Here is a 141,810-nt window from a genome sequence, read left to right on the forward strand (position 1 = left end):
ATTTAACTAAGGATATTACCTTAGAGTATAAAAGGAAGCTATAAAAATTATACTTCTTAAGTAAAATAAGTAAAACTATACTATCTTTAAGGCTTATAAGGTTATAAGTCTACTTAACTACTTAGTAAAGGTCCTAAAAAAGCTATATACTACCTAGCTAAGCTACTTAGTAAATATAGCTAGGCTTTTAAACCCTATATAGCTAAGGGGATAAAAATAAAAGTTAGCTATAAATATAGCCTTCCTCCTTTTATACTATATCTTCTTAAGGTATATAAATAATAGCGGAATTTTATAAAATTAAGGAATTAAGTAAAACTATATATTAAAAGAGAAGAAAGAATATAAGGTAAGATTCTTTTCTAAATTTATTAATAGTATATTAGTATATAAAAAAGGTATTAAAGTTAATAATTCTATCTTTATTTACTAGTAAATATATTACCCTATATAAATAATTATAGCTAAAACGAAGAACTTTTTATAATTAAATTTAGGCTACTATATAGCTTAGAAGCTAAGGAATTTAGTAATATATTAAGTATAACTAAAAGTATCTTAGTTCTATTAATATTTATATTTAAAGGAGGTTAGTTATACTAGTATTCTTAAGAGGTCTTAGCTAGTATTTTAAGCTAGCTCTTTTCCTTTTATTCTTAATTATATAATAACTAGTAACCTATTTAATATAAAATAATATAAAAAATAATAAGCGAATCTTACTTTATAAGATAGGATTTTATCTATAATTAATATACTACTTATTAGCTTATATAATTAAGAGAGTATATTATAGCTATATTATTTATAATAGGAAAATACTATTCCTTATAGCCCTAGAGCCTAAGGCCTTTATTATAATAATAAAGGCCTTTTATAAAAGTCTTTAACTATTATAGGTTATAAGCTTAAGCTATAGCCTAAGCTATATAGTTATATATAAAGGGCTAGATCCTATATATATATATATAAGCTTGCTATATAAAGAAGAGCTTTATATAGCTTATTAATATTATCTTATAAATAGTACCTATATATATACCTTTACTTACTTTATAATAGTATAAGTTATTAACTAATAGATTTAATAGATATCTCCTTAAAAAAGGTATTGCTTTTTTAAAAGAGTACCTTACTACCTCCTAAGTAAATAAGAAGTATTATAGCTATCTTAAAAGTATAAGGAATAGTATTTTCCTACTATAAATAAAGTAGCTATAATATACTCTCTTAATTATATAAGCTAATAAGTAGTATATTAATTATAGATAAAATCCTATCTTATAGAGTAGGAATCGCTCGTTATTTTATATATTATTATATATTAAACGGGTTACTAGTTACTATATAATCGGGAATTAAAGAAATAGAGCTAGCTTTAAATACTAGCTAAGACCTTTTAAGAATACTAATATAACTAACCTCCTTTAAATATAAATATTAATAGAACTAAGATACTTCTAACTATACTTAAGGTATTACTAAATTCCTTAGTCTTAAGGCTATATAGCGGCTTAAATCTAGTCTTAAAAGGTTCTTTTATTTAGCTATAATTATCTATATAAGATAGTATATCCGCTAGTAGATAGAGATAGAGTTATTAACTTTAATACCTCTTTTATATACTAATATACTACTAATAAATTCTATTAAAATCCTACTTTATACTCCTTCTTTGCTTTTATTATATAATCTTATATAATTCCTTAATTTCTTAAAACTCCGCTATTACTTATATACCTTAATAAAAAGCAATTAAAAGTATAACGGCTAGTAAGAAGAATAAGGTTCTTACTATATTAATAGAGCTATTTATAAAACTAATATTAACCCTTATAACCTTTATAATACTAGTTATAGCGGCGGTACTATTAATATAAAAGCTACTTCCTTAGCTAACTTAAGATAATAAGCTTAAGTCCTTTTACCTTTTTCTTAGCTAGCTATAAATAAAGTTTATAATAAGTAAGAAATAAGGCCTAAATAGCTATTATAATATAGTATAGTATTTACTTCTTTATATACTATTAGAGCCCTAAATATAGCGGATCTTTAGATTCTAAGATAAGGGCGGCCTTATAAGTAAATATAACCTATAAGACTTCTTTTAATACCTTATATATACGTTCGGTAATATATAAAAGTAAGAGAAGGTATAGAATAGGCTATAGACCTTTAAGTAAAGGGATAGGTAGACCTTTAGCGAATTCCTCCCTAACTTTAAAGAAACGCTCTTATAAGTAATAAGAACTATAATATAAAAAGCTAGTATAAAGCTTATATAATTATAGAACTTAATTATACTAGCTTTATAAAAGCTACTTATCCTTATAATTATACTTACTAAGTATAGTAAGTATATAAGCTAGTTAATAAAGGTAGTATAAGGCTATAAGTAAACGCTATGTTTCTAAAAGCTATATAAGCGTATACTATATAGCGGTAATAAAATTACCGCCCTTTTATAAAAAGAATAGCTAACTATCGATATTAATAAAGATACCTTAATATTAGCTACTTATATAAACTAAGCTAAATATAGTAAGAAGCTATCTTTAAATATCCTTTATATTATCCTATACTTTATATAGTAAGCGAAGTAAGTAATAAGTAAGGAAATTTAAAAAAGGAAAGCTAATAGCTATTACTTATATTATAGCGCGTTTATATACTTTATATTAAAGTGCCCCTTCCTTTTAGCTAAGCGGCCTATAGCGGTTTAAGTAGTAAAGATAGAGCCGCTCTTTATATTAAATAATAAAGAGGACTTTATTCCTTTAAGCTTAAATAAAAAAGAATAGCTTTAAAGTAAAAATAAGCTCTAAAGCCTTAATTATTAGTATTAGTAAAAGAGAAAAAGGAATTATCCGCTTATATAAAAGAGGGGCTTATATTAATATAGGTTATAATTAATAACTTCTTACTTATTACCGCTCTTATAAATAAGGGCTACTAGTACTATACTATAATTAATAAGGCGCTTATATAAAAGAAATAAATACTAATAAAAAAGATTACCTTAAGGTAAGTAAAAAGCGCCTTAAGTATAATAAAAGGTATAAAAATTAAGGGTATTATATAGCTAGCTATAAAAGTTAATAGTTACTATAAGCTTATTATAGCTTATATAATCCCTTAACTAAAGTTTCCTTTAATCTTTAAGAAACCTTAGTTATTATATATAAAGCTATACTTCGTTTTATATTAAAAGAAGCTATAGTTTTAGCTTATATAATAGTAGGCTTATTATAATAATAGTTTTATAAGTATAGGATTAAGTATATAAGCTTTATACTTAGCTTAAAAAGTCCTTACTTTTATCTTTATAAGAACTATATAATAGGTAAAGCGGTAGGAAGGCTAAGTAGTAGTTAATATAACGGTCTATATAGTTAGCTTAGCGGATATTAATAAAGCCCTTTAAATAAAGAAGCTAAAGTCGCTTACTAAGCTATAGTAATAAATATTAAAGCGCTTTTATAACCTTTTACTACTATTTAAGTCCTAAGAAGTAAATAAGCTTAACTTATATAAGCTAAAGGTAAACTATAGGATTATACTTTATATTAATAAAAAGAGGTAGGAACTACCTATACTATTTAGACCGCTATATAGTATATTATATATAAAGCTATTAATATTAAAAAGATACTAAGGGACCTCTTAAATAAAGGTTATTATATTATTATTATTAAGATTATACTAGTAACCTATTTAAAGGTATCTAGAACTTTAACGTTAAATAAGAAGGAAAAACTAAAGTACTTAAAGGAAAACCCTCCTTTCTTTTATAGCTAGTTCGCCCTTATACTAGGTCGCGGTTATAATATATTAGAATCTTATACTAGCTATCTTAGGTATCGTTATAGTTAGTTAGAATTATATTAGCCCCGCTATAAAGTAACCTTAGAAAGTAACTTCTTTATATATATAGGGTATATAGCGTTAATTAGTAGTACGAGCGTTTTCTAGTTAATAGTTAATAGTTAATTATATAATTATCTTTAACCTTATCCTATAATAATATCTTCCTAGGCTCTACCTTATTTTTCCGCTATAAGGCTTAGCGGGCTATTTTTTATTAATACTAGCCTTTAGCCGGGCTAGTAGTTAGGTTATCGTACTAGCTTCGCGCTATACTTATTAAGTTACTAGTATCGGCCCTAGGTTTTTATTTTCCTAGTTAGGGGGCCCGGACTAAGGTTAAGGGGAGGTCTTAATAAATTAGTCGCTAGGTTTAAGTAGGTAAGGTCTAGGCCGGCCTACTTATAGCGGGGCTAGACTACTAGTATATTTATAAGCGCTTTTAAAAGCGCTAATTAGCTAATTAATAAGTAGGTTAGCGTAGTTTACTAGTCCGACTAAAAATTAATCGTGCCCTTAGCTAGATTTAAACCGACTTTAGCGTTATAGCTAGGAGGCTTCCTAGGTATATAACTACTATACTATAAGGCTTAAATAAAGGTTTTATATAAGTAAGTAGCTTTAAAGTAAGAGTACTAGTCTTATTTATATATAAACTAAGGGGTAAGATATAGTTTTATTATAACTATAGGGCTTTAAATATAATAATAAAGCTAAACTACTTCCTCTTACCTTTAATCTTAAATATACTTTATAACTTCTTAAAAGTAAAGTTATTATAAAGCGTAGCTTAATTTTATAGTTCTTAGAGATATCCCTTAATAAGAAGGACTAAGGAAGCTAAAAACACCTAGTATAGAAAAAGAAAGAAGGAGCTAAAAAGAGGTATAGAAAGGAGGGTAAGGGTATAAAGGGAAGTAGAATTAGCAATAACTTCTTATAGAGGTAGCGAGAAATAAGACGGATATACTAATAATAGCTAAAAAGGAAGGGAAAACTAATAAAAAGCTTAGTAGTTAAAAGGATATTAATAGCTTCTTTAAGTAGGATCTTCTTTATTAATTAAGATACTAAATAGGTATAAAAAGGGGCGTTAGATAAAAGAAAGAATAATAATTAAGGTAATATAATAATTACTCCCTTACTTTTATTACTACTCTTATAAGAATTAAATCTCTTTACCCTACTTATCCGACCCCTTACTTTTACTTTTACTTTTATATATTTTTATATACTTCTTATATCTCTCTTTACTAGAGTTATAAGCCTAGGAGGAATAGTATTCTTATACTTTCCAGCTACTATAAAAAGCACCTTCCTTATATCCCTTATAGCTCCCTTTTACCCTTCTTACTAAAAAAGCTAATTTTTAACTAACTTTCTACCCCCTCTCTTATAATAATATTAAAAAATAACTCTACTATCCCTACGGTCTATAAAACGATTCTTATAGAGCCCTAAGATTAAGATAAGTAAGTAAAGGAGCTATAAGCTTATATAAATAGAACTATTTATAATTTAGTCTTCTTTAATAAGTAGGACCCTCTTAAGCCCCCTCTTTATCTTAAGATAATAGATTTAATAAAGGGAGCTTCCCTCTTCTTTAAGCTAACCTCTATATAATAAAGAGCTTTTTCTACTACCTTAGGTAACTATAAGAGTTATTATAAGGAATACCTTTATAAGATAAAGCTACCAATAATTATATATATAGCGATAATAAAACCTATTAGTACTATAAAACTAATCTCTTTTTAAGAGGAAGAGACTCTTAGGTAGTAGCTTTTAAAGCTCGAGACCTTAATATCTCCCTTAAGGGGCTATATAACTAACTATATTAAGAAGACCTATATAGCTTACCTAAGAGCCTTTTTTACTAAGAACCTACTAGCTTCTTTATAGCTAGCTAAGTAAGAAGAAATTATCGAGGAAGCTAACTAATACTTCTTAATAAAAGCTCTTCCTAGCTAGTAGCTATAAGATATATCTTTACTAATAAAGCCTATTAGTAATAGTTACTTAACTATCTTTTAAGAAGCTAACTAAGAACTAAATAAAGAGGCTATTAAAGTATAATAGTAAGTAGTCTTATTCCTTTATAGCTAGTACTTAACCTAGACGGCTTAACCTACTACCCTTATAGCTACTATAGCCCTTATTACTACGGCTCCTACTACTACTATTATAGCTATTACCCTTTTAGCTCCTCCTCCCTTAAAAGTATTAATACTATCTTTAACAGCTACCCTAGGCCCGGCCCTAGCTCCGCCTCTTACTCTAGGCCCTGCCCCGGTTTTATTAGTTAGACCGGCCTAACTAGTCCCTTAATAGACCTTTTAGTCCGTTAGTCGAAAAATTAAGGAACTAGTTAAAATCGAACCTCGTTAAAATTAGTAATAAAGGGTAAAAAGGGGGGGTTTTTAAATAGACCTTCTATATTAAGATAAGGATTCCTTAAAGAGACGAAAGACTAAACGAAATAGCTCCCTAGCCTATAAATCCCTAGGTTATCGATTATTATAATACTAGTAGGTCTTTAAAGAAAACCGACCTAAAGGATTTAACCCTTTAAAGAAGCTATAAGAAATAATATAATAGTCTCTTAAGGAGGACCCCTTATTATAGAAGAGGATAGATAAGATTTAAGTTACTAAGAAATAGTAACTAATGCCGCTACCCTTATTTAAGCTATAAATTTAAGGAAATATTATTAGTATAATAAATCTAGTATTTATCTTCCCCTTAGATTAATAAGGCTAAGACTAACTATTAGAGCCCTTTAATTATCCCCTATAAAAATTAGCCATCCTTAACTTTAGTACTTCCCTTAATACTTATAATATACTCTTATAGTTTTAGTCCTTTAAGAAGGTATAAAGGAAATATCTTATTACTAGGGAATTAACTATATAGATAGAGTGATATAGAAGGGTGAATTTTACGATAAAATTACCTAATAGGTCTATATAAATTCTTTAACGAAAAAGGATAGCTTTTTGCCCTTAATTTTTAATAAGCTTAATTTCCTTTCGCTTTCTTTAAGAGGAAGGAATCTTCTAGTATATAACGTTAGAGCTTACGAGGCTAGTTTAAAAGAATTAAACGATTAAGCTTATTAAGGAAAAATTCGGTTAATTTATTCTCGAATTCTAACCTATTTATAGGAAGGAACCGCTTAAGAAGTTAGCTTTCCCTACTTAAAGGAGGGTAGGTTTAAAGGACCTTCTTTTAATAGCCTAAGGAGATAGTCTTCTTTAGTATATACGACTTAGTTACCTAGGCCCCCTAGCTTTATATAAGCTAGGCTAATAATAGGGCGTATAAATAAGGGGCCTAAAGACCGTTAAATATAAATACTATAGCTAAGGAAAGACTAAGAGACGAATTTCTAAACGAATGCCTATATAGCTAGACTAGCTATATAAGGAAATTTAAGTTAACTAGACCGACGTCTCTAAGGACTAAGAAAGCTTTATTAAGGTAATGTTTTTTATAAACGCTTTTTTAGGGATAGTTTTCCCTTATTTCTTATAGACCTACCTAAGTAAGTATAACTAGTTTACCTTTTAGGACTTTATTAACTAAATAAAATCCTACTTTAGCTATAAGGTAAAGAAGATATAGTTTAATAGAGAGCTATTTATAAAAGATATCTTAAATTAGCTTCGAAAAAAGGGTATTTTACACCTCCTATTAGTACTAAATACCTAGGCCTAGAACGGAGGGGTAGAAAGATTAAGGGGTACTATAATAAAAAGGGCCTATATAATAAGACTTACTATAAGGCTTCCCTATAACCTTTAAAGGGAAGTCGTTAAGACTACTTATTACCTTTAAAACTAAACCCTAAGGAACCCTAGGGGCCTAAGGGACTATAAGGACTTAGAGACCTATTTTAAGACTAAAGGAATAAACTAGAAATTACCCTTTAAGCTCTTTATAAAAAAGAAAGCCTCGCTAGCTTATCTTTATACCTATAGCTATAAGGTATATATAATAACTACTAATATATAGCTAAAAAGGAAGAAGAAAAGAAAGCTTAATCCTAGAGCCTTTATTAGTTACCTTATTAGCTATAATTTTATAAATATCTTTTAGATCTAGATTCCTCTTTTATAGAAGGTTATTTTAACTAAGGATATAATTTTCGATAAATCTAGCTACTTTAATAGAAAGAGGGATTAATAGCCCCTCTTACTCTTATAACGTTAGCTAATTTAAAAGATTTAAATTCCCCCTTCTTAATAGTCTTAAGAAGAGGTCTTAGATAAGGAAACGTAAGAAAGAACTAACGTTAAAGTAGTTAAGGATAACGCTAACTTTAAGGAAGAAAAAAAAAAGGAAGCTATTAGATTAGATAATCTAAATAAAGAAGGAGACTATAGGAAAGTAGTAGAGCTAAAATACGCCTACCTCCCTACGCCTCCTCTTATAGAATAAGAAGAAGATCTAAAAGTAGCTTTTTTAGTTAGTCTTCCTATCTCGACCCCTAAGAGGGTAGGAAAGGCACCTCTCTTAAAGGATTACCTAGCTGCCTTTTTATCCCTACTTTAAGAAGCAAAGGAAGGTATAGGGCCTAATATAGTTACTAAAGAAAACTAACCTCTCCCTTATTTCGATCGTTTTTCTAACGTCTATCTAACGCTAATAAAAGACGGTTCCTATGAAGCGTTTATAGTAGGCCGGCTTTTTAAGCTACTATTAGTAAGGAAGGTATATAAAAGAGACCTCTTAGACCTACTAGTAAACTAAAAGTAGCTAGAAAAATACCCCTTTAAAGACTAGTTTTTCTAGGCCTATAAAGACTACCTAGCCTTATATAAAGAGATAGGGTCTTTTAAAGAGGTCCTTAAGGAAAAGGTAAGAGGAAAATAGGTCCTTAGCTATAAGTAGGTCTTTATTTATAAGACTAATAAATATAGCTTCCTTTAAAAATATAAAGCCTAGCTAGTTATTTATAGGAATTAATAGGAAAAATGGGATCTACTTATTAAGGTAACTACCCTAGTAAGGATATCTTTTTAGACCCTTATAGCTATAGTAGTAGAATTCGACCTTAAGCTTAATTAAATAAATATAGTTAACGCCTTTATTAACTGCCTACTTAAGGAAGAAGAAGTTATTTATATACGCCTTCTACTAAGCTTTTAATAGCTAGGAAAGGTTCTATAGCTTAGGAAAGCTCTATATAGACTACGAAGATTACCCTTTCTTTAGTAATAGTATTTAATAGGTTCCCTTAAAGCCCTAGGCTTTAAGAAAGTCCTTTAGGAACCGTATATAATATAAAAAGGTAAAATTATAGTCTTCTTTTACGTCGATAATATTATCTAGGCCTACTTAAAAGAGGAAGAAGCTACTATAAGGGAGGCTATATAAGGCTTATAATAAAGGTATAAGATAACTAAGCTAAGGGAGCTAAAGTAGTTCCTAGGGATATAAGTCCTTTAAAATAGATCCTAATAGACTATCTAGCTTACCTAAGAAGCCTATATTAATAAGGTCGCTTATAAATTCCTTCTTAACTCCCTCTATAAAAAGCTTCCTTTTATACTAATATTAAATAAAGAGCTTTTACCTAATCTATCCTTTTAAGCTAGGGAGTAAGAGAAATACTAATATTAATAGAAGGTAGGCTCCTTACTTTTTTTAGCTATTTCTATTAGACCGGATATCTCTTTTACGGTCTCTTAGCTAGCTAGGCTTAACTAGAATCCTTGCCCTAGGCATTAAAAAGTAATAGATAAAGCTATCCTTTATCTTTATTTAACGAGATTATATAGTCTACGCTTAGGAGGGTAAGGAAGGAAACTAGCTACTAAAATCTTTCTTTATTTAAGCGATTCGTCCTTTATAGATAATTTATTAAATAGAAAGAGCTTATATAGGTATATTATATCCCTTTTTAAAGGAACTATTACTTAGAGAGCTTTAAAGTAAGCTACCGTTACTACTTTTAGTATAAAGGTAAAGCTACTAGCTCTTTTAAAAGTATTAAAAGAAGCGATTTTCCTTAGCTAGCTACTTATTTCTTTACGACTATAAATTCCGTTCCTATTAGCTATAAAATATAATAATATATAGACTATATAGATTCTTATAGAGGAAAATAGTAAGCTATTAACCTAGCTATAGTATATTAATATCTATTAGTATTAGCTACGATAAGAGGTCTAAAAGGGACTTATTTCTATTTATTAGGTTTTAATAGTATCGATAAAAGCTAATAGTCTTATAAAGCCCTTACTAAAGTAAAAGCTAGCTATCTTTTTATAGTAAATTAAGCTAGAAGACGTTTAAGAGAAGCTATCTTTTAAGGCCCGCCTTAAGAGTCTATAAGAGGAGCTAATAGTATATACGAGAAGGTAATATCTATAGCTAAAAAAGAAGGAAGAGGTTTTTCCCTTTAAAGGGCCCCTTATTTTAATTAGGTTTCTCCCTTTAAAGAAGGCCCCCTTTCTTATAGGACTTTCCCCTCTTTAGGCCCCTATTCCTTAAGTAGGTCTAAAAGAGCCTAGGGACCTAAAAGGGCCCTTACTTTCCTTAAGTAAAGGGAGAAGTATAAAGCTAAGAACCTCCTCTATACGCTTACTAGCTTAAAGCTATATTAGCTATGCCCTTACTATAAGGGTAGGCTATAGCTAAGGAGGTATATTATAAAGCGTAGCTTAATTTTATAGTTCTTAGAGATATCCCTTAATAAGAAGGACTAAGGAAGCTAAAAACACTTAATATAAAAGAAGGAAGAAGGAGCTAAAAAGAGAGATAGAAAGGAGGGTAGGGGTATAAGGGAAAGTATAAGTAGTAAGAGATAAGATAGATATACTAGTAATAGCTAGAAAGGAGGTAAAATAAACTAGTAAAAAGCTTAGTAGTTAAAAGGATATTAGTAGCTTCTTTAAGTAGGATCTTCTTTATTAATTAAGATGCTAGACGGGTATAAAAAGGGGCGTTAGATAGAGGAAAGAAAGATAATTAAGGCAATATAATAATTACTCCCCTACCTCTATTACTACCCTTATAAGAATTAAATCTCTTTGCCCTACCTATCTAACCCCTTAATTTTAAGTTTACCTTTATATATTTTATATATACTTCTTATATCTTTCTTTGCGAGATATATAGGTAGGTATAAGGGGCTACTAAGAAGCTTCTTACCGCTATTACTATAGCTTATTATAATCTTTATACCCTTAAGCGCTAGGGCCTTATCCTTAAGTAAGTTACTCTCTTTTAGCTTATTTACTTTTACTACCTACTCCTTTAGTACTAAGAATACTACCTCCGTTACCTTATTAGCGGTCCCCTTAGCTATGCCTACCGCTGCCTTTACTACTATTACTAGCTGCCTCCCTTTTACCTTTACTGCCTTTAGAGCTACTACTACCGCTAACTAGCTTATAGGCCTAAAAGGCCGCTTAAGTGCCTTAGAGAGCGCTATTACTATTAATAAGGTAAAGGAGGATAATAAGAATAACGATAATAATAATAATAAAGGTAAGGATAAAGAATAAGTCTAAGTAGTTTAAAGGCTTTACTTTAAAATAAATATTATTTTTATCTTTACTTATATTATTATACTTATATTATTATAACTATTTACTTTACTTTATTTACTTTATAATCTTAGCCTAAGCTATTATTAATAGTTTATTAGTTTATTATTCTTATTTATAAGCTTTAATAAAGCCTTAAACTTATTAAGGGCTATAGCTCTTATAAACTTATATATAAGTTCTTATATAAGGTTAAGATACCTATGCTACTTAAGGACCTCTTAGCGTTTCCCCTTACTAACCTTTCTTTTAGTATATAGCCTATATTTCTTTAACCTTAAACTTATCTTCTTCCTTTACTTTAATTATAAGTAGTTAAGCGTTTACTACTTTTTATCTAAGTAGTAAGTTAAAGGAGGCTTAGTAAAAGAGGTCTATATTAATCTTATTATAAACCCTTATTAAAAGACTATTAAGCTTTATAACTTATAGGCTAATAACTCTCTATACTATAAACTTTATATATAGCTAGTTAAGCTTTTTCTTTAGCTATACTAACTTATAGTTATAAAGGTCTAGCTATACTTTATCTCTTATTATAAATCTATTTACTAAAGCCTTAGTTTTATTAGCGTACTACTCTTAATCTTATACTATAGTAGCTATTATAAATTAGTAATAATCTATAGTTATTTATAGCTTTTATATAAATATAAAAGCATAGCCCTTTAATAATAAATTACTATACTACTTTACTACTATATCTATAATAATAAGAACTAGTAAGAGTAGTTTAAAGCTATATATTATAAAGAAAAAGGCTATCTTAATAAAGGTATATAGTTTACTATTTAATATAAGTTAAGCTATAAGGAGCTATTAGTCTTAGTTTACTTAGTTATAGGCTATAATAGCTTATAAGTAAGCCTATACTTCTTAGTTAACCTTCTTAGGCCCTTTATTAGTTTATAAGTAGTATACTATACTAAGTAGCTATATAATCTAAAGTAGTTAGTATAGGTACTACTTATAAGGAATAGTATCTTCCTATTATAAATAAAGCAGCTATAATATACTCTCTTAATTATATAAACTAATAAGTAGTATATTAATTATAAATAAAATCCTATCTTATAAAGTAAGAATTACTTATTATTTTACTTATTATTATATATTAAACGGGCTACCGGTTATCTTATAATTAGGAATCGAAGAAATAGAACTAGCTTAGAATACTAGCTAAGACCTCTTAAAAATACTAGTATAACTAACCTCCTTTAAATATAAATATTAGTAGAACTAAGATACTTCTAGCTATATATAAGGTATTACTAAATTCCTTAGTCTTAGGGCTATACGGTAGCCTAAAATCTAGTCTTAAAAAGTTCTTCTATTTAGCTATAATTATCTATATAAGGTAGTATATCTACTAGTAAATAGAGATAGAATTATTAACTTTAATACCTCTTTTATATACTAATTTACTACTAATAAATTCCGTTAAAAATCCTACTTTATACTCCTTCTTCCCTTTTATTATATAGTTTTATATAATTTCTTAATTTCTTAAAACTCCGCTTTTACTTATATACCTTTAGACTACTAAAAGCAGCTAGTTTAATTTAATCCTTTATTACTTATAATAAAGGCTAGCTAGCTATATAAGTAAGCTTAGTATTATAAAAAGCGATCTATATAAGACTTTATATTTATAAATAATATTAGCTTTAATACTATAAACTTATTAAGTTAGTCTTTAATTACTTATATATAGCGGTTACTATCTTTTATAAGTAGGAGGTCCGTTATAAAGTCTATCTATATATATATATAAAACTAGTTAAGTACTAAAAGCTACTTAAGTAGCCCCTTAAGCTATACTCTTTAAATCTTAGTATAGCTATAGATATTATAGTTATAAAGAAAGCAATAAATATAGTACTATAAAAAGGGCTAGTAAAAGTCCCTTATAAAGCCTATTGCTATACCTTACTAGCCTAGGTAACCTATAATACTAAAGTTATATATAAGCTAGACTAGCTTCCTTTAAAGCTCGTTTTATTTATTTAGCTTTAGTAGTCTATCTTTCTCCTTAGCTTTTAAAAAATATAGTATACTTAGTACCTATAGTTACTCTTATTAATATAAGTACCTTTATAGGTTAATATAATTATAAGCTACTTATACCTTTAGCTTTAGCTTTAGATCTAAGCGTTATATATTAAACTTAATAGTATAGTATATACTTTTATAAGTATAGTTTAGAAATAATATCTTATTTTTTAAGCGTTAAAGGGCTTTATCTTAAAATACCCTTAATATATACGCCTTAAGGCCGGTCTATCCCTCCTTTTTAAACTAAGGTAAGGGTATAAGGAGGCGCCTATTTATTAGCCTTATACCTTCTTTTATTAAGGAAACTCTTATATAGGTCTATAGTACTTTTTATAGGATAAGCTATAGGTCTTACGCTTTAATATCCGCTCTTATTAGCTAGTCTTAATCTTACTAAGAAAGCGCGTTTAATACTATAGAGTCCTACCTTAACTAGTACTTAATTATAAAGTTAAAGTATAAGAAGTACTTTACTTAGCGGGCCTATTACTCTAAGAGGTATTAGTAGGTTATAAAATACTTAAGGTTCTTATAATTTATAAGAACTTTAAAGCTCTTATAGCTTTAAAGCTCTACTTACTATTACTTAAGGTAGCTAATAATTACTAGTATCTCTTTATTATAAATAATATAGTTCTACTTTACTAAGGTTAGCTTATAAAAGTAAAACGCTATTAGTTACTTTTACTTATTTACCTCTTAAAAGAGCATCCCTTTAAGTACTTAGCTCCTATAGTTTACTTCGATTAATATAGACCGGTCGAAGTCTTACTAAAGTAGTACTATAGCTTATAAGAATAGATCCTTAAGCGTATAAAACGCTCCTTCTTATATAGACCCTTAATAAAAAGTAGCTTTCTTCTTAGTAATCTTATTTAAGGGTATTATAATATAAAAGAAGCCCTTAATAAAAATCTTATAATAGTTCGCGAACTTAAGGAAGCTTTATATACTTATTTATATAGTTAGGGCCGCTTAGTCTTAGATCGCTTAGATCTTTATAAGATCTACTTATATACCTATACTTATATAAATAATAAAGCCTAAGTACTTAACTCTTTTAACCTTAAATTTATACTTATTTAAGTTAAGGTAAAGCTTATAAAGTTAAAGGCGCTTTAGGACCTTTTATACTTTTTATATATAGTCCTTATAAGAGCCGTTTATATAAATAAGGATATTATTTATATATATAAAAGTAAACTTATTAAGGAAGTTTTAAAGTATATTATTAATATAATACTAAAAGGTAATAGGTACTTTTAAGAGGCTAAAGAGCGTTATAAGCTACTTAAATAAGCTATAGTATATATAGAACGCTATCTTTTACTTATTACCTTTTAAGATCTATACCTTATAAAATACTTATTTTATATCTAGCTTTATAAACTACTTTTCTTATAAAGAGAGATATAAGAAGTATATAAAAATATATAAAGGTAAAATTAAAAGTAAGGGGTCGGATAAGTAGGGTATAGAGATTTAATTCTTATAAGAGTAGTAATAAAGGTAAGGGAGTAATTATTATATTACTTTAATTATCCTTTTTTCTTTTATTTAACGCCCCTCTTTATACCTATCTAGTATCTTAATTAATAAAGAAGATCCTACTTAAAGAAGCTATTAATATCCTTTTAACTACTACGCTTTTTACTAGTTTTCCCTTCCTTTCTAGCCGTTACTAGTATATCTATCTTATCTCTTACTACCTTTATAAGAAGCTATCGCTACTTTTACTTCCCTTTATACCCCTACCTTCTTTTCTATAGCTCCTTCTTCCTTCTTTTATACTAAGTATTTTTAGCTTCCTTAGTCCCTCTTACTAAGGGATATCTCTAAGAACTATAAAATTAAGCTATACTTCGCGATATACCCCCTTAGCTATAGCCTGCCCCTTAAGGGTATAGCTAATATAGCTTTAGGCTAGTAAGCGTATAAAGGAGGTCTTAGTCTATACTTATCCCTTACTTAAGAATCTAGGTTTTAGCCCTAGGCTCTTTTAGACCTACTTTAGGAAAAAGAGGCCTTAAGGAGGATATTAAGTCCTATAAGAAAGGGGGGCTTCTTTAAAGATAAATCCCTTAAAAGGGGCCTTTAAGAAGAATAAGTCTTAATTAAGCTAGGGGCCCTCCTTTAGGATAAGTCCTAATTCCTTTCTTTAGCTATAGACGTCTCCTTCCTCCTATATACTATTAACTCCTCTTATAGACTCTTAAGGCGGGCTTCTAAGGATAGCTTCTTTTAAACGTCTTCTAGCTTAATTTACTATAAAAGATAGCTAGCTTCTACTTTAGTAAGGGCTTTATAAGACTATTAGCTTTTATCGATACTATTAAAACCTAATAAATAGAAATAAGCCCCTTTTAGACCTCTTAGTATAGCTAATACTAATAGATATTAATATACTATAGCTAGGTTAATAGCTTACTATTTTCCTCTATAAGAATCTATAGAGTCTATATATTATTATATTTTATAGCTAATAGGAACGGAATTTATAGTTTTAAAGAAATAAGTAGCTAGCTAAGGAAAATCGCTTCTTTTAATACTTCTAAAAGAGCTAGTAGCTTTACCTCTATACTAAAAGTAGTAACGGTAGCTTACTTTAAAGCTCTCTAAGTAATAGTTCCTTTAAAAAGGGATATAATATACCCTTATAAGCTCTTTCTATCTAATAAATTATCTATAAAGGATAAATCGCTTAAATAAAGAAAGATTTTAATAGCTAGTTTCCTTCCCTACCCTCCTAAGCGTAGACTATATAATCTTATTAAATAAAGATAAAGGATAGCTTTATCTACTACTTTTTAATGCCTAGGGCTAGGATTCTAGTTATGCCTAGCTAGCTAAGAGACCGTAAAAGAGATATCCGGTCTAATAGAAATAGCTAAAAAAAAGTAAGGAGCCTACCTTCTATTAATATTAGTATTTCTCTTACTCCCTAGCTTAAAAGGATAGATTAGGTAAAAGCTCTTTATTTAATATTAATATAAAGGGAAGCTTTTTATAGAGGGAGTTAAGAAGGAATTTATAAGCGACCTTATTAATATAGGCTTCTTAGGTAAGCTAGATAGTCTATTAGGATCTATTTTAAAGGACTTATATCCCTAGGAACTACTTTAGCTCCCTTAGCTTAGTTATTTTATACTTTTATTATAGGCCTTATATAGCCTCCTAAGTAATAGCTTCTTCCTTTTTTAAGTAGGCCTAGATAATATTATTAATATAGGAAAAGACTATAATTATACCCTTTTATATTATATATAGTTCCTAAGGGACTTTCTTAAAGCCTAGGGCTTTAAGGGAACCTATTAAATACTATTACTAAAGAAGGGGTAATCTTTATAGTCTATATAAAGCTTTCCTAGGCTATAGAACCTTTCCTAGCTATTAAAAGCTTAATAAAAGGCGTATATAGATAACTTCTTTTTCTTCCTTAAGTAGGTAGTTAACGAAGGCGTTAACTATATCTATTTAATCGAGCTTAAGGTCGAATTCTACTACTATAGCTATAAGGGTCTAAAAAGATATCCCTATTAAGGTAGTTGCCTTAGTAGGTAAATCCCCTTTTTTCTATTAGTTCCTATAAATAACTAGCTAGGCTTTATACTTTTAAAGGAAGCTATATTTATTAGTCTTATAAATAAAGACCTACTTATAGCTAAGGACCTATTTTCCTCTTACTATTTCCTTAAGGACCTCTTTAAAAGACCCTATCTCTTTATATAAGGCTAGGTAGTCTTTTTAGGCTAAGAAAAACTAGTCTTTAAAGGGGTGTTTTTCTAGCTACTTTTAGTTTACTAGTAGGTCTAGGAGGTCTCCTTTATATACCTTCCTTACTAATAGTAGCTTAAAAAGCCGGCCTACTATAAACGCTTTATAGGAACCGTCTTTTATAGGTATTAAATAAAAGTTAGAAAAACGATCGAAATAAAGGAGAGGTTAGTTTTCTTTTATATTAGGCCCTATACCTTCCTTTGCTTTTTAAAGTAGGGATAAAAAGGCAGCTAAGTAATTTAATAAGTAAGATCGCACCCCTATAGATATTAGCCTATTAAGGGGGGAGGGATAAGACCCTTAGTACTCCCCTTCTAACTTACTTCTAAGTATACTTAAAGGCGTTATAAAGACCTTAATTATTTAATTAAGCATCTTCCTAAATTATAGTTAATTTAAATTTTTGTTTTTCCCTTTTAAAGTAAAGGCCGCTAGTTACGTAACTCTAGTAGAGATAAAGAGGCATAGAGTAAAGAAATCTCTAAGACTTATATCTATAACCTAAGGCCCTTAGAGCTATATATAGGACCGATAATTAGATAATTACGTAGTTAATTGCTCTACTAATCCTTAGCTACGTACTATACGTGCTTTAGGTATATACCCTCGTCCTTATTAAAACTAGTCTCTAGGGCGTAAACTCGTTATTCCGTTCTATTTATATAGCGACGAGTAGCTTTATAAAGCCGAGAATACTTAGAGGACGACGGTACTATTTAGAAAAAATAAAATCTAGGGATTTAATAATTAAAGTAGTAACTACCTTGATAGCTAGAGTTAGGGACCTAATAAGGCGATAGACTTACTAGGAAATAAATAATTAGATAATACCTTTACTAATAGTAAAGGAAAAGTAATAAGCTAATACTAAAAAGCCCTAAGCTCTTATTATCGGCCCTATAACCCTTAATACTAGCGACTTAGTTAAGAAACTACGATCCTTATATAATACTTTAAAAGATATAAATAACGACGATCGTATAATCTAGACCGTTTTAAAACCCTACTAAGACCTCTTACTTATATATATACTAATAATACTAATATAGGTACTAACGAGGGATACCTTAATAACCTTAACCTTAGCTCTCCTCTATATAGTAGCTTATAGAGAACGCTTACCTCCTACTAATAAATAAGAAAGTAAGTAATAAGATAGTTATAATAAGATATCCTCTAACTCCGAAAACTCTAACTTTAAATTTTATAACCTTATAATCTATAGGTATACTATATCTAAAAACGCTAGCCGTTAAGAGGGATTATCTAATCTTACTATTAGTAATATAAAGAAAATTAAGGTAGATATTAATAAGATTACTAATAGACTTAGAAATATACTCGCTAGAAGCTAAGATAACTTTATAAGAAGACTCCGCTAACTATAACTCCTACTTATTAGTAAATTTAATAGTAAAAATATAACTAAATTCCTTAAGAAGTTCGAATAAGAGATATACGTTAACTATATCTATAACGAGGATAAAATAAACTAGCTTAAAGTCTATATCTCCTCTATATAAGCCCCTACTATTAAAATTCTTATAGACGGACTTACTTAAGAAGAAGTAAAAAAGAGACTCCTTTAATACTACTACGTATATAATATTAAATAACTAGAAACTACTAACGACCGCTTAAACTATTATAATACTAAAAAGCCTAAGACTATTATAGAAGTTATAAAATAGCTTAATCTCTACTTATACCTATAGCGTAAGGTATAACTTAATAGCTAGGAAGAATCTATAGTCTAGTTATACTTTATCTACTATATAATGCTAAAGGAGCTTATTATTAATATTATAGAGAGAAACGGGAAGATATCTAAAGTTATCTTAAAACTCCTATATAAAAGCCTTATCTATATAATTAATAACTACTTAGTACCTTACTAGGACGTTAAGCAACGAGATATAGTATCTAAAGTCTATAATTAGAAGCTTAAGAACCTAAAGAAAGACTAGCTCTTTAGGGAAATTAACGAAGTAATAGAGGAAGCCGAATCTAATAAAGGCAAAGAAAAACTTCCTAAAGAGTTAAAGAAAATAAATAAGAAACCTAGATAGCCCGTAAAGGAGATCTTAGACCTAATAAAAGCCTTTAAAGATATAAAGATTAACCTTACTCGCTAGTAAAAGTAGATATTTAACTAGCTTAATAAGGAATAGAAACGCATTAGTAGTAAAGGCTACTCTTTAAGTTATAGATAAGGAGGTAGCATAAATACTATCGGATTTTACTACCTATCTAATTAATATATATAGTTTTAGGTTAATGCTTTTAACCGGCCTAAGAGATACTTCTATTACGGTAAAGAAAGATATTACCCCGATAAGTATAAGGTATACTCTTAGGACTATAAGATTAGATTTATAATATATAAAGTAGTAAACGGGACTCTTTACCTTAAAAGAAAAGATAATAGAAGCGTAATTCCCTTAGTACTTATTAATAGGTTTTCTTAAATAGGTATATATATTTAAAGGCTTATTATATACTAAGTAGATATATAGCTAGACTCCTTTATATTACTACTTATAAAATAGGTTAAAGCTATAGTTATACTATCTTACCTAAATTAGGCTATTAGTAAAAGAGAATCTAGTTTCCTAGACTAGTTATAGAGATATAAAAGCCTATATAAGTAGAAGCTAAGGAATCTAAAAGTAAGCGATATAAGAAAAGAAGTAGGAAGGATATTAGTTATTATAATTATAAATAATATATAATAAAGCGATATATATAATTAGATAATCTATATAACTATAATAGGGATTAATACCTATAAGGGGAAAAGATAAAGAGTTAAAGAGGATATAGAGGAAATCGAGATAACGAGAATAGTAAAAACTAGCCTAAAGATTATCCCTATATACTATAGATATAAAGTAGATCTAGATAAAAAGTTCGATAGACTTATAGATAAAATTATTAAAGAAATTATATATAAAAGAATCCTAATCCCTTTAAATTACTTAATCGACTTTATTCCTTAACTAAGTAAGAGACTTAGTATAAGATATATAGATATAGCCTAAGGTATAAAAAACACTAAATTCTAGACCCTAGAGAAAGTAGAGAGTAATATAAGACCCTATAGAGCTACGATAATAGTTATAAAAGTAGCCGAAGATAATATAGAAAGTAGTTTACTCCTCCTTAAATATCTATAAGGAAAACTCGCGGTAGCTTTAGTATAAGTCGAAGAATAGGATAAAGAATACTAAGTTAAACCGATTAAGCTTACTTACCTTACTTATAAAGAATTAGATTATAAGTACCTCGAAGTTTAATAAACACTAAAAGAAGTTAGGTTTATAACTAATATAATTAACGTAATATAACTAGCTTAAGGACTATCTAATTAATAAACTCTAGAAGTAATAAAACTAAAGAAAGATAAATTTATTATATAGGAAGTAGTACTCTCGATAAGATACTAAGAGATAACTTTAAAGGACCTTATAGCGATTCCTATAATACGTATAAATACGGTCCTTATACCTTTCCGCTCGCTTAAGTATATATAAAACCTACCTTATATTTAAGTATAGCTTAGTAGCTAAAAAGCTAAAGTTCTAAGCGCCTTAATTAATACTAGGTCTAAAGGAAACCTTATTACTAAAAGATATATAAACGTATATAGGCTTAAAATCCTACTAATAAGAGCATTAATAACGGCGTATACTAGGTCCCCTATAGATATAGTTAGGAAGGTAGAGACTAATCTCTATCTAAGTATAGCCTAGATATTAATCTATCTTTTTATTATACTAGATAGAGTCTTAGTCCCCTTTATCTTAGGTATATTATTTATTAGAGCCGCGCGTATATTATTTAATTATTCCCTAAGGAACAGCGATATATAGGTTAAATATTAAATCGGTACTATTTAGGTAGTTACGCTAGCGGTAAGAGCTATTAAATAGGAGCTTCCGGATAAGGTTAATATAGTAAAATCCTTTTAAACTACGACCTTAATAGTTAATAAAAACGTATATAAAAGACTAAAGCTCGAGGAGACTATATAGGAAATAGCTACCTAGCTCCTAAGAAATTTTTTTTAGGCTTTAATAATAAAAGTTAAAGAAGATAACCTAGGAGCTACTTAATAATTATAAAGAGAACCCCTTATAGATACCTTAATAGCCGAGATTCTCTTACTAAGAGGTAAGATCCTTAGTTATAGAGGGGGCGCTAACTAAGTCCTTAACCTAGCCTACGCTAGCGTAAACGAGCCCTTAATAATACTAATATAATAGCAATTAATTATAGACGAAGGAGATAAGGCGATTCTAGCTATTAGATCTAAGATAGTAAAAGAGATTATTAAAGTTATAGTTATAGAGGCTATAGGAGAATTTAAGAAAAATATTATTAGAGCTAGAAAGAAGTTTAGAAAGATCTAAAAGGTTAAAGTTAAGATAGGGAGGAAACGACCTATTAGATTATATAATCTAAGAGTTAATACTCTCTTTAAAAGAAAAGTAAATAAGATTAACCTTATTAACGATGCTCTATTAAATAGCTTAATACTAGAAGGGGACCCTAACTAAAAGAAGACTAAATAGAATACCGTTAAAGATAAGATATAGCCTAGACCCTACCTAGAACACTTAATAGGAAAATTCTTAAGTATATAGAAAGGAAAGCGGCTAATATAAGAAAGACTTAAAGTAATTTATAAATAATTTAAGGGCTTTCTTATAGAGGTAGAAATCCGGATCTTTAATAGTATTCTATTTAATAGGGAAGTAGCGTTATCCTAGGACTTTATAGAAAGAGGTAAAGTCGACCTAGCTATAGCCCCCTTATAGGTTATTAGGATAATAGAATATAAGGCGTAGTAAGCAGCCTTAATCCCGATCCTAAAAGCGATAGAGTAGAAAGTTATCGATATCCTTAAAATTAAACTAGAAATAGGAGTCCTTAAAAAAGGGCATAGGCCTTATAAGAACCCTTTTTTTCTAGTAGTAAAGAAAGATAGAGGACTATACCTAATTAATTCCGCTATATATATAAATACCGTTAAAATAAGAGATATAAACCTACCGCTAAATATAGATAAGTTTAGCGACTACTTCTTAATATATAAGATCCTTTCCCTCCTAGACCTTTTTTTAGGCTATAATTAGATCCCTCTTAATATTAAAAGCTATAACTTAATAATATTCGCGATACCTATTAGCCTCTTACGTATATATATACTCCCTTAAGGGGCTATAAACTTAGTTAGCTAATTTATAAGGATAATATAAAGAATCCTATAAGACCTTATACTAAATATCTATAAGAATTTCCTCGATAATATAGGTATTAAGGGGCCCGATATAACGTATAATAATAAAGAGGTAGCGCTAAGAGTAAGGAGATTTATCTTCGAATACCTTATTAACCTTAATAAAGTCCTAGTTAACGTCGAACTCTTTAGTTATATAATTATAAGGGCTAAATCGAAATTCTACTAGTAAGTAACTAAAGTTATCGGTTATATCTATAAAATAAATAAAAGGTGCCCTATAAAAGCTAAAGTTATTAAAATTAAGGAATAAATAAGATACTTTAATATAACGTATATTAAAGCTTTCCTTAGTATTATAGGATACTATCGAATCTAGATTAAATAGTTCGCTGTCTTAGTAAAACCCCATATAGACCTACTAAAGAAAGAAGTCTATTAAGAATAAGGAGACAAATAAGTAAAAGCGATAGCTGCCCTTAAGGAAGCTATTACTAATCTAGTCTTTCTAGTATCCCTCGACGTCGGCCTAGGAAAAGGAGATATTATTCTAATATATAATACTAGTCTGCTCGGCTAAGGGGTAGTCTTAATATAAATCATCGATAAAAAAAGGCGCCCTATAAGGTTCGAAAGTAAAATATAGTTACTAGTAAAAACTAAATATAATATAATAAAGAGTAAGTATAGGGCTATATTAAGTGCGCTTAAGAGACTAAGAATATACTTATATAGCGTATATTTTATCCTAGAAACTAACGTATAGGTCTTAGTTAATTAACTAAAAGGTGCCCTTAAAGACGTCCTTAGAGCTATAGTAACTCGCTAGATAAGCTATATTTTCCTCTTTAACTTTATTATATAATACGTCGAAGGCAAGAAAAATAGTATAGCTAACGGACTCTTAAGAAAGCCTAAAGGACCTTCTAATATATTAAATAGGGAAATAGAAAGCGATATTAAAGAATTTATAGACTTTTACTTAAACGTAGTATAAGGGACTAAGCTATAAGGGGATTACTTAAAGGAATCGAGGATAATTACGGACTTCCTTTAAACGTTAAAACGGCCGGAGGGCCTTTCTAAATAAGACTATAAGAAGCTACGTTTAAAGAGTTTAAATTTCTACGTTAAAGATTAAAAGCTTTAGCGACTCCTTAGGAAGGAAGAAAGGGGACCTATATTAGTCGTAGACGACCTAAAAGAACGGAAAAAGATTATCGTAAAGTACTATATATAAATAGGATATAAAGGATAATAAGTTATATATACGTTTATAAAGAATAAGTATTAGTAAGCTAGCCTTTAAAACGATATTTATAGTATAATCTCTTCCTATAAAGAATACTAATACTTTATAACTAAGAGACCCTAGGAAGTTATAACCGCGACTATACCTAGCTACCCTATAAGTAAGATTTACTTTAATAGCTAGTATATACTATTTAATTATAGGTATTTATACCTTATAGAAGTATAAGACGACCTTACTAAATAAGTAGAAGTAACCCTAGTTAAGGAAATTATTATAGGAGCTATAACTAAATTTATACTCTTTATTATTTATAGGTATAGCGTAATACTATACGCTATAATCGATAAAGGGCTTAAAATAAAGAAAGACTTTAAGTATATCTTAAAGGATATAGGCGTTAAAGTTATTTAAACTTTAGTATATAATTTAAAGGCGAATACGGTAGTAAAATAAGGGTACTAGAGGTTAATAATAGTACTTATAAAAATAGCGGAGAAAAAGGGTAAGTAGATTAGATACCTTAACTAAGTAATCCTTATAGACTAAATAGTAGTTAGAGGGTCTTATAGAATATTAGCTTTCTACTTACTATATAGATAGGAACCGGTACTACCTCTTAAGGTAGAATACCTAACTTAGCGACTAATTAACTAAGACGAAGTAAAGATAAAAGAAGAATTATTTAAAGTATAAGTATAAGTTTTAAAAAGGAAAGAAAAAGATATAGAAGAAGCTAAGAAAAGAGTAATAAGATATTAGAATCGATTAGTAAAGAAGATAGATAAAGCTAATAAGTATATAATAAGGAAAGAAAGCTTATAACCTAGAGACCTTATCTTATTATTTAACGTAAGATAATTAAATAATCTAAGGAGGTAAGCTAAGTATTAGATAAGGTAGAACGGTCCCTTTTAAGTAGTATCGCGCTTAGAGTAGTCTAAGGCGTATAGGATTAAGACTCTAGATAGAATTATACTTAATAAGATAATCTTAAGAGAGTATCTAAAGAAGTTTAAAAAGGATAAGGAAGGTTAGTAGTGCTTTACTAAGGACGACTAGTTGCTTTAGGATAAGATTACTCTCGATAAGAGGAAGAAGGAAAAAATAATAAATAAAGTAGATAATTTACTACTCCTACTAAGCAAAGAAGCCTTAGATTAAATAGTACTATAGTTATAACGATTCCTTAACGAACCTTAGAAGGATTAAAGCTAGGAAAAGGAAGAAGAGCGACTATAGATACCTAAGAAAGGCCTAAGGTATACGATCGAGGTTTAGCTACTATAACTTAGTAAAGTAAAAAAGGATCTTTATATAGGAGCCTTAAAGACGCTAATCTAATAAGAAAAGGAGGAGGTAAAAAAGAGCTAGGGAGGAAAAGGCGGTAAAGATAAAAATCTATAACTATCGTAAGAAGCACGCTAGAACCTAACTAGTAACTAGGGCACCGTCTAACTATCTAATCGAAGGATAACTATAGTAGCTAAGATATTTACGAGCGCCCTACCTACTACCTTACTATTTTATATTTTCTATCTAAAGCTCCTTAAGTAAATAAAGATAATATTTCCTACCCTTCCCTAATAATAACCTACCCTTTACTACCTTAAAGAAGATAAATAGAGATATAATTAAATAATAAAGTAAGAAAACGAATATTCTTACTACCTACCTCCTTTAAGAATAGGATTTTTTACTTTATAGATAGGGATATCTATTCTTTATTATAAAAGGGGAGACACGCTATAGCGAAAATAAACGCGCTTATAAGATAAATTTTAATATATTTTCGACTTACTAGATTAAACGTATATAACCTTAAGAGAAAATCTTTTACTACTAAAGATAGCGACTAAATAAGGCTTCCTACTCCTAGTAAACCTACTATAGACTACTATAAAGCGAACTTAAAAACTATTTAATTATTGCTTAAGAGAGAGCTCGTTAAACCTATATAATTTCTTTCTAAGTAAAACGGGCGTAAGGTTAATTTCCTTCCCTTCTTTTAAATCCTTAGTAAGACTAAAGGGATTAAGGATATTACGAAAAAGATAAAAAGCGGTCTTATTACTAATATACTTATCGTAAAATTTATTAGTCTTAAGGTCGGTATAGAAATTATAACCGTATATATAGTTAGCGAATCTATTAAGGTCGTAAGTAGCCTTATAGTATTTAGGGAAGTACCGCTATTTATAAATAGGCGCCTTAGTTAAATCCTAGATATAGTTAGCGTAAGAACCGCCGGTAGTACTTAAAAGAGAGATATACTTATAAAAAGGAAATATAACGTGCTTATAAGCGGAAGTTATAGTTATTTAATAAGTTTAAATATACCCTTAATAAAAGCAAGGATTATAAGTTCTATATAAAGTAATTAAGACTACTTAAGAGTATTCTTACCGCCTTAAACTAAGCTAAGAAAAGAAGTATCCGCGTAGATAAGCGATTTATATAGGGATATAGGTTACTAGCTAACGTTTATAATAAAGGGTATAGAAGACGATTTAATTATACCGACCTAGCGTGCTCTTAAGAAAGTAAGAGAGAGGAGAGCGACCGCGCGCTTTAATCCTAACGATATTAAGAGCTTTTAATAAAACCTATAACTAAAAGGCAATTTCTATATAAATTAGAAACCCTTAGTAACCGATATTATTCCTACTATAGACCTAGGTCTTAAAGTAACTATAGATCTATAGAAGAAGACGGTTAGAACGAGCTAAGTAAGATTAAATAAGTTAGATAGTTATTACTTAAAAGTACTCTATATAAAAAGGAAAGACCTTAGTACGATAATTCTAAGTAAGAAGAGTAGTAGTAATAAGGGAAAGTTATAAAAAAGTAGTTAAAGAGAGGTTAACGATATTTAGTAGCTCTTTAGTTTTAAGTTTAGCGGTCTTATAAGATATAATAAGGAAGAAGAGGTAGTCGTAAAAGGAGAAGATAAGAGGTAGCGGTCTAGAAAAATAAAGAAGATAAAGGAGAGAAGAGGAAGAAGAGGAATAGAAAGAGTAAAGAGGAGAAGAAAAGGGCGGAGATTAAATAGCTTATTAATTAATAACCGGTAAAAGAAGCTATTTAGGCATAACCCTTAAATACGCCTAAGACCTTACCGCTATAGAAGCTAGCTAAAGTAACTAATAACTACGCGCTCTAACGACTATTTATTCCTCTTACTATACCCTTCTTCTTCCTTCCTTCTTCTTCTTTCTATATATATATATATATATATACTCCGTACGCTTCCTTACTTATAACGATCCCCTCTACTAATATAACTCTTATATATATATATAATACTTAGCCTCTTAGTATTATAACTTAAAACTACTTACCCTAACTATCTAATCTTATCTTCTCCCTCTCTTTCGCTTACTTTACCCTTTCCTAAGATATAGCGGCGAACCTAAATAGTATCCTAAGCCCGGCTATAGACCTCCCTAAGAATACTACTATCTTCTTTAGCGTACTACTATTTAGGAGTAGGAGCTCTATTTTGCCTACTTACTATAGCGAAGTTAAAGTAAAAGGCGGCGAAGGGCACTTTTACGCTAAAGATAAGGAAAAATTTATAGACTAAGACCGACGAGACGTTTATAAGTAGAAGTAACCTCCCTAGTACGTTTATAGAGATCGTTAGTACCTAATACTAAGGGGCCCTATTAAGCGGCGGGATATTACTTTTAAAGACGCTTAGATAATATATAAGGGCGTTAAAAAGATAAACGGATTTACTAGGAATAAGGCTTACTAAGAAGAGTATATCGTCGATATATATAACTTTCTTCGTAGAGCTATCGATAAATAATAGGCTATAAGCTTTAGCCTTAGCGCGATAATTAAAATCTTAATAAGAAGTATCGAAAACGTAGTATACCCCTTACCTTACCTGCTATCGGTTTATACTAACTATTAAGGGGAACCTATCGAAGATATAAAAGATAGATATAAGAAGTACTATAAATACCTAAATAACGGGGAGTATTTAATTAAGTTTACCGCTCCTACCTTTAACCTTAGTCGCTTTACGTATAAATAAAGGTATATAACTAAAGTTATTAACTTTTCGGTAGGTATAAATAAAAAGGGACTTTACTAAGGGGCGTTCCTCTAAGACTATAAAGAAGGAAACCTAGCTATTTTTAATGCTTAAAAAGAAGGATAATATACTAAACTCTATACGTTCCTATAAGTATAGCGGTAGTTTCTTTATATCCTCTAAGTTCCTTATAACTTTACCTATACGCTAGTCCCTTATACCGCTTAGTAAGAAGGGTAGGAATACGGCTACTTAGCCTTAATAATAATCTAATACTAGGTTAGAGGTATAGTTAGGCTATACCTTAAGATAATTAAATAGCGATACTTAAAAGTTAAAGTAATTCTAGAGTAAAGGTATAGGGCAACGTAAGAAGCCCTATAAATAGATAAGATCTTATACTAAGACTAGTATTTCTTTAAGCTAAATAAGAGGATAAGTATAAAAGGCTACGTCGATAGGCTAATATATAGAATCTAAGCTATTGCGGCGAACGAGCTTAATTATATATAAGTAATATTATAAGGCGGTAGAGTTTCCTAGTAGTTAAATAGTAAGGTTAGATAACTATAAAGGATACTATTTAATTAAGGTCTAACGACCTTTAGCGGAGTCTTTCTTATAAGGATTCCTAGGAGCGAGCGGATTTACCGATATAACTATATTATCTTAGGAGACTAAGAAGAATAAGACCTCTAGGAAGTCCCGGAGGTAGTTAACCTCTTAGATAGGCCTACTAAATAAAGACTACTACTTTAAAGAAACGTAAAACTAGCTTATATAGTAAGGAAAGCGAGAAAGGAGCTATTTACGCTAGCTACCCTTACGGAGTAACCTAACCCGATCGCTTAAGCTACGCGCGGTTTCTTTATAAAACTCCTCCTTAAAAAGACCCCTAACTATTTAATTATACTAACGGGAATCGAGAATAAACCTAGTCCTTTATTACCTTAAGCGTTAACCGAATTAAGCTCTTTATCTAAACTAAGTAGCCTTTCCCTAAGTAACCTCGAGATAGGATCCCTACCCTAGAGCCTATAAAGGAAAGAGCTAAGCGCCCTTACTAGTCCCTTTATCTATATAGAAACGACGCCTTTATTCTCCCCCTTTAATATATAGCTAATTAGGCCTACTCCTCGCCTACTATTAACGACTCCTCTAAACGTATAAAGGAGTAAAAGACTTATAACTATACCCCCGCCGATAACCTAATAAGGAGCTAGTAGGGAAGAAAGGTAGATAGCCCGACTACTAACTCGCCCTAGGACTCCGAAATTACTAGGCGCTTAGTTAATTACCCTAAGGCTAAAGACTCTAGTAACGCCTATAGTACGCCCTATTACTTCCTAGAAATAAAGTATAGTAATAGCCTCTCTAGCTACGGTCCCTATAAGGTTTATACTAGGTTTTAAACCCTCTTAGGTCGAAGGAGTTAAAAACCTAGGAATATATTAAAACTACCGCTAAGATATTAACGACTATAATTCTATATATTTACGTAGGACTACTAGTAACGCGATAACGATTAGCCTACGAGACTCTATAACTTATTTAATCTAGCTATACCTAAAGCTATAGACTAGTAAAGACGCTAACTACTTTATTTCCCTAACGCCCTTAGGAATAATAAGCGTAAATACTTAGGAGCGTATATAGGGGGTAGTAGATAATTATCTAAAGAAGGAAGTACGCGAGTAAAAATAAGAAAGAGCTAAATAAGTAGCTTATAGGTAAAGGGAGGAATAAAGGACGCGAAGGGAAAGGATTATAGTAAAGGAGAAAAGTTCTATTAATAGTTTATTTACTTACTTATATACTTAGGAAGAGAACCTTGCCTATTATTATCGCGCTCTTTCTATTAGTATCTTAGGTCGGAAAGTCGCTAAGGAGGAGTTTAACGGGTAAGATCGTACCCCTATAGATATTAGCCTATTAAGGGGGGAGGGATAAGACCCCTAGTACTCCCCTTCTAACTTACTTCTAAGTATACTTAAAGGCGTTATAAAGACCTCGATTATCTAATTAAGTATCTTTTTAAATTATAGTTAATTTAAATTTTTATTTTTCCCCTTTAAAGTAAAGGCCGCTAGTTACGCGACTCTAGTAAAGATAAAGAGGTATAAAGTAAAGAAATCTCTAAGACTTATATCTATAACCTAAGGCCCTTAGAGCTATATATAGGACCGATAATTAGATAATTACGTAGTTAATTGCTTTACTAATCCTTAGCTACGTACTACGTATGCTTTAGGTATATACCCTCGTCCCCGTTAAAGTAATCCTTTAAGAGAGGTGCCTTTCCTACCCCCTTAAGGGTTAAGATAGGAAGACTAACTAAAAAAGCTGCTTCTAGATCTTCTTCTTACGTAGAAGGAGGCGTAGGGAGGTAAGCGTATTCTAGCTCTACTACTTTCCTATAGTCTCCTTCTTCTTTTAGATTATCTAATTTAGTAGCTTCCTCTTCTTTAAAGTCGGCGTTATCCTCGACTACTTTAACGTTAGTTTCTTTTTTTATTTCCTTATCTAAGACCTCTTCTTAAGACTATTAAGAAAGGGGGATTTAAATCTTTTAAATTAGCTAACGTTATAAGAGTAAGAGGGGTTATTAATCCCTCTTTCCGTTAAAGAAGCTAGATTTATCGAAAATTATATCCTTAGTTAAAATAACCTTCTATAAAAAAGGAATCTAGATCTAAAAGATATTTATAGACTTATAACTAATAAGATAACTAATAAAGGCTCTAAGATTAAGCTTTCTTTTCTTCTTTCTTTTTAGCTATATATCGGTAGTTATTACGTATGCTTTATAGCTATAGGTATAAAGGTAGGCTAGCGAGGCCCTTTTCTTTATAAAGAGCTTAAGGGGGGATTTCTAGTCTATTCCTTAGTTTAGTTCCCTAGGGTCCTTAGGGTCCCTAGGGGTCCGGTTCTAAAGGTAATAGGCGGTCTTAACGACTTCCCTTTAAAGGTTATAGGGAAGCTTTATAGTAAGTCTTATTATATAAGCCCTTTTTATTATAGTACCCCTTAATATTTTTACCCCTTTATTCTAGGCCTAGGTATTTAATGCTAATAGGAAGGGTAAAATGCCCCTTTTTCTAAGCTAATTTAAGATATCCTTTATAAATAGCTCTTTATTAAAGCGTATCCTTTTTACCTTATAGCTAAAGTAGGATTTTATTTAGTTAACGAAGTCTTAGAGGGTAAACTAGTTATACTTACTTAGGTAGGTCTATAAGAAATAAGGGAAAACTATCCCTAAAAAAGCGTCTATAAAAAACATTACCTTAATAAAGCTTTCTTAATCCTTAGAGATATCGGTTTAATCGACCTAAATTTCCTTATATAGCTAGTCTAGCTATAATAAGGTTCGTCTAGAAATTCGTCTCTTTATCTTCCCTTAGCTATAGTATTTATATTTAACGGTCTTTAGGCCCCTTATTTATACGCCCTATTATTAGCCTAGCTTATATAAAGCTAGGGGGCCTAGGTAACTAAGTTATATATACTAAAGAAGACTATCTCCTTAGGCTACTAAAAGGGGGTCCTTAGAACCTACCCTCTTAGTAAGGAAAGCTAACTTCTTAAGAGATTCCTTCTTAAGGATAGGTCGGAATTTAAGAATAAATTAACCGAAATTTTCCTTAATAAGCCCGATAGTCTAATTCTTCTAGACTAGCCTTATAGGCTTAGACGTTATATTTTAAAAGATTCCTTCCTTTTAAAGAAAGTAGAAGGAAACTAAGCTTATTAAAAATTAAGGGTAAAAAGCTACCCTTTTTTATTAAAGAATTTATATAAAACTATTAAGTAATTTTATCGTAAAATTCACCCTTTTATATCCCTCTATCTATATAGTTAATTCCCTAGTAATAAGGTATTCCCTCTATACCTTTTTAAAGGACCGGAATTATAAGAGTATATTATAGATATTAAGGGAAGTACTAAAGTTAAAGATAGCTAATTTCTAGAAGGGATAATTAAAGGGTCCTAACGGTTAGTCTTAGCCTTATTAATCTATAAGGAAGATAAAGGCCGGATTTACTATACTAACGATTTTTCCTTAAATTTATAGCTTAAATAAGGGCAGCGGCGTTAGTTACTATTTCTTAGTAACCTAAATCTTATCTATTACGGGACACCCTACGGTCGATAATCTAGGTACCTATAACGATATCGGCCTTCCCTAGGGAAGTTACCCCTAACTCCCTAAGGCTCCCCGCGGAAGAAGGAACCTAGAAGCTACCGGGCAAACTCCGGGAAATCACCCGGAAATCCCGGAAACGATAACCGAGCGGATTATATAGACGTTTTACGGAGATTTCCCCTAGGGACATATTACACGGGGAATATACTACGATTTCCCGAGTAATAATAGCTCCTTAGGGATTGCACCGATATTTCCCTAAGAAGTTACTACGAGAATATAGCGGGGAAATTATAGAGAAATACCTATGCCTACCCGGGGAAAATACCGGGAAATACCGCTAATACGCCGCACTACTATCGCACGATTATAAGGTTAAGATATTACTCGGTTAAAACCCCGAGTAAGGTCTTACGCTCGCTATAGTATATATAGAAGATAAAGAACCTGCTAGATCTTAGGCGGGTAGAGAAGAATATAGATAGTTATTACTACTCTTACTTTAACTTATAAGACCGGTAGCTAGTCCGTATTTAACGCGCGTAATAACGTATAGTAGCTAGTCTATATAATACGTTTAATTATATATAGTAGCTAGTCTATTTAATTTCCCGTTAAACCTATACCGGATCCGGGTAGATAGTAAGGTTAACGTACTAGCCCTATACTAAGGGACTAGTATATAATATTATCTATCTTCTTTTATAATAAGGGGTCCTCCTTAAGCGACTATTATACTATTTCTTATAGCCTCTTTAAAGGGTTAATTCCTTTAGGTTAGTTTTCTTCGAAGACCTATTAGTAGTCTTCTAGCTAATAGGGCTTTTTATATACTTAGTAGGTAGGTCGATTCCTCTTTATATATTATTTCTTTAAGGAGTCCTTATCCTTTTCTAAAAGGTCTACTTAAAAACCCCCCCTTTTTACCCCTTATTGCTAATTTTAACGAAGAGGTTCGATTTTAACTAGTTCCTTAATTTTTTAACTAACGGACTAAAAGGTCTATTAAGGGACTAGTTGGGCCGGTCTAACTAACGGGACCGGGGCCGAGCCCGGAGTAAGAGGCGGAGCTAGGGCCGGAGCTATAGCTATAGTTAAAGATAACGTTAAGGCTCTCGAGGGAGGAGGAGCTAAAGGGGCAGCAGCCGTAGTAGTAGTAGTAGGGCCTATAGCAATAAGAGCTATAGTAGCTATAAGGGTAGTAGGTCGAGCCGTCTAGGTCGAGTACTAGCTATAAAGAAATAAGACTACTTACTATTATACTTTAGTAGCCTCTTTATTTAGTTCCCGGCTAGCTTCTTAAAAGATAGTCGAGTAACTATTACTAATAGGCTTTATTAATAGAGATATATCTCTCGGCGCGGGCCCTCTTAGGCTATAGCCGCTACTATCCTAAGCGGCCGCGGCCCGGGCTCGCTAGCCCGGGCCTAGGGTTATAGGTAGTAGTCTCTCTCTAAGGGCCCGACTCGCGGGCGCTTCTATTTACCCTAGCTCCCGCGTTATAGCCGCGTAGCCGTAGTTACGTCGGCTTATCGGTCTATTAGTTAGTAGGGTAGGTAATGTCCGGTTGCTAGGCCGGGCGCTAGTATAGGTTGCTCTTAGGTAGGGCCGGCTAATCGAAATTCGGTTAGCCGGCTCTACTAATCGTAAATCGGTTCCTATCTAGCTACGCGACTTCCCGATTAAGGGCGCGGCGGCCTATATTTACCCTCTATCTCGTAGTTACTAATTACGCGCGCCCGGCTCGCGCCTATATATACCTACCCTCCCCCCCCGGTTCTATACGTACCTCCTCCTATCCCTCTATTATCTATCTCTTTCGTAGGCCTAACTACTACCTCGCCCGCCTCGTTTCTATAACTCTAGGTCTCCTTAATACTATATCTAGTTCGCTCGTCGTCGCGTTATAATATCTAACTAGGAAGCCGACTTAGGTAGTAGCGGCTCGCCTCCTTTAAAACCCCCTCCTTATAAGAAAGTCGCTATAATAGCGGGATCGGAGCGCTCTATCCTATATTTTATATATATTAGGCGTCTTACTAGTAAGCTTACCTATAAGTCCTTCGCCGGCTATTAGAACTAGTCTTATATATATTAATCTTAGCTTTATCCTAGGTCGGTCCTACCTTTAGTATTTTTACTAACTTTAATAGCTATAAAGGCTAAAGCGTATATCGCTTACGCTAACTTTAACTAGTCTTATTACCGAGTAAGTAACCCCTTCCCGCTATAGTACTATTTAAGTTTAGTACTAATCTAAGTTCTAGATTACCTTTAAAAGCAAGGAGGCCGCTAGTACCCTCTACTAGGTATAGTCTAAGGTCGATAGCCCTTCCCTTATTAAGGGTTTAGTATAAGAGCGCCTTTATCGTACTACTCTAGAAACTTATATTCGCGCTAGTCGGAAGGCCCCCGCTACTAAGGGTAAGGGCGCGTTAGGCGAGTCCGCCCTTAGTCTAGCTATAGTCGCTAAGAATATAAAGACGCTCGCGTTAGCCTTTACCCGTTTTATAGATAATACCCGCTATATATACGAGTCCCTAGAAAAGCACTTAGGTAAGTTTAGCGACGCTATTAAGACCTTAGCCTAGGTCGGGCCTAAGTCGCTTTTAGTCGCCTAGAAGACTCTTACGGCGGTTAACGATCTTACTAACTATTTCTATCCTATTACTAGCGACGGCCCTAATATAAAGGATAGCGGCTTTAATCTTACTAGTCTTACTAGGCCCGTTCTAGCCCTAATCCCCGTCGATAAGAAGAAGGGCAAAGGTAAGGGTAAGGCGGTAGCCGCGTCTAAGGCCCTATCTAAGGCTAAGGCTAAGGTATCTATGCCCGCGGCTATCGTAGAGCCGGCTTAGGAGCTAACCGCGTTTCCCTCCGACGCTAAGCTATAGCCCGGTAGTTCTCCTAGCGCCGAGCCCGCCCTAAAGCGTCCCTATCTTACGTTGCCTACTAATCCTACTAATGCTCCTAACTTCGTCTAGTAGCGTCTTTATAGCCGTCGCGGTTCGGTCCTAGCTAAGATTATTACTAGTCTTAACCTCGATTAGATCTATAGTTATAGTATAGGCCGTAGCGAACGCCTCCGTGCCGCCGCTAGTATAAGTCCTACTTTAGTAAAGACCCCGGTCGTTACTCTATCTCGTAAGCTAGCCGTCTAAGCTAGCTTTAGTTCGGGTTTAGGGTTAGGTCCGTTCGGTTATCGTTAGGGTTCTTATAGCGGTAGTAGTCCCTATACTCCTCGTAAGCCTTAGGTTACTCCCTCCTATACTCCGCGTACTACCTTAAGGGGGTCTCGTTATTCCCGCCGCGATAACGAGGCGGATATTACTACCGACGAGCTAGGCTAAGGTCGTAGTTTAAGGGGGGCTAGTTATCGGCTCTATCTTAGTTTAGTTCTAAGTTAGGTCTTATTTAATTATAGTCTTTTAGTAATAGGTCTTATTCTATAGCTATTAAGGTCGGTTTAGTTAGGTTATATTAGTTTTATTTAGTCTATAGTTTAATTAGCGAGGTTTATGCTTAGTCTAGGTCTAGTTTAGTCGAAGCTATAGTCCTATAATCGTAAGTCCTCTCCCTTTCTAGGTCGCCTTAATAAGGGAGGTAGTTAGCTAGGGTAGTCTTAGTCGGGGCCGCTCTATCCCTAGCGCGACCCCGGTTCTATTATCCGGTATATCTACGTATAGCCTCCGAGCTAGGTCGAACTAGCGAAGCCTACCTAAGCGGAGGAACTATTGCGCTAGCGGCGCCGTAGTCCTTTTCCCTTAGAGGCCTACTCTTACGTTACCTATATCCCGGGCCCGTATTAAGAGGGACTCCCTCGCCCTTACCGTTAGTAGATAGTCGATTATTATATAGTAGATAGTATCCTATCTTTATCTATAGGTATATATTAGCGAAACTATACTAAGGACCTATTAGTTAAAGAGGAAGTTATTAAGCCCGATCTTTCCTATATATATCTAGGTAATTACTATACTAATATACTTAGGGAGGCCCTTATAACGGTCTAGCGTTATCGCCTTATCGAACTAAGGCGGGAAGTCGGCGGGGTAGAGGGTAGTCCGGTATTATTAGATCGCGTTTTCCCTAGCGTTCTATTAGGCAGCCTATTCCTCGTTTAGCCTTTTAAGCGACTTAGCTTTATCCGGGAGGTCGTTTATTCCTATCTAGCTCCGGACCCCCCTTATCTCCTCTATAAGGGGGGGTCTACTTAGAGGTAGTGCCGCCGGGGGTCTGCCCTCTCTCTAGCGTCGCCTCCTTTTAAGTATACCCGCGACCGCGTTAAACGCGCGTTAGATTTAGCCTAGGAGCCCTAAGTCTTCTAGCCTTTAAAAGGTATCTATTATTCTTTAGTTTAGGTAAAGGTCGATTAAGGGCACCTACGCCTCCGCTTTAACTTAGTAGACTAGGGTCGCGCGGTAGGCACCCGTTATTACCTAGAGGTAGGCTAACTAGTCCTAGGTAAGGTCCCGCGCGATTCTATATAGTTTCCCCCCCGCGGGCGTTATCTTATAGAATATAACTATAGCGTAGGAGATTAAGGACTAGATTACCTTACTATAGACTTCCCTAGCGCGTAATAGGGTATAGCCCTACGTAGACGCCGCGAGCCCGGTTAGGGCTATAGTCTAGCGCTTTAACTTCGCTTAGAGTTATTTTAGGTACGCCTTCTAGTATAGTTTCCGGTATACCTAAACCCTTAGTAAGCGGGCCTCTTAGACCGGGGTTACCACGTTGGCCTTAAGGCATACTAGCGTCGTTATCGCTTATCTCCTTCGTATAAAGTATATTAATTCGCTCTTCGACGGTTCGAAAGTAACCGCGAACTTAGTCGCCTATTCCGCGTATACCCTCTAGGCTTCCTTTAAGCGTGCTACCGTAATAGCCTCGTTAGGTTTAATACTAACTATATTTATATCGTTAGCGAAGCTAATAGTATAAATACTATATATCGTGCTAAGCCTTTTATATAGGGGGGTTATATAGTATAGAAATAGGATTAAGGATAGGGGGGAGCCCTAGGGGACTCCCGTCGGTACTTAAGTTAGCTCTAAGGTCCTCCTATTAAAGTAAAGGGTCGATCTCTTATCGCTTATAAAGCTCTATATTAGGCTTATAAGCTACCTAGGGTATCCCCTAAGCTCTAGTTCCCTTATAAGCTTATTATAGTTAACTATATTAAATACGCCCTTAATATCTAGCTATAGGAATAATACGATGCCCCTCTAGGCCTACGTCGCGCGTACTAGTTCCGTTACTAGTAGGATCGCCGCCTCTATAGAGCGTTCCCTCCTATTCCTTATTTATCTATCTAGTAAGATGCCGTTCGCCTCTACTACTCCTACGATCTTCTAGGCTAGTATCTACTTAAGTACTTTTCCTATTATAAGTAGGAGGGAGATTAGTCTCTAACCCCCTACTATATAGTAGGCGTCTAGCCTCTTACCTAGCTTCCGGATAACTACTATATTCGCGCTATAGAACCGACCTAGGAAATATAAGAGTCGGGTATAGGCGTTAAAGATCGTAGCTAATCGCTAAACTAAGGCTAGGCTATACTTCTTAATAAACCCTAAGGGGACGCTGTCTAGACCCGCCGCTTTCTAGCTTACTATCTTACTTAGCGCCCCTACGACGTTAGCTAGCTAGATCTATTAGTTAACTATAAGGGTCGCCTTAGCTATAGGCCGGGGTAGCCCTTAGGTCGTGCCGGCCTCTAGTAGGAAGAACTTAGCGGCTAGTAGCTAGGCCTTCCTTTTAAAGGTTTCCGTTAATTAGTCCTCGCCTTCCTTAACTAGCGGTAGGATATAGGTCGGTTTTAATAATAGCCTACTACGGAGTCTTACCTACCTCTTTATATTCTAAAGCTTAGTATTATCGGCGCTAAATTCCTTTAGGAACTCGCGCTAGTAGGCCCTCCTCGCCTCGTAGACAGTCCGCTTCTAAGCTATAGACGCCTTATATAGGTCTTCTTAGTTCGCCTTATTCCTTTCCTACCTATACTTCCTCCTCGCCCTCTTAGCCTCCCTCGTCGCCCTCCTTACCTCTAGGGTAAACTATACGTTGCCCCTAAGTAATGCTCGCCCCTAGCGCGGAACTATAGCTATCGCGATCTATGCTAGAGTAGCGAAGATATAGTCTAGGTCCTTATCGATATCCTTAAGCGTCTAGAGTATTAGCTAGTATAGTCCTAGCCGGGACGTAGTCTTAGCTTCGACTAGCTTTACTTTTACTTCTTTTTACCTTAGGGCTAGTTTAGGTACCTAGGCCTAAGTATCGACCTATAGTATAATAGTTTAGGGGATATAGTCTAACCCGGTTAGGTCTAAGTTAGGCTTAGTATACCGTGTTCCGGTCTCTAGCGTTGCCTAAGCTAGGTCGATAGTGCTATCCCTTTAGCTATAAAAGAATCTTATATACTCCCCTCTCGGGGTAGTAAGTTTAAGTTATAGCCTTATCGCCTCTTATATAAGTTATATCGCGCTATCTAAGGTTCTATCGTATCTATCTTAAAGCGGGTAATAGATATTAAAGTCCCTTACTATTACTATAAGGTACTCTAGTTCGATTACGCTTAGGTCGCGTAGCGCTCTTACCCTCGCGGCCCTTAGTAGTAAGTAAATCGCCTATAGTCTAGTACTATCCCCGAAAATTACCTCGCTTTAGTCTAGTCTAGACTAGGGCGACTAAGTCCCCGGCCTAAGCCTTTTATATATATATAACGCGTACCTCCCCTCCTTATAGACTAAGCTATAGGGCGCCGCTCTAGGGGGGGGGGGGCTGCCTCTTAGTATAGCTTCTACTTCCTATAATACTATTAAGTTAAAGCCGGCCCGGTAGTAAAGCGCTAACTAAGCTAGCTTATATCTCTTTTATATATTCTAGAATAGTACTTTTAGTTATATATAGGTAGGGTTAGGGTAAAAGGGGTCGTCTATATAAGGAGGGAGGCGCTCTATCTCTTAGCGCTTCTCTATTTACTATACCTACGAATATTATTTATACTCGGTTCGGCCTCCCTAGCCCTACTAGCCGGCGGGTGTCTCGAGCTCGACCTCTTATCCTAGCGCGGTCTACCTAGTCCCCGCTTCCGGACTATAGTCGATTTAAGAACGCCCTAGGTTTCGATAGTAAGGAGTACCTATTACTTAGCGTATATCTAGGTATTCGCGAACCGTTAAGGTTATCGTAAGTAGTTTTCCCTTGCCTTTTCCTAGGCTTTATTCGCTATAGGGTAGGTCTAGGTCTATAATAGGTAGTCCCTTTAGTATAAGATATAGTTATAAGGGATTTTACCCTTCTTAGCCCTATATTCGTCCTCGCCTTTATTATATACTATGCTCCTATATTAGCTATAGAGTTATATCGATATATATCGCCTAGCGATATAGCTATATCTATAGTAATTATAGCACCTCTATAGTCGGACCGACTTATTATAGGGTTTATATCGGAAGATCTATACTTCGAGGACTAGGCCTAGGTCGTAGAGCCTATTAGCCTCCTCTAGGCTACCGACCCTAATAAGTATAGTTATCGCCGTCGATATCTTAGATCGGGGGCGTAGCGCCTAGGCCTAGAGGACCTCGACTTTATTTACTTTTATAATCTTATAGAGTAATCGCTCCCTATCTACCGTCGCTACCCTTAAGGGGACGTTCTTTGCGACTACCGTATACGCGCGGTAGGAGATCGTAGCCTCTAGTCTAAATATAGCCTTAACCTAGCCTTAGTCCCTTTAATAGGCTCTCGCCGCGGTATTAAATATAACCGCGATATCTCTACTTTAGAGGCGCCTCGCTACTATAGCGCTCGTGGCTTTTAGGGCCGTATTTACCGCCTTTACTATATCCTTCGGTTCGCGGCTTAGGATTTCGGGCGGTGCCTTAGTAGGGACTACGATAATCTCGCGTTTATAGCGCGGTAGGACTTATTTTACCGTAGCTTCGTATCGGGTCGGTCCCTTAGTCTCGGCTATAACCGCGGCCTAGGTTCGCTTAGGGCCCCCTAGGCCTAAAGCGATGCTTAGGCGGAGTTCTTCCTTAACTGCCTCCTTAATTATATCCCGGATTATCGTCTTAAAGCTCTTATCCGCGCGGAGTACCGCCGACGACGCGCTACCGGCGCGGCTCTTCGCCCTAGAGAGCCGTTCGACTACTGCCTATACCCTACCGAACTATACGCTTAGGATAAAGCCCGCGAGTTCGTCGTATACTGCTTTTTCTACGGGGTCGCTCGGCGCTTAGGCCGGTATCGCATCGCTGCTTTAGGTTTATTAACTCGCTCTATTAGGGTATATAAATTTAGGTAGCGTCTCTTCGCGCCACGCGCTCTAATTGAGCCCGGTACGTCGAGGGCCGCTACTATATCTACCTACCCCTTAGCCTCGGCGTAGTATCGTTACTAAGGGTAATTAATACTACTAAATTAATTCCTAGTATTAGTTAGTATTTTAGTCGCGATATATACCCGCTATAGGCGTATATTAGTTTCGCGAGAAGTTTTAGTACTTTATATAGATAAGAGCTTTAAGATAACGATCTAAGAAGTAATTAAGGAAGTAGTTTATAAGGAAGTATTAGTTAGCTTCTTTAAGGATCTCTTCTTACTTAGCTAGCTATAAAGAAGCTAGTAGGTTCCTAGTAAAAAAGGCTCCTAAGTAGGCCGTATAGGTCTTCCTAATACGGTTAGTTATATAGCCCCTTAAAGGAGCTATCGAGGTCTTAAGCTTTAAAAGCTACTACTTAAGAGTCTCTTTCTTTTAAAGAGAGAGTAATTTTATAGTACTAATAGATTCTATTATCGCTATATATATAGTAGTTAATAGCTTCGTTTTATAAAGGTATTCCTTATAGTAAATCTCGTAGTTACTTAAGGTAGTAGAAAAAGCTTTTTATTATATAGAGGTTAGCTTAGAAAAGAGGGAAGCTCCCTCTATAAAATCTATTATCCTAGGATAAAGAGGGGGCTTAAGAGGGTCCTACTTATTAAAGAAGACTAAATTATAGATAGTTCTATCTATACGAGCCTATAGCTCCTTTACTTACTTATCCTAATCTTAGGGCTTTATAAGAATCGTCCTATAGACCGTAGGGATAGTAAAGTCGTTTTTCGATATCGTTATAAGGGAAGGGTAGAAAAGTTAGCTAAAAATCGGCTTTTCTAGTAAGAGGGGTAAAAGGGAGCTATAAAGGATATAAGAAAGGTGCTTTTTATAGTAGCCGGAAGGTATAGGAATTCTATTCCTCCTAGGCTTATAACTCTCGCGAAGAGAGAGATAAGAAGTATATATAAAATATATAAAGGTAAAATTAAAAGTAAGGTATTAGATAGGTAGGGCAAAGAGATTTAATTCTTATAGGGGCAGTAATAGAGGTAGGGGAGTAATTATTATATTGCCTTAATTATCCTTTTTTCCTTTATCTAACGCCCCTCTTTATACCTGTCTAGCATCTTAAATAATAAAGAAGATCCTACTTAAAGAAGCTACTAATATCCTTTTAACTACTAAGCTTTTTACCGGTTTTTTTACCTCCTTTCTAGCCGTTACCGGTATATCCGTCTTATCTCTCGCTACTTATACTTCCCCTTATACCCCTACCCTCCTTTCTATACCTCTTTTTAGCTCCTTCTTCCTTCTTCTATACTAGGTGTTTTTAGCTTCCTTAGTCTCTCTTATTAAGGGATATCTCCGAGAACTACGAAATTAAGCTACGCTTTACGAGAATATACGCTAGCCTTTTAAGCTAACGCTATAGTAAGTAAGATAGGAAGCGCTGCCTTATAAGCGTAGCTAGTATATATATATTAATAATAACTATTATTATAATAGCGCTTAACTTAGTTAGTATAAAGAAGCTCTTATAATATATACTATATATAAAGAGCTATATAGGCGGCTTTAGCTTATACTTAGCGCTTATATTTTAAGAAGTTAGTAGAAAATAGCTACTATACTTACTAAGTAGCGGACTTATAAGGGTAGTAAAGGTAGAGGCGGGGGTAAAAGGGCCGGGCGTTATAGGCGGCGGTAGGGATAGCGTTGTTACCTAAAAGGGCAATATAAGGGCGGCTAGTATAGTAAAGGTAAAGGTAGCGGCGGTAGGCGCGGTCGCGGGGGCGCGGGTAAAAGCGGCGGTAGCGGCGGAGTTATCGTTAGCCGTGCTTAGTATAGCGTCGATAAACGACTCTATACGCTTTAAGAAAGATAAAAAAGGAGAGAGAGAAGTAGATATATCTACTATAGAAGTTAGTATAGCGGATCGCGGCCTTTTACTTTATAAGATAAGGGACTTATTAGTTAAAGTTATTATTATTACTATTACTATTATTATTACTATAGCTATTCCTATAAGTAATTATTAATAGGGTAGCTTATATAACTAAGAATAAACTAATACTTTAAGTAAAGTAAAACTTATTTATTACTATTATTACTATAGTTAAAAAAAGAAGAAAAGGAAGGAAAGGAAGAAAAAGGAATGCTTTTTTATATACCCCTTAGTAAAAGAGGCTACTTAAGGCTAAGGGGATAGGTAACCTAAGGCTTATATAGGTCTAAGCTAGCTACTAGCCGCTTAAGGGCGTATATAATAAGTCGCGCCCTTATTTATATAGCTTACTAGCTAATAGGTATAAAGCTAGGTACTAGCTACTTAGGTTAATAAGCGTAAGGATAATAGGGCTAGTAAGGCTAATATAATTAATAGAAAAGGGTAAGGTAGAGCTAGCGGTATAAGGAGCCTAAGGCTTAATTATATAGAAGCTATTAATAAGGTAGTACTATGCCGCGCTAAAGGGAGGGTATTATATAAATATCTAACTATTATAGGTTATAAGCTTAAGCTATAGCCTAAGCTATATAGTTATATATAAAGGGCTAGATCTTATATATATATATATATATAGGCTAGCTATATATAAAAGAGCTTTATATAGCTTATTAATATTATCTTATAAACGGTACCTATATATATACCTCTACTTACTCTATAATACTTTTAAACCCTTAGCTAAGTAGTACTAATACTTCTTAGCTAGTTTAGCTAGCTTAGAATACTTTAAGCTATAGCTCTTAGCCTTTTATACTAACGGCTTTAAAGGGTGCCTTAAGGGGTCCTTTATAAAGACTAACGCTTACTCTTTTTATAAAATACGCCTAGAAAATAGGCTAATTAAGGTATACTATAAGAACCTAAGGCCCTTAATTAAAGTAGCTAATATAAAGCTATTTATAATACTAAGGGTCTTAAAAGACCTAGCTAAAAGCCTTAGCCCTTAAGGCTTAGCTCCCTTAACCCCCTTATAAAGGCCTATATCGTTATAAATAGCTAAGCTACTATAAGAAAGGTTATAAGTTTCTTAGACCTAGCTATATATATTAAAAAACTCTTATTTAGCTTAGAAGCCTTTTATAATATATAGCTATACTAGTACCTTAGCTACCTAGGGATCTTTAGTAATAAGCTAGCTAACTAGCTAGCTAAGAGAGGCTTAGGAGCCCTTACCTAAGGGACCCCTTTAGTCTTTATTAGCTACTTATAAAGAAAGGTCTAGTAAGCTACTAAGGACTATTAAAAGGGCTTTTAAGCTACTAAGGTAGCTAAAAGCCCTAAGGCTAAGGGCCTAGGTAAGTACTATATATCTATTTAAAAGACCCCCTGCTTAGCCTTTAGCCTAGATAAGGACCTTATAGGGAGGCCTAGGCTAACCTTTTTAGCCTTTTACTAGGTCCTCTTTAAGGCCGGCTTCTTATTTTCCTTCTTAAAAAGGACTAATAAGGTAGACTAAGACGACTACCGCTATAGCTAAGGAAGGTATACGGCTAGGCACCTTATCCTAAGGTGCCCGAACTATAGGAGGGAAAGAGAGGTCCTTTATTAAACCTCTACGAGATAGAAGGAGGCCCTTAGCTTACCTTTTTTCTATAGCTCTAAGGAAGGAAGGGAAGCCCTTCTAACCTTCTTAGCTAAAATAGAGATAAGAACGGCTAAGTAGCTCGAAAAGGAGTAACCTAGGGGCCCTAGGGCCCTTAGGGGGGGAAAACACCGCGCGGGAGGAACTAAACTAACCTTTCCTTTATCTTTACTTTTATAGCTACCCTTTCCCTAATTAGTTATAAGCCACCGGGCTCTATAGCTAGCTAGGACTACTAATAGGGGCCTAGGTCCCTATTAGCGTCGCCATGGCCCTAGAGGCTGCATGCGAGTAATGATATAAAAAAAAATAGAAGCCTCTGGTCGCTGCGCTCCATCGACGCAGCGATAGTGCTCGCAACAGCAGAACGTCGAGGGCCACCATCTCCAGCAGCCGCGACTTGACAATAGCACCACTCTGCGAGAAATGGCCAGGGATTTTCGTTACTTGACGTGCCTCTTGCTGACCATCGATTGTTTCGCTCTTGCGGTACCAAAACTCCGGCGATAAGCTCCTTCACCCAGGCGCTCTTGGGGACAAGCTCTCTTCCTCGGCAGTTTAGCCCACCCGTGCTCGAGGAAGTCATGTGAAATGAATCCAGGTTCATAAGGGTATCCAGGGCTTCCATGCCGTGTATTGCACGAGTAGTGTATGTTCTAGGACCAGCTCCGCCCTATTGATTAGAGGATCCTCGGTGTGCCTTGGAGCTCCCTCGGATTGTCATTAAGTCTCCTTTGCTTACCGTTTAAGACGTTATTAGAGGCATGGCCCTGCCATCACTCGGGGCTAATCATCTCCTCACTTGATGTGTCCAGGCAAGTTCATCATGCATCGGCCGTTTAGGACTCGAGACTACAGTTCGTAGGGCCAAGTCGAATCTTCATACGTCCATCATCCAAATTTTGGTCCAGTCTCTTTTTCCCGCCTGGGGTTGTCTATAAATGCAGCCTAGAGAAATCTCCATACCGCCTAATATTCCACCATCCAGCTCGACTTCGCAGTTGAAACGCCTTTCACTCCTACCGACACTCTTGTTCCTATGTGCAAAACTTTCTTCTCACGAGTCATCATGGAGTCTCCGGCTACTTTCTCTGCATTTCCTTTTGGACTTCCTATGGCGAGGCCGAAGGGACAGCCAGATGACAGATTTTGCGAAGTAGGTGACTCCTCTATCAGTTTAACAGTGCTGTTAGGGGGCGCACCAACGAGATAGGTGATAGTCAGAGGAAGCCATCCTAGTAGATACCCGAGGAGCACTCCATTCCTGCGATGAATAGAGTGGACGCTCATCAATACTGATGGCCAAGCTCTATTTGAGCGTGGTGATAGCCCGGAAAAGAAGGCTTCTTCACCTGTTCGATTTTAGAGGTAAGCACCTTGCCCACCGTGAACGTCAGCAATTGCCGTGGTAACGGAAATCTGTAAAAGGACGGGGTAAAAGCTTATTTTATGGCAAATAAGCAGCCTGGATTTTAGCAGCACACTGAGACGATAGCCGAGTGAGGTAGCCCGAAGAATGTTCGGAAACTTGCCGGAAGCATGACGTGCGTTGCAAGTCCCCGCCAACTATTCACCGGCGGCCTGGTAAGTATTTAAAGATGTCCTGAAGCCGCGCGCGGCTCTATAGTGTTCGAAATGCGAGATTGTATTCTCTGCTTTCTTATTTTTACGTCGCTCTCAAGCCGCCGCATAGATATCCTTCTTGGCAACTTGAACCATGTCTAGAAAGAAGGCCTTTTCCGGAACAGAGACCGCCAGGCCGATTTCCTGGGCGGAGTGTATTGCCCTCGCAGTTGCCACAGCAGCCCAATTAGGGACGACACGGATACCATGTCCATATCCGAACCTTGAACCTCGGGAAGGAATAGTATCCCTTCACTGTATTTTCGTGGAAAACTTGGTTCTAGGCCGCAATGATAGTATACCCCTTCAATCGTTTTTCCATTGGACTTGCTGTCGGCTGTTGCCCCGACATCCACCAGGTCGTAGCGAATGCACTCATACTCGGTTGCATGAGTCCGCCACTCCATAGCGGGCCGAAGATCGCCTCTAGTTATTGATTTCCGTCCAAGGGTCAAGTGAGGGAAGCGAGTGTGAGTGTTCTGGCGTTCTTGTTCCTCAGGGGCGTGTGAAGACTCGGCGACATATTTCGACCCGGAGCCTGCTGGCTTTGTCTGCAAGTGGAATTTACCCTCTTGCTCGGATAATAAAGACCTGCTTCGATTAACCAGACTGCTCGAAGCATTTCGAACTGCGGGTACCTACATGCAAAGTTGCTGTTCTTCTCGCCCTAAACTCCTCTCCCTGACCAGTGCTCTCAGCCCCTGCGGATCAATATCCACCAGATATCTGACGTCTCCAGTAACGTGATTTCCTGTGGGTTTCGACATCATGAAAAGCCTGGCTCTGAACGGACTTCCGCCGACAGTCAGACCTCGCGTTGCCGCAGTATACTGCGCCGTGACGTCGTATATCTGTAGATGTGTTGCGTCGCTCCTGTGTCTTGGAATGTACAACACTCGAGTCAGATGGGCAGGGACCGGGCCGTCCTTGGCGCCAGCAAGGGCCTCGATTTCGCTCGCGGTTCGGGCTGGCGGGACGCAGTCGCCGTACAGGGGATAGCTGGTCATGCCCAGAGGAAATGACATTTCGATCTGGCGCGGTGGAAGCCGAGCAGAGGATTTCAAGTCGAAGGTGAAGTGACTGCAGGTAATTGAAACCTTTATGGGTTTTGGGACGAGGTGTATCTAGGAAGTACGTATTGTCTACACTTTCAAGAGTGATAAGAGCGGACCATTATATACGTCCGTCTGCACGTTCAGGACATATGCATGCGCATGTGCGTATAAACTACCACGAGCGAATGCCAGAGTGGCATGAAGCTCGCCTTGCTCTGTTGCGTAACGGGGCTTCCACATCAGTCGGAGGGTCCAGTCCAGTAAACGGATCACAAGCATCTTCTTTGTCATAAGAAACATGAAAATGCCGGCCTGAAACTCTCTTGGCGACCCCCTCAAAGAGGAAAATTTGCCAGCCACTATGGAGTGCTTCGCCTCCCAGCAGATGGCTATGTGCCCTGTTTTGGTCTAGGCTTCGTGGCACGCGTTGTTTCAGTTGGGGACTTTACCAGACTCGGATGCATGGACAGCACCGTGCGTCATGCAGAAAGGCAGAGACTGTTGACTCCTGTCAGCATTGACGCAAGTCGCACCATTCATCAATTCTGCACCATTATTGTGGAATGTCAGCCGACGACTGATGATTATGCATGCTACAACTCAAGCGCCTACAGGTATCTGCTGTGTCCACCTGCAACACAAGCACGGTACCGAATTCATTCTAAAGCACGCTTTGAAGAGCAAAGGTGCACATTCTCTCTCGGCTCGGGCCGCCAAGTGCTTCATGCCGATCTACAACGGCCGGAACTAGACTTAGAAGAACAGGTACGCGTGCTGTGGAAGGTTGGTGGATAAGGAGCATGTCTATAACGCAGTAGCGTTGGCCAATGTCAGAAGGCGGTATACTGGACTTGAACTGGTCGCACCAAGAGAGAATTTGGCACCAAAGGCATGGCTACTACTTACAAACTCCATCCAAGGAACGTTGCGCAGCCCTCGCGGATTCGTCCTCCTCTCTTCCCACACGTCGGTTAGCAGCTGCGTCAGGGCGTGATGCGGAATGCCTGTCGACTCTTTAATTTCGTCAATGCACAGACGGACATAATGCATCTGGTGGAGCGAGGCCGCGTCGGCTCCGGCCATGAACAGCGGGAAGAGAAGCCGCTTGTAGAAGCGAGACGTCCTGGGAATAGTCGCGGCAATGTCGAGAATGGCAACAACCGAGGCCTGTATGCGCTCGTCGGTGCAAGGAAGTGCAAACGTGTCGGGCCATCGCATGACCCTAAGCAAGCAAGCATGGCAATAGGCGTCTGCGAGCAGCTTCCACTCCGGTTCCGGGGTCGGATACACGGCCTGATCCGAGTCCCACCCTCTGAGAAACGTCTCGGTGTCGTCGAGAGTGGCTTGAAACTGGGCAGTGGAGAGGCTACCCTGGCGATGTGCTTTGGCGGCTTCCAAAGTGAGGCCGATTTGGTAGAAGATGGAGGGGTGACAACCAATGAAGGTTTGGAGATGGAGACTGCCGTGATCGCGGACGCATTTCCGTACAACATTTGAGTAGGCGAGCTTTTCAGCACCGCTGAAGCCCCTGAGCATGTCCAGCCTGAGAATATGATAGCAGTGTATCAAAGTCAGTAACTGCGGATGGAGACCAAGGCTCTGCGACTCAACCTACCATGCAAGCGTGACAAGAAAGAACATGCTGGCCGTGGTTCTTCGCGGGTAGGCCGAGGGAGAGGCAATTCTCGAGCACAAGAACGCCATACCCGTGAGGTGTGCTCCGTGTGAAGACACACCCGACTCGCAGATCTAAATATGCATCCGGTTGTCAGTAAGTGACAGGCGTGCAGAGCCAAGAGGAAAGGAATGCAGGGGGGGGGGTAACTTGCGTCGTGGAAGACCAGCAGTACAACCATGGCAAGCACAAATTCCTCCTCTGCAGCTGTCAGCCCCTGGCTCGCTTCCTTGAGCAGCAAGAGTCCTAGGCAGACGAGAGCGTCTGCTCTGTGTTGAAGGCCGAGTGTCGTGGCCTCCGGAATCGTCTCCTCGGCCCTCGAAAGCCCCATATGACAGGCGGACAAGCCTAGCAACGCGTGGAGGACGCCTTGGTGTTGGTGCGCCAGGGGCAGGATGTGGCTCCGAAATGGGCTTCCGCTGGCGCTGGCGGGCATTCCCAATTCCATGGCGAGTTTTTCTTCGACTGATAGCAGCGTCAGAGATGAGCACGTCCAGCTAAGGAGACCCGTATCGGAGCTCACAATACGTAACCAAGACGTGTCTCTCGGACAAGATACGACCAATATCCTGTACTAAGGGCGTCTCGTGAACCGTGCCGTCGGGTCCGGAGGGTGACGCCCCAATCAGGTCGCTCAACGGCTTGGCCAGCTCAACCAAACCTGAAGCCGCCTCGATTGAGAAGCTCAAACTCGGTGACCGAGGCGGCGAGGGACCAGAGGCCCCGGTGCTCGGGTCGCGCACGCCACCGCCCCGCGTGGCTCTCGTCTCCGGCTCACTGGTCGCTGCTTGCTCAACATGTCCATCCTGGCTGTCATCGGCCTCATCCTCGAGGCCAACAGCAGCGTCAGCTTCGTACGACTCGTCGCGTACGACGCTCGGACTCAACGGCGACGCTGGCTGGGGAGCGACGACCGGGACGAAGCGGAAGCGAGGCGGGTAGCCCTCGCAGTGCAGATTCTTGGCCAGGCATGTCTTGCAGGCCGGCCGCGTGCGGTCACATCGGCGGCATCTCTTGCGGCATGTTCCGCAGGCCGGGGCTGATGATTTAGTGACGGGACCCGATTGTCCAGCGTCAGCACTGATGTAGAGAGAATCGAACACTTGGGTCAGGCTGTTTTACTTGCCCTTTCGAGTTCGACTTGAGCCTCGAGCCTGGATGTAATCAGCTGGCATGACTTCCTCGTTGGGACGGGTTCACCAGCTGCGTGTGCGTGGTGAGATTGGCTGGCAGAGTCACTGGTGAGCTTTAAGGGGGGGGTCCGCGAGGCTAGACCTGGAACGAGGACTCTAATGCTTTGTCATTCTGTCGCCAAGCAGAGAGAGAGTTGGGAGATTTGCCATATTGGGTCAAGTTTGCATACTCGAGGGCGCATTGGATTCGTCAGTCAGTCGCCAAGCCACCCGGCTCCGTTAAGACTCCATTCCATTTTAGGTCAGGCTTCTATTCCCCCAAAGGCAGTGCGTATTTATATTTGCATTCGGTCAGCAATATTTAGATTGGCAACTTTATTCTCCCTTTTCTTGGCTTCCATCGTCAGATACTCAAGAAATCTTCCCTCAACCAAACATATTTCCGTGCCCGCCGTGTCCGTCTCCGCCACCGACATGAAGTACAGCTCTCAAGTGCAAAGGGTGGCGGCCGACACTCCGTTGGATGACATCCTGTACCTTTTGAAGCGTGATGGCGGTGTCTTTATCAAGGGCCTCGTCTCCCAAGCCGATGTTGACAAGGCGTATGCGGAATGCCGCCCCAAGATGGAATCCAGCACTGAGTGGTCTGGATCCTTCTTTCCCAGTCAGTCTAATATCTTGCCAATTAATACTCAAAGGGGCGAAACTCCGCCGACTGACCCTCGGCCTGAATAAAGAGGAGACGGCGCGAGCAACCTCGGTGTTGGCCCTGAGTCCCACCTATGCCGAGACGCAGGTCATGAACCCTCTATACCAGAGCGTCGTTGACCACTTCCTCACCACTCGCACTTCGTACTGGTGGGGGACTGAGTGGAAAGAGTCCGTGTCCAAGCCATACGTGCACTCGTGCACCGCCATGAGCATCGGCCCCGGCGGCAAGGCGCAGCCTCTGCATCGCGACGACTACATCAACCACAATGTCCACGAGGACATTGACGAGTGGAACGACGAGCGCGACAAGAACCGCGAGTCGGCTGTGGGCCTGTTTGTTGCGGGATGCAGAGTCACCAAAGAGAATGGGGGCACTCAGTTTATTCCACGCAGTCATCTCTGGTGAGTCGCTTGTGCCTGCTCTCCGTGAGTCACTCGACATTTGTTTGAGTTGGTTCAGTCACGATATATGCTGAACATCGGTTATTATTCCTGTCAAACAGGGGCACCGAGCGAGGTCCCCCACGAGTAGATCAGTGCATCTTTGCCGACATGGAAAAGGGCGATGCCTTTCTCATGCTCGCCTCAGCCTACCACGGCGGCGGCACAAACTTGACCACGGACCAGGCCCGTCTTATGTTTGCCACCTTTTCTGTACGAGGCCACCTGCGGCAGGAGGAGAATCAGTTTCTGGCGGTACCGCAGGAGATTGCCAAGCGATATGACCAAAAGACTCAGGCCTTTATGGGCTACTCCATGACGGATCCTGCCTGCGGATATGTCGACCAAATAGACCCCATTTTTCTTCTTCGTCCAGAGTTGAAAAGAGGGCCATCGGGTTTTTGAGATATATATATATATGCTGCAATGGCGGCTAAAGTTCCAGAACTACACGTATTCGGGGCGTCTTCTCAACAGTAGATGGAACAGTTTGAACGTCTGAACGAAGTCAAAATACCTGTAGCAATGCTTATTAAATATCTGTGGATAAGTTTCGATATCTAGGCGAGTGATACATCAATAATCTGACCTTGCTAGAACAAGGTGCTTACTTTAGGCTGCTACTGATCCCGCTCTTTCGAGGCCGCGAATCATTGACTGGTTCGTTTTCCGCTTTAGGAACAAGCTTCCACTTGACGGTAGAGTCATGCTAGATGACTGTCGAATCCCTTGGCATCCGTTTCTATTTAATTGCTGACGACAGACCTGCTGCTTCCAGAACCAAACACCCCCCTGGACAGCATCTTTCCCATGTCTAACCTAGACTTTTAGTTTGGTTCTTCCTTCCCATTCATTCTTTCGCTGCATCACCATGGCTTTAAACGAGCTGTCACAGCATGAGCTGGCCAAGGCCGCGAGTCTTGCCCACAGGCCGCAGTGCGAAGATTACGACAAGATGATATCCGGGATGCTGTAAGTCTTTGGCCTTTTCACAAGACTCGTATTCAATGACAACGACTCAATTGGCCCAGATACGACTCCTTTGTTCCTGAGCTTAAGCACAGCCGCTACAATGCTCGTGTGGCGTGTCACAAGTTCAACAATCACATTCCCGGCGATGCCGATGCGAGCTTCGATGGCCTACAAAAGGCGCGAAGCGATATACTCGCTGGAGTACTCGGGCATGTGGGAGACGACGTGTTGGTCGAGACACCATTCCATGTCGACTATGGATGCAACGTCAGAGTCGGGGCAAGGTTCTACGCCAACTTCAATCTCACGATCCTCGACAGTGCTCTTGTGCACATTGGCGACCGCGTCATGCTCGGCCCCAACGTCACCATATCGACGGCAACGCACGAGGTCGAGGTTGCCAGTCGCGTGGACAACATCGAGTACGCCAGGCCAATCACAATTGGGGACGACTGCTGGATCGGGGGCCAAGTGGTGATCCTCCCCGGAGTCATCATTGGTCAAGGCTGCACCATAGGGGCGGGAGCCATCGTCACGAGAAATATCCCGGCCTGGAGCGTGGCTGTCGGTGCTCCGGCCAAGGTTGTGAAGAAGGTGACGCCGATGAACCCGAGTTTGGCATGAAGTGGTAGACTGAGATAAGTTTACTTGCTCCACTTATGTCTAGCTCAGAATCATTTTCTCTGTGAACTCGAGTGTGGCAGGGCTGAGAGTGTTGCAACATTGGAATCCTTGTCACGCCTTTGAAGATCCCGACGCTGTAGCCGGGGACCCACCCATTGTCCTTTTTATAGCTTTATGCAGTCATGGGAGAAGAGGAGTTGCCATGATATAGTGGAAGAGACAGCAAAAATAGAACGCCCATGGTTGTCTTTATGTATTCTGCTGTGGGTAGCAATGAGAAGCATGTGTCCTTGGTAGGCCGTCAAGTGATGTGGCTGAGACTGCTGACTTTCAACAGAGGGATACTAGAGTCCAAGACAGAACCACGTTGAACTGGACCAAACAAGCCAAACTGCTGGAAATACCGGTGTAGATAATGTCGCTGGGGCTGAGAAAAGGTGGAACAAAGACAGCCATACTCCAGGTATCATTCCGGCACGGGCTAAGGAGATTGCTCCACCACGGAGATCTAGGCTGAGCTGAAATGAAGACCTGACAGGCATTACGGCTTCATGTCGTGTCATGTCTCCATCCAGTCTTGCGTGAAGCTCACTTATGCCCGGAAACCAGTCGTAATCGTCCTGAATTCCCCCTGGTCCATTCCGTCGTCGGACACATTGCCCCGTTGAGTCTTCTCCCAATCTATGCCAGACCTTCTCGGTTTCCTGTTTGAAATCAAGTCAAATCTCAGGTGAAAGTGGTCAATGTGTGTCGGGACGGGCTCCGAAACCCGACAAGTGATAGGCCAACGAGACATGGTTAAAACAAAGACAGGAGGCCAAGGGACTCGCTTCTCACATAGGATAACTGGGATGTCCTTAGGTTTACGGCGCGTTTCCTCCAACCCTTTTGGCAAGCTACACTAGCGCAGGAGAAGTCATATTCATCGTTGAATCAGCTACTTCAAGCTCTGGGCATTTTGCTCAAGCTTTTTAAAGATGCCAAAGGAAACGTTTAAACGACCTTTGTTGAGCACAGAATTTGATGGAGCTAACTACCTTATAGAAGATGTACAGCGACAATCAACGTCTCATCCGCTCTATCCACGTAGACTGGCTTGTTATGATGAATGCTTGGCCATGATAGAAAGTATGGACAGACCTTTTCCATAGCTCTAAGAACGTATAGTACCGTTAAGGAAAGGAATTCGCGAACGGTTGGCCGAGTTTAAACTTAAGGCGAGGTTTGATTCTAGAGAGACGTACCGAATTAGCACGCCGCCAACATTCAGCTAGCTCATCAGCCGGAACATAAGGAACTAACATATGGGATTGGCGCCAAGGCCTTGAATGAAGGAAATATAGGAGCTTCAGGTCCCCGACTTCCACAGTTAGTCATGTAACACTGTGCACAGGATTCTCCAGGCTCAATCCAATCCCATTCCTCTTTCCCAGTATTGCAATTTTCATGATCAGTGCAAATAGTGGCACCGAGGAAGGAACTTGGCTCCCATCCAGGCGGACACTGAAGTCGCCCGCCATGTTAGCGGGCTGCTAACATTCAGCCAGCTAAGCACCCTCGCTCGGACAAGCATTCGGTGGTGTACTCATCGAAAATTTCAACAAGGCAGCACGAGCGACTATAACCTGGAAATGGCCCCTGCTCTCATAGTTATCGAGGCTCCCGGCCCAATTCGGGCTTTTGGACCTGTTCATGATATGTACGCTTTAATTATACAGTTAACCGAACAAGGTTCATTGCACAAGCCAAGGATGGAATGCTCCAACAATAACACAGGAGAATGCCACCCAACCTGCCGCGGTCAGACCTGGCGTCATCACTTGTCATAGGCCTGACATAGGTCAACAGTACAACGCCCGCTCGCGGCTCTACTAGCACGAATGTCAGTTTTTTGGTCTGTATGAGAGCTGATCCAGTTCAAGTTGTTTTAATTCCTAGCTGGCCTGGCTTTCCGAGAGTCTTTGACGTCAATGTAGCAAGCCCAAGTGGTTTATCCAGCAAGCTGAAACTCTAGAATGTCATGACAGCACTTGGGACTCCGTGATGTCAGAGGAGTGACGCCGCCCAGATGCTCACCACGCTGCTTGTATGCCCTCCACCAGTCCGACTTACTGTCGGGGAGCCGTGGACCGTTTCCCAATGCAGACCTCTTGCAACACCGACTTTCCGAGGCTGATGGAACATATAATCTGAGTCTCTCTACACTCCTATTAACCCATTAAAGGGAAACTTTCCAGCCCTCTTCCACTTGACAAAAGAGATGCAGACTTTCCATCCATCATTACACACGCAAGCCGGCAACAGCTCCTCTGTTAGCTGTTCAGAACGCTCCTGATCATTGCCGCTCGTCGCATATGAAGATTCTTCAGATCCGGCGACCTGGCCAGGTTGGCATCACCCACAATGTCAGCCTCCAGCTTGTCCAGCCCGAGCGCAACCGAGGGTTTAGCTGAGACATCAGGGTTGGCAACGAGTACATTTTCCAGAGTCTCCTTCGCCAAGGCAATCTCCATTGAGAAGTACTTTCCCAACAAGAGGCCGAGCGTAGCAGCATATGCCGATTTGCCCACCTCCTCGACTTCGGCTTCAAGCGCGCAGATGATCGCTGAGGTAGATTTCCTTTGCTCGCTCAGCTTGTCCAACTTGTCCTTGGCGTCTTGCGCCTTTTTCTTCTTTTGCTGGCTTTTCCTTGCACTCTCCTTCTTCCTGTCCTTCTCTAGTTTCTCGTGACGTGCCTGGACCCGCTTGACGATTTCCCGTATCTCCTGCAGCGGGAGGGTGTCGTCCTTGAACTGACTGCACTCTGCCGGGCCGGGCTCGCTGCGACGGGACTCGCCTGACGAGTCGTACTCGCTGCTGGTGCGACTCGGTTCCGGACTCGATGCGCTGCGCTGCTGTGATGGGTTGGCCGCCCTGGACACGGGCACCCTGGGTAGTTCCATAGTCGCACGTTGCCAACGTACTTGAGGTATTTGAAGAAATTGGACCGAAAACGGCTGTCGCGAGTTTCAAGGGTCACTTGGAGGTTTTCAGAAGGGCAGTCTCAGGGTGGCTTCAGTTGCGGAGGCCGCTTGATGAAGACGTCCGCGAGAGTTGGTGAATATTTATAACGAGGACAATACCTTTCTCGGGAAGGGCATATGACACTTTTCATCCCAGAAAAGTCGTTTCGCGTCCTGTCCTGCGGTATGAGCTGGTGGGTAAATCGAGAAGTGCGCGAGCTGTCCTGTAAGCGTATGTAAACAGCGGATGGACAGTTCATGAACAGGCGGTAACTGTGTGACTTGCAAGGCTCTCCTTAGCGGCTCGCTGGAACACTCTTGGCAGCTCGGAGCACATTGGCTCCTTCAACTCCGCCTCCCCGGGATATGCGGCCGCGTTGGCTGCAGGGTTGAAGTCGAGGCTCTTGGTTGCCAGGGAACCCAACTCCATTTACGATATATGATCTCTGTACAACAGCGGTGCCTATTAGGCCCACCGCTTTTGTTCGGTAGTTGGAAAATGGATGGTATTTGAACAGATAACGTGTGAAAAGTCCTCTTGCCAAGGATGGACACGTTCTCAATGAAGCAGTCTGTTCAGCTACAGGCCCGTTCGGCGCCGCAATACGGTATGAAGTGCCAGGACGAAGTTGAACAGTCAGAGTGCAGGCATGCTTTGTCTCGGTTGGGGTCGATGCAAACCGACTCCTGTGGCAGAACAGTATTCGTACATGTGTCCTTTTGCCCCCATGTACATTTACATCACGATAACCACACCAGGCAGCATTTGCTTACGCTTGTGTGCCACAAAGACTGCTCCCACCAACGCCTTGGCGCGTTGGCCTCTTAATCGTGAACTGACTGGCCTACCTACCTCGCTACAGGGTGACTGACAGCCAGGATGCAAAATCTACGACAATGCCCCCCGTTAGCGAGCTTTCCAGGCTTCCCTGTTCCTTCCATCGAACATTGAACAGGCCCGGTCAAATTGTAAGCGTTGTCTGAAAGTCTGCAAAACACAGGCTTCCTTTATCTCGGCGCTAAAGGCACCCGCGCCCAGCAGCGGTGGTGGGCATCGGGAATGGCATGGCCATCGCTTGTGAGAGGCGTCAGGCCGGCTTGCCTCCTTTTAGGTCACCGCATGTCGGCTGCTCGCCACAGCAGGTTCCCCCACAGACCAGTTTTCTTGTACAAATTCCTTGCTGCATTGATGACATGCTCGAACCCGAGGCGGTGTTGCTCCGAAATCCGCAGGCTGCGGCACCCTTGGATCCAGATGTGTCGCTGAGGAAGCCTGTCGCCATGCAGACCGCTAACTATCTTGTCCGATGCGCAAGCTTCACCAAGCCAAGGCGCAAGAATTGAAACGAAGCTCCCACCGTTGACGACTGCGTAGATTGGACGACTAAAAGAAGAGTGAAACCATGAGGGCAATATAGGAGGTTTGAAGAGAGCAGTGTCTGACGAAAGGGCAAACTGTCTGTCTCGCCATGGCAGCGAGGGAAAGGTCAATCCGCCCAATGAAGACCTTCCAATGAAATATACAGGCTTAACAAGTACTGCTGTCCTCTGTAAAGAGGAAAAAAAAGGTCACCCAAGACCAACAGCAAGAGCGCCCTCAAATATCGTGAAGGAGCCTCGGCGAGGTGGGAAAAAAATTGAGACGATCTAGTCAGGACTCGAACCTGAAACCTTTGCCACCGGAAAGCAACGCGCTGCCATTGCGCCACTAGACCGCTTCTATCCTCGATGAACCCGCAAGGGCTAAACGAACCGGTTGGACCCGCTGTGAAAGTGCAGTCTCTTTTTAAATATATATTGCTTACTGTTTAAGTCTCACAGACCCTGTTATGAGCCGCGCCCAAGTCAAAGAGTCCCTGAAGAAATCAGTCGTTCTGCCTTTCCATTAGCTGAATTAATTTGATAAGGCGGTTGCGGACCGGGAGTTATCCTGATTAAACCCGCTTGCAATCATGCATTCTAAAGTGCAGTAATAAAGGACCGAAAGCATTCGTGGTCTCGTTCATGCGTCCTCGGTGGTACAAGCACTGCGCCAAGGAGTAAGACGATCGAGTCGGCCCCGGGCTCCGACAAGGTCCGGATCACCGCCCGTGAAATCCGGGGTACGGGAAATCCAGCGGCATAAGCATCTCTAAAAAGCATTGTCTTTCAAGACCAACGACGCACCATCTGTAATGGCTGAAACAATAACACACTATTGGGAATAGCCGACGACGCAGCCTGGGTACCAGCACACGCCCTGAACACGCCCAGCACATGCACTTGTTATTTTCCCCTGGCCCTTCTCCGCCTTCACATGTCGACTACACACGCACACACACACACCTCCCCAGAAATGAGACCTGCTGCAAAGAAGGGACGAGGCTTCAAGGCCAAGCCTGCATGGACCGCAGCCTTTCCGTCTCGTTTCCTCGCCTGGTTGCGGCAACGTCATCGGCCGGGCCGTGTGTCTTGCCCGCAATCATATGCAAAACGACGACGTACGGTGACTTTCTCGCGTGGCTACGTAGTCCATCAAACACCCTCTCCGCTTCCCTTGTTTCGCCGGGCCCCCGTGGCAGCCATCGTCTCGAAAGCCCCCCTTTCCGAGGCACGTGCGAGCTCGAAAGCCTTGGAGCCGCGGTTTTGGATCGCAAATACAAGCAGCCCTTCAACGACGAGCATGTCTTGAGAAGATTTGGCGTTGAAAGGCCAGACGGGCTTTGAGCCAACAGAGGAAAAGCAACCACCTCACCAGCACTCGACCGGAATGTTGACCCTCTTTTTCCCCACGCCAAGCGTCACGACTTGCCGGCAACGAAGCCGGGGCAGCTGCAGACTGCCAGTGCCAAATACATGTAGGTACAGCAAGCTGGGTGAGGGTTCCAGCTCGCCGGCAGTCTAAAGCTCGCTCGCACTCTGTTCCCCCGGCTCCGCGTCTCCCCCACACACACATCCCGGGTTTCGCTTCTTTCCCCACGGCCAAGGGAGCCCCAATCTCCAGGGTGGAAAATGCTCCAAGTCGGACACGGCTGTTCGTCCGCAGTCCCGTCCACTGCAGCCAATCCCGCTCCAGGCCCTTCCCGTCGCCCGCCCATTGCCTGCAGCCGCCGGTCGGCCTCCCCTTGCGGCCCCCCGGTTTTCTCTCCTCTCGCTGTTATTCTCCCCGTCTCAAGTTGGTATCCGCTGACCGTGCTTGTTGTTTCGATTGGTCAAGCCTGCGTTTAAACTTCGAGTCTCTTCATCGTCACTGCTCTCCAACGCCCCAGTCAGGTCAAACAGCATCCAACCCCGGGACCCAACGTTGCAGCGTCGAGCTCATTGGGCTGAGCTTATATAGAGAGGCTCGGACCCCTTTGCCGCCCTCCGTTCCGGGCCTCGACGATTCTCGTCCTTGTCTGCAGGTCACATAGTCGGAAGCGCAAACTACTTGTAGTTGCGTGCCTACGTCGCCATCGCACGCAGCTCTCTTCCACGACTTGTTAGCAAGTTCGCTGACGACCCTCTCTGAGCTGCATATGATACCCGCAGCATTTCATCAACACAGGTTCAGGAGCTGCGAATTCCACATCAGCTACGACGACGCCTCCGCCGGTCGAAGCCACCAAGAGCCGAGGTTGCCACCACGACACACGACAAGGTTTTCACAGTCGCAAGCGCATAAACCGGCTCTTTGCTCTCGGTTTCTGCTGCGTCTTTCATCCATCAGCTTCGTCGCCATCGACACCTCGCCCTTAAGCCACATAGTCGCGCCACCATGCTCCAGGTCGCGCTGAGCCCGTACAATGTGGCGCTGGCCGTGCCATGTGTCCTGGCCGTCGTCTGGACTTTTCTGAGACTCCGGCTCGAGTATCGCTTGAGACAGAACCCCGGCGTCAAGGCTCCCGTCTTGGCCAACAACCCCTTTGGCGGTAAGTATTGATGTGTGAGAGTGAGCGTTGGGCGTCGAAACGGCTCCAACAGTATGGAACTCTCGCCACCCTCCTGTTCCCCTCCTTGTCATCTTGTAGAACATTTCCGTCCTCTCTTGAAGTCGTCAACTCCCATGCATCAGCACATAGGCAAAGAGCATGCCCTGACTGACTGAGCCCTGCAGCCATCTACTTCTTCTGGGAAGCAGCATACATGCAGGCAACCGACCGCCTCCTCGCTTACTTCGATACCATCTTCACGCGCTTCGCCACCCCATCCTCGGCCTGCCCGCACGCCGTCGAGCTGCCCTTTGCCACGCGGCGCATCATCATCACGCGCGAGCCCGAGCACGTCAAGACGGTCCTCACGAGCAAGTTCGCCCGCTTCGGCAAGGGCGCCCTCTTCCACGACGCCTGGAGCCCCTTTCTCGGCGACAGCATCTTCACCACTGACGGCGCCCTCTGGCAGCGCAGCCGCGCCCTCATCCGGCCCATGTTCACCCGCGAGCGCGTCCGCGACCTCGACATCTTTGACCGATGGACCGGCCGCCTCTTGGCTCACTTGCCGGCCGAGTCGGGGCGCGCCGTCGACATTTGCGATCTCTTCTACCGCATGACGCTCGACGTCACCACCGACTTTCTCCTCGGCGAGCATGTCGGCGCCCTGGATAACCCCAACAGTGCCTTTACTAAAGCCTTCACCGAGGTCCAGCGCATGCAAATGATTCTTACCATTCTCCAGTGCGTTGCCGTCTTTGCCCCTGACGCCACCTTGAGCATGAGAACGCTGCTAATCCCAGTTGCGGGCAGCCCCTTTCGCTGGCTTATACCAAAACGTAAGTACACCGACGGCATCAAGCTCATCGAGCGCTTCATGGACCCCTACATCAAGGCAACGCTGCGCCTCAGCCCCGACGAGCTCGACAAGCTGTCAAAGTCGGACAAGGAGTTTACCTTTCTCCACAACATTGCCCTCCTCTCGCGCGACCCCAAGGTCATCCGCGACCAGATCATGGCCGTCCTGCTCGCCGGCCGCGACACCACCGCCTCGACGCTCGCCTGGTCCGTCTACGAGCTCGCAAACTACCCGCGCGTCTGGGCCAAGCTGCGCGCCCAGGTCCTCGAGACGGTCGGCCCGCACCGCACCCCGACCTACGAGCATCTCAAGAACCTGACCTACCTCACCCACACCCTCAACGAGACGCTGCGCCTGTGGCCCGCTGTTCCGTACAACCTCCGATCCTGTGGTGCGTCCATCCCCTGGTTTGGCCTGACATGGATCTACCCTCGGCACAGGAGACAGACGCAAGCATACTGACAACTCCCAATAGTCGAATCGTCAACCCTCCAAGGTCCACCCGGCCAGCCCGACATCGCCGCCCTCCCCGGCGACGTCATCATCTACAGCACCCTCGCCATGCAGCGCCGCCGGGACCTCTACCCGCCCGCCTCGGAAAAGTTTGCCGACCCGGCCATCTTCAGCCCTGAGCGCTGGGAGCACTGGACCCCCAAGCCCTGGCACTACCTGCCCTTTAACGGCGGGCCTCGCATCTGCATAGGCCAGAACTTTGCCCTCACGGAGATGGCTTTTACTCGTGGGTTGCCCCTTTCCCCTGCAAATACTATACTGGACCGTAAAAAGTGGCGCGAAAAGAGAGAAAAGGAAAGAGAACGAGCTTCAGCTAACCGCGCCGGTGTAAAGTGGTTCGTCTGCTGCAAAAGTACGAACGAGTCGAGTACAGGGGCGACTGGTCCGCCCAGTACCACAAGGCAGATATCGTCGGGTGCCCCGGCCAGGGCGTCCCCGTGGCCTTTTACGAACCCGGCACTTAAGGGAATTGGATAGTGCCACAACAAGGGAGTCGGGATAAGACTTGGAGAGGGTCCCGCGTTTGTCCTGTCGACAAACATTGGGGGTGGGAAACACTGTACATGAAAAATGGCGAGTGGGGATGAGAATGGCATCAGCTCACCCTGGTCATATATGTTGCGCAATAGTCAACAAGGTCGAGCCGGCCAACATCTCTGTAAACTTCCTGTACAAACCATCCATCCTTTGCAAGCTGCTGTTTTACCCATCCTCCCTTTGTTCATCAAACGAGGCCTCTACCCGGGAGCTAGCTCTTGGGTGAATGATGTCTCGCCTCGCGGACAGTTCGTCAACTGGCAAACTCTACGGCTGCTTCTCACACTGCTCGAGACATGCCAGACAAGGGTTAAATGAAAAGGTCAGGTCACCAAAGAACCATCCTGTGCGCTAGAGAAAACTTTTTGTTGTTACTTCGATGCCAGTAAAGCCAGCCATGCCCAACCATCGCCACGAGCATCGCGTACCCTCGTCATCCGCAGGGCAGCTCTCCTGTTTACTGTCGTCGTGTTCGAGACGTATTCGACACGATTTGACATGGCCTCTCATCTCCGACATCATTTGATGCCATCTCGACGCTCAAGACTCGACCTGTTTCCAAGACTACAAGTGTCTATCATCTTCTCAGCCTGACAAACATTGTTCAAGTGACGACATGAAGATGAAAGGGTGAAACAAGAGCATACTCGCGCTCGAATGAAAGGGTCCAGAGCGGCAAAGGAAAAAAACGCCCCCACCCACCCACAACATCAATGGCAAGGCCAGGGGTAGCGCCGTGTCAGCAACTGCAACGCTACGCCGTCCTCGCTCGTATTAGACTTGTCGGAACCGCCATCTGCGCATCATATCCGCAGCATGTTCACGTCCGAGATGCTCCTGTGCCTCTTGTGGCCCCCGCCAGCGTCGCCCGACGCCTTGCGCTTTGCCGAGGCCGACTCCAGAGGACTGCGCGCCATGTCACCCAGGTTTTTTCTCTGCCTTCGAATTGGCGTCAGAGGCAGGCCGGCCGTGTCGAAGCGATCCGATTTGAGGCCCTTGAGTGCCGTGTAGTTGTACGGCCCGCTAAACGCGAGGGAGTCCTGGGTGGCTTGGTTGCTCAGAATGAGCTGCTGGTTGATCTGGTTCCGGCGGAACGCGCCCACCGTTTCCGAGTTGAGATGCGACAGAACGTCGAGCTCGCTGGAGTCCGCCGTGGGTCTGGCGGGAGTGGAAGACGATTCCCAGTCGCCCGAGGCACCCTCCTCGCCAGAGGAATCGCCGGTGTCCCAGGTGATGAAGTCGTTGATATCCAGCTTCTTCTCCGCTTCATCCTCCTCGCTGGGCCCCGTCGAGCTCTCGTCGGCCGTGTTTCCCTCAGAGGGAAAGGGAAAGAAGGCCTCTGCCGGCCCCATGGTCTGGGCATTGACGAAATCGCCAAAGGTGTTGGACGAGAACATGGCGCTAAGCATCATGTTGGCCGAGCTGCTGAGGAGCGGAGACGGCTGCTCGTCCATGAGCCACGGCAGGTTGAACTGCTCCGGCGACAAATCGAGCTGGCGACGCCGATGGGGGGTGAAGATCATCATTTTCCGCGTCAAGGGGTTCAGGACCGCGATGGGCTTCTTGTCCGACCTGTCGAGATTGAACCGGCCGACGCGGGGTTGGCCCCGCTGAGGCTTGACGGGAGACTCAACATCGGAACCGGACGCCTCGCTCATCGGGACCGACGGACGCCGAGTTTTTCTCCGAATCGGAGGCTCAGGAATGTCTTCTTCGGTCGTGTCGCCATCGGCTGCAGGGCAAAGAGACGTAAGCAAAATCATGTTCTAAACACAGCACGGTATAGGCAAAGACTCACTCTCGTATCCGTCCAGTTCCAGGTTCTCCTCAAAGGCAGGCGTGAAGCTCGCTGGGGTCGCCGCGGGCTGGGTGGGTCGAGGGGTGGCCGTGGGCGTGTCGTCTTCCGACAGCTGCCGGACGACCTCTTCCGCATCCGAGTCCTGCCGGCCATCGTGCTGGCCGTTGAAGTCCCAGAAGGAGCCCGATCCGGACGACTCGTCGGCGTCATGTTCAATCTCGCGGCGAAAGGCAGGGTCAAGTGAGCTCTGCGAGACGAAGATGTCGGGAAACAGATCGGCGTGATCATCCTCCGTGTCGGTCGAGTCGGAGTCGCTCGAGGGCACGTCGAAGTGGACGTGGCGCTCGACAACGGCATCCGAGGCGAAGGAGTTGAAGAAGTCTGAGACCTGGCTGCCGTCCACCTCCGAAGCGATACCGGCCCAGCTGGCGTTTTCGTCGGCGTTGTCGTCGTCAAGGAGGTGGTCGTCCTCGGCATCTTCGTCATCGTCATTTTCGTCGTCATCATAGTCATCGTCATTGTTGTCGTCTTCGTCTTCAGCATCTTGGTCGACCGGTTGCGGCCGAGGAGCGACAGAGGGCAGGGCAGAGCCCTCTGTCAGGATGTTCTCCTCCTCGGCCGCCTTGACATCGTCCTCGTCGTCATCCTCGGAATCACTGATGTCCTCGACGGCCGAGTAGCCATCGTCATCGGAGAGGCCGAAGGAGGAGGACGAGTCGGAGGGTCTCCGCTTCGATGCCTTGACGGAGGTGGAAGAAAACTTTTGCCGAACGTTGCGGGACATTTCTTTTGCCGAATGGTGATTGTAGGTACTGGTTCTTGCTAAAAGTCAGTGTTGCGACGGGCTGCGGCTGGGCAGCAGCTGGCAGTGCTTAGCGCGGGAGGCGCAAGTGGTGGAGTGTATGCAAATGCCGAGTGTCGTTCTCGTGGGCATGGATGGAGCGAGGGATGGGTATTGTTTGGTCCTTGTTCCCTCGCCGTGACGGGTGTTACTGGTTGTAGTTATGAGTTGCGCGGATGTCGAAGTAGTGGCTCGACAGCGAGAAAAGGAGGAGCCCAGGGCAAGCGGGCAGGCAGCAAAATCTGGAAATTTCAGAGACAGACTCTCGGGGAGCTGATTCCAGCTCGGGAGCGGGAGAGGCTGTGGAAACGAATCGTCGATTTGATTGAACTCGGTGAACTGCTGGACTGCGAGCCGTGGCCGGGAAGCAGGCACGGCCCGCAGTGGGCATTTACAGCTCAGCGACGGCCTGAGGCATTATGAATTCGACGACGTTTCGGATGGATGTTGATTCTAGGTGATAGGGTTTGTAGGGCGACTTCGTTGTCTGGATGATGATGCTGGTGATGCAGCAGCAAGAGGGGAAAGGGAAAAGGAAGGGGACAGAACGGGAGAGGGCGAGAAATACGCTGCTTCTCCCCCCCCAAACTTTTTCCTCCAATGGTGGGGTTCCGGCGTCTGATTCGCCTGAGCGGTTCGCGGGACGGGAGGCGCTAGGCCGCATTGGGCGTGCAGCGTCACCGCTCTTTGACAGGGCAGGTGTGTTGAGGGAGCTCCTTCTCCAACAAGACGATGCGGTACCTCGGACAATGTACTTAGCGGCCAGTCGTGAAGCTTGTCGTGCTTTTGACTCTGTTTCTGGTGGTACGAGAGCTTCAATCAAGCTCCAAGCTGCCAGGCACTTGACCAACGAGAATCTGCCTCTGCGGAGCGGAATTGTCGGCGACCACGGGTTCAGACGGGAGAGTCCTCGTCCAGACTCACCAGTCACCGCACATGACGGCTTGCATACGCACGCACGGGATGTCCCAAAGACGGTGAATCCGTGTCCACGTCTCCGTACATGAAGCACATCACTGGAGACCATGCAGAGTACAAGGGTCATTTTGCGTACCCGCAAAATATCCAACAGAGGGGCGGAGAATTCCTCACTGCTCCACCGGGCTCTCCTGGTCGAGGCCCACGACGAGACACCCAGTTGGTCGGTTGGTCGAACGATGATGATGGATGATGAGTGACCGCCAATTCAGTCGTCAGCTCATCTCTTTTCTCTCTCAGCTCCGGTCGCCAAAATACCTCTTTGATGAACTTCCCCCCATACAGAATACATGCCAACTTAGATGTGCCAAGGGAGGGGGAGAGCCGAAGTGGCCCCATGAAAAAAGCCTGTTTCAAATCCCCTTTTTTCTTTTTGCTGTCCCTTGTCCCCTTTAATCATGCCATGACTGCGGCTCTCGGTCTGTAGCTTCCTGCAAGAAGGAAAGATGGGAGGGGCAGTCGGCTGCAAGGACGGATCCTCGATCTGGACATGGGAACCTGAAGGTCGTGAGAGAAGAGAAAACAGTATTCGATGTAAACCATGGACGTCTCGGAGGCAATACCCTTTTCAGCGGGACGAGTGAATGACGAGCTACACACGGAGCTTGATGCGTACGAGTCAACTAGCCCGATCGTTGGGCCAGTCGTGCCGTACAGACAAAGTGCGGTTTTCAACAAATGATACTCGCAGACAATCAAGCACCCTAAGGCTCCCTTAGAGTCATATGTCCGTATACTTGCCAGGTGCTCGGACCGCAATGCGCTTCGCGTCGACTAGTTTGTCGGGTGGCCAAGTCCAGGGTAGTACTGGCTTCAAGACGATGACTCGAGGCAATGACTCACTCATAATAATACTTTGATGAACCAGAGACACCACGCAAAGGGAGACAGTGAGCCGGGCAGGAGGAGATGGACCACCGTCTTTCCAAAGGAAATTGGTCAGCTTCAGGCTACGCACAGTGTAATCGTCAGGGTCGCAGTCGTCGGGCTCGTGGTTACACCACCCTCGTGCCGGCAGCACAGAGTACTCGTATTCGCACAGTACGTTTTGACGATGGGCGGCCGATGCCGGGAGTGAAGGGTGTGCCAACCGACGGTGTCATGTTGGAGGCAGGATTTGCACACGGTCTTTACACGAACAGACAACTCGGGCTAAGGATATCATCCTCTTCAGGGAGCAGTGGATGCGCTGCGAGAAAGCAGCAAAGAGACCAATGATGTCGCAAAAATACCCAAAGTATCATTCTTCTTGGCGAATCGCGCTTTTTTCATGCTTTATTTCCGGTTGGGTCCGGGTTACATTTCGAGGGTCCAGATGACAAAGAGGCTGAGAATAACTTAAAAGTGGATTACATGAGCCTCATCCGCCACGGCGGCGGCTAAAAGGCGTGACCAGAGCCGCGCGCCTCTGATGCCCGGTATCTAAGCGCCCGCCGTCGGTCACGCACGCGCGCTTATCGACTGCCAGGTTGCCCGGCCAGCCACGCATGCCCCGGGGCGTGCTGCAAGTAAACAAGCCCGATTCATCATGCAAACGCACGTTCGTCTGTGGTGCTCGCCCCCTTTCATCTCCAGAAACCCCCAGCCCGCCACGCTCCACATCCGCTGCAAAGCATCTTACTCTGCATCCCTCTATTTTTCTGCAGCGGATCCGAAGCATGACCCTCACCTTGTATCTTACCACCTAGGCCTTGTCTTCTCGTCGCCCGTCACCTCACGCTGCACCTCTCTCCTCGGCCTTTGTTTTTTCCCTTCTTCACTCCCTTTCCCGGTTGCGCCGTCGCCGTCCAGGGCAATGGACGCCCCTGGCAAGCCGTCAACGTCGCACAACCTCTTCGAGGTCTACCTGCGGCTGCGACCGCCGCCACCCGGCGCCGGACACGCGGACCGCATCCTCAACGTTGAAAAGCCGGGAAAAGAGGGCGCCCGCCCGTCGCACATTACGCTCAACCCGCCGACGGACCGCCGGAGGGCCATTGAGAAATTTGCCTTTACGCGCGTCTTCGAGGAGGACGCGACGCAGCTCGATGTCTTTGACTGCGCCGACATTGCGACGCTGGCCGAGGGCGTCTTGGCCCCCCAGGGTGGCGAGGGCACGGATGCCGTCGTGGCGACGCTCGGAGTGACGGGCTCTGGAAAGGTAACTATGGAAGAGAAGAAGAAGAAGAAGAGGAAGAAGAAGCCTCTTGGCTGCCACAAGGATGCTGACCAGAGGACAGACGCACACAATCTTGGGATCCAAGAGCCAACGCGGCCTCACGCAGCTCGCCCTCGACGTCCTCTTCCACTCCATCGACCTCAACATGCTCGAGGCGTCGTCGCTGCCGACGGTGCTCGAATCACTACAGGCCTGCGACCCGTCCGAGTCCCTACTCAGCACAGCGCCGCACTTTCTCGACTCGACGTACGCAGACCCGTTGGGCGCCTCTCGCACAAACTCGCGCGCCGCCACGCCCATGGTTGTACACACCTCCTCCCTCGCTCTCCTCGTTACCTGAAGGCTGACCAAGAGTCAAGGGCGGCGACCATGGCCTCATGTCACCGCCGCCGCGGCGCAACCTCCAGCGACCCTCGGCACTCCCGCAGACGCCCGACGTCAGCGGCATCCACGTCGCGTGCGACGCGTCGGCCGAGTACGCCGTCGTCGTGTCCATGTACGAGGTGCACAACGACCGCATCTACGACCTGCTCACGCCGCCGGCCAAGTCGGGCGCCGCCAAGGACATCCGGCGGCGCCCGCTGCTCTTCAAGTCGACGGAGCTGTCACCCGACCGCAAGGTGGTGGCAGGCCTGCGCAAAGTGGTGTGCACAAGTCTCAAGGACGCCATCATAGTGCTCGAGGCTGGGCTCGTCGAAAGACGGGTCGCCGGCACGGGCAGCAACAGCGTCTCGAGCCGGAGCCACGGCTTCTTCTGCTTCGAGGTCAAGCGTCGCACCCGCAGCAGGCGGCCCGGGCCCTGGGTCGGCAGCAAGCTCACCATTGTCGACCTGGCCGGCAGCGAGCGCGCCCGGGAGGCCAAGACGCAGGGGGCGACGCTGGTCGAGGCAGGCAAGATCAACGAGAGCCTCATGTATCTGGGCCAGTGTCTGCAGACGCAGAGCGAGGCCGGATCGTCGACAAAGGTTGCTGTCCTCTCCCCTTCTCTCTTCTCTCATTGACTGACTGGCTAACGTCGAAGCCACAGCCCAACGTTGTCCCCTACCGCCAGTGCAAGCTGACGGAGCTGCTCTTCTCCAACTCATTCCCATCGGCCTCGGCGGCCGCGCACCCTCACGCGCCGCGGCGGAACCCCCAAAAGGGCGTCATGGTGGTGACGGCCGATGCGCTCGGCGACTTCAACGCCACGTCGCAAATTCTGCGATACAGCGCCCTGGCACGCGAGGTGACGGTGCCGCGAATCCCTTCCATCACGGCCACTATCCTCGCCCACGCTCCGCAAGCGCCGATCCCGCCGCCCACGCCGTCGGCGCCGGCGACGACGACCCAGCATCACCCGCGACCTTTCATGCCGCCGGGCCCGGGAGGCTGCACGAGAACACACACGCCGCCGGGCATCCACCCGGACGAGCGGGCGACGATGGAGATTGCGGCGCTCGAGATTGCGCGGATGAGCGACGAGCTGGAGCAGCAGCGCGACGAGCTGGAGCGGCAGAGCGAGGCGCGGCTGGCGGCCGAGGCGCATCTGCTGAGCATGGAGGAGCGGATGCTGGACCTCGAGGCAGCGGTGCGCGACGAGTGCGCAACCGAGTTTGAGCAGCGGCTGACGCTGGAGCTGGCGCGCTTCAAAGCGTCGCTGGCGCTCGAGCAGGAGCGCAGCGACGAGCACTGGGACCGCAAGGTGGACGTTCTCGAGCGAGGCCTCGACAGCAGTGGCAACAACCAGCAGCAGCAGCAACATCAGCATCACGAGGGCGACAAGGAAAACGTGCTGGTCGAGGACATGGCGCAGGAGGTGGAGCGGCTGCGGCGCGAGAACGCGGTGCTCAAGCGCGAGCTCACGGGCCGCAGCCCCAGCAAGCGCATGCCGCTGGCGGAGCGCGACGATTTTGTGGCTACGCAGACGCTTTCTCCCTCATCCTCGTTGAGCCTTGGCTCAGGAGACGGCGGCATGGCCAGCGTCAGCTGCAAGCTGGAGCGGATGCGCGTCAGCAGCGCCGGCGGCGACAGCGTCCGCACGGCCAGCTCGGGCAGCCCGGCCAAGAAGGTGCGCAAGCTGCCGACGAAGCGGTGGGAGGAGCTGGATCTCGAGGATTAGACGGGGGGAGAGGTGGCGAGTGTCTCGCAGATGATGGAAGCAACCCGCCCGTCAGCAACTCTCGAGGAACGGGTGCGAGAAGACGGGTGTTTTCTGGCTCCTGGCTCATGGGATTTACTTTGTTTGTGCTGGGGTTTGCTGGAAATGATACCCTGCCCGTTGGTTGCCAAGCCTTGATTCTTAGATAGACTATTTCCTTCTGCGGCCATCTGTTTCTCGGGATTGCCAAGACTGGCCATGTTCTTTTTAATATCTAGCAGAAATGCCATCTGCCTTATCGTTCCGCGCGGTTTCGGGCATCGCGATTCCGATGCTTTGGGTTTTGATCGGTCCGGGCATGAAAGAGAGCCGGTCCAAATGGCAGATGATCATGACAAGGCTCTCTGTGGGCTGAAGCTAGGGAAATTTGCTGCTACTATGCAGACAGACATGAGGCGCCACAAGGGCTTCAGCGACACAGGCTCCTCTTGCCCCCGGACTGGGGAGAGCAAAGCGGACGGTACGTCATGAAGCCGGCCCTCCCACTCAGTGGATGAAAAGACGTGGTCATGGTATCCAATATGATCCAGAGAAGCGAGTCTGGTTTCTAAAGCTGATGGCCTCCCACTCGCTGAAGCCCCCAGCCTCCTGCGCCGTGGTTTCCCCTCCTTCACTCCCGTTGCAGTATCACCAGCAAGCCCATGAGGCCCAGCATAACCGTTTTCAGCCAGGGGTGCTCCGACAACATAATGGTGACGTAGCCCACAAACGGAACGTAGCCGACGACGCTGCCGATGATGTCTTTGCGCTCAAGGTAGTCCTGGCCGCGGGCGTAGAGGTCCGTGTCGTCGGCGACGTTGTTGTCGCCTTTTGTGAGAAGCTTGGCCTTGTCTCTGCAGGGCCCATAACCGTTAGTCGCCTATACTCTGTCTCTCCCTCTCTTCTAGAAATGCGCCAATCAACTGGGCGGCAAGACTCACCCCACGCCAAACTTGCGCACGACTCGGTGGACAATGGGGATGTCCTTGTCCTTGACGTTGTACACAACCACCTCTCCGACGTCCGTCTCCTTCCATACGTTTCGGTTCCACAGGAGCAACAGGTCTCCACGCTGGAAGGCCGGCTCCATGGATCCGGAGAGGACGACAACTATGGGAGACGGCGAGTCGGCGGCTATGGACAGGCCCTTCCACATCTGGAGGCAAATCAAAACGGTTAGCCAAATTTTATTCAAGAAACCCAGGGGCTAGACTCGAGAGGCCGTTGTTGATGCCGCAGCGTACCATAAAGGCCGTGGAGAGGATGAGGGCAAAGTTGAGGAGCTGGGCGGCCGCCTGGCGCGGATTCTGCAGGCTGGACAGCATGGCGACGAATACTTTCTGTGCCGGTCCAGCTTGATTCGAGGGGCGGGGGATTGGCGGGAGTTGGGCCGTCGCGCAGCGGTGGACAGGGCGTGGCGAGGTCAGGACAGATGGGCGGGTCGTGGCTCGCGATAGGCAAGCTGGCGTTTTCCGTGTCGGGCTATGGTCTTAGCTAAGCGGACGATAAGAGTGCTTATCTAAAGAGATACAAGGTAGGTACCTATGTACCTTGGAGTGTATCTTCCTTGGCCACATCTGACATTAGCAAACAGCAGCTCCTTTTGGCTGACAGAAAACATTCCAATAGCACGCGGGGAAAGCTGTTGGCGCATCACTACGATGTTAATGCTGGTGTTGGTCGGGTGCCCTGGCGACTCATGCCAGGGCTCGGGAGCTCATGCCGGGGCTCTGAAGCTCTTGACAGTGCTGGCTTGGCTGTCTGGAGCGGCCTTGTAGGCTTGGACCAAAAGACACCTCGTGCACTCTGAATTTGAGTAAAGGAAATGACTATTTGAATCACCATTTCACATACCTCACGGCCGGTCTTGGAGCATTCTGAGGTCATAGATGCCGAGACCCTCGGCCGCAGCGGCCCATCGAGATCAACGATGCAGGGCTACTGATGATGTCATGAAAAGACTCAAGGTGCCACATGCGCCCGCACATATAAAGCTGCTTCAGCGCTGGTCTATCGAGTCTTATTTGTCCACTACAGATCTGCGCAGACACCCGGCATTTATCCATCCTGATATCGTCCTCCAACGCCACACAATGACCGATACCAACGCGCAGCAGCCAGGCATGATCGCCAGCCACGCCCAGTATGCCAAGGGAGTCGCCGAGGTCAGTTTGCCGCGTCCTCTCACCGCCAAAAATACCCATTGACCGATGCCCAACAGTCGACAATTGGAAACGTCACGGGCTCCGAGGCTTGGAAGAAGTCGGGTGAGCAGGACCAGGCCGCGGGCGTCGACGCAATGAAGCAGGCAGGCGAGAACCGCGACTCGACGCAGGGCTACGGCAAGGTCGAGGAGATGGCGGGCAAGGCCGTCGGATGCCAGGGGATGGAGAAGGAGGGTGCCAACAGTCGAAAATAACAAATCGCTCATGACAATACATTTGCTGTCAAGCCTTAACGCCAGCCTGCTGGACGCTCGCATGCGTGAGAAGTTGCATGTCGTAAAACAGAGCAAAGAGGAGCACGACAACGGGTGTTCCTCTACCCTGAAGGTGCAACGTCTCTTGCCCTCTTCAACTCGCCACAACCCTGACTTCATCTGCACTGGAAGGCGAAATGCGGTGGCTCTCCCCCTTCCCGGCTGCCTCGAGAGGCAAAATGGGGGCATCGTGAACATGGTCAGATGTCAATACCTATCCAAAGTGTTACCTTGCCCTGGCGCCAATTCACCGTGGCAGTCCAGGTACTCATGTCAATGCGAGTCGGGTCCCAGGGCACGAGGCATGAGCGAGGACCCAATTGTAGCTGCCATTGCCCGCTCCGTCTCCTCCAGGGCAGTGCCGGCCGACGCCTGCCTCCTCGCGCAAGCCTTCTCACCTTCCGTCAACTTCCACGCGTCTGCCTTCCAAAACCCCCGGACCTCCGCGACTCTCTTCTTCTTCTCTCCTCTCCGCCTCCACAGCTTCCCGTCTTCTTCTCGCACCTCCATCGCCTCGGGCACATCTTTTTTGGCTTCCGCATTGCAATACCTTTCGGCCACTTCTTCGCTTTGCATCCTTTCCCGCCTCTTCGCCGTCTCCAACTGTGGCCTTGGCTCCTGGCATGGGAAACTCAGCTGGCCGTGTCCAAAGCAGCAGAATGTCGTCAACGCCTCTTCTCTCGGCTGCCGGCGGCCTCCCCGGACCCAATGTGATGCAAGACCATGTAGGTGGCATCTCCCCAAGCGGTGCGAGACGTGCTGCCTGACCTTTGACACCACCTCTCAACAGCCTGCCTTTCTCCGTGTCAGCCATTCGCCATGGCAATGCATCCCCCAAAACGTCCTCGTCGTCCTCCGAGGAATGATGCTGGCCTATCTCACGGCCGTGGCGGCCATGATCGGCCACTACAAGCACACCGAGGAGTCCGAGGACAGCCCTTGGCGGCACCTGTTTGACTTTGGCCTGATCAGCTACGCCCTCGTGTCAAGTTACCACCTCATCACCTTTGTATGTCTCCCTTTCCCCATCCAACATGTACGCTCCTGTGACTGATGAGCTTGCCTGCCTGGCAGTCGTGGACCTTCACCCACCTGTACTACCCCGATGCCGACGGCGTCCAGGGCGGCGTCGAGTCTTGGATCGTCCGCGCCATGTCTCTGCCTGCAAACATGGGTAGTCTCCGCAAGCAATTCTACTTCACCCTCTTCTACGCGACGGCCACGGTCTTTTCCTTCATGAACTCGTCAGTCTACTGGTTCGTCACGCGTCAGCATGACACGGCAGAGCTGCTGGTCGCCGCAGCCACTGCAACTGGCAAGGGTGCCTCGCCAGCGCTGCTCGTGGGTGACGGTCCCTGTATGTCTCCTCGTCGTCCCCGTGGGCTGCAGGGCTGCTGGTGGCTAACGAGCAGTGCAGTCAGCGACCTCTTCGGCGAGGGCTGGTTCAAGCCTTTTATCATCTGCAACTTGTACGGAGTCACATCGGCCCTCATGATTCTCGAGACGATTTTCCTGAACAGCACAAAGCGGCCTGCGGTGAGCTCCAGGTCCTTATCGATCCTTGTTGTCCTGCCACTGACACAGACACAGGCTCTTGGATCCCACTTCTTCGGCCTCGTGGTGTACACGGGTCTGTACCTCGCCTGGGCCGCGCTTGGAAAGGCTTGGACCGACGTCTTCCCCTTCTTCTGGCTCGACGAGGAGGAAGTTGGCTCCAAGGAGGCAGTGACGGCTTACTGCATGGGCTTCGTGCTTCTGTCGCAATTCAGTGAGTAAACTTGGCCTTGGAGTGGCTGCTGCGGTGCGACTGACTCTTGGACTACTTTCAGTGTACACGATGATGCTTGGCTTCGTTGGCATCCGCGAGGGAGTAACCCGGTCCCTTGCCGAGCGCGCCGGTTCCATTGAGGCTCTGGAGGGTTGAGACGTCTGATTGGGGTGATGAGTGATGTCGCGCCAAAGATCGAGGGTGGTTCTAGGCGAGGTGAGGGCGACGGGGTCAGGAAGGAATTGAAGGGCAGGTTGATGCGATGGCGAGGGCGGTGATCGTTCTGTGCCACTGTGGCAACCTGCAAACTCCCGCCAGTATTGTTTATTTCGCTTACCTAGAAGACTACGCGCCACAGCAGGCTGAGGCAGAAAATCCTAGACTTGACTCTTTTGAATTGGCGTGGCTCCTTATGGTGAAAGGGGGCTTGTTGGTGACGACTTGGTTGTCGCGTTGGGTGAGGACGAGGACGGGACGCTTTTGGTGTTGAGCCGAGGCCCTGCAGAGACGACTGGACGTTGGTCCCCACCTCGCTTGTTCCCGTCCGTCTTCACAGGGGTCTTGTCTTGGACATGGGCTGTGGCCCTGTGGGGAAGAAGCATGGATGATATGTCGTTGGCCAGTCTACTGTAGATCCAAGGGTGCCTGATGATGCAGATGAAGGGACTCACGAGCCGCTGGAAGCCACCATGCGCAATCCGATCGTTGCCCATCCATCGGCGGTGAGGCTGCATTGGGCATTATTCACTGATGGACGAGGCTGGTGGTGATTGGACGCCGTCGGCGCGGTGCCAGGGTTTTGCTTCTTGGACTCCTGCCTTTTGCACTCCATACAGTAGCGTAAGTTACTAGCCCACAGGCAAGGCAGACAACCGTGTACGTGCGGGGGAGGATTGGACATGGGATTGGTTGCTGTTAATTATTGTTTATTCATAAAGAGTGAGGCTGACTTGTACCTTGGTGGCTGAGAGCCCCGCCTCGAGGTACCAGCCCGGGTCACTCCTCTTCTTGCTCTTCTCATTCCTCTCTTCCTCCTCCTCCTCCTCCTCCTCCTCCTCCTCCTCCTCCTCCTCCTCCTCCTCCTCCTCCTCCTCCTCCTCCTCCTCCTCCTCCTCCTCTTCACCCACAATCGCTTTCAGGGCCGCAAAGCTTTCCACGAGATTATTCCGTCTTGCTTCGCCAAGAAGGTATAATCTTTTGCCCGGGCCTCTGTCAATTCTTTGTGCGTCACTTACATTCTTTTCACCCCCTATTTCCCCTTACCCCCATCCTTCTCTGCGCTCTTTTTGTCGTTCTCTCGCCAAGGCCAAATTTGCGAGCCGGACATCGTCGTCTCTCTCGAGTCGTTTGTTTGCCTCGCGTCTCGGACGAGTTTCGCTCTTGTCCCTCACCCCAAGCGTCGTCTTCAGCCATGTTCAAGCGGTCATTCCGGTCTCAGGACCCGGGCCGCGTTGACAAGACGGCCAGACACAAGAAGCCGGCCTCGGTCCGGGATCCCGGCAAGCTGTCCAAGCTGCAAAGGTCGCTCACCGAGCAGGACCTGGTTGGCTCGCAGTCAGCCGCGCCCTCGCCGATTGTGACGCTGGCCGTCGGCCGTGACGGGCGCCTCTTTGCAGCGCACCAAGACGTCTTATGCCAGTCGCCTTTTTTCAGCGCGGCTTGCCGAGCCAGCTTCTCGGGTGTGCAGAGCCGGAGAATCTCCCTCCCCGACGAGGACCCCGAGGTCTTCTCGGCCGTCCTCGAGTACCTCTACAAGGGAGACTACTACCCTCGCCTGTTGCACAACAGGCACCGCAACTCTTGGGAGCTCGAGGACCGCCAGCGAACGCCCCAGACCTCGCCCAACCCAGAAACCGGAGGTGGCCGCGCCGGCGAGGCCATTGTCTACCTGTCGAGCATCGAGGCTGCCGTCCTCCGCGACACCGTCATCTACTGTGCCGCCGATCGGTACGACCTCGACGAGCTCAAGCGTCTGGCCCTTCGCAAGCAGGGGCTGCAGGCCGGCATCGATGTCGGCACCATTCTGCGGTCCGCCCAGTACGCCTATGCTCACACGCCCGACTCGGACAGCCGCCTGCGCGCTCATTACCTCGCCCTGATTATCCGCTGCCGCAGGACGTTTAAGCGCAGCGGCACCATGCAGGCTGAGATGGAGGCCGGTGGCAGCAAGTTATTTTTTGACCTGTTTGTCGCCATGTGCAACCATCTCGACGACGTCATTGACGCGACGAATGCTCGCACGCCGAGGACCGTCTGAAATGGGGGATTGCATGCGCGTCAAGCAACAGCCACCACGTCTCCCACCCCTTGTGCGCACAGAATGAGCTTGTTTGGAAAGAGTGAATTGGATAACCAAGGAAAAAGCCGAATTCCAGAAAAAGGGAAAAAAATGGAGTCGAGTGATTTTCGAGAGGGCTTCGAGTTCCAGGCGGCACGGGATCACCCCCCTCATGCTCTACTCATCAAATTGACTTGTTCCGGGCTGGAGTTTGCTCTTTATGTGCTGGGACCTGCTGCTTTGCTTCCTGCGATGTGGCCGAATGATGACATTTGATGAGTCTGCGAGCTGAGAGGAACTTGATTCCCGCAGTACACGAGCCGCAGTCCTCCGCTCACCCCCTTTTTGTTCATCTTTTCTTTACCTTTGCGCCTCTGCAAAGGGCTGGTTCTCTACTTCGCCTGGTTGCGAATATCTACTCTGTGCCGTGTCAAGCATTGCGCACGGGTTCTTTTCCTCTGGCGTTTTTATTCCCGGGACTGGATGTTGCGCTTTTTGCAGGTCAAGTTTCAGGAAGAGAACATCGTGTGAGGAGAGACAAGGGCTTTTAACATGCAGCCTGTTTTGTGTCGTATCTCTCGGCGGGCCCTATTCAGACTGACAGGACGGACGTACTGCCTGGTTTTTATGTAAAGAGCCAGATACTGCAGTGGTTCATTGCCTTTCATCAAGGATCGCGTGTGATCCTCCCGGCAAGAACAGCGACGGGGTCGAGTTTAATGAGGATTATGGCCACCTCAAGACGCTCTTGTGCGTTGTGCTTAGGGAGAGCTGTAGACATGCACTGTGAGTCGTGATCTGTGAGGACGAGGAGAGGAGTCCAAGCAGTAGGTGAGACTACACTACTGTTGAACTTTCCAAGCCAGGTCAAGGTCGAACATGCCCCAATAATTGCATTGTTGGTGCGCATTGCGTTCTTTCACCCTTGACAACTACATAATGTAGACGGCAAAGAGCGGACAGAGAGGATGGCATCGACATGGACAAGGAATACGAAAGGCAGTCGACTTTCATTCCCACTGGACGTCAAAGCCGTCAAACCTGGCCTCGAGCTTGTCCTTTGCATCCTTGGCCGGGCGAGCAACGGCGGCTGCCACTTCGAGCTCCCACCCGTCGGACGCAGACTCGCCAAAGGGCCAGCAAACCTCACGCATGGGGTTCTTCTTCGCTTGGCTGCCAGCATCGTCGACGTGGTATACCCAGAGCGAGGTCCCGCTGGACCCACGGTGCGTCTCGATGCGCAGGGTAACGGGGCGACGGCCGGCGGCGACGGCGCTCTCGTCTGGGGCAGGGGCGACGCTCCAGTCGGCCCAGGCGTCGCAGCAGACGGTGCTGAGCCGGGGAAGGCCGTCGAAGAGCTCGATGCCGGCCTTGATCCACTTGCGGGCCGAGGGTTCGTGCTTGTTGGTGAAGATGAGGAGGATGCCGGCTTGATCGTACTGCAGCGTGTAGAGGGCGGAGAAGGTCAGGGTTGCGGAGAGGAAGGACGATGTTGGGCGCTTGGAGTGGGCGCGGAAGGGGGCTGTTTGACTCTTGTTAGCCAAGTGTGTTCTGCCCTTGAGCCTTGCGTCTGGGCTGGGAGGAAGAAGAAGAGCTGGCGGTGGCATAGTCACAGAAGATGACGGCATTGATGAGCAAAAAGGAGAGGCACAACCGCGGGTGACGGACCGTTAAAGACGTTGTGCGAAGGGGGTTTCTTCCAAATGTCCGTGCTAGGCTCGGCGGCGATGGTGAATGTGGAGGATTGCATGCTGCTGATGGTGGTGGTGGTGATGATGGTGGTGATGATGCGAGAAATGAAGGCGGGGAAAGAGAGGCCTCGGTTATATCTGCCAGATGAATAGCTTTTGCCTGATTCAATAGCTACATGCTTCAAATTGGACATGTAACTTTATGCTGGAGAGCGATCGCATTGCAGACGACGGGAGATGCTCCGCTCCATACTGTGCATACAGTAATAAGTGCAACGACCAATAAGTTAACTATGGCTTCCAGCAGGATTCGAACTTGAACCATCCCTGAGCCCTAGGCGTCCAGATTCGGCGGATGAGTCAGCCGCGGGTGTCTCTAAACCAGCAAAGGCAGGGGCGCGGGGGGGCGTGGCTGGCTTCCTCCTTCCCCTCCCCCACTCGGCCACCGGGCTCGACATCCACCACGAAACCGACCATTTTGCCCTCGCGTTTTCTTCTCCTCCAAACCTGCGTCTCCGCCACTCTATCTCCATCAACCGTCTAAGTAGAGCAGCAAGAGGCTCTCGTCGCTGGTCTTTGGCGTCTTTCGCCGCTTAAGTCGTCACTCAGCCAGCCCCTAATGCGAGACTTTGGCTGGTGCCATCCTGAGATCCAGAGCTGTGATTTTTTCCTTGACCCGCGAATGAAGAGATCACCTACAACGCAAATGCTCACTCGTTATCCCTTCATTTAGACCACTCGCTCATTGTCGCCATTGTCGCCATTGTCGCCATCGCCTCGCCCGTGACCGACTTACCCTGGCGACTCATGATCCTTGCCAAATAGCCCCAATGTCGTCCCTCACGCCCGCCAAGAGGCCTTCGCAGGCCGGCGGCCTCAAGCCGCGCTTCGCCCGCCCGAACCCCGTCCGCGCCATGCGTGAGCGCGAGGAGCGTCGCCAGGCCGCCGTCGCTGCCCAGCAGTCGCACACCTCGTCGGCCTCGGCCAACCGCAACGGCGCCGTCACAGCCCCCGCCCGCCAGCAGTGTCCCAACAAGGCCTGTCCCAAGCCCAACGTCGTCGACGGCACCTGCCAGACCTGCGGTCGTGTCGCCGACGACAGCAACATTGTCGCTGAGGTGCAGTTCGGCGAGACGTCGTCGGGCGCCGCCATTGTTCAGGGCTCCTTTGTCGGCGCCGACCAGGCCGGCGTCCGGAGCATGGGCCCCGCCTTCAGGAGGGTCGGCGGCTCCGAGGACCGCGAGAAGAGCGTCCGCGAGGCCCGCGGCCTCATGCAGGGCTACGCCCAGCAGCTCAGCGTCAGCGACAGCCTCGTCACCGCTGGCACCCAGGTCTTCAAGCTCGCCTCGAGCGCAAACTTTATCCAGGGCCGCACCCTCGCCAGCGTCGCCGCCGTCTGCCTCTACGCCGCCTGCCGTGCCCAGCCCCCCTGCAAGGTCATGCTCATCGACCTTGCAGACCTCGTCCAGCTCAATGTCTTCAAGCTTGGCCGCATCTTCAAGAAGCTCAATGAGGTGGTCCCCATCGGCAACGACGGCCTTATCCCCGTCTACCCCGAGGACCTCATCTGGCGCTTCGCCACAAAGATGGAGTTTCACCAGGACACGGCAAAGGTCGCAGAGGATGCCGTCCGCCTCGTCAAGCGCATGAGCCGCGACTGGATGGTCATGGGCCGCCGCCCCTCGGGTATCTGCGGTGCCTGTCTGCTCATGGCCGCCCGCATGCACAACTTTCGCCGCACCGTCCGCGAGGTCGTCTACATTGTCAAGGTCACCAACCACACCATTCAGAACCGCCTTCAAGAGTTCAACTTTACCGAGTCCAGTAAAATGTCCGTCGAGGACTTTCTCAAGCAGGACTTTCTTGAGAGCTCCCACGACCCCCCGGCCTTTTACCGCCAGTCGGAAGAGTATCAGCAAATGATGGAGGACAAGTTGCGGAAGCGGAAGCGCAAAGCCGACGGCGAGGACAATGACGGGGACAACGACGACGAGGGAGAGGGAGACGCGGGCCAGGATGGTGCAAAAGACAAGGACGCCCAGCAGGCAACAGCACGCGACGAGGCTGAACCAGCCAAGCGCCAGCGAAGGGCCCCCGAACCCGGCGCAGACCTCTCCAAGGCTCCCGCAATCAAGTTTCGACGCGACGCCGATGGCTTCATTATCCCCCCGCTCCCGTCCCAGATCCAACAAGACAGTCGCGACGCCGAGGCCGACAAGAAAGGAGATGACAACGGCGAGGAGAGCCTGGATCGCCTGGTCAGCGAGTTTGGCGATGCCCTCGACGACGGGCTCGACGCACATAGCGCCGATAGAGGCAACCGTCCCGCCCCGCCCCAGCTCCCCATCAATGAAGAATGGGAGCAGGACGAGCAGGAACTCGAGGGCCAGATTGAGGAAATGTTCAACGACCCCCTCACCTACGAGCACGCCCTCGCATACTCAAACGCCGAGCAGCGGGCCAGGATACACACGACCTGGGCTCTCAAGCAGAAGCCCCAAAAGGAAGTGTCCATGTCGGCTGATATTGGAGAAGACGAGTTTGCGGACGACCTCGAGGTGCTCAACTGCCTGCTGTCGCCGGAAGAGGCCCGCATCAAGGAGCTCATCTGGGTCAACCAGAACAAGGACTGGCTGCGCAAGCACCAGGAAAAGGTGTTTCGGAGAAAGATGGAGGCCGACCGCCCCAAGCAGACGCGCCGCAGACGAAAGCGGGCGAGGATGGGCGAGGGACAGACGAGCCCGGCCAGCTCGGCGGCCGAGGCGGCCATCAACGTGGCCAAGGACAGGGCGTGGTCCAAGAGGATCAACTACGACGCCATCCGCAGCATCTTTGAGGTCCCCGACGCCAACGGCCTCGGCTCGGCGGCGACGAGCCGCAAGACCAGCGTGGCCGGCAGCACCCTCGGCGGCGCCGATGACGACGATGAAAACGAGGAGCCGGCCGAGGGTCAGCCGGAGGAGCAGGGGCAGGATGACGAGGTAGAGCACGACTACGAGGAGCCAGAGTATGGTGGAGGGGAAGAGTTTGGCGGGGGCGGAGGCGAGTTTGAAGGGGGATACGAGGATTACGATAACCCCGATATGGATGCCGAGTATGGTCTCGACGACGATTAGCCTGCGAGAAGAGGCGCTTTGCCGATGCCTGACTCCTGATGATTAGAGGCCCTTGAGAGCTTTGTTGGCGGATGCATGGTCGCGAAGGCCTAGCATGACACGAAGCGCAATAGAATCAAGAGGTCTGTTTGAATACTGCCCGAGAGCCGGGGCCTGTGCCAAGACCTGATTGACTTCACAAAAGGTCGTTCGCTTCAAAGTGGCACATGGATTGTGTGGGGCTATGAAAGAGTCGTTTGCTTTGCCAGTCTCTTTATAACGACCGGACCCGGAGACGCAGTTGCCCATGGTCACCGCTGTGGGGCCGTTGATTCACTCTCCAGTTGGCTGAAGCAATCGGAATCAGAGGCCGCGTTTGGGTGCCCCTTGTTCAACACCGTCAGCCGCCTTGACAGTGAAGCTTCCCGAAAATCCAGAACCCCTTCGACTCAGGCCCAGCAACTGCATGGTCAGTGACACGAGCGGTGAAGAGCCTGAGCTTGTTTGGCAGGCCCGAGTGAATGGCAAACGATGGCACCGGGCTCGAGCGGTTGCATATGCTCCCAGCCGTTGATGACGCCTAGCAACCAGCGAACACGGGCAGGGCGAGTATTCGAGCAAACGCGCGTTGAAAGCACGGGCTTTTGGATCGGCTGGCAGCTGTAGCAATATAAACATGGAACTTTGTCTTCTTGGGCTCCTTCTCTTCTTTGATCCTGCCAACGCCACAACCTTTCGTCTGAAACCGCCACCACCTCATGCCTAACCTGTTGCACACGCTCATGTCCCGTCTTGAATGTAAATACAGCCAAGCAACCCTGAGCAAACTTCAGTTCTTCGTCGCCGCCATGGAGGTGGGACTTGGGAACCAGGCCATTCTGGCGAAGATTGACAAGCTGCGTGAGCTGAATGTCGGCTCCATGATTCCGCTGCCGCAGCTCGTCGTCGTGGGCGACCAGTCTTCTGGCAAAAGCTCCGTGCTCGAGAACCTGACAGGCTTCTCGTTTCCGCGCGCCGCAGGGCTCTGCACGCGGTACGCGACGCAGATTACCTGTTGTCGAGATCCGCTCAGGAGCGTTTCAATTTCCATCATCCCGCGGCCTGATGCGAGCGAGGAACTTAAGGCAGAGCTTCTTGGGTTCCAGCGAGCACTGGGAGACCTGGAAAATGATGAGCTTGCCGGCATCTTTGAGGAGGTCTGTTTGTCCATGGAGCTGACTGCAAAGATTTTGATGTTCGTGCTGGTTGACTTGGTTCGTTACTCTCTAGGCCAATACTGCCATGGACATTCGGATGGGCGACGATGAGGATGAGTCGGGCTGTGGAGCGTTTAGCGAGGATATCCTCAAGATCGAAATCTATGGGCCAGATGTGAGTCTCCATCACTGTCAAAGAACTGTCAAGCTGGCTGACTGGCGATAGCAAAACCATCTCACCGTCATCGACGTGCCCGGCATCTTTCGAGTGCCAACGCCAGGTCTCACGACTGAAACGGACATTGTGCTCGTTGAAAACATGGTCAAGCGATACATGAACGATTCCAGGACCATGTCAGTCATTCATCTTCATCCTGAGCCACGAACCACGGCATAAGCTAACCCTCGATAGAATCCTCGCCGTCATACCATGCAACGTGGATATTGCCACGCAAGAAATCGTGCAGCTCGCCGAAAAGGCCGACCCGGACGGTGTGCGCACCATGGGCGTCCTGACAAAGCCCGACCTGGCGACCGAGGCGGCCACACAAAAGGCCGTCGTTGACCTCGTCCTCGGCAAGCGCAGCAACCTCAAGCTCGGATACTACGTCGTGAAGAATCGTGGCGCCGACGACACCAGCGGCGACTGGACGCAGGCCAAGCGCGCCGCGGCAGAGAAGGCCTTCTTCGCCAACCAGCCGTGGGTGACGATCCGCGAGCGGTGCGGTGTTGCTACACTCAAGGGCCGGCTGCGGAACCTGCTCATGGCCATCTCCAAGCAGGAGATCCCGAACGTCAAGAATGACATTGACCAGCGGCTGCGGCGGAGCAGGGCGGACCTCGAGGCCATGGGGCCCCCGCGGTCCGACGAGAGCTCGCAGAGGCAGTTCCTCGGCAGGCTTGCGAGCCAGTTCCAGACTGTGACCCATGCAGCGCTCAACGGATACTACGCCGGGGAGAAGCTGTTCAAGGACGATCCGCAGCTGAAGCTCATCACGCGAGTCATCAACCTGCACAACATCTTTTCCAAGGACTTTGGCCAGCGCGCCCACATGCGGCAGTTTGACGGGGCCCTGGACGAGGAAGGGAAACTGACCAAAAAGGACACCACGATCCCCTTTGCGATCCCACTTGACCAATACCGGGAGCTCGATGACATTGTTTTCATCCAAGATTCAGAATGCGCTATGCCAGAGGACAAGCCTATCATGGACCTCATCAGAAATGTTTATGACTCCAGCCGCGGGCCGGACCTCGGAACGGTGAGCCTATCCTGACGGTGTCTTGGGATGCTGTGGCCGTTACTGACGTACCTTTGCAGTTTGGGGGGACTGTTCTGTCAACCGTCTTTGAAGAGCAATCAGCCAAGTGGGAGGCTCTGTCCTTGTCCCACGTGAGCAACCCAATCGCAGTGGTGCACAACTATGTCTTTCGACTCCTCCGCCACCTATGCCCGGAGAAGCATATCCGAGACCAGATATGGGATGGATATCTTGTGGAAGAGCTGAGTGAGCTGTACCGCAAGGCCATGGAGCATGCCCGGTTTCTCCTGAAGATTGAGCGCGGACGCCCTACAACGTTCAACCACTATTTCAACGACATCGTCCAAAAGAAGCGCGCCGAGCGGGTGGCTCGCTCTCTGGAAAATTTATCTATCCACTTGGATGAGGGAATGGAGGACGGATTCTGTGGCCAGTGTATTCCCCTCGATCAAATCGAGAATGCCGCCACCAACAAGGACAACGAGCAGCAGCTGTGCGAGGACATCCTCGATACCTTTGTGAGCTACTACAAAGTGGCCCGCAAGCGCTTCGTCGACGTCATCTACCAACAGGTGATTTCGCACTTTCTGCTCAACGGCGACCAGAGCCCCGTCAAGGCGTTTGGGCCTGAGATGATCATGAGGCTCGACGACGAGCAGCTGAACATGATTGCCGGCGAGGACGAGGAGTCGAGGCATCAGCGGTCGACGCTGAACCGCGAGATTGAGAGTCTCACCGCGGCGCTCAAGGTCCTACGGAGCCGAGGAGGTGCCTCGCATGGCTCCGACTGACAGGGTGTTCAATTGACGGCGGTGGGGCTTGGGACAAGCACTTGCTGGCTACGTTCAAGGTGAATCGATCTGCGGACAGGAATTTGTGGTTGTGAGATCGCGTTGGAGGGAGGTTCCAGGTCCGCGGTGATGGTTTTCCCACGGGGTTTTCCCATCACCTGGGTTTTCCCATCACCTCTATGCGAATGCAGTGGATGAGATAGGGCCAAGTTTTGTGGAAACGATGCATTTGTGAACATCCCGGCGCTTTTCAGGTGACTGCTCAAGATAAGTGAAGTAAACAAACTGCATGTTTGTCTCCAACGAGAGGCCACTTGGCACCTCACCCTCATTGCCTCATTAAAGCTACCGCCGCCCTGGGAGCGAGGTAAAGCAGAGGCACTGTCAAAAACGGGTTGATCCCAAATACATCAGGGGGCCATAGCAACAGACGTTGGATTTGGAGAGTAAAAAGCCGCAACTGCGAAAGCGACACCTGTACGTAACAGACTTGGCTGCTCGAGATACGGCACCGAGATGGCAGGCGTGGAAGATTCTGACCGGAAATACTGAACGAGTTCCAGAACCAACCTTGGCGAGGTGGAGCTTTCATAATACCAAGCATTTGTCTGATCCGCAACGTCCCACATTGTCCATGGTGGCCGCTCGTACAGTAAAACTAAGTTGGCCGATGCAGCCAAGCCTTTTTCTACCCGTCTTGCCTAAAATACTGATGTCATAAATTACCGGAACTTGACACCACTAAAGCCTCAGATCCGATCCACGCCTCCGCAGCGCCTTGGATTTCCGGCGAGTCTACGGTCGGGCATCGGGATTGCGCCTGTGCAGCCGACGAAACCATTGCCAGCGGCGCCGGTATGGGTGATTTGCCCGAATACTTCGTGGTTCCTGTTGATGGCGACGCGATCTGGTCCAGGATTGCCTAGCATTTGTTGACGACGGGTCAGCCAAGGGGCCATCTTCAAGGGCAGAGCTTACGGACCACCACAGTAAACTCCGGCGGAAAGAAAAGCAAAGGTAACTCGTAGTAGGGGCCTGCTTGGCTTCCGAAGTGGAAGTTCTCGTAGTTCCATTTCGACGTCTCAGCGCACTGTCCTGTCAACGCTATGCCTAAGGCGGGGGAAGTTCTTCAACTCCGAGACCGTAGAATTGATTGCGCAGCGATATACCTTGAAACTTCCACCAGTCTCCCTTGATCCCATACATATTTCCTATAATCGACAAGGCCGACGTGACTGATACTGCGAAGGGTAACATATTCCGATCCAAGGCACTTGTTGAGATCAACTTCTTGCTCCATATACGACACAGGCGAGGATTCGTATGTGATGAGCTGCTGCTTCCTGTCTTGGGATCGCGCAAGACGCTCGCTGAGTCGGTCGGTTGAGAAGAAGCCGACATAGAGGATATAGTAAGTTCCCGAGCAATAGTCATTCGATAGCTTGAATATGACCACGAGCTTTTGATTCCGTCGCAGGGCGGCTGCTGCTCCAACATTTTCTTGAGTCGGGCGCATGGGCTCTTGCCTATAGGCCATTTTCAGTACGGCAACCATTAGTTTCTTGACGCTTCGTTGTAAAAGCATGGCCAGTAGGGCGCTCCCTTGCCTTTTCCACCAATGCTTTCGTCTCAGGCAACTGTCTTTTCGATTTTCTCGCAGACCGCTTTCAGTTCCGGCTTTACTTGCTCTGGCGCGGGTAAGTTAGCGTAAGCAATGGCGTATTTGCACAGCCGAGTGCTTGCTTGGGGATCTTACCGTCAGATCAGATAAAGGACTTATAATACGCGTTGGTAACACCTCTAATGGGGGTACCCTATTTTGCATGGTGCAGCGGTATTTTACCAGTTTAACACTTACCTTTTGTGTTTGTACTGGAACTGCACGAGGAGCCGCATCCGTGATGAATATCTTGACAGGTGCCTTCTCCCCGGGACAAGCCTCCCTGGCTTCCGCGTTGGCTGCTTCATCACTTGCGGAGTGCTGTCCCGGGAGACGGTACGCCTCGCGGGAAGAAAGGTTCCAGGACCGCTCCGAGGGCGCCGCGCACGCGCGCCACCGCCGGGCCCCTACCCCGAGGGAGTCCGCCCTGCACTAGGCCGCGTGTATGGATCGACCGCGGTCTGAAGACGACGAGACTGCAGCTTACAGGGTTTCCTCCTAATTAAATTAGGGGAACTAGAGCCGATAGGCCGACTAACGTACTTGAAGAATAATAAGAAAAGCCACTTGACGTATTGTCCTATGACTTGTATAAGCGCGGTTGCAGGTCCCCACTGTTACGGGGTCAGCACTGTTGGCACAGGTGCTGGGCGTCAACTCTCCCCTGTAAAAATTCTTCTCTTCTGCGGGCTGTTAGCAGCCTGTTAGTGGATAATTATTTTCAGGTCACCCGACCATGCTTCTGCCTCTCTAGCCCTAACGGGGCTCTAGCAAGCACCAAAAGGCAGACTTTGGAGAGTTCGTCTCCTCTTGGGAAGCTGGTCTCGAATAACGGCATGCCTCGCGCTGCCTCGCCTTCTGCCGCCTCGCGGCATCGCCTTCTTCTGCCGCCTCGCGGCATCGCCTTCTTCTGCCGCCTTTACTGGCTGGCCTCGACTTCTGCCGCCTCGCGGCCCCGACCTCTGCTGCCGCCTCGCGGCCCTGACTTCTTCTGCCGCCTCGCGGCCCGACTTCTTCTGCCGCCTCGCGGCCCGACTTCTTCTCGCCCTTCCAGGCACACCTCGCGCTGCCTCGCACCCTCTGCCGCCTTTACTGGCTGGCCTCGCCTTCTGCCGCCTTGCGGCCCTGACTCCATCTGCCGCCCAGCGGCCACGACTTCCTCTGGACTGGTGGGCCGCGGGGCCCCGAGGAGCTACAAGAGCCTAGAGCTCAAGGCCTCACCCGGGTGCCCCCCGGAGCCGCACACCAATCGACAAGACCTCTACCACCTGCTTGCTACGAGGAGCAGGCACGGGGACTCCGCCAACTGTCATGACCACGAAGTGGTCCCGGATCGAACGCTCCTGCGGGAGAAGACAATCGCCATCGGGGCGAACCCCCGACTAACATTGCTACACTCTCTGCTTCCTTTTCCTTTTCTTTTTCTTTCTGCCCCGTAGGCCCTCCTCGAGGGCTTGCGGCCGGCCCATGACTTCGTGGGCTTTCTCAGTCACCCGGCCTCGGCCAAAGACTGACTACTATTACGGCTTCACTGCCGTGCCTGGAACCCGCTGACGGGGAAGGGCTGAATTTCCGACCGGCCTCAGAGCCTCAGAATTGCTAGATGGAGTGGTTAGGTGCTACACACGGTCCTTAGTCCAGGTACTCGGGATATTCTATGTATCTAGTCTTCTCTAGCCTAGCACGTCTTTTGCCCTTATAGGGATGTCCCAGACGGTAATCAATACTACTACTACTACTACTACTACAGGTGCTGGGCGTAATTGATGTAAATTGAGCTACAAAGAGTGTAAAGGGGAGACGTGTCTACATCGCTCCCTTTAGGAGTCGTGTCCGTGGCGCTCGCACGTGACTAGTCTGGCCATGCCAGATCTACACATCGGGGCGTAGCCCCACATTAGCCCCTACTCCTCTCTGGCGCTGGTGCCCTTTTCCTGTTCCTGGTCCCCTACAACGATCGTAGGGCCGTCGTCTATAGGGTCTGGTGCCGTTACTATCGACGGGGCGTCGCCATTAGTCCTAGCCCGTAGTGGTCCGCGTATTCTCTTGCCCTGTATCTGCAGCTGTGGTTGTATTCCTTCGACTTGCCCCTGGATTTGGGCCGGCTGTGCTTCCGTTGCCACTCGTCGGTGCTGGTATGGTCCATCGTTTTCGAGAGCCGGGCCGTATCTCTGTTCGTACTTATCCAAGGCCGCTGTCTGTTGCATATTGTCTAAAGAGGTCCAGGTCGGGTCTTGCCAACCTTGCCAGCGTACAAGGACTTCCCGCCTACGGCCGCGGCCGGTTCTCTTCCACCTAGCGCATAGTATTTCCTCTACTACTTGGTGAGCCTCCCCGTCTACTTGGATAGATGGGGGTTGAGCGTCTGTGCGTTGCTGACCAGGCATTGGGTCCGTCCCCGCTCTCCGGAGTTGGTCGACGTGGAACCTATTATAGCAGCCCTCGGGAGGTCTGCTAGTTCAACCGTGTACGGGTCGAGTACCTTGCTTATCGTATACTTAGCGTGCAGCCAGTCGAACTTCTTCTTAGGTCGCTCTGACGCGTAGTTCCGTAAGTCAAGCCAAACCTTATCGCCTACTTCGAAGCGTTCTGCCGCGTTCCGTCGTCTGTTAGCGAAGCGTTCTTGTTGCTGCGTAGCTGTCGCCATTGATGCTTGGCAGAGGTCCGTAATCTGTTGTAGTTTGGTAACAAATTTCTTTGCCCTGGTTTCTGGCGAATGCTGAGGATACTCTTCCGCATATGCTTCCGTAACGAGGGGAACTGGTGACTTCGGCTCATAGCCGTGTATAGCGAAGAATGGGGACATCCCTATAGAGGTATTGACCCGACCGTTTAACGCCATCTGAGCCGCGGGAACCCACTTATCCCAGTCGTTCTGGTTCTGGTTAATCACGGCGCGGAGGTATGCCTGTACTTCTTGGTTCATCCTCTCAGGGCCTCCGTCGGTTTGGGGGTGGTACGCCGTGCTTAGCTGCTGGTCGATCCCCAGTAACTTGCACATGTGCCTCCAAAAGCGGCCTACCCAATTCGAGCCCCTATCGCTCGTTATAGCGTCGGGCCACCAGTGGTAGCGGGCGAAGCACCATAGAAAACGCTCTGCACATGCTTCCGCTTCCATCGTTGGCATCGGTTCGAGTATAACTTCCTTACTTAGCCGGTCCTTGATAACCCAGAGGCAGCGGTTACCGTTCGCAAGGGGAGGTCCGTAATAAAGTCCATCTGTATCTGGCGGAAGAAGCGGTCCGGTACGGGTAGCGGTCTAAGTAGACCCCTTTATGCTCGCGCCATATCTTCGTACGGCCGCAGACATCGCAGTTACGCAAGAAACGTCGGATATGCTGTTGCATTAGCGGCCAGTAGAAGTCCCTGGATACGGCTTCTATCGTCCCTTCCGTCCCGGGTGGCCTACTACATGGGAGTCATGAACCTTCTGGATTAAGGAGCCCGTAATTCGTTTAGCGACTCCTGCTCTAGCGGTGCTGCCTTGGCTGCTGCTTCTGTCGTGATCGGTGCGCCTGGCACCAATAAGCGGCCACGTAGTCGTAGGTGCCCCGAGGATCAATAAAGCACTCGGCGACTTGTACCTTCAGCTTAAGCTTGGGGTCGAGGACCGAGATCCGTTTCGTACCGCGTTATAAACGCTTGTAAAGACTGGATCCTGGTTTGCCGTTTGCTGCCATAATTGTTGTAGCTCTGGGTCGTGGAAAACCGTGTGTTCTTCTTCGCCTTCTCCCGCTTGAGTCGACGTTACTCCGACGTAGGTACGTAGGGCTGCTTCTGGAATAAGCTGCATATCTCGTGCTTCGTGATCCGCTTCGTTTGGTCGGTCCTGTTCGCGGCGAGAGCGCGTCTGGCACCACTGCTTCCCGTCCCGGACGGTACTGGAGCTGGAAGTTAAAACGCGAGAGATATTCAGCCCAACGTGCCTGCCTTTCCGAGAGCTGTTGGCGCGTCATGAAATACTCGAGGTTCTTATGGTCGGTAAGGATAACGAAGTTATCACAGCTTCGTAGCTCGGCTGACCATTGTTCGAGACAACGAATAATAGCGAGCATTTCCTTATCATGGATTGGGTAGTTGCGCTCAGCCGGTGATAGCTTCTGCGAGTGGAACGCTACTGGCTTGCGTTGTCCGTCGACTTCCTGCGTAAGTGTGCCCCAAGCGCCCAGCCGCTACAGTCTGCTTCTACGAAGGTTGGCCTCTCGAAATCCCATTGAGTAAGAATAGGGCGTTCGTAAATAGCGTCTTTAGTGTCTGGAACGCCATATCGTGCTCGTCCGTCCACTTGAACTTAGTCCCCTTTCCTGTTAGTGCTGTTAGGGGTGCAGTTATTTCCGAGGCTTGCGGTATAAATATCCGGTAGTAGTTAACGAATCCTAGAAAACTGCGCACCCCCTTCTGGGTAACGGGGACTGCCCACTCGACTATTGCTCGTATCTTGTCGGGATCTGCCTGAATGCCAATTCCTGCGTGAATAATGAATCCTAGGTACTTAATCCGCTTGACTCCAAATTCGCATTTCTCCGGGTCTAGGTGTAGTCCATGCTCGGCGAGGCGTTCTAAAACTAACCGTACCTTCCGGAAATGGTCTTCTCTGCTCCCGCTCGAATAGATAAGTATATCGTCCATATAAGCAGAGGCGAACTCGTCGAGGTAGTCTCGTAGGATACCGTTAATATACCGCTGGAAGGTTGCTGGCGCGCCACTTAGCCCGAACGGGGTAACCATCCATTCGAAGAGACCGTACCGGGTGCGGAACGCTGTCTTCCACTCGTCTCCTTCTGCAACCCGTACTTTATGGAACGCTTGTACCACGTCGACCTTAGTGAACCACTTCGCATCTTTTAGGTTGCGAAGTGTGTCCCTATTAGAGGAAGGGGTAACGGTCCGACTTAGTGATTGCGTTCAACGCTCTGTAGTCACAACAGAATCGCAGCCCGCCACCTGGTTTCCTCACAAACAGGACTGGAGCTGCTGCTTCTGAACTGCTTGCACGGATAAATCCTTTATCCACTAGGTCTCGTAGAGTCTTCTTAAGAACCAGGAGTTCCTCTCGTGACATACCGTATAGTGCTCCATACGGTAGTGGTAACTGCTGGCCATTCGGGTCCTCCTTGATTCTGATTTCGTGGTCTATGCCTGGCTTATGAGGATTCAGCTTATCAGCTTCCTTCTTCATAAATAGAGGCAGTAAATCGTGGAACCGCTGGGGTATCGTTCGGCGTAGCTCTGCTTCTGACATGGGTTTCTTTGGTGATAACGCCCTTTCGATATCCTTCATGCTGATAGCGAAAATCGCCGTGGCAGCTGCCTCTCTTCCTTCCTGCTTGCGGATCCTTTCAAAGTAACCCACAAAGGTACTGGCTAGTACGTGCTTTGCTTCTTCGAACTCCTTGGCTTTCGCAGAATATTCTCCTTCCCGAGGTGATCTACCCAGTCTTGTGTAGGTTCATGCCATAGTCGTTTCTCGTGGGGCACTGAGTACGACTTTGTGTGGCATAACCAGGGTTTTCCTAGGATTAGGGAATTCCAATCAGGGCACCACGTAGGCACAGATCGTCTGTATGTGGCCGTTGACCTCCATTGATAGCCATACGAGGCCCTAATCGTTGCTCCTTCCATTGCCCCTGATGCTCCTGTAATAGCTCGCGGTGCTATTTCCACTATAGGAACTTCCAACTTTCGACGACTTCTTCGTCAACCGCGGCGTAGCACTGGCATCCCTCGTCTACGAGTGAGGAGAAGAGATTGGTCCTATTGATAATGCTTCGAATTATTGTAGGACCAACTTCCATTTTCCTGAGAACTTCTCTTCTTTTGCCACTGCTCCGTTCTTTGGCCTCGAGACCCGTCTTTGTTTCGAGGCTACGCATTTCCGAGAGGATGGGGTCTCGCTAAGTCCTGACTCTTCCTCACTAGAGTCGTTACCATCATCTTCCAGCAAGGGCATGATCCTAGCGGTGCGGACTTTACATCCCTCGACCGGCTAGGGTCCTGTCCTGGCGAGTAGGGGCAAGCGGCAATGAAATGGGTGTTGTCGCCGCAGCGGAGACAACGACCCTCGTCACGGCGTTTATTCCGTTCGTCCTCGGATACCCACCTCGCCCGTTGCTTCCGTCCTGACCTAGGCTGGAAGCGAACCGTCTTGCTCGTTCCACTTGACCCCTGGCCGTTCGCCCGTCCTCTCTGACCCTGCCCTGAGTGCGTGTAACCGTCATTATTACGTCGCCGTCATGGTCGCGTGCGTCACGTGCGTTCTGCTCGGCGGGTAACGTTGCTGACGGTGCCGGGGTGTTGTCGTTACCGGCGACCTGGATGTTGCCGATGCCTGATGCCTGCCCTTGGTCACGTTGCCCGCGGAGCCCTGCTTCCTCTGCAACGCCTTAAACTTCGCGGTGTGCTCGAACGCCCAAGCAATCGGGTGTAGACGTTGGATGTACTCGTTGTAGTCCTTCGGCATGATAACCGGGACTAGTTGCTCACGGAGAGCAGGAGAGATCGAGTTCCGTAGCCATGCGAGCTTGGAAGCATTATCCCAGCTCGCGCCGCCCGCTTTGGTCAATGTTTCCTCGAATTCAGGAGGAACTTCCCAAACTCTTGGCTGTCTCGTTGAATGAGGTGCGCAGCCTGTCCTGCGCCCTCTCTGTCTGCTGCACGCTGCCGAACGTCTGGGCTAGGTGCGAGAAGAATTTCCGGGGGTCTGGGTTGCCCTTCGCGCTCTCTTGCCTCCAAAAACCCTCGACTCTCCTCATCATCTGATCCGGCAAGGTCTGCAGGATCTCGTACCACACGACGTTGTTATTGCCGTTTAGGCCTCCTCTTCGTCGGTATTGTACTTAAATACCAGACGGTCGAGGTAGAAGTGGAAGGACTCGGTTGACCGTTCCACTTCGGCCAAGTCATCGGCTTGCGCTTCTTGCCACGGTCCATTTCCTGGGCTGCTTCCGGCCTCGGTTCGACGGGTAAGATCGCCGGGGTACTGAGCACCCCCGGGCTGGGTGTCAACGGTGGCGCTGCTAGGCCTAGCCCGGTGAACATCTTCCGCAGTTCTTCGTCTCCCGCGATCCCAGATAAGATCTGCAAGAGCTCTTGCTCCTTCCCTCCATCGGCTCGTTGCGCCGCCGGTCGCGGTGCCCCTGCATAACTACTATTGTCCTCCATCTTGTTCGTCCGTCTCGTCGTCCGATCGATCGTCCGTCTCGTCGTTTAGCCTATCGCCTGTCTTGCTGTCTGTCCTGCTGACTGTCCTGCTGTCTGTCCTGCTGTCTGTCCTGCTGTCTGTCCTGCTGTCTGTCCTGCTGTCTGTCCTTCTGTCTGTCCTGTCTTTTGTTAACTGGTAGCTCAATATGTTACTGGGTCAGCACTGTTGGCACAGGTGCTGGGCGTAATTGATGTAAATTGAGCTACAAAGAGTGTAAAGGGGAGACGTGTCTACATCGCTCCCTTTAGGAGTCGTGTCCGTGGCGCTCGCACGTGACTAGTCTGGCCATGCCAGATCTACACATCGGGGCGTAGCCCCTTACAACAATGCGCTCTTTTCACCTATGTAGCCCCCTTTACCTTCCACTGTGTTATCGATCCTCTGTTTGAGAGACACAGACTATCCAGGAACAGACATGCTTCGTAGTTACCCTGGTTATCCGACACCGCCATAAGCGGCATCGGAAAAGAATTGAATACAGTCCCATTACCTTACCCATCCTCTTTGTCGCTCTGATCTTGGACTCTTCCTCTCTCAGTGTGCACGGTATGCCAAGAACGAGAGCCAGCAAAACATCTTCTGCCGTCAAGAGGTGTCTTGCTGCTTTCCACTAAAGTCCTGATCCTAAGCTCCATTGTATTTACAAGGATGCGAGAATAACCGCTCGCCCATCATACAAGCACTTGAAATGTTGGGGACTATGCAGAGATGCAAACTAACGGTCGTCAATTTGAATTCAAGCGAAACCCTAGCTCATACGCATCGTCTCGCGCATTAGAATACATGGGGTATCCAGACCGGACCCATTCTCTCCAAGCACCCCTACCCCAAGAGCCCGTACTCGCGCTCCGCTTTCTCCAACCCTTGGCTCTTGCTAGGTCGAGTGCTCAGGCTTACACTGGGCCGGGATAGGCATGGACTCGGGCAGCCAGGATAAGGCAGACCCTAAGACCTCCTCGACGCATTGTGCATCATCTTCCAAGTTAATATCTTCTAAATTGGGCAAGGAAAAGGGATGCTGCTAGATTTCCTAGCTCATTCCGATATTTTAAATCGGCGCGGTGAGATTCGTGAAGGCCGGAGAATGCCAGAACTTGTTATTCGCTTCATTTCAGTGAAACGGTCAAACACTCTGGTGCCGATGTTGCACGCAGACATCTAAGCTTGCAGTAATTCATCTAATTACAAAAAAAGGTGTAATCAACCGAGGGGATAGGTCCTCGCAGAATTCTAAAGAGTGAGAACTCCATGGGTATTGTGCAATCTCGGGAACGGTACAACAACAGACTGACAGGCTTATGTCGGTGGTGTTGGAGGTGGTGCGCGCCCTGGCGCCCAGGGCGCGGCCATCGCCTTATGCGAAGCGCTGGTGGACATCGGACCTCACCCAGCTTCGTCGCATTTACACGTATTGGAGGAATCGTGCCAGATCATCGAGACGAGCAGGACAGGTGCGAGGAGAACTCGACGATACAGCCAAAGGAGCGGCCAAGCAGTATCACGACGCCATCAGACAGCAGAAGAAGAAGCACTGGGACGAGTTTCTCGCAGATAACGATAACATGTGGGAGGTGGCAAAGTACATGAAGTCGGGAGACGATGCGGCGTTTGTCAAGGTGCCGCAGCTCGTAAGAGCTGATGGCACCTGCACGGCAAACAGCAAAGAACAGGCTGAGGAAATGCTGACCGTCTTCTTCCCTCCCCTGGCGGAAATAGTTGAAGAGGAAGTGGAAAGACCCCAGTGTGGAACAGCTGTCGCCACGCCGGACATTACGATGGCAGAGGTGGAGCGACAAGTTCCGCAGTACGCACTCACTATCAAGCTCATGATGCCGACTAGCCCACAACAGCCCAATCTTTTCGATTGAGGAAATGATAAATATTCAGAATAGATGATCCCGGTACTTCCGCCTTTCATAAGCAGTGCGAAGTCGTGCGAAGTGCCTGGAACCCGGCGGATCACCGGATGCGGCAGATGACCGGAAACCCCCTTAGTCCCAAGGCGCTTCCCGGCGACATGAAAGATTTTGGAGACGACGGTTCTCAATCACAAGTTCGGAACCTCGAGAACCCCACGACTCCATGAGCACAAACCCCCGATTCCCAGCAAGACATGACCGGACTAAACGTGAGCTGCGTAAATTCTCGCCAAGCTGAGGACTTCTTGGTTAATTTCATCTAAGGAATCCGAATATGGCTCCCTACCACAAAGCCCGTATGGGCTTCTTAGGATCATGGGGGGCTGGGGCAATGCGAGGTATAAGCTCTCCCCGGCTGTCTTACTGCTTTGCACTTCTCTGACTTGCCGCGCAGTGGGCCAGGTCTAGTGTAAGCCAGCTTCCTCCCGATTCAACCCGAGGCTTCGATTCACCAGAGTATCTAGCATGTTTCGGAGCATGCTTTCAGGAACAACCTCTGCGATGACATTAGGCCTCACTGCCGCCGCGGCCAGCAGCATGATATGGGGAACTGCGACCTTGCCCTTCATCATCGCCTCGTCCGTCGGCTTTGCGATGGGCAGTCTACGATGGTATTTTGCCTCGACCCAGGAGGCACTTTTGCAGCTGGATCGCTACCCTTCCCTGCTTCGACTGCATGTCCTTGCCAATTTCCCGTGGCTACCAGAATATGCGCGTCGAGACGCCTCATGGTTTACAAGGGAGAGGTTTCATTCGAATTGGGTTCACAAGAGCGTGCTTGTCGCCAGCTGGTTGTCCGCGCAGCCTGCTCTAGATGATATTCACCATCAGGTTGAGACTGCTCTTGTACAGGCATATGTCGAGTCACCCACCCAGGACAAATGAGCGTTGGAGGGGAGTGCTCTGGTCGCCTCTGCGATCGCATCCGTCGGAGTCGCCAGACACCTCAGTGATAAATAAAGATATAATTTTGTCATATTGTTATGTAATTTTGACGATAATCCTGTATTGATATGTATTATTGAGCTCATCAATAATTATTATTAATTAATAAAGAACCGAAAGGTCAGCTGCGTTCCCGTCGCCACCGCCTACACCTATAATTTCGTCATCAGCTGCAATCACTAACTTACCCTTCGCAAATTTTTAGACTTAGACTAGACTAGATCGAATGGTCCGGAGCTCCTTGAGCGCCAAAGAAGAGTCCATATGCGCGTAAAATCACTGCACCATAACTTGTGCATTTGTTCCTCTTCTTTTGTTCTCCGAACAGTAATTCTGGTTTATCAGTTGACCTCTTGGTGCTGTATTTCTCTTAATCAATGTTGAAACCTGGATTTGCATTGGCGCTTCCGGAGTCCCCAGCCTGTGCATTGGACAGGGCTGGATCCGACCTTGAAATCCAGTCCAATCCAGTCCAGCAAGATCACTGACTGACATCTCGGTTGTAAGAAATTACAATAGGATATCAAAAAGCAGCAGCAACATATGTGATAAGTTAAATAGGCATGGTGCAACAATTAAAAGTGTCGCTTCCACAATATGTTGGCTAAAATACCTGTATTTGGCTCCTGTAGTACCCGAGACGTTCCAGAGCGCCCGTCTTTCCTCTCTTACCCACTAGCGAAGTTTCCATAGCCGGCGGTCCGCACACAAAAACCTTTGTGTTTCCATTCGCCGGACGCGGCGCGAGCCCGCGGAGAAGCTCTTCCGTGATGTAGCCTTTACGGAACGGTGACGCCTTTTTGGGATGACTGACTACATAGGTTGCTTTGAATCGGCCAGGAAACTCCCTCTCGTAGCCATCGAACTCCTCCTTCAACAACAGGTCCTCGTCGGAATTAACGCCAAAAATGAGATTGATGGCTGTTTTGTCTTGGGGGTTTCGCAAAATGCCGCGTGCGAGTTGACAGACTGGCGTGATGCCCGCACCTCCCGCGATCAGCGTCACTTGTGGGAAGCTGTTGGGCTGCCACTGATATCGCTTAATCGCGGCGGCGAAAAGTAGGGTCTGGCCAGGCTGGAGCGAATGGAGGTGTGTACTCTGTTTGCCATTTGGGTATTGCTTGACTAGAAGATCAAGGAAACCAGTGTCATCTTCGCAAGAACACGGGTTAGCACAGGTGGCCGGGGCAGCCATGACGAGTCGATTCATGATACCTGTTCCGCTAATGGGGGTGTACGGCCTCGCGACAGGGAGCCATTTCCCCTTTGGCCATGACATGGTCAAGACAGCCGCTAGACGGGAGTTAGCAAGCAACGCTGCACCGCTGACGAGCAGCAGCCATGTTCTCACATGTTAATGACAGCCCGCTAACCGCATCGTTCTGCGGAAATATAAATCGTAGGCGCTTGGTATCATGGCTCACGACCTCGCTGCTCTCGAGAGGCAAGGAAACAAATGCCGGTCCACCGGCGAAGACCGCAGGGGGTGTTCCAGATGCGGCCTGAGAATAGCTTCGCCTCATGACTGTGATGACGCCAAGACCTATGCCGCCCATGGCAAGGGTGGTCAGGACGGTCTTCATCCTGGTGCGAGGCAGAAGTTGCGGTTTGACGAGAGGCATGGTGTTGAAGAATCGAGTTGGACAACTCCGAGTCCGACAAGAACGGGGACAGCTTTTTGAAGGTTATGAATGAAGCGTAGGAGTAGCTGAAGTTAAAACGGCGGACATGCGGGTCAGGCCAGTGGCAGATCCAGCTGCACATCCGCCAGCCGGGGCCAAAAAGCGGACACGCCGGATGAGCCAGATGCGTCTCGGGACCGAGCCGGGGACAATAGCAGTCGGCCGGCAACTCGGGAACTCGGGGTACATGCAATAACTTGAGCACGAATAATAATCTCTGTAACTATAGGCGAAGCCGACTAGAAAGCCTGGTGATGCTTCTTCCTGCTGACAACACCAGCGATGACGGGGAACCGGGCGACAGATTATGGATATCCGTGATCTCCGAACAAACGGTGGCGGAAAGACATGGTGGGGATTGGGGATAGCTTTGGCTATTCTGCTCGGATATCAACAACTTCAACCAGTGTCCACTAAACTCAATTAGCAATCCCCCCCCCATTTCATCTACTGAACGGAGAGTGCTCGTTAATCTGGTCAGTTCAACCTCATGGAGGCAAATCATCGTGTTGCAATCAGCGACAGGCCATATCAGCCATCCTAGTAGCAGTGCTGTTGGGATGTGCATCTATCTCTCTTTTGGCTGGTGAATTGATCGAGTGGTTCCTCCCATTGCCGTGGACCGCAGGCAGGCTGGCGAATCTATCTACTAATGTAGATGACATGTAGATGTAGAAAGACGTAGATCTGCACCTATCTATCTACCGGAGGTCCATGTGGGTCATCTATCCATCTTCAGTTAGACAGACGAAATGTAGATAGACATCTGGGAAACTGCGAGAAGTATAGGTACTTCTGCTAATATGTCATCTTTGCGGTTGACTGATGTGCCGGTGTCTAGCTTCCGAGCCGCCTCTTCCAGGTTTTAGAATTGCCCTTTTGGCCCCTTTCCTCTGCTGCCTGCAGCATATAGCAAAATATATTTCACAGCCGGGCCGAGCAGATATACTCGTATGCATCATTTAACGCGTTGGGATGCCGTTTCTTCCTCTGTCCGCGCTTATTCGGCTCTCTCAACTCGACCTGGGCCGGCCACTGCGTGGTTTCGGGCTTATGGCTATGATGCAATGTCTGCTGAGTGTGAAAGGACCTTTTCTTCCGCCGGCAGTATGGTTTCGGCCAAGCTAGGCCGTTTGGACAAGAATACTACAGCTATCACACAAAAGTAAGGTCGTGGTGAAGAGCAGGACTTTGGGAGGATACGATGGGTTGCTGCAGTGTTGCTAATAATATAAACAATACGTATATTGGCAATATGGACCCCTCGCAATATTATTGTACTGTCAAGAGGTGCGTATTGTATTGCGCAATATGGCATTGGTCCATATTGTATTGTATTGCCAGTGACCCAATATATTGCCAGTAAAACAATATATCCCGTATATCCCACGTGACCTCATTATTCAACCGTCGTTGCTGAAATATCGTCACCCTGAAAATCCTGTATCCCAAACCATGACTTCAAGCACTCCAATGCCTGAATTACATCACTCCAAGTCGATTTCGACGGTCTGTGATGGTTATTTTGCCCCAGAGAAGAGTCTTTCGGGCTCAGCAGACATTGCGGGAATTGACAGTATATCCACCGCCATTTTGCTCAGGTATGGGTAGTTCTTTTGCTGTGTTTCCTCCAGCCACCATGCGAGGGCGCTTGTGAACCCATAAACCCGTTCAGACTTACAATATCGCTCGTACTCGTCTGTGATAAGTGCTGGTTGTAGGTAGGGGTGATAGACGAAGGTGAAGATTTTGAAGATTTTGAATGAAGGATGAATCAAATGAATTGAATTTTTTGGATCTTGATTCAAAATCTTCAAGCTCCAATTTTCGCGATTCAAGTTGGGTTTGGGCCAATTCAGGCCATTCATGAATGGTTTGAAGGATCCCTAAACGAAGTGAATTTGGTGTGTACCTGAGCGATTGCAAAGATGCCTCAAAAACGCCAATAAGTAGTATATAGTTTTAAGTTATAGCCTTCTAAGAAGTCGATAATCCCGAATACTACAAAAATTAACTTACATAAATACTGATCCGCCTGTCCTAGGCAAATCGACTGAAAATAAGCACTTTCAAAGCTCTGCCGAATCCTCAAAATACGTCGGTACAACGCGTTCGAATCCGCCACTGTACACGGCTACACTCTTAGAGCCCCAATCCTCCGAAGCCTCCATTGTATCTAGACAGGGGGTTGATATCGCAGACTTATCGGCTTGGGATGCAGGAGGTTTGGGGTAGGGGTTCAGTGGGAGCCTCGGTGGGAGGAAGAGGTTGAGGAGGATTCTCGCCTGAACACAGATTAGCATATACCTACATATATAATGAGGGTATATCCATACATACCATCTTCCAGCTTGCCCGGAATGTGGTCTGGTCTCCAAATAATACTATTGGCAAAGGGCAGGATGTCATACTCCATGGCCGCCTTGATCAACGCCTGATCGATCTTATCTTCCTGAGTATAAGCACTCCGTAAAAGTGTTAGTACTCGCACCGTATCTGCCTTCAAGGCGTGACGGCGGATACCGAATTCGTCTCTACAACCGCTGAAGAGGCGTTCCACGTCAACTTCAGAGCCAGAGACAGAGAGAAGATCACGCGCCGCCGCAGCCAAAAGTGGCCACTCGACCTTGTGTTCTTTCCACCACTTCAGTAGGAAGTCTGGAGACTTTGCAATAGACTCGTCGAACTCTATTCGAGGAGCTGCAAGCCACCGTTCAAGCTCCGAAATAGGGATCGCCGCGCCCGTCTCCGCCTCCTCGCCTTCTTCATTTGGATGGCTCTCCATTGCGCAATGGAGACTCCTTGAGGACGCTCAGCTGGTCTGGATTGGCTCATAGTTGAGTTTGTGGCATTCAATGCTGCTAGCTCCGGCCACTCCGTTTTGAAATACTTCTTGACTTTAGCCATAATCTCAGAGTATTGATCCGGTATCATCATTTCCAATTGGTGAGTTTTATAACGCGGATCCAGGATGTGAGCTGCGAATAGCATCATTTGATCGTCAAGCTTCTTCATATAAGTAACGTGTTTTGCTTTGCCCTTCGAGAAGGCGTCTCGAATGGACATATCAAGGTCTGTAAAGTCGCCAACTCCTTCGACTACATCATCAGGAGAGCTTCCAAATCCCAATAGATATCGAGACTTTGTGAGATCGGCGGCATAACTTCGGAGACTTTCAGAGTGTGGTCTTTAAACGGCTTCAGAACCTTCCGCAGTTGATAGAGAGCGACAATCTCTTCTGATAAGGGCAGGAGGCACTTGACTTGCGGGTGAGTATCAACGAACTCAGTATACTCTGCCTCAAGCTCGAGGAATTGGTCAATCATGTCGTAGGCCGAATTCCAGCGAGTGTCGACATCGTAGGTTGGCTTCCGGTAGTGCGTGCGCGGCATGCTTTTGAAGTCTTGCTCCTAGACCCGGATCTCAACATCCAGAGATTGAGGAGGCGGATTTTGGCAATCCCACTTCGACTAGAGTCTCCCGGAATGGTGTAGTTGTTGCTTTTATTCTCTTCGTCCCACTTGTCAAGCATCTTCTTGGCTTCCTTCGCTGTGCCTGCTTTGAGATCTTGCAAGACGCCCTCACAAATGAGCGAGGTAATATGAGCTAGACAGCGGATCCAACTCTTCCTGCCGTGAAAGCGCATGCGGGCCTCCCTATTGGGCTCACCTTGTCGTCGAATTTGGTCTTGAGAGAATCGTACAAAGACTGACAGAGCGTGCCGTTATTGCCGGCGTTGTCTCCCGTAATGGCGAGAAGCTTAGGCTTGAGCCTGAGCTCCTCAAGCGTCCTCTCAACTATCTCAGCTAATTGTTTGCCAGTGTGAGATCTTTTGAGCTCAATAAACTCAATAACTTCTCTCTCTCCTCAAACTCCGGTGTAATCCAGTGCGCAATAATGGCGAAAATGGGCACCCGATTCGGTGCTGTCCAGATATCAAGGGTGAACGAGATGGTGGCACAATTGTACTCAAGCTCAATCTTCAGCTTCTCCCTGCGTTCGACAAAGTCTGTATATATATGATTGCGTAACGTTATACGACTCCTGTACACACATGTTGTGTTGTGAGCCAAGAACATCTCTTGAAAAGCAGGAGTCTCGACAACAGAGAAGGGTTGTCGGTGTTTTACAAACCACCGGCGGATAGACTCCTTTGCCGTGAGTCTTGCTCTCTGCCTAGGTCGACCGCTCCATGCGTCTGCCTCTGTATAATCTCCTCCACCAATGGCGCGGCCGTATCCATTAATTCGAGCGTGGTGAGATTCCTTCGTAATACCGTGGATTTTTAAATGGTCTCCCATGCCAGAGGTAACCCTCGGCGGTTCGATTCGAGGACCTGGAATCTCTTCCGAAGAGTATTGGGATTTTGAAGGCACTCTATACAAGTCCACCGGAACTCTTGGAAGATCTTCGGCCCATCCTTATCCTCTGAGTAAAAGCTTCTGTCTATAGCTTCCTCTGCATATACCAATAGACGTGGCTGTTCTTGTCTCTCTTCTTGCGAACATGCTTTTGTTTGTTGTCGGCCCACTTCTTGATAAGTCCGGCTTTCTCTGCGAGCGTCATATGACTACTGTTCAATGGCGGCTCTGGTGTATCCGCGTCGGGCATGTCATCATCTGACTCACAGTCAGGATGACCCGGGGGCGCGCAGACAATTGTATCTTCGCCAGTTGGAAGAGGAGAGGAAGGAGCCGGAGTTGCGCTAGAATCAGCGCGCGCGCGCGGATTCCGAGGTTGAATTGAGGACGTTCGATGCGGGCATAATTCTGCGTTGGCAATTTACGCCGGGTCCTTGGAGCAAAGAAATTCGCTGCGGCAGATGTTTTTGTTTCAGCAGGGGCCATACTACGTATCATGTTATAATTAGCTATCCACTCGTAAGGTAATTAAATAAGGAGGGTAGATTGAGAGTAATGAAGTTTTACCTGATCTTGGCTGAAAGGCTCGAGAATGGACGCGACACAGGTAGTCGGAACGACACCAAATAAACCACAATAAAGTGTCAAGGAGTCGGGGTTGAACGGGTAGGATAGGTCGTCGGTCAGGGCGTTGATTCGGGGGCTGATCCGAAGCCGCTGTCGGAATATCGAAGCAGGAATTAGGCGAGGTCGTGGTAAAATAATGTCGTGGCAGTTGTCGCGAAGACCGTTGCGCCACGCAGGCAAAGGTGGATGGGCTGACGACCCTGTCTTTCCGACAGCAGTAGAATTAACAGGTGGTCAACTGAGCGGAAATAACGCGTCTGAACGCGGCTAGTTGGCACAATATATCCTTATCATGCAGATTTTTCGGGTACTTCCTGATCGGCTAATTTGTATGGACAAACAAGTAGCAGTCATATTGGGCTCGAGGAGTAGATAAGTCCCTAACAGCCTCCAAATCGCGAGCTGACTCGATTCGTGTCACTTCCAATTGTTCGCGCAGTATTGAGATGTTGAGGATCTGAACGCGTTTTCGAATCAGCTTGCTGGGGCTGTACAGCGGTATAATTATTATATTATATATCCAGAATATGGGTTGCCGAGCTTAATATGTGCTTGAAATGTAGTATTCCAACCAAAAAATGGGCTATCCATTGATTGCCTTCAAGATGATGTGGCATTTCTTGAGCAAATGTTAACGACATGTAACTATCGAGGGTTATATCATCCGAACGAGAAAATCCAGAACATTCGAGCGGCACTACATTTAAATCATGTGCATTATAAAATGGCACTGTTCATGAGCTTCATGGTGTTTTTTAATACTCCGTATAGGGTGGCAAGATTGCTGAAACGGTGGCGTATCAGGCACTGTTAGGTCGTTATACCACAATATATGGACGCCCTAACTGCCGTCCTTCGCCTCGATTTCCCAGCGACGCCCCGCCAGACGCGGGCGGCGCGGGACTAGGATTTTGCCAGTGGAGTGGACGGTGGAATCCAACTGAAACACGCACAACAGACTTTTAAATACGCAGAGCGTCATCACAAGCGCGGCCGAACTCGAAGTTACCGTGTCCGCGCGGGCAAACCCCTTAATGATGGGGTCAAAGCAGCTTGTTTATTGATGTGTATGTGAGCCTGCCGAGGAAGAACAGGAAGAGGCCCTTGGTGGGTGGCTTCGGGTATTGACCCTTTCCTCCTGTATGTCCCTTGGCCGCGAAGCGGTGATAATTTTTTCGCCTTACGTTTCGACCATATCGCCATTCATTCACAATTTTTATGAATGAATTGAATGAAGACTCCTGATTTTTGATTCGTCGAATTTGAAGACCTTACCCGATTCGGCTTCATTCAATTCAAGGGTCCCGAGGCCGATTCGACTTCAAAATCTTCAAATATCAGCCCTAGTTGTAGGTGCTTGTTTCTCCAATTCAAGAACTCGTTCGTGGTCGTCAACGGAACCTCAGATAGAGAAGGCGGCTCCACAGGTTTATAATCATCCCACAGTGTCTCCATCAGCTTCTTTGACGAGTCAGCCCACTCCTTCTTCCAGTTTTCGTGTATGTAGTGCCATTTATGCGAAGGGTGAAGCACAATCGCAGCGACGTAGGCAGGCGATTCGTCAGTAAGACAATAGTACTTATCCATCTTCGCCCAGCCCGAGTTATACATTGGTGCCATAATCGGATCGTCGATATGTGCCTCTTTTCCTGCTTCAAATTGCGCCAATACGAAGTCCATAGCCAAGAGAACATTGTCAAGAGTTGCAAACGATGACTCAAGGGCCTTTGTCGTCATTTTAAGCTTCTCCAAGAAAGACTTGATCTTCTCGAGGATGACCCACTCCTCGGGAGAGAGCTCGTCTCCGGCACAATCTCCTTCCACCCATTTGTTGAATATCCCTCGACTGCGCCTCTAAGATGCAAGGCCGCTCGTAGCATGGTGTACCACGAACTCCACCTCGTGTCATTATCTCGCGCAAGCTTGCGATTATGGCTGATGGCCAGAAACTTTTGGCGACGCTGAACACTACTTTGGACGAAAACCACGAAGTTGTGGAGCTTGCCAAGGGACCCTTTTCCGCCACGCCTCGATCTCTTTTAGTGTCACATTATGCCCATCACGTTCGTCGTCTTTGAGCTTCTCATTATCGGTAACGAAGAGAAAGCTTTGGCGGCAAGGTTGATAATGTGACCTTGGCAGCGAGTCGGTGAGATTTGGGATCGTATCGAATGTCATATCGACGTAGAAGGCCTGTAGATGTTAGGCCAGTCAGAAAAAACAGTGCGCCGTACTTACCAAGGGAAAGAGATCTCATCATTGTATCGTTATTGCCTGCATTGTCCATCACAAAATATCCAAGGTTGGAAGCAAACACCCAGTCATCAACCACTTCCAAAATTGCCCTTGCCAGGTGATATCCGTCGTGCTCACTGTCGATGTCTTTCAAAGCCAAGACATGGTGTTCCAACTGACTGTCTTCTGCAACGTAATGAGCAACTACGCCTAAGATGGCCAAAGAGTTGGGAAGTCCATAGGTCGCAGCTGATATGAATTTTTGACTTTGCTGACTGGATGCGCTGCTTGACCTTCTCCTTCTGACCTTCGTACTGCCGCATAATCCATTTCTTGATGGTCTCGTGTGTATCTGGAAGCCAAGTATCGATATCGGCGTTGAGGTAGGCTAAGAATGCTCGGAATTCTGGGCATTCCACAAGCCTAAATGGGAGAGAACAGGACGTAATAAACCTTACGTATAAAGCTTCGAGCTGGTCTGGGTCGATCGAGTCTCCGGATTGATCGTTGAGCCGACGGCGTTTTCGGGGATGTTCTTTGGCCATAACACGAGCTATCTCGAGAATAGTTCGTATATTCGTGACTTTGGCTGTTCGTGGCGCGCCTTTTGGGAGGCCGTGACCGTCAGGAGGAGGATCCGTAAGGTGCTTGGCTGGGGCCGCAGTTCCACCGGAACAGCAATACGTTTTGTCACAGTGTTTGCAGCGCCATTCTTCTTTTCCGGTCCGCTGATTGTAGTATTTCGTCTCTATGTCCTCGTCTGGCATATGAGAAAAGACCCATGATGTTCTTGGCTTGGCCGAAGGGTTTATGGAGGCCGTGCGAGGTTGCGACGATTGGCATTCAGTGGTTTGGGTCTCATCTGGATCATGCAACCGTGGGCTGGAAATCTCCGAGTATTCGTCTGATATTGACGAATCCCGTCGCGGCGATGTTTGAACAAAAGGCAGGCGTTGTTGAGGCATCGAGATTGCTTGTAAGTCCTGGGGTGGGAAAGCGGGGTTGAGGAGGAAAACAGTGTTTGGACGGCGAGCCGCTACCCTGTAGGTCTGGATTTATACATACATTTACGCGTTTCCGTGCGCCAATAGGAAGATTTTACGTCCTGGAGGTCCGCCAGACGAAAAACAATACATAGAACATGCTTATATTTACGCGTGTATTTTGACGCGTCATCATATTGGCGCGAATTGGGGAACGGAAAGGCGAATGACCACCAACCAATACAAACAATACAAGCCATATATTGCCAGTATGGAAGGCGCCATATTGTATCGTCACAATATGACGGCGAGCATATTGTATTGGTACAATATGAGAAATCGCGTATTGTATTGTATATACTGCAGTATACTACTTTATTGTCATATTATTAGCAACACTGGGTTGCTGATGGATACGGGCGCGAGTTTGCTTAGGGGGGCAGACCCCGGTCCATCTATTTACCAAGATCTATCTACATCTACATGTAGCCTAAATATATATATATTGTGCGTGCTTAATAAGCGTCTACATCTATCTATAACGTGCTGGTTCTCGCGAAGAGAGCATGCAAAGAATGAGATATGAGTATATTGGTCCTTATGGTCGTCCTCCTAACTAAGCGACGGTGACAAGCCTGCTTCTTATACTTGTGACGCTGGGTTACGTGGCGATATCGCCACTCAGGCAGCCTAGATGACGACGTCAGCTAGAAGGTTCGAATTCATCACTGAAATTGCATTACACACTGCCTGTTGCCTATTAGGCAGCACAGTTCATGAGCATTATGATCTCGACAGGGCGACTTGATCTTGTAAGTCTCTTCCAAAACCTAGTTACCAAGATCCTTTTGGTTATACTTGCCGACACCGGTAGATGGATGTAGATAGATTCGCCGGCCCGGCCGTTGTTTTAAGTTGACGCAGAGAATCAGTAGCTTCCGTACAATGGGTTCGTCGATCATAGCAAGGCAGTCACAACCACAGTCAATGAGGCGCGTATTCGATACTCTGTCTTTACACGAGTGTTAGCTAGTACGGGTTAACTGTTTATTCGTGGCTTATTGGTGGTGCACGCGAGGCGGAACAGTGGAAGAGTGAAATGGAGTCGGTGGGAAAGCGGGTTTAATGAACGGCCATAAGCTAAGTAGACGCTAGCTAAGAAATCTCTATAGAGGTCGCTTAAGAAAGTCGTATCTAACGCTAAAACTAGCGCTAAGTTATATAGGGAACGCTACTACTAAATTTAGCTATAGCTTACTCCTGCCTTCCTTATACTCGTTTCCTCCCTCGAGTGCGATTATCTCTTAAATATACCTTAAAATTCTCTTAATCTAAGCTTAGATATACTCTTACGGCAGCTCTTTCTAAGCTAAATTCTAAGCTACGATAGCTTCCTACTAGCTTTATAGCGCGCCTTTTCTTATAGTCCGTCTCTTTATCTAAGGCTAGGTAGGCTCTATTATATTAAGGTTAGGGCTATTACCGCACTAAAGAAGCCGCTAAACTTAATAAAGGTCGTAGGCTCACTACTAAATATAGTAGTTATATACCGGAGCCTTATCTTCTTAAACTATTATACTTAGTCGGTCTTATATATATTCCTTAAAGAAAGGGAAGAGTTTTAAAATAAGGATCTTTCGTTAATATTAATACTAGTTAATACTAGCGCCCTTACGGCGCGTAAGCTTACTAGTCTTTATAGTAAATTTCTAAGTTAGCTTCTTCCTAGGCTTTATATAAAGTCCTAGTCGCCTTATTCTAGTTATAAGCTCTTAGTTCTCTTTCGCGGCTAGCTCTAGCTCTTCGTTTATCTCTTAGATAACTCTCTCGGTATCTCTTTTCTCTTATATAGTCTCTAGGGACTAGTAATATAAAGGGCCCTTATAATCGTACGAAAAGCAGCCCTAGAATATAAATTCTAAAGAGCCCTTCTAACGCTCGCGAATATAGCTCTTTACGAACGCCTTATCGCTCTTACGCTAAACGCGATAGCTACCTCTACGATAGAGTAAGATAATAAAGGTCTTATCTAACTAAATTATATTCTTTTAATCTTTTAAAGTCTAGTCCTTTCTCTTAAGGCACTAGTATAGTCGATCCGCCTTTATCTTCTTTATTAATCTAGGCTTCCTTATCGGCTTAGTCTTTTAAAAGCTAAGCTTCCTTAGGATCTTCTAGACTATAATAAAGGAAATAAATAGTACTTCTTAACTAAGCTCCCTAGTAATATTAGTATATATCTTCTCCCCGCTATACCTATTATAGTAGACCTTCTATACTATTATTATAGGACACCCTATAGTCGATAATCTAGGTACCTATAACGATATCGGCCTCCCTTAGGAAAGTTACCCCTAACTCCCTAAGGCTCCCCGCGGAAGAAGGAACCTAGAAGCTACTAGGCAAACTCTAGGAAGTTACCTAGAAATCATAGAAATAATAACTAAGCGGATTATATAGATATTTTATAGAGATTTCCCTTAGGGATATATTATATAGGGAATATACTATAATTTCCTAAGTAATAATAGCTCCTTAAGGATTATATTAATATTTCCCTAAGAAGTTACTATAAGAATATAGCGGGGAAATTATAAAGAAATACCTATACTTACCTAGGGAAAATACTAGGAAATACCGCTAATACGCTATACTACTATTATACGATTATAAGGTTAAGATATTACTCGGTTAAAGCCTTAAGTAAGGTCTTATACTTACTATAGTATATATAGAAGATAGAGAACCCGCTAGATCTTAGGTAGGTAAAGAAGTATATAGATAGTTATTATTACTCTTACTTTAACTTATAAGACTAGTAGCTAGTCTATATTTAACGCGTATAATAATATATAGTAGCTAGTCTATATAATACGTTTAATTACGTATAATAGCTAGTCTATTTAATTACTTATTAGACCTATACTAGATCTAAGTAGATAGTAAGGTTAATATACTAGCCTTATACTAAGGGACTAATATATAATAAATAGTAGTAATTTTAATTCCCTTAACTATCTATTCTCTTAAAGTCTATATTTAGTAAAACGGAAGATAAAGAATAGGAAAAAGGATAAGTTAACCTTAACTTATAAACCTTAATATCTTCTTAAGAAGAAAGCTCCTATTTATATACTAATAAATACTAGCTTCTTAATCTCTTTTTATAGAAGAAATACTTAGGGAACTCTAGATAAAGGTAGAACTTCGACGTATTAAAGCTTAAGTATTATAGAGCTTTTATTAGCGGTTAGAAAGATACCTATTTCTAGGATATTTCCTATTAAGTACTTATAGAAATAAAAGATAGCTAGATCGCTTACCTTAGTAGTAAGAATAACGCTTAGAGGAATTAAGAGCGGAACTTCTATAATATAACTTACTAGCCTACCTAGCTAATCGTTAAAGCTTATAAGAACGAATTAATAACCTAAAATACGTTTTAGTAATAAGGTAATATTAGCTATAAGTAACGGAGCTATATAGAAATTAGTATAGTATAGCTTCCCCTACCCCGCCCTAACTATTTTTATTAAAAGGATAAAGCCCTAGAAGTTTACTAAGAAGTTCGCTAAACTATAATAAATAAAATAAAGAAGAACCTTTAAATAATACTACTTTTAGCGGTACGTTTACGATAATAACCTTAGTAAACTAGCTAATAAGTCTAATTATAAAAGAAGCTCTTATAAGACTACTAGTAAAAGCTATAATAAGAGAAACTAAGGATAATACTACTATAAACCCTCCTTAAGTACCCTTAGTATATATTAAACTAAAAGATATAAGGAAGTTTAACCTTACTAGCCCCTTTAATATAATATTTAATATCCTTAAAGAAACTAAGAAAACAATTATATATAAAAGTATCGATCGATTTATTAATTCCTTAAAATAAGTAGCTATCCGCGGACTAGAATACGCTAACGAACTAGTAATATTAATCCCTAGCTTACTCCGCGGAACCGCTATCGAATAGTATTCTAGCAATCTTAGTAAATCTAACTAAGCTATACTTTATACCCTAGACTAAGGATATACCGCCTAGTATACTAAACTATAAAAACGCTTTACTATCTAGCTAAAAGCAGCTTTAAGATTATTATAAACGAAATAATTTATTACTTTAGATATTATAAATAAAGCTAACTTCTATAAATAGATATTAAAGCTCCGCTAAAAAGTAAAAGTAGTACTATACTTAAAAGAGCACCTTACTATACTAGTTTATTAACGACTAAACGTATTACTATAAGAATTATTCCGCCGACTTACTAGTTTAGAATTATTTAATACCTAGATTAATAACTATAAGTAACTTATCTTATAGTTAGAAACTAAGCTAATAGTTAGGTTATAAGGGAAGATAAGTAATATAGTAAAAGGATATATATAAGGTAGGTTACGCGAAACTAAGAATAAGACTATAGTAAACTTTACCTTATCTATAGCTAAACTAATTAGCTAGAAACCCTAGGAATAAGGATAATTTTAATAAAAAGGGAATATAATAACTATATTAAGATAGAATAATCTATACTAGGTTAATATAGGCCTAGTACTAAACTAGTTAACTAGTTCCTAAACCGGACTATAGCCTTAGGATTTAAAACTAAAGGAAGGCTCTTAGGAAAACCTAATTATTATTAACCTTACTTATTAGCTTTAAGCGGCACTAACTAACGACTAGGGCAGGATCTATTTTTCCTAGGAAATATAAAACTAGATCCTATTTACTTAGGACGAAGGGCTAGAAGATAGTAATACTACCGCTAACGTAGGAAAAGAAACTAAAGAAATAAAAGATAAGATCTTATTTATTCTTAATATAATAAAAGTAGAACCTATAAGACTAAGCTATTTACCTAGAATACTAAGGAACTAGCTAACTATAAGAGCAGCGCTATAAACTAAAATATCGGATCTATTAAAGCTATCTTAGTTTATATACGCTTAGATATCTATCTTTAGAACTAAAGGCCTAGACTAGCTATTAAACGTATATATAGACTTTAGTATAGCCCGCTTTATAATTAAGGAAGACTAGCTTAACTACTTTAACGATATAACCCTCGATATAACCTAGTAGGTCTTACTATCTAGTATAAGGAAAAGCTAAACTAAGGGTTAAGCGACCTTAATAATAAATATCCTAAGGAAATAAGGAATAAGATTTAAGGTTAAATAATTTACTATTAGCGCTTAGGTAGTCTAGACCTTATTTATAAGATTATTGCTTAGATAAGATTTCTTAGTACTAAATAAAGTCGATATCTTAAATTCTAAGAAAATAATATTTATTAGCTTATACGGTAACCTAATAGTTATAGCTCGCTCGACTTAATAGGGCTATACGATCTATTATTAAGTTATATACTAAGCTAACGTCGACGTCCTTATATATAAGATAGAACGCTTACTAATATAGATTAAGGATATACTAAAGGATCGTAACTTAGTATTCTTTCTAAGAGACTTATTATTAGCCTATAACTTAATCTAAGGTATAACTCTAGTTATAGTAGTTAATACTACCGCTAGCTACGTTAGATTTAAGAAAGGATAGTACTTAGGAATACTAGTAGACCTTAGCGATAAAATATAGTTTTTATAGATCGACCTACCTAAGGAAACCCTAGCTAGGGTAACTCCGACTAAAGAGCTAGTTATATAGAAAACTATAGAATATAGCGACCTATACTAAGTTACTAACCTATTAGTAGAAACCCTAGAGGAAGGGAGCCCTAAGTCTATTAAAGGGGAACTCCCTCTATAAACGTATAAATAGACTCTAAACTATAAGATTAGGATTTAATAAGACTATAGCCTCTTAGAAATAACTACTTTAAAGGACGTTAAAATCTATAATTAAGACCCTATATTTATAAAAAAGATCTAATATATAGTCGCCTCCTTCCTAACCCTATAAAAAGACTAAGGTACTATTAAGGTCTACCTAAACTACTATATATATATTCTACTAATAGAAAATTAGCACTTATATAAACTAGCGTTTAGGGCTTACCCGCTTAGCTAAAAGGATAAGGTATTAATCGACTAAACCTATAAAGACCTATATTAAAAAGGGCGTATAAAATAAGCTATAAAAGTAACCCCGTTCGCTTACCTTATATTTATAGTTTAAAAAACCGTATATAGTAATAAGAAAGGCTAAATAGTAATAGACCTACGCGCTCTTAATAGCATAGCTGTCTTAAACGCTTACTTAATACTATTTTAAGAAGATATAATCTAAAAGCTATAAGGGAAACGCTTTATTTCCGCTATAAACGCTTAGTTTTTCTTTTATTAGTTCCTTATCTATAAAAAGTATTAGGAAAGGTTTATAGTAATTAGCTATAAAGGCTTAGAACGACTAATAGTAGCCTTAATAGGATATAAGAACTTACCTATATATATTTAAAGATTTATAGACTAAATCCTTTAAGAATATATAGAATATTCCTTTAAGTATATCGATAATATTATAATATACTTAGATATAAAAAACGACTATATTTATTACTTCTAGGCTATCTTTTAACTCTTTATAGACTATAACCTAGCCTTAGCTAAATTAAAATTATTCTTAAGCTACTTATCTATAAAACTATTAGGATTTTAAGTTAATAGTATTAGCTTAATAAATACTAAAGAATAAGTATAGGTATTATAAGATATAGAGTTTCTAAATAACTTATAAGTACTAGAAAAGTAGCTTAGCTTAGTTAACTAGCTATAGTACTTAGTAGCCTACTTCTTTAAAAGGGTAGAGGCGCTTTAAGTTTAGAAAATAGCGATACTTAATAAAGTATAGGATAGTTAAGCGCTGCTTAAAAGATTAATAAGGAATAAATATACCTTTAAGGCAACGTACTAACCTTCCTTAGTAAAGGAATAGGCCTTTTAAGATATTATAAATACTTTTATAAAATTAACGTAGCTATACTATTTCGACCTATAATAGCTATTATTCCTATAAATTAACGCTAGCTATAAGCTAGGCTTTATAGTAGTAGCTTTTTACTTTATACTAAGGGTAGACTAGAACCTAGGAAGGACCCTACCCTAGATAAGTATCTAGCTAATCCTTTACCTTAGTAAACGCTTAACCGGCGAAGAACCTAGATACTAGCTTACTAAACTTAAAGTTACCTATCTTTCCTAAGCTTATTAAAAGCTCTAGTTATATATTATTTCTACCTTACTACTAAAGGTCGTTATATTAACTAACTATACTACTATAAGTATAATTTTAAAGTAAATATCGCTATTTACTACTAATATAAAAATAAATAATTAGCTTATACTCGCTTTATAATACCTTAGCTAGTTTCTTTTAAAGGTCTACTATATTCCTAGAACTATAAATATCCTTACTAATATACTATCTTAACTACTATCTATAATACCTAAGAAATATAAACCTAGGGAATTAGACCGCGTTTAGGAAGATAAAGCGCTAATTAAATATATATATATAGTTATAGAATCCTTTATTTAACTTAACCTATACTAGAAGATCTAGGAAGTATACGCGGAAGAACCTAGGTAGGCCGGTATACTAAAGTAGCTTAAAAGCAATAAGTCCTAGGTCGGTTTCTTATTTATCTAGTAGAATAAGTTGCTCTACCTAATTAAGTCTAAAGGTTATTACTAGCTTTATATCCCTACTACCTATACTAAGGAAATTATCGCCGATAACTATATATATAAATTCTACCTTAGATAGCGAAGGATATAAAAGGAATTATCCTTTACGTTCGCTATTACTAGCCTTAAGAAACTTTTTAATAGCTTTATTAATAAGTATAATACTTACTATAGGAACTAAACTAACTAATTAAAGGCCCTTAGTAAGTTAGTTTTAATTACTTCCCTAGCCTTACTTTTTTATATAATTACTATAGATTTTATAATAAGGCTCTTAAACGTCCCTATAGACTAAACTCTATAAATACTACTTATTAAGGTCTACTATAATATACTACTAATAGTAACTAATAAGTTCTTAAAAATAAGGCTCCTTATCTTAGGCTATAATTAGTTTACTATAGAGGACTAAGCTAAGGTACTATTTACTAAGTTAATATACTATAACTAAGGGATTACTACTTAAATTATTTTTAACTAAGACCCTAAGTTCCTTTTAGCGTTTTAAAAGGAACTATAGATAGCGTATAAGTCTAAGTTATTAATATCTATAGCTTAATATCCTTAGACTAATAGCTTATTAGAACGATATAATTAAGTAGTTAAAACTATACTTTAATTCTTTATAACTAACTTCCTATCTTATTAATAGGTCGACGCGTTACTATTACTTTAATTTACCCTTAATAACTCTTACTCCTTAATAATTAATACCTCTCTAAGCGAGCTATTAACTAGGATATAGATAAACGATAGTAGGCGATACCTTAGGAAAGGCCCCTTATAGATAAATAAGGAAATACTTTAAGACTAAGCTAGGATCTCGATCGCTTTAGCTTAAGCGGGAATAAAGAAGTAGTATAACTTAAAGTACTAAGCGCTAGAGTTTAAGCCTAGGGACTAGGTATAGCTCTAGCTAGGGAAAGGATATAGCGTAGCCGATAGATAGGTAGCGAAGTTAAAGGAACGCTATATAAGACCGTTTAAAGTCCTTAAATAGATCGGCTATCTAGCCTACCGCCTCGACCTAGCTAGATCCTTAAATATTTATAACGTTATTTCTATTATATAGCTATAGCTAGCTAAACGACTAAACGCCCGACCTAGCCTAGAACCTAATACTAACTACTAGGAAGTTAAAAGAATCCTTAACTCTAGAACTTATAAATATAGCTAAGGGACCGCTTATATAAAATACCTTATTAGCTAAAAAGGCTAGCTAAGTAGCTATAATTCCTAGGTAGCCGCTAAGGATATCGTCGCTAAAGACCTTATTAAAGAATTTAACGTATAGTAAGAAGCGTTATAAGGTTATATTACCTATACCTAGAAGCTCCGCGCGCGCGCTATATAATAGTACGAGCTACTATAGCTAAGGGAGAAATAATAGTATATAGTATACGCCGTTACCGTTCGTTCTTTTAAAAGTCTAAGGATAAGTTAACTAGCTAATAAGTATTAATAGGCCGCCCGCGGCGAATAGTAATTTAATACTATATTTTAATACCCGTATTTATTTTTATTTTAGGAACCTAATTTCCTTATCCTTTTACGCTCCCCTTTTTATACTAAACCGCGCCCCTTTTATACTTATATTTAAGGTTCCTACTATTTAAGGCTATAAGTATTATAGTAAGGACCTAGTATTTCGCTAGTATTTCTCTAACCAAATCTACTACTAACCGCTACGCTTAAGCCTTAAGGGATTTTAACGAGTAGTCTAATTATATAGGAATAAGGCAGAGCTCCTCTAAAACCTTAAGTCTAATATAGCTACTTTTACTAAGTAGAAATAAGATAATTATAGTATATATACTAACTACCGCGACCTCCTTACTAAAGAAGGATATAATCTTAACGCGGGCCTAATAAAAAATAGTATATACTATACCCCGCTATCTCTTCCCTTATTTAAAGCCCGCGACCTATATAACTATAACTAGCTATATTTTTCTATACCTTATAGCGCCGCCGCTTATTATAATACTACTATAACTCTTATAACTACTTAAACTAATAGGAATATAACGTTAACTATCTAACTATAGTAGGTTAGCGCTTCCTATCGCTATAATCTTAGTACTCCTTTATACGTTTAATTTAATAACTATACCTTATCGCTATCGAGCTTTAGTAATTTATTTAGCGACTTACTACTATTAGTTTTAAGTATTATAGGAAAAACTTATAGTACCCCCTATAACGCCCGCGGGTAGTTCGCCTTATTATCTAATAAAGATAAGCTTCTCCTTTTATTACTACGTAACCTAGATAGGGCTATCTTCCTTAATAAAACTAAGATAATAACTAGCGCCCTTAGAACTATATAGATCGCTATTATCTTAGCTAATATCGTTAATAAGCTCCTATCTAGATAGGTCGCTTCTATAAACGCTAAGATACTTAAGATTATCGCTATTATTACTAGCGTAAAGTACCTCCTTACTATAAGGGCTTTTACCCTATATAGGCCTAGACTAAGGTCTAGGCTAAGTCTATATATAAGCGGCCTCCGCGCCTATATAGGCTAGGCCTATACTTCTCTTCCTTTTCCCCTTTATAGATTATTAACCTTCTTTTAATAGACCGTACCTAAGCCTACGCCTCTACTAACTCTATAATAGTATAATCTACCCTTTATTTTACCCTCTTTATATCCCTATATATAGAATAGCTATTTTTAGCTACCTTTAAAGCTAACGTTTAATTACTTAGTCTAGTTAAACCGCCCGCGCTAGTATATACGTACGCGAAATATCTATACTCCTATAGTTATAAAATTAAGGTAAACGTAATACTTAGTTCGCCTAGGCAATTAAGAGCCTCTTATAATAGTAGGGCTCTATACGACTAAGAGCGGTACTACCGTACCTTAGTAAGTTCGACGGCTCCTCTATAGAGCTTAAGCTATAGCTACTTATATAGAAGCGAAGCTCTATACTAATAGCGCCGTAATAGGGGATATCCGCGCTTAATTCGACTATCTTTACGCGAGCCTATCCTTATACTTATAAAGGTATCTCTTACCGTTTACGCGTACTAGTATAAACGGACTAGCCGACCTCCTCGCGAAGCTCTATACTAATTACGGCGAACCTAATATAGCTAAGTTAGTAGGCTAGGAGCTTATAACGCTCCGTTAAAAGCGGAGTAAAGCTATTCCGGCCTACCTTATATAGTTCGAAGAGGTACTTTATTAAGTAAACGTATATAGCTAGCCTAACGCGGTAAAGTATAATTACCTTATTATAAGCTTAAATTCGGATTAGCGTACATATCTAAGTAAAAGGTCTATACTACTAGATATATATACCGATCTCGTCTACCTTCTTCGCGAGCTTAGTAATAATAAGTTTCTTTTTTCGTCTTCTTTTATAGTATAAAAAGAGGATAACGCTAGTAATACTATAGATATCTCTATCTTTACCTTAAGGACTAAGGATAGAAAGAGGTAGCGATAGGAGGGTCGCTATATAGGCTATAGTAGTAAATCCTACTAGTTTTTAAAGTACCCGCACTAAGAGGCGCGGGTAAACGCACTCTAAGTAGTAGAGGGGCGTACGCGCTAGGATAGAAAGAAGGTTAGGTTCGACGATAGCGACTCTAGTAACGAGTAATCTTAGTAACGCTTCTACGGGCTTCGTTAGCGTCCCCTCGTATATAGTAGTAGCTGCTATACGGATAGGACGTATGCCTATAGCGACCGAAAGGGCAGCTAAGATATAAGAAGGCCGCTAATATAATATAACTATAGTAAAAGGGAGTGCCTATATAGCCCTATATAGGAGGGAGTAGAGCCTTATATACTAGAGTACTATCCCCTATATTACGGTACTAGGAGCTACTACCGTACGCCGATATAGGGGGGGCGGGATACTATAAGCTTACTAAAGCTAGCTATACGCCGTTCTATATACCTTTACTCCTTAGCTAAAAGTACTAAAGCCCGATTACTAAGGCGCGGCCCCTACTAATAATATAGTTTATCTAAGAAGCTCGCTTAGGAGGGTATTATATATTATTTACTAACGTTTTTTCCGCGACTAGGCGTATATAGTCTACGCGAGGGTTCCGTCCCCCTAGGCGTAGTATTAGGTATTATTTAAAGGCGCGCTTCTTTAAAAGCTAGGTAGGGGTATAATATAAGGGCTTTTACTTTATATAGGCTTAGACTAAGGTCTAGGCTAAGTCTATATATAAGCGGCCTCTACGCCTATATAAGCTAGGCCTATACTTCTCTTCCTTTTCCCTTTTATAAATTATTAACCTTCTTTTAATAGACCGTACCTAAGCCTATACCTTTACTAACTCTATAATACTTACTTATTTAAAGATATTTAAGGCCGCCGCTATAAAGGAGCGCGAGGCTACCGGTATACTAGGAGCCTATAAGTTTAAGGAGAGCCTTAAGTATACCCTAGCTAAACCTAGAGGATCTAGTATAGTAGACCTTACCTTTAACGAGCTATTAAGGAACCTATTTACTAGACGCTTACTTACTACCGCCGCGGCCCTACCTTTTACTCCCTTTAAATAGGCTAACTTATTCGCTAAGGAATAAGCCCCGATACTAGTCTAATAAAAGCTTAACCCTTTCTAGGTTCTAAGCTATAGAAAACCTAGACTATTCCCTATTATACCTTTTATAGTATACTATAATAACCTAGCTAATATAGATAGCTATATAGGCATCGTTTACTTTAGGTTAGAAGCGCTAGTCTATAGAGCCTTAAATACGGCTATAATTTAAGTAAATCTATTCGCTGCTATTTATAAGGAGGCCGACGCTAACCTCTCGCTTAGCTAGTACGCCGCCCTTACTAAAGTACCCGCTAGCTTTATCTATTAGTTTACTTTCGCCGCCTACCTTCTAAATAACTTACCTAAGCTCGCCGCGGTATATTAAAGAGCGGCTTACGTTAGCCCCCTTTATACGCTAGTAGCGGCCCGCACTTATACGGCTAACGTAATAGCTTATTTTAACTTATTAAACTAAAAGTTTACTAATATATACTTAGGTAGGTTCTAGAACCTAGGCCTAACTATATAGGCACTAGTAGTAGTAATCTATAACTAGGTTCTAGCCTCTTATAATAAACTAGCTATAATACTCTTAGTAGAACTAGCCTTAAATAACGCTTATAGTATACTTATTTATAAAGCCTCCGATATATAGGATATCCTAGATAACGTGCTAGTAAGCCCTAAGGATTTAATAGAAGAGGAAGCTAAGGAGGATATTCCCCGCCCTACCCTTACCCCCGCGGTATAAGACGGTCGGTTACCGGTTTAGCCTTATTATATCCCCGGTCCTAAATCTTTTTTCCTACTAGCTTAGCTATAAAGCGCCCTTAGTTATAATTAGTTTTCCTTAGCTTAGCTATACTACGCCCCTAGCCCTACTTATTTATTACCCTAGCTTAGCTACTTAATACCCTTAGTTTTAATAGTATTTTACTCTTAAATTATCCGCCTTATACCCTTAGTATTAGTCGTACTAGGTTATATCCTAGATAAGATATAAGTTATTCCTTATATTAACCTTAGAAATCTATATAACGTTATTATAATTCCTTATTAGCGCGACTCTTACTTAAATACTATAAGAGACTAATAAGGATATTAGTTAATTTTTTCGCCCTAAGTATTTATTATAGGATACCCTATAGTCGATAATCTAAGTACCTATAATAATATTAGCCTCCCTTAAGGAAGTTACCCCTAACTCCTTAAGGCTCCCTATAAAAGAAGGAACTTAGAAGCTACTAAGTAAACTCTAGGAAATTACCTAGAAATCCTAGAAATAATAACTAAGCGGATTATATAGATATTTTATAGAGATTTCCCTTAAGGATATATTATATAGGGAATATACTATGATTTCTTAAGTAATAATAGCTCCTTAAGGATTATACTAATATTTCCCTAAGAAGTTACTATAAGAATATAGCGGGGAAATTATAAAGAAATACCTATGCTTACTTAAGGAAAATACTAAGAAATACTATTAATACGCTATACTACCGTTATATAATTATAAGGTTAAGATATTACTCGGTTAAAGCCTTAAGTAAGGTCTTACGCTTACTATAATATATTTAGAAAATAAAGAACCTACTAGATCTTAAGCGGGTAAAGAAGTATATAAATAGTTATTACTACTCTTACTTTAACTTATAAGACTAATAGCTAGTCTATATTTAACGCGCGTAATAATATATAGTAGCTAGTCTATATAATACGTTTAATTATATATAGTAGCTAGTCTATTTAATTACTTATTAGACCTATACTAGATTTAGGTAGATAGTAAGGTTAACGTACTAGCCCTATATTAAGGAACTAGTATATAATAGCTATCTTCTCTTATACCTCTTTTATTTACTTAGTCGGCCGGCCGGACTATAAGGCATCCTTAAGAAATTTATCTTAAATAAGTAACGGCTAGTAAGCTAGATTAAATCTACGCTTAATTACCTTAGTATAGATATAGTTAACTTAATAGGTAGAGACTCTTATAAGGCTAGTAACCTTTAAGGTAGTCTTACTATTAAATTTAAGCTTAACTATAAAAGCCCTTATTATAATATTTATATTTAGGGCTATAATAAGGAAGTATATAATAATAAAGATATATAAATTTATATAAAAAAAAGGGGAATATTCCCTTAGAAAATAAGTATAGGGTTTCCTAGCCCGATTTTAAGCTATATATATAGGGATATATATAGGGATTAGCCCCTTATTAAATAGAACTTTTAAAATACTCCTCTATATCTTACTCTTACTTAAGTCGTTATATAAATATATACGCTTATACTTAAGGTAGTAGGAGATAGCTTACTATAATAGCTCGTCGCTAACTATAGCTACTATAATAATATTTACTCCCGCTCCTATAGCTAAGGACGACTCTCGAAAGCCTATAGCTAGCGATAGCGGCGTCGCCGCTACCGGCTTATAGCCTCTAGTAGCGGTATAACGACCGGTGTTATTCTTAAGGGATAAACCTATCGAGGGGTTTATATTAGTAGATATAATAGGGCGTAGTCTAAGTAATAATAAGTATATTACGTTAGTAATAAGTCGGAGGTTATAAACTATAGACTATAACTAGGTAATTAGAATTAGAGATAGAATCGTAATAAAGATCTATAATATATTAAAAGCTATCGAGCTATTTATTTAAAGGAGTATTCCGTTCCTTCCTTATATATCTCGAGAGCTTCCTTAGATCGCCGAGAGCACTAGGTAATCCTATAGCCTAGGAGCGCTAGAGCGCTAGAGCGATCCTACGATCCTAGCTATAGAGCGTTAGAGCGCTAGAGTAACCCGTCGCTTTAAACTTAATTAGCCCGTCGGTCCGTTTAATATTCCTTGCTCCCTATATTACGTGTCCTTATAATATATACTAGTCCCCGCGGTTCGCTAGACTATAGTCGTAATAAGATGCCTCCCCTCCTTTTAGTCTTACCCTTAAGACCTACTACCTTAGCCGCTATATATAAATATACCTTTATTACGTCGTACGTAAGTATAGCGTTCCTTATTCTTTTATCCTTTTAGGATATACTACTAATAGTATATCTAGTTATATTTAAAAATCCTATTCTTATAATTCTAATAAATCGCGTTAACGATTAGAGCTAGTATCCTAGACTAAGATCTATGGTATTAAAATTATACCTTACTCCTATTATTTTCGGTTAGGCCTAACTTATAAGGTCGGCGAGCGTTTTAATTAGTGTTCTAAATATACCTTTATAGGCCGTTCTTATAATAGTTATAATATAGCGTCCGCCTATTCGTTTTATCCCTTTCCTTCCTTATTATTCTTTTCGCTAATATTCCTTTTTTTTTAGTTCGTTATATTATAAATTAATAGTAAAAGATTAATTTAGACGAATAGAAAGTAAAAGAAGTATTAAAGGAAGCGATAGCTCGCTTAGCTTAGATTAGGAAATAGAAGCGTTTCTTAAAGGACTAAGGTAGTAAGTTATTTTAGTAGGGTATATAAGCTATTAATAAAGAAGATAGTATAACGCGTTCTTCTTAAGATAAATTAGTTCGTTTATTAAATAAGGAAACTATTACTATTAGCGAGGTTTAATCGTTTAGTGCCTTAGATATATTAAACTAGGATGCTATTCTTAGTAACCCTATATTTCTAAGTAAGGGTTCGCTTAGTAAAACTATCGGAGTAGAGAACTATAGTAGGTTAAGTGCTTAAGTAGTTCCTAGGTATTTTCCTCTAGTCTATATCCCTTTTACTTAATAAGGTATTCTTATTACTAACCTTATTTTCTTATATCTAGTATTTATTCTATTTTATATTCTTAATTATCGTTAACTTTAATTTTTTCCTATAGTTTAGCGTTTTATAGCGCTAGTTTTAATAATAAGATATAAAATATCGGGTATATCTATATTATTATTAGTAGCGAAAGTTTATAGTTAACTTTTAAAATAGTTTTCTTAACCTTAAACGGTCTAAGTTTCTTAAAATCTAATTTATTGCTTAGTCGTTTTATTTTAATGTTTTATTATACGAGGTAGACTATATCTCCCTCTTAAAAGATTAGTCCCTATAATCTTTTCCGATTATAGTAAGTAGATATTTATTCTCTAATAAATTAAAGTTCTTATTATATTTCTTTATATAATTTTTATAGCTAATCTACTTATAGTATCGCTTATTTTACTTATAGTCCTTATCGAGTAACCTTAAATACTTCTAGGTTATATCTATAATTAGCGTATACTAGTAAGAGCTTAGTTATTTCCGTAACTAAGCTATTATAAGCTAGTTACGCTATTAGTAGCTATTTAACTTAATCGTTTTATTCGTAACTAATATAGTATTATAAATATTATTTAAGCGTTTAGTTAAGTTATTTTATTTATTTATCTATTTATAGGTAATAAGCTATACTAAGCTTATATTTCGTCCTTAATTATACTATAAGAGCTTACTAAAACTTAGCTATAAATATACTTCCTCTATTAAAAATAATCTTATTCGGTAGTCTATAATTACTAATAATTATTCGTAGGAATATATATACTTGTCGCGAAGCGTGGCCTGATTTCGTAGTTCTCGGAGATATCCCTTAGTAAGAGGGACTAAGGAAGCTGAAAAACACCCGGTATAGAAGAAGGAAGAAGGAGCTAAAAAGAGGTGCAGAAAGGAGGGTAGGGGCATAAGGGGAAGCAGAAGTAGCGATGGCTTCCTATAGAGGTAGCGAGAGATAAGACGGATGTGCCGGCAACGGCTAGAAAGGAGGAAAAACCGGCAAAAAGCTCGGTAGTCGAAAGGACATTAGTAGCTTCTTTAAGCAGGATCTTCTTTATTAATTAAGATGCTAGAAGGGTATAAAGAGGGGCGTTAGATAGAGGAAAGAAGGACAATTAAGGCAATATAACAATCACTCCCCTACCTTTATTACTGCCCCCGCAAGAATCAAATCCCTCTGCCCTGCCTGTCCGACCCCTTACTTCTAATTTTACCTTCGTATATTTTTATGCACTTCTCGTATCTCTCTTCGCGAGAGTTATAAGCCCGGGAGTAATAGTATTCCTATACCTTCCGGCTGCTGTAAAAGGCACCTTTCTTACACCCCTCGTGGCTTCCTTTTACCCCTCTTACTAGAAAAGCCGATTTTTAACCGACTTTTCTGCCCCCCCTCTTCTGCAACGATGTCGAAAAACGACTCTGCCACCCCTACGGTCCGTAGGACGATTCTTGCAGAGCCCTAAGATTGGGATAAGTAGGTAAAGGAGCTACGGGCTCGGGTAGACAGAACTATCCACAATTTAGTCTTCTCTAATAAGTAGGACCCTCTCGAGCCCCCTCTTTGTCCTAGGGCAACGGACTTTATAGAGGGAGCTACCCTCTTCTCCGAGCTAACCTCTATATAACAGAGAGCTTTTTCTGCTACCTTAGGCGACTACGAGAGTCACCGAAAGGAATACCTCTACGAAACGAAGCTACTAACGGCTGCTCGTACGGCGATAACGGAATCCGTTAGTGCTATAAAGCTAATCTCTCTTCGAGAGGAAGAGACTCCTAGGCAGTGGCTTTTAAAGCTTAAGACCTTAATAGCTCCCTCGAGAGGTTATATAACTAACCGTATTAGGAAGACCTATACGGCCTACCTAGGAGCTTTTTCTACTAGGAACCTGCTAGCTTCCTCGTAGCTAGCTACGTAGGAAGAAATCCTTAAGGAAGCTAATTAATACTTCCTTATAGAAGCTCTTTCCGGCTAATAGCTACGGGATATATCTCTGCTAATAAAGCCTATTAGTAACGGTTACTTAACTATCTTTCGAGAAGCTAGCCGGGAACTAAACGAAGAGGCGGCTAGAGTGCAACAATAAGTAGTCTTATTCCTTCGTGGCTAGCACTCGACCTAGACGGCTCGACCTGCTGCCCCTATAGCTGCTGTAGCCCCTGCTGCTGCGGCTCCCGCTGCTGCTGCTGCGGCTGTTGCCCCTCCGGCTCCACCAGCAGACCTTCCGGAAAGGGACGAGGATTCCTCGAAGAGACAACGTACGAGGAGGAATCGACCTACCTACTAAGCATATAAAAAGCCCTATCGGCTAGAAGACTGCTAGCAGGTCTTCGAGGAAAACCGACCTAAAGGAGTTAACCCTTTAAAGAGGCTATAAGAAATAGTATAATAGTCTCTTAAGGAGGACCCCTCGTTATAGAAGAAGATAGACGAGATTTGGGTTGCTAAGAAATAGCAACTAACGCCGCTACCGCAAATTCAAGGAAAAATCGTTAGTATAGCAAATCCGGCCTTCGTCTTCCCTACGGATTAACAAGGCCTAGACTAACTATTAGGACCCTCCGATTATCCCCTACGAAAATCAGCTATCCTTAACTCCGGTGCTTCCCTCGATATCTATAATATACTCTTACGATTCCGGTCCTTTAAGAAGGCACGGAGGGAATACCTTATTGCCGGGGAATTAACCGTACGGATAGAGGGGTACGGAAGGGTAAATTTCACGATAAAATTACCTAACGGGTCTATACGAATTCTTCGACGAAAAGGTAGCTTTTGCCTCGATTTTAACGAGCCTAATTTCCTTCCGCCTTCTTTAAGAGGAAGGAATCTTCTAGGATACGACGTCTAAGCCTATAAGGCTAGTCTAGAAGAATCAGACTATTAGGCTTATCGAGGAGAAATTCGGTTAATTTATTCTCGAATTCCGACCTATCCTTAGGAAGGAATCTCTCGAGAAGTTAGCTTTCCCTGCTCGAAGGAGGGTAGGTTTAAAGGACCCTCTTCCGGCAGCCTAAGGAGATAGTCTTCTTTAGTACGCACGACTTAGTTACCCGGGCCCCCTAGCTTTATATAAGCTAGGTCAACAATAAGGCGTACGAATAAGGGGCCTAAAGGCCGTCGAATATAAATACTGCGGCTAAGGGAAGACTAGGAGACGAATTTCTAGACGGACCCTAATACGGCCGGACTAGCCGTGTAAGGAAATTTAGGTCGATTAAACCGACGTCTCTAGGGACTAGGAAAGCTTCGTTAGGGTAATGTTTTTCATAGACGCCTTTTTAGGGATAGTTTTCCCCTATTTCTTATGGACCTACCTAAGTAAGTATAACTAGTCTGCCCTCTGGGACTTCGTTAACTAGATAAAATCCTACTTTAGCTACGAGGTAAAGAAGATACGGTCTAACGGAGAGCTATTTACGAAGGATATCTTAAATTAGCTTCGAAAAAGGGGCATTTTACCCCTCCCGTTAGCACCGAATACCTAGGCCTAGAACGGAGGGGCAGAAAGATCAGGGGGTGCTATAATAGAAAGGGCCCGTACGATAAGACTTGCTGCGAGGCTTCCCTACGACCTTTAGAGGGAAGTCGTTAAGACCGCCTATTACCTTCGGAACCGGACCCTAAGGACCTAAGGAATAGACTAGAAATCCCCCCTTAAGCTCTTTATAAAGAAGAGGGCCTCGCTAGCCTACCTTCGTGCCTACGGCTATAAGGCATACGCTATAACTGCCGATGCACAGCTAAAAAGGAAGAAGAAAAGAAAGCTTAATCCTAGAGCCTTTATTAGTTACCTCGTTAGTTATAATTCTACGAATATCTTCCGGATCTAGATTCCTCTTCTACGGAAGGTTATTTCGACTAGGGATATGATTTTCGACGAATCTAGCTTCTTCGACGGAAAGAGGGATCAATAGCCCCTCTTACTCTCTTAACGTTAGCTAATTTAGAAGATTTAAATCCCCCCTTCCTAATAGTCTTAAGAAGAGGTCCTAGACGAGGAAACGGAAGAAGAAACCGACGTCGAAGTAGTCGAGGATAACGCCGACTTCGAAGAGGAAGCTACTAGATTAGATGATCTAGACGAAGAAGGAGACTATAGGAAGGCGGTAGAGCTAGAATACGCCTGCCTACCTACGCCTCCTCTTACGAAAGAAGAAGATCTAGAAGCAGCTTTCTTAGTTAGTCTTCCCGTCTCGACCCCTAAGGGGGTAGGAAAGACACCTCTCTCGAAGGATTACCCGGCTGCCTTTTTATCCCTGCTTCGAGAAGCAAAGGAAGGTATAGGGCCCGATACGGATACGAAAGAAGACTAGTTTCTCCCCTATTTTAATCGTTTTTCCGACTTCTACCTAACGCTAATAGAAGACGGTTCCTACGGAGCGTTTATAGCAGGCCGGCTTTTTAAGCTAGTATTAGCAAGGAAGGTATATAAAAGAGACCTCCCGGACCTACTAGTAAACTAGAAGCAGCTAGAAAAACACCCCTTTAGAAACCAGTTTTTCTAGGCCTAGAAAGACCACCTAGCCTTACACGAAGAGATAGGGTCTTTCGAAGAGGTCCTTAAGGAAAAGGCAAGAGGAAAATAGGTCCTTAGCTATAAGTGGGTCTTTATCTATAAGACTAATAAACACGGCTTCCTTTAAAAGTGCAAAGCCCGGCTAGTTATCTATAGGAATTAATAGGAAAAAGGGGATCTTCCTACTAGGGCAACTACCCTAGCAGGGATGTCTTTTCGGACCCTTATAGCTATAGCAGCAGAATTCGACCTCGAGCTCGAATAGATAGATACAGTCAACGCCTTTATTAACTGTCTACTCGAGGAAGAAGAAGAAGTTGTCTATATACGCCTTCTACTAGGCTTCTAATAGCTAGGAAAGGTTCTACGGCTTAGGAAAGCTCTATACGGACTACGAAGATCACCCCTTCTTTAGCAACAGCATTTAATAGGTTCCCTCGAAGCCCTAGGCTTTAAGAAAGTCCCTTAGGAACCGTATATAATGCAGAAGGGTAAAATCACGGTCTTCTTCTACGTCGACGACATTATCTAGGCCTACCGGAAGAGGAAGAAGCAACTGCTAGGAGGCTATAAAGGCCTATAATAAAGGTATAAGATAACTAGGCTAGGAGCTAAAGTGGTTCCTAGGGATACGAATCCTTAGGAATAGGTCCTAACGGACTATCTAGCTTACCTAGGACGCTATATTAATAAGGTCGCTTATAAATTCCTCCTTAATTCCCTCGATAAGAAGCTTCCTCTACGCCTATATTAGACGAAGAGCTTTTGCCTAATCCGTCCTTTTAAGCTAGGGAGTAAGAGAAACACTAATACTAATAGAAGGTAGGCTCCCTGCTTTTTTCAGCTATTTCTACTAGACCGGATATCTCTTTTACGGTCTCCCGGCTAGCTAAGCATAACTAGAATCCTAGCCCTAGGCATTAAGAAGCGGCAGACAGAGTAATCCTTTATCTCTATTTAACGAGATTATATGGTCTACGCCTAGGAGGGCAGGAAAGGAAGAAATTAGCTGCCGAAATCTTCCTCTATTCGAGCGATTCGTCCTTTATAGATAATTCCTTAGATAGAAAGAGCTTATAGGGGTATATTATATCCCTTTTTAGAGGAACTATTGCTTAGAGAGCTTCGAAACAAGCTACCGTTACTATATTAAGCACGGAGGCAGAGCTACTAGCTCTTTTAGAAGTATTAAAAGAAGCGATTTTCCTTAGCCGGCTACTAATATCGTTACGACTATAAATTCCGTCCCCGTTAGCTATAGAATGCGATAACACGCAGACTATACGAATTCTTACGGAGGAAAACAGCAAGCTATCGACCCGGCTACGGCATATCGATATCTACTAGCATTGGTTACGCTAAGAGGTCTAAAGGGGACGTATTTCCGTCCGTTAGGTTCTAACGGCATCGATAAAAGCCGACGGTCTTACGAAGCCCCTGCTAAAGCAGAAGCTAGCTGTCTTTTTATAGTAAATAGGGCTAGAAGACGTTCGAGAAAAGCTGTCCTTAGAGGCCCGCCTTAAGAGTCTACGAGAGGAGCTAATAGCACGTACGAGAAGGTAACGTCTATAGCCGAAGAAAAGGAAGAGGTTTTTCCCTTTAGAGGGCCCCCTATTTTAATTAGGTTTTTCCCTTCTAAGAAGGCCCCTTTCTTATAGGACTTTCCCCTTTAGGCCCCTTTTCCTTAAGTAGGTCTAAAGAGCCTAGGGACCCGAAAGGGCCCCTGCTTTCCTCGAGTAAAGGGAGAAGTATAGAGCTAAGAACCTCCTCTATACGCTCACTAGCCCGAAGCCGTATTAGCTATGCCCTTAAGGGGCAGGCCATAGCTAAGGGGGTGTGTCGCGAAGCGTGGCCTGATTTCGCAGTTCTCGGAGATATCCCTTAGTAAGAGGGACCAAGGAAGCTAAAAACACCCGGTGTAGAAGAAGGAAGAAGGAGCTAAAAAGAGGTGCAGAAAGGAGGGTGGGGGCATAAGGGGAAGCAGAAGTGGCGATAGCTTCTTATAGAGGTGGCGAGAGATAAGACGGATGTGCCGGCAACGGCTAGAAAGGAGGGGAAAAACCGGCAAAAAGCTCGGTAGTCGAAAGGACATTAGTGGCTTCTTTAAGCAGGATCTTCTTTGTTAATTGAGATACTAGAAGGGTATAAAGAGGGGCGTTAGATAGAGGAAAGAAGGACAATTAAGGCAATATAACAATCACTCCCCTACCTTTATTGCTGCCCCCGTAAGAATCAAATCCCTCTGCCCTGCCTGTCCGACCCCTTACTTCTAATTTTACCTTCGTGTATTTTTATATACTTCTCGCATCTCTCTTTACGAGAATACTAGCTCTTTTATATTACTTACTTCTTTATACGGTAAGAAGTATCTATACTTTATTAATCGGTCGGTAATAATAAATATACTATTATACTTAACGTTAGTTATAGGTTCTTTTAATAGTAGTAGCTTTATAATATAATTAAAAGCTATTAAATCCTATAGTTTTTCTAGTACTAGTAGCGGTTATAGTTCTCCGTATAGCTTATATCGTTTAGCTTTACTTCGTACGTAAAGTTTATATTTTTTAATAACTTATTATACTACTTCCTTAAGCTATAGGAAGTTATATTATCGTTTAATCCGTTTTATTATTCTTCGGATTCCTTAGTATCTATATATTAGATATTTATATATATCTTATATAACTTTATCTTATAACGCTAGTAGTATCTAGATTTTATTCTTATATATTAGAACTTCTAAATATTCTATATTATATCCCTTTAGTGCTTTATATTCTTTTATCTATTTTAAGATCTTCTAGTATATTAAGTCGTTAGGTTATACTTTAAATATTATATTTAGCTATCGTTGCTAGTAGTTTCCGTTTTCGTTAATTTCTAGGAGCTATTCTTTTACTATAGGTGCTCCTATATCGTAGTTACTTCGTCGACTAAGGGTATTAGCTCGACCGTTTTCTATTCCTTTTCTATAGATTATTTTATAGTCGAATTCTAATAAATATTCGGCCTATTAAATCTATTATCCGTTTAACTATTATATTATTATAAAGTATAAGATATTCTTATAATCTATATAGACCTTAACTTTATACTTACTTTTAAGAAGGTAGTATCGAAATTCCTTAAAAGCTTAAATAATTATAAGGAATTCTTTATCGTAAATAAGGTAATTAAGTTCTACGCTATATAGCCTTTTCGAGTAAAATATAATTAGTTATAGTCTTTCTTTATTATCCTTTTATCTAATTTATACTCTTAAAGTAAAGTCTAATATATCGGTTTTAAGTTCGATTTATTATTTTAAATCGAAGGTAGTTAAGACTAGTTCTTATATAATCGTAGTCTTAATATATTCGAAAGCTTTATTAGCTTTATCGTCCTATATAAATTCTTTTTCCTTCTTTATTAAGTTATATAGTAGTACTATAATCTTTCCGAAATCTTTAATAAATCGTTAGTAGTAATTTATAAATCCTAGGAAACTTTATATATCTTTAACGTTCTTTAGCGTTAGCTATTCTTTAACTAAGTTAATCTTATCTTATTATATTTATATCTCTCTTAGTAAGATCGTATATCTAAGGAAGTCTACTTCCTATATATAGAACTTACCTTTTTTTAGTTTAACTAGTAACTTTATATTCTAAAGTACGCTAAGTACCTTATAGATATATTCCTTATATTCTTCTAGGGTATCCGAGAAGATTAAGATATTATCTAGGTATACTACTATAAAGATATCTAAGTATTTATATAGGATATTATTAATTATCTATTAAAAGGTAGCTAGTATATTTATAAGTCTAAATAGTATTACTAGATATTCGAATAGTCTGAATTTCGTTTTAAAGGCTATTATCTATTTATATCCCTTTTTTATATATATTAAGTTATAGGCGCCTTTAAGGTTAAGGGCTATAAACTATTTTTTACTATATAGTCGATCTTATAGTTCCGATATAAGCGGTAATAGTATTCGGTCCTTTATTATAATATCGTTTAAGCGTCTATAGTTAATAACTAGTTATAGCTTACCGTTTTTCTTTAGAATAAATATAACTAGATAGCCTACTTTAGATATTAATATTCGTATATATCCCTTTTATAGATTCTTATTAAGGTAGTCGCGTAGCGTTTATAGTTATTTTTCGTTTAAGTTATAGATCTTATAGAACGTCGGCGTTATTCTATCCTTAAGATAAATTTTATAGTCCTATTAACTATATTTAAGTAACCTTATCTTAAGTTCTTCTTTAAAGAGTTTATTATATTTCCGGTATTCCTAGGGGATATTCTTTATTCTATCTTATAGGCTTTATTCTTTCTTTTAAGAGCTAGTTCCTCTTAACTTAAGCTCTTTATTAATTTATTTAAGGTCTTTCCTTAGAATAGTAATAACTCTTTAAATCTTTATATTATATCCTTTATTCTATTTATATTAAATACTAAGTTATATAGCTATATTAGTTAGTACGTAGGTCTTATTAGTCGATTTTATTATATCCGCCGGTTTAGTTACTATCTTTATTTATATCGCTAAAGCCTATAATAATTTACTTAAATAGTTATTCCTTTTATCCTATTTAATAGCTAAATTATTATAAAATTTTACTTTCTCTTAAATCTACTAGTCCTAGAAACTTATATCTTTATTTTAATATAGCTAGCTAGTTTTCTAGTTAATTAGTAGGTTGCTCTCCTATAGCTATAGAAGCCCTAATATAAGGTCGTGTTCTTTAATATCTATAATATCGAAGTTAACTTATTTATCGTAGCCCTAGATATTAATATCGAGGTAATTAATCTTTATATTAATAATTCTATTATTATAGTTAAAGGCCTCTCTTTTAATATTTATAAGTTTATATAGATCTTTCTTATATCTTTATATAAGTTAGTAACAATTAACGACTTTAGGTAAAACGTAATTACCTATCGCGCTATAGTCTAAAAGTATATATATATAATATCCTACGATTTAAATATTTAATACTATTTAGTCGCTATAGCTTACTATTACTATATATAAGGTCCTTAGATCTTATTATATTATGCTAGTTTATAGCCCTTTTATAAATAGCGTACCTTGTTTTTTACCTAGTCCTTATTTATTTTATTTAGGTATTCTTCTTCGATTTATTATTAGTATTATTTCTTTATATTTTCGTCGTATAGTATTATATTAGGGCTTAAGAGACTAATTTCTTATAGCTAATCGAAGATTTCTTATTTCTCGACGCTATATCGTTTATATTATACTACTTTATAGTTAATTATATACTATACTTCGTAATTCTATTCGTTTTTATACTAAAAGTTAAGTTTTTGTTTAGCGTCTTTTTATTTTTCGCGTAGTATTTCTATATCGATTTTTCCTTAGTTAAATATAGCTTATAGCCTTTATATATATTACTAATAATCTTTTAATATACTATTATATCGTTTATACTATACTTATACTTTTTTATATTTATAAACTCTATAGTTTAGGTATATATATTCGTTATAATCTTTTTTATTATATTTAACTTATTATATAAGCCTTTAAAAGATTAATAGTTTAGATACTTACTTTAGAGCGAGTAGCGCTATACTATTCTTCTATTTTAGCGTATTTATAGATTTTATATATTTCCGAAAGATATCTCGTTAATAAACCGTAATTATCGCGGTATTTAAGTAGCGTGCTATAATTAGGTTCTAATAATATAACTTAGTTATTTAGGTAGCGTTAATCGATTTTTTAGTAGTCTAGTTCTATACTTAGGTAGGGTTTCGAAAGTACTTATCCCTTAAACCTAACTAGGAAGGTATTATATCGTGCCTTTATTTAGAAGTATATTTCTCGCGAAGAGAGATGCGAGAAGTGCATATAAAATGCACGAAGGTAAAAGTAGAAGTAAGGGGTCGGACAGGCAGGGCAGAGATGTTTGAATCTTGCGGGGGCAGCAATTGCAGTAGGGGAGTGATTGTTGTATTGCCTTGATTGTCCTTCTTTCCTCTATCCAACGCCCCTATTTATACCGTCTGGCATCTCAATTAATAAAGAAGATCCTGCTTAAAGAAGCCACTAATGTCCTTTTAACTACCGAGCTTTTTGCCGGGTTTTTCCTTCCTTTGCAGCCGTTTCCGGCATATCCGTCTTATCTCTCGCCACTTTATGCTTTCCCTTATGCCCCCACCCTCCTTTCTGCACCTCTTCTCGGCTCCTTCTTCTATACCGGGTGTTTCTAGCTTCCTTGGTCCCTCTTACCAAGGGATATCTTCGAGAACTGCGAAATCAGGCCACGCTTCGCGACAATATTATATAATCTAGGTAGATATATAATATCTATAAAATATACTTATAGTACTCGTAAGTAAGTAGTATTTATAGATCGTCTTTAAATTCTCCTTATAGTTACTATTCTTATTATAGAGCTATAAAGGTATCGACTATAGCGATAGCTATAATATAGTCTCCTTCGCGTAGTACTAGTTAATATCGAATTAGTATAGCTTATTAGTTTTCTATAAGAATTTAAGGTATTTATTAGGTTTTAATTTTAAGTATTTCTTTAAATTCTTCGAAGTATAGAGCGTATTCTTTAATTATAGTATTCTCCCTTAATAGTAAGGGTAGTAGTATAAGTTCGTTCTCGTCTTCCGTTTCTCTAGGTATTTCTTATTCTTTAAAGCTTATATCGTCGATACTTTATTATTTCTCTTTAGGTTATTATCTAAGTTTCGTAAGTATAAGGGCTATATTTATATCTTCTTTATTATATTGCTTATAGACTACTTATTGTTATTATTAATTTTTATTTTATATATCCTCTTAGAATCGTTTACCGTTCTTTTTAATTTAGTTTTAGGAGACTCCTTTAAGATAAGGGTATTTTAGTTCTACGAATTTAACTTATTTTTATATTTTAAGATCCCTTTATTATATTATTATAAGGTTTTTCTTTAATAGCTTTAGGAACTATCTAGTACCGTTCTTATTACTTAAGTATACTATATATTCGTTATTATAATATATAGTCTAACTAAGGAGTTTATACTTTAGTTTTTATTTATTAGTAGCGTTTAGGTATTTCTTACTTTCTAGGGCTAGTGCTTAGTAGGTTTTCTTTTCCTTATAGGGTTATTTATATTCCTTAGAGTAATATCTAAGTTTCCTATAGTTAAAATACTTTCCTTTACTTTTCTATATTATATTTAGATCTATCTTACCTAAGTTAATTATATAAGCGTAGGTAATAGGAGTTTCGCGCTTCTTTTTATAGTTAGCGCGTTAGTTAAAGTTATTCTTATAGGAAGGGTTCTAGTTTCCTCTTCCTTATTTCTTTTCTTAGCATTACGTATACTATCTATCGTCGATTCGTACTACTATAGTAATATAGTCCGAGAGGTTATTAAGTCGATTTTCCTTATAAAGCTCGTCTTTAACTTCTTCTTTAAGCCCGTCGTAGAATCGTAATATAAGAGGTTTGTTATCCTAATTAAGCTTTAAGGTAACTTAATAGAACTTTATAGTATAATCTAATACTAAGATCCTTTATTAAAGTTCTTAAAGTTTTTATTTAGCTTCTTATTCCTTATCGGTTATTCCGAATACCTTTATAATAGCTTCTTTAAATCCTTAGAAACTAGTAAAGACTTTGTCTATCTTATTATCTCGTTACGCTAGTTGGTTATCGAGAAAATCCCTTATAATAGGTCTAAACTAAGTAAGTGCCGTTCTAAATAAATAATTTCCTATATAGAGTACCTTTTTAACTAGGTCCGAGAGTTTAGTAAGGTAAAACCGGTAGTAGGCTTTAAGTTAGGTAAGAAAGTCTCGAAGCGTACTATAAGTACTATCGAATAGTCCTAGCTATTTTAGTTTAACTACTTCTCTAAGGTCCCTAACTTATCTATTGCCTCCTCTATTCTTAAGTAACTATACCTTATATCGAAGGGTAATAATCTCGCGTATTATATCCTAAGGCGATATAGTAGCTCTAGAGTTAGTTAATCTAGCTTACTATATAGGTATATTAATAGTTACGATATTGCTTAAAGTTACGCGGTATTATACTAAATAAGAGCTTTTAACGTATAATAACTAGTATTATTTCTAAGGGATAAACCTATCGAGGGGTTTATATTAGTAGATATAATAGGGCGTGGTCTAAGTAATAATAAGTATATTATAATAGTAATAAGTTAGAGGTTATAGACTATAGACTATAACTAGGTAATTAGAATTAAAGATAGAATCGTAATAAAGATCTATAATATATTAAAAGCTATCGAGCTATCTATTTAAAGGAGTATTCTATTCCTTCCTTATATATCTTAAGAGCTTCCTTAGATCGCTAAGAGTACTAAGTAATCCTATAGCCTAGGAGCGCTAGAGCGCTAGAGCGATCCTACGATCCTAGCTATAGAGCGTTAGGGCGCTAAAGTAACCCGTCGCTCTAAACTTAATTAGCCCGTTAGTCCGTTTAATATTCCTTGCTCCCTATATTACGTATCCTCGTAATATATACTAGTCCCCGCGGTTTACTAGACCGTAGTCGTAATAAGCGGCGGCAGCTAATAAAGACCTAGGCACTATTAGCGCGACCTATAGCTTTTTATACTTCTTAGTAATAGACTCCTTTATTATATATAGCTAGATAAAAAGTAAAGGTATCCGATAGTAAAGTAGCTTCCCTTTTTTTAGTTCGTTAACGTTAGCTACCTAGCTTATATTATACCCCCCTTTTAGTACCTTTTCTTACTAAAATATAAGCTTTAAAATACTAAATAATAAATATAAGAAAAATAGTTATACTTAATAGCTCTTAAAATATATAAAAGCGCTACTAAGAAGTATAGGCTAATAAAGCACTTAGGTATATAGTACTAAGGTATTAGTAGGGTATTAGTAGGGAGTTATACCTACCCCGCTTTAAAGCTATAAACTACTTACTACCTTAACTAAAGAGGAGAAATTCTTCTTTTTATAAGCTTTAGTCTTATAATAAGGAGAATATAATATATATAGTATAGTACTTCTAGCTATCTCTACTACTTAACTAATCGTACTATAATATATATTTCCTTATAATTTTTAGGTAGTAAAGATAGCTAGAGGTACTACGCTATATATATTATATTTTCCTTATTATAAGACTAAAGCTTATAAGAAGAGGAATTTCTCCTCTTTAGTTAGGGTAGTAAGTAGTCTATAACTTTAAAGTAAGGTAAGTACGATTCCTTACTAATACCTTACTAATACCTTAGTACTATATACCTAGGTGCTTTATTAGCGTATACCTCTTAATAACGCTCTTATAAAATACTATTAGTAAAATAGCTTAAGTTAGTATTAAATTTTACTTTTTATATATATTATATTTAATTATACTTATATAAAAGCTTAAAGCTAACTTAAGTATTTTATTAGTACTTTTTATTACTTTACTTAATAAGCTTTAATACTTTAAAAAGTATTAAATTAATATGTAAAAGAGTTTTAATAAAGTAAGCTAAGTAGTAAATAAGCTTTTTTATAGTATATACTATTAATAAAGTAGTTAAAGACTTTTAACTAGCTTTTTCTTTTAAGTTATTAAGTAATAAACTTTTCTCTTTATTAAAAAAGGTATTTTAAGAATATCTTATTATCTTTTTACTTAATAGATATTATTATTATTATTATTAAGATTATACTAAGGACCTAGCTAAAGGTATCTAAAACTTTAATATTAAATAAAAAGGAAAAACTAAAGTACTTAAGGGAAAACCCTTTCTTTTTTTAATATAAGTCTACCTTAAATAAAGTCTTAGTAGTAATATATAGGAAATTTACGCTAGCTACTATAAGCTTCTTTTATACGTTCGCCTTTTAATATAAGCCCTCTTAGGCTATAGCTGCTTTTATCTTAAGCGGCTACGGCCTAAGCTTACTAGCTTAGGTCTAAGGTTATAAGTAGTAGTCTATAAGGGAATATATATTATAGTACGATTAGTTAGGTAGTAGAGATAGCTAGAGGTACTACGCTATATATATTATATTCTCCTCGTTATAAGACTAAAGCTTATAGGAAGAGGGATTTTTCCTCTTTAGTTAGAGTAGCGAGAGGTCTATAATATATAAGTAGGGTAAGCACGATTCCCTACTAATACCCTACTAATATATTAGTACTATATACCTAAGTACTTTATTAGCCTATACCTCTTAGTAGCGCTCTTATAATTATCTCCCCTCTTATATAGACGTCTTAGCTATATCTTTAATATATATTGCTTTCGCTATACTATATATATTTAGTTAGGAAGAGAGGTAGTTTCGGTTATATATCGCGCGTATATACCTATATAAGTATATATTAGTCTATGCTCTATAACGTTAATAGTTATTATACTAGCGGTAGCCGCTAAGTAACCGTTATAGTATCGCTTATATATTAGCCGCGTAACTATAATATAAAGAGTATATATATATATCTCTTACTTCTTTTATTTTCTTTTCTTCTTTAACTCTTCCGCTTATAATTACTATAGAGTTTTACGCCCTTTTTTATTAATCCCTTATACCTTTTTATATTACTTTTTATTAACGATTTATTAACGATAATACCTTTTACGCTAAAAAAGATAAAGAACTATAACGCCGATTTCCTATGCCATATATAGGAGTAGGTAGCGGCGGGTTCGCCCTTAAAGCGTAAGCGATCGGCCTAAAAGTCTTATAGCGACGCTAGTTCCCTCTTAGTAAAGAAAGCTAAGAAAAGTATAGGGGAATCCTAGTCCTAGGAGACTTCTAGTCTAAGACCTAACGTTAGCGAGGGTTATACCCCTATTACCCCGCTAAATACCCTAACTCCGACTACTAATAAGCTTGCCTTTATCGGCTAGGAAACTTATAAGTCTATTACCCCCGTTAGTAATATTAATACTAGCGAGGAGATCGTGCTTAGGCGCTCTTAGGTAAGTACTAATAACCTAGCTACTCTATCTCGATAGGGCAGCTCTAGCTAATAAGAGGTCGTCGCCTAAGCCGCTCCTTAGAATAAGTAGGCTAATATTAATAATAAGGCCTAGCTAAACGAGGGCTAAAACGATCCCGATACCTAGCTAAATAAGGGCTAAGATAATAATAATAGTAATAACAGAGACGGCCGCGATCTAACTCCTCCTACCGACGAACCTAAGAATAGTAGTACCGGAGACGAGGGCACCTAGGCGGCGGCACGAGGCGGTCGCGCTCCTATAAAGAAGCGTACTTAATCTAAGGCTAAAGCCCGCTTAGTTAGGGCCTATAAGGTTATCTCTTATAAGCTCTAGTATATATATTATTTTAAGACGGTCGTTAAGGAGTATAGTATAACCGAGCCTAAACCTATTAAGGTGCTCTTAATTAGCTATATTTTCTTAAGGGTTTCCTCGACGCGCTATAAGTAGTACTATAAATATACCGCGACCTATAACTAGGTAAGTTTCCCCTTAACTTTAAATATTACGATTAATAAGCTAATCCTTCTTAAGGCCGCTACTCTTATATTTAATAACCGGGCTAATATAGTCGCTATCGTTAAGTACCTATATAAGCTTAATAAGCTAAAGACCGGTAATAAGGATACTAAGGATAATAGCTTAGACGCGGGCGTGCTTATTTTTAAGGAGGCTAATTAGCGCCGTCTCGCTATTATAGTATAGTATTTAGCTAAGGCTTTCGACGCCGCTAAGATAGCCTATTATAAGTCCTTTAGGACTATAGGTATATAGAAGTCTACTATTATAAGTTTTATCCGACCCTTTTATTAGCGACCGCCTAATAATATACTAGGTTAAGCGTACCGACTACTATACGCTAATTAATAAGCGCCGCGAGCTTATTATTCGCTTTAACCCTATACCTTTATTTAATATTGCCTATATAAGCCCGGAGTACTAAGCCTAGGAATCCCGGTTAAAACTCCGCCTTATCGACGGCGATATAGGCTATACTTTATAGTAATACGCCTTACTATTTACTAAGGCTAAGGTAAGTACTATACTAATAAAATAGGTCTTAACGTAGAGGATAAGGAAGGAGCGGAGGATAAGGTAGTTCTAGTATTTCTAAAGGTATTTAATATAGCGGAGGGGGCGCCTTAGTTAGTTCCCGCTACGCCGGTAAAGAAGAGGGGTAGTTAAAAGTAATAGATAGGTCTTATTTTTCTTTTATTTAGCTATAACTATCTTTCTCTCCTTTATTATTAAGGCCTTAATAGAGTTATAGTTTAGTTTTATTTTCCTTAATAATATTTAATAGGTAGTATAGATAGTTTTCCCTATTCTCTTATTTTACTATTTTATATATAGTTATAAGACGTTTAGGCGTACTAATACGTTAATAAGTCGGTAGTAATTTAGTAGGGATTCGTTACCGATTTAGTAGCGTCTCCCTACGCTAGTAGGTTTCCCTACCTTACTTAGTCTTATACCTCTTTTTCTTAGTTAGGCGAGTAGTATATTCTTTAATAAGGTCTTAGCTATTCGCTATATCTTTAGCATCGACCTATTAATTATACCTAGCTAGCTATTCTTTTTATTTAATAAGGAAAAAAGTATTGCCCTTAGATCTCTTTCGGTCTTTAATCTCTTAGACTTTTTATTCGCCTTCGTTATCTTCTAAGTTTAGTATTAGTAGGGTTTTACTATCTTTATAGGTGCCTTTACGCTCCTTCTAGGGCTTTAAGAGACTAATATAGAAAACGTTATAAAGGTATAAGTACTTCTTAAGGAGTATAAGACGATATACTTACTTTCTAATAGCTTATAGGACCTAAAACGGTTTAATATACTTAGGTAAGAGTTTTCTTTTTTTATCTTTAAGGCGTAAATTCTTTATTAATAATACTATAAGGTCTCTTACTTTTAGTATAAGCGGTTAGTGCCTTAAATCGTAGTATTTCGCTTACGATTTAATAGCCTTTCTTTAGTATTCCTTAAGCCTCTTTTATAGCTCTTATAGCTTAGTAACTCTTACTCTTACTTTAGGTACCCCCCTTTAAATAATATCGTCCTTAGTATTAATATAGAAGTTTAGTTAGTAACCTATTAACGCTTTATTAGGTAATAACCTAGTTATTACGTTCTTTATATTATTATATATAAATTAAGTAATATATAAGAGTAACGCTTAGTTAGTTTATTTTAAGTTAGTAAAGTATCTTAAGTAGTACTATATAGCTTAGTTTATTCGTTTTATTTACTTATTAGTTTATAGGTAAAATACTATCGATAGCTTACGTTTTACTTATAAGATAAAATAGAGATTTAACTAAAACTTACTTATAAATAGGGACCCTCTATCTAAGATAATGCCTTTCGGAGGTCTATATATTAATTTAACTTAGTAATAGAATAGTTTTACTAGCTCTAGGGCTATTATTATCTTAAAGATAGGAAAGAAGAGGCAATACTTAGTATATCGGTCTACGATTACTAAGATCGTATTAACGTCTTATTTATTATACTATACTTTAGGTAGACCTATAATAAAGTCTATTAATAATTCTTCCTATAGTTATATAAGATATAGTAACGATTATATAGTACTATAAGGGCAATGCCTCCTAGATACTATACCTTAATATACTAGGTATAACTAAACGTATTTATTTATATCTTTTATTATTCTATCTTAGTAGAAATTCCTCGCTAGTAGTTCGCTAGTATATTAAGAGCTAAAGTATCCTACTAATAAATCGTTATAGAAGAGCTATATTAGCTCTTACTATAAGGCTACCTCTAAAGGCACTACGATACGACCCTTTTATAGTAGTAGTCTATCTAGGCATACTAACTAAAAACCCTTCTCTTTTAAGAAGTCTTTAGTTTCCTTTAGCTTACTAATTACTACGTTAACCGACTAAGTGCGTTTTAGTAACTCTAGTAATAGTTCTAGAACTTTTACTATATAAACCTTTATATAGTAGGCCGCTTCTTTAATAGTCTTTCTTAAGAGTAACTATTTATAACTAGCTCTCTCTTTAGCTTAATCGGCTAATCGTTTAGGTCTCGCGCTTAAATTATTATAGTTTCGCTATAAATAAGCTTATATATTTTCCTTATATAAAGGCACTTTACTATACTTATATTAACTTAAGGTTAAGTATCTCCTTACTTATAAAAACGCCTTATTATTTCTTTATATAGATATAGTATTAATAGTAGCTAGTTTCGCTTATAGCTCTAGTAATAGTTTCGTAGATAAGGGCTTCTTACCCTTATATCTAGGTATTCTCGATAACGCGTCTACTAAGTTAGATTTACCTATACGATACTTAATCGTAAAGTTAAATAGTACTAAATATATATACTATCTTACTTACCTCTTATTTAAGGAGGTCTAGTATATAAACGTCTAGAGGTTATAGTAGTCTAATAATACCTTTACTTTATACGCTGCCCTTTCGACGTAATATCGCTAGTATTTAAATAACTTAATAATAGTAAAGAGTTCTTAGTCTAGAATACTATAATTAAGTTCGGCTTTAGTAAACTTCCTTAATTAAAATATAATCGGATAGTAACGCCCTTTATTATTAAGTTAAGAGATAATCCCTATTATCGCGAATTACGATATATCTATTTCGATATAAATACGTCTTTCTAGATCGTAATATTAAAAGAGTAGGGCTCCTTAAAAAGTATCCTTAAGAGCCTAAAACGCTGCCCTTTTAATAAGGTTTAGCTCTATACTCCCTAGCTTCTTCTTATTCTTACTCCCCTTTAATAATATAATTAGGGGCGCTATAACTCCTAAGTACCTATATATAAATCGTCGGTAAAAATTATAGAACCTAAGGAAAACCTAAATATTATAGTAGGTTATAGGTTTAGGCTATTAAGCTATTACCTTTACCTATTAATAGATAATATAAACCTAAGGAACTTAACTAACTATTAATAGAAGATATACTTTAATAGTTTTATATAGAGCTTTATAGCCCTTAGCCTTTCTATTACTTATCTTAAGTATTTAGTATATTCTTCTCTCGTTTTAGAGTATATAAGGATATCGTCGAGGTAGACTACGTAGATTATATCTACGAGCCCCTTAAGCGCTTAATAAATATAGCTCTAAAATATAGCTAGTATATTAGTAAGTCTAAAGGGTATTACTAGGTATTCGAAATATCTATAACGCGTTTAGAAAGCGGTCTTTTATTTATCTCCTTCCTAAATTTAAATATATTAATACGTATTCTATATATTAATCTTAGAAAAATACTTAGCTCCTTAATAGCGGTTAATAATCTCCGAAATAAAGGGTAAAGGGTACCGATTCTTTTATATAACTTAGTTAAGTCCTTAGTAGTCTATATATAGCCGTAAGGTGCTATCCTTTTTTAAAATAAAAAGGATAGGCGCCTTAGCTAGGCCCTTTAACTCCTAGATTATTTTCCTTTTTATCGCGTCTTAGATCTAGTCGCGTAATACTTAGAGTTCCCTTTATAATAAAGGGTAAATCGGTTTATAAAGAGGTTCTATATTAAGGATTAAATTAATTAAGTAATCTATTCCCTTTCTAACTAGTAATAAATTAGATTTATTAGCTAAGAAAGTATCTTTAAACCGGTAGAGAGTTAGTAGGATTTCGGCTTATTCTTCCTATAAAATCCCTTTATCCTTATCTTTATTTAGTAGCGGGATTAGCTTAAGATTAAGCGCTATTATATATACCCTTACCTCGTTCTTATATTCTTAAAGGAATCTATAGGGATTTTATAAGGTTTCGCTACTTAGTTAATACTTAAACTACTACTATCGTTTCTATAAGATAATATAGATATATTTATCCTTTAAGGTAGTAACTAATAAAAGGATTAATACCTAATCGTTTAGCGTTAACTTATTAGTACTAATATAGAAACGAGTAATTATCTTTTTAGTGCCCCTTATATCTATTATTTAAAGCGGTACTAACTATACTCTATACTCCCTTACCTTACTATTATTAAGCCCTAATAACTTAAGGTATAATAGCGCTATTTATAGTAATCCCTACTATTAAGTAAAGTATATATCTATAAGGTTAATAGTACTATAAGTATCTAGGTATATAGGGACTTTAGTAGGATTTCGCCCTAATATTATTATAGGAGTTTAAGTAACTATCCTATAGGTATTAAGTTTACTAAGGGAGAGGCGTTTACCCCGATATCTTACCTTTTCCCTATTTTATAGTATTAAGTCTAAGAGTCTTTACTAGGGTTTCTACTTTTAGAGAATTAATATATTCCGTAGATAGGTGTCCTAGCCTATTATATTAGAAATATATAATTCCCGATTAAGTAAAAGATCCTCTTCCTTAATAACGTCCCTTAGTTCGGCCCTTAGTAGGTATATCGCTAGCTTACTAGTTATTAGTCGAATCGGTA

General features: G+C 42.6%; 20 protein-coding genes and 1 non-coding gene across 21 annotated transcripts; 11 read left to right on the forward strand and 10 right to left on the reverse strand.

Annotated features, from left to right (window-relative positions):
- Nucleotides 1-47,365: 47,365 nt before the first annotated feature.
- On the reverse strand, nucleotides 47,366-48,658 carry HRG_01160 (fungal specific transcription factor domain-containing protein; the record flags this gene model as incomplete). The annotated part of the gene is made up of 4 exons (XM_044859631.1): nucleotides 47,366-47,380; nucleotides 47,442-48,078; nucleotides 48,151-48,284; nucleotides 48,365-48,658. The coding sequence occupies 4 exons, from the start codon at nucleotides 48,656-48,658 to the stop codon at nucleotides 47,366-47,368; spliced, it is 1,080 nt and encodes a 359-aa protein (XP_044726031.1).
- A 1,159-nt stretch (nucleotides 48,659-49,817) lies between these two features.
- Nucleotides 49,818-50,900, forward strand: HRG_01161 (phytanoyl-CoA dioxygenase (PhyH) domain-containing protein; the record flags this gene model as incomplete). The annotated part of the gene is made up of 3 exons (XM_044859632.1): nucleotides 49,818-50,007; nucleotides 50,081-50,456; nucleotides 50,558-50,900. The coding sequence occupies 3 exons, from the start codon at nucleotides 49,818-49,820 to the stop codon at nucleotides 50,898-50,900; spliced, it is 909 nt and encodes a 302-aa protein (XP_044726032.1).
- Nucleotides 50,901-51,366: 466 nt separating this feature from the next.
- On the forward strand, nucleotides 51,367-52,091 carry HRG_01162 (maltose acetyltransferase domain-containing protein; the record flags this gene model as incomplete). Its single annotated transcript, XM_044859633.1, has 2 exons — nucleotides 51,367-51,467; nucleotides 51,527-52,091. The coding sequence occupies 2 exons, from the start codon at nucleotides 51,367-51,369 to the stop codon at nucleotides 52,089-52,091; spliced, it is 666 nt and encodes a 221-aa protein (XP_044726033.1).
- Nucleotides 52,092-54,403: 2,312 nt separating this feature from the next.
- HRG_01163 (uncharacterized protein) lies at nucleotides 54,404-55,033 on the reverse strand (the record flags this gene model as incomplete). Its single annotated transcript, XM_044859634.1, has 1 exon — nucleotides 54,404-55,033. The coding sequence occupies one exon, from the start codon at nucleotides 55,031-55,033 to the stop codon at nucleotides 54,404-54,406; it is 630 nt and encodes a 209-aa protein (XP_044726034.1).
- Nucleotides 55,034-56,736: 1,703 nt separating this feature from the next.
- Nucleotides 56,737-56,808, reverse strand: HRG_12042. Its single transcript has one exon. It is a non-coding gene; the product is annotated as a tRNA-Arg (tRNA).
- Nucleotides 56,809-58,829: 2,021 nt separating this feature from the next.
- On the forward strand, nucleotides 58,830-60,816 carry HRG_01164 (cytochrome p450 domain-containing protein; the record flags this gene model as incomplete). Its single annotated transcript, XM_044859635.1, has 5 exons — nucleotides 58,830-58,983; nucleotides 59,169-59,724; nucleotides 59,794-60,230; nucleotides 60,315-60,578; nucleotides 60,686-60,816. 5 exons carry the CDS (start codon nucleotides 58,830-58,832, stop codon nucleotides 60,814-60,816), a joined length of 1,542 nt encoding a protein of 513 aa, XP_044726035.1.
- Nucleotides 60,817-61,692: 876 nt separating this feature from the next.
- HRG_01165 (Amidase) lies at nucleotides 61,693-63,471 on the reverse strand (the record flags this gene model as incomplete). Its single annotated transcript, XM_044859636.1, has 2 exons — nucleotides 61,693-62,621; nucleotides 62,688-63,471. The coding sequence occupies 2 exons, from the start codon at nucleotides 63,469-63,471 to the stop codon at nucleotides 61,693-61,695; spliced, it is 1,713 nt and encodes a 570-aa protein (XP_044726036.1).
- Nucleotides 63,472-66,301: 2,830 nt separating this feature from the next.
- On the forward strand, nucleotides 66,302-68,762 carry HRG_01166 (kinesin motor domain-containing protein; the record flags this gene model as incomplete). Its single annotated transcript, XM_044859637.1, has 4 exons — nucleotides 66,302-66,646; nucleotides 66,726-66,965; nucleotides 67,024-67,629; nucleotides 67,692-68,762. 4 exons carry the CDS (start codon nucleotides 66,302-66,304, stop codon nucleotides 68,760-68,762), a joined length of 2,262 nt encoding a protein of 753 aa, XP_044726037.1.
- A 649-nt stretch (nucleotides 68,763-69,411) lies between these two features.
- On the reverse strand, nucleotides 69,412-70,105 carry HRG_01167 (peptidase s24-like domain-containing protein; the record flags this gene model as incomplete). The annotated part of the gene is made up of 3 exons (XM_044859638.1): nucleotides 69,412-69,634; nucleotides 69,722-69,936; nucleotides 70,025-70,105. 3 exons carry the CDS (start codon nucleotides 70,103-70,105, stop codon nucleotides 69,412-69,414), a joined length of 519 nt encoding a protein of 172 aa, XP_044726038.1.
- A 768-nt stretch (nucleotides 70,106-70,873) lies between these two features.
- On the forward strand, nucleotides 70,874-71,199 carry HRG_01168 (uncharacterized protein; the record flags this gene model as incomplete). The annotated part of the gene is made up of 2 exons (XM_044859639.1): nucleotides 70,874-70,945; nucleotides 71,002-71,199. The coding sequence occupies 2 exons, from the start codon at nucleotides 70,874-70,876 to the stop codon at nucleotides 71,197-71,199; spliced, it is 270 nt and encodes an 89-aa protein (XP_044726039.1).
- Nucleotides 71,200-71,918: 719 nt separating this feature from the next.
- Nucleotides 71,919-73,183, forward strand: HRG_01169 (uncharacterized protein; the record flags this gene model as incomplete). The annotated part of the gene is made up of 6 exons (XM_044859640.1): nucleotides 71,919-71,984; nucleotides 72,050-72,268; nucleotides 72,334-72,616; nucleotides 72,677-72,795; nucleotides 72,844-73,027; nucleotides 73,089-73,183. The coding sequence occupies 6 exons, from the start codon at nucleotides 71,919-71,921 to the stop codon at nucleotides 73,181-73,183; spliced, it is 966 nt and encodes a 321-aa protein (XP_044726040.1).
- A 1,255-nt stretch (nucleotides 73,184-74,438) lies between these two features.
- Nucleotides 74,439-75,284, forward strand: HRG_01170 (BTB/POZ domain-containing protein; the record flags this gene model as incomplete). Its single annotated transcript, XM_044859641.1, has 1 exon — nucleotides 74,439-75,284. The coding sequence occupies one exon, from the start codon at nucleotides 74,439-74,441 to the stop codon at nucleotides 75,282-75,284; it is 846 nt and encodes a 281-aa protein (XP_044726041.1).
- Nucleotides 75,285-76,315: 1,031 nt separating this feature from the next.
- HRG_01171 (uncharacterized protein) lies at nucleotides 76,316-77,055 on the reverse strand (the record flags this gene model as incomplete). Its single annotated transcript, XM_044859642.1, has 2 exons — nucleotides 76,316-76,827; nucleotides 76,974-77,055. 2 exons carry the CDS (start codon nucleotides 77,053-77,055, stop codon nucleotides 76,316-76,318), a joined length of 594 nt encoding a protein of 197 aa, XP_044726042.1.
- A 771-nt stretch (nucleotides 77,056-77,826) lies between these two features.
- HRG_01172 (transcription factor TFIIB repeat domain-containing protein) lies at nucleotides 77,827-80,112 on the forward strand (the record flags this gene model as incomplete). The annotated part of the gene is made up of 1 exon (XM_044859643.1): nucleotides 77,827-80,112. The coding sequence occupies one exon, from the start codon at nucleotides 77,827-77,829 to the stop codon at nucleotides 80,110-80,112; it is 2,286 nt and encodes a 761-aa protein (XP_044726043.1).
- Nucleotides 80,113-80,939: 827 nt separating this feature from the next.
- HRG_01173 (dynamin domain-containing protein) lies at nucleotides 80,940-83,340 on the forward strand (the record flags this gene model as incomplete). Its single annotated transcript, XM_044859644.1, has 5 exons — nucleotides 80,940-81,287; nucleotides 81,361-81,462; nucleotides 81,514-81,641; nucleotides 81,700-82,549; nucleotides 82,609-83,340. 5 exons carry the CDS (start codon nucleotides 80,940-80,942, stop codon nucleotides 83,338-83,340), a joined length of 2,160 nt encoding a protein of 719 aa, XP_044726044.1.
- Nucleotides 83,341-84,089: 749 nt separating this feature from the next.
- Nucleotides 84,090-84,877, reverse strand: HRG_01174 (uncharacterized protein; the record flags this gene model as incomplete). Its single annotated transcript, XM_044859645.1, has 2 exons — nucleotides 84,090-84,262; nucleotides 84,583-84,877. The coding sequence occupies 2 exons, from the start codon at nucleotides 84,875-84,877 to the stop codon at nucleotides 84,090-84,092; spliced, it is 468 nt and encodes a 155-aa protein (XP_044726045.1).
- A 2,027-nt stretch (nucleotides 84,878-86,904) lies between these two features.
- Nucleotides 86,905-87,207, reverse strand: HRG_01175 (uncharacterized protein; the record flags this gene model as incomplete). The annotated part of the gene is made up of 1 exon (XM_044859646.1): nucleotides 86,905-87,207. One exon carries the CDS (start codon nucleotides 87,205-87,207, stop codon nucleotides 86,905-86,907), a length of 303 nt encoding a protein of 100 aa, XP_044726046.1.
- A 131-nt stretch (nucleotides 87,208-87,338) lies between these two features.
- On the reverse strand, nucleotides 87,339-88,118 carry HRG_01176 (integrase core domain-containing protein; the record flags this gene model as incomplete). Its single annotated transcript, XM_044859647.1, has 1 exon — nucleotides 87,339-88,118. The coding sequence occupies one exon, from the start codon at nucleotides 88,116-88,118 to the stop codon at nucleotides 87,339-87,341; it is 780 nt and encodes a 259-aa protein (XP_044726047.1).
- Nucleotides 88,119-93,499: 5,381 nt separating this feature from the next.
- Nucleotides 93,500-94,069, forward strand: HRG_01177 (reverse transcriptase; the record flags this gene model as incomplete). Its single annotated transcript, XM_044859648.1, has 2 exons — nucleotides 93,500-93,652; nucleotides 93,722-94,069. 2 exons carry the CDS (start codon nucleotides 93,500-93,502, stop codon nucleotides 94,067-94,069), a joined length of 501 nt encoding a protein of 166 aa, XP_044726048.1.
- A 366-nt stretch (nucleotides 94,070-94,435) lies between these two features.
- On the forward strand, nucleotides 94,436-95,005 carry HRG_01178 (sugar transporter; the record flags this gene model as incomplete). Its single annotated transcript, XM_044859649.1, has 3 exons — nucleotides 94,436-94,458; nucleotides 94,515-94,529; nucleotides 94,576-95,005. 3 exons carry the CDS (start codon nucleotides 94,436-94,438, stop codon nucleotides 95,003-95,005), a joined length of 468 nt encoding a protein of 155 aa, XP_044726049.1.
- A 664-nt stretch (nucleotides 95,006-95,669) lies between these two features.
- On the reverse strand, nucleotides 95,670-96,687 carry HRG_01179 (oxidoreductase NAD-binding domain-containing protein; the record flags this gene model as incomplete). The annotated part of the gene is made up of 3 exons (XM_044859650.1): nucleotides 95,670-96,217; nucleotides 96,281-96,358; nucleotides 96,417-96,687. The coding sequence occupies 3 exons, from the start codon at nucleotides 96,685-96,687 to the stop codon at nucleotides 95,670-95,672; spliced, it is 897 nt and encodes a 298-aa protein (XP_044726050.1).
- Between the last annotated feature and the right edge of the window lie 45,123 nt (nucleotides 96,688-141,810).

This window comes from Hirsutella rhossiliensis (assembly GCF_020360975.1).
Source record: "Hirsutella rhossiliensis strain HR02 chromosome Unknown scaffold00001, whole genome shotgun sequence".
Taxonomy (NCBI): domain Eukaryota; kingdom Fungi; phylum Ascomycota; class Sordariomycetes; order Hypocreales; family Ophiocordycipitaceae; genus Hirsutella; species Hirsutella rhossiliensis.